This window comes from Peromyscus maniculatus, chromosome 4 (genome assembly GCF_049852395.1).
Source record: "Peromyscus maniculatus bairdii isolate BWxNUB_F1_BW_parent chromosome 4, HU_Pman_BW_mat_3.1, whole genome shotgun sequence".
NCBI lineage: Eukaryota > Metazoa > Chordata > Mammalia > Rodentia > Cricetidae > Peromyscus > Peromyscus maniculatus.
Genome location: NC_134855.1, coordinates 126,193,360 through 126,337,538, shown reverse-complemented (window position 1 = coordinate 126,337,538; position 144,179 = coordinate 126,193,360). Strand labels below are relative to the sequence as shown.

At 44.2% G+C, this 144,179-nt stretch overlaps 2 protein-coding genes across 38 annotated transcripts; both read left to right on the top strand.

Moving 5' to 3' along the window:
* The first annotated feature begins 58,154 nt into the window (after positions 1 to 58,154).
* Foxa2 (forkhead box A2) lies at positions 58,155 to 62,362 on the top strand. Of its 6 annotated transcripts, none has more exons than XM_006984484.4 (3): positions 58,155 to 58,383; positions 59,337 to 59,406; positions 60,422 to 62,362. In XM_006984484.4, the coding sequence occupies exons 2-3, from the start codon at positions 59,338 to 59,340 to the stop codon at positions 61,730 to 61,732; spliced, it is 1,380 nt and encodes a 459-aa protein (XP_006984546.1). In that variant the 5' UTR covers positions 58,155 to 58,383; position 59,337; the 3' UTR covers positions 61,733 to 62,362. The 6 variants fall into 6 exon arrangements, with proteins under 6 accessions (XP_006984546.1, XP_015858478.1, XP_042132354.1 ...); XM_016002992.3 differs by having other exon boundaries at positions 58,168 to 58,244; XM_042276420.2 differs by lacking the exon at positions 58,155 to 58,383 and adding an exon at positions 58,395 to 58,700.
* A 2,735-nt stretch (positions 62,363 to 65,097) lies between these two features.
* Positions 65,098 to 137,730, top strand: LOC143273016 (uncharacterized). 32 transcript variants are annotated; one of them, XR_013050828.1, is made up of 9 exons: positions 65,122 to 65,350; positions 75,780 to 75,849; positions 99,432 to 99,619; positions 101,210 to 101,314; positions 115,187 to 115,288; positions 116,607 to 116,810; positions 118,767 to 122,544; positions 123,037 to 123,115; positions 130,605 to 137,730. XR_013050828.1 is itself a non-coding variant. In XM_076570802.1 (5 exons), the coding sequence occupies exons 1-4, from the start codon at positions 65,271 to 65,273 to the stop codon at positions 100,196 to 100,198; spliced, it is 309 nt and encodes a 102-aa protein (XP_076426917.1). In that variant the 5' UTR covers positions 65,120 to 65,270; the 3' UTR covers position 100,199; positions 101,210 to 104,177. The 32 variants fall into 32 exon arrangements, 16 of the variants coding, with proteins under 16 accessions (XP_076426920.1, XP_076426905.1, XP_076426922.1 ...); XR_013050829.1 differs by lacking the exon at positions 130,605 to 137,730 and adding an exon at positions 123,807 to 125,836; XR_013050824.1 differs by having other exon boundaries at positions 118,767 to 123,115.
* The last annotated feature ends 6,449 nt before the right edge of the window (positions 137,731 to 144,179 follow it).

Sequence of the window (144,179 nt, the reverse complement as noted above, 5' to 3'; positions counted from 1 at the left end):
ACACCGAAAGCCCAATAAGCACAGGCCAAATAGAGGAATTAATGTTCCCCTTTTACTGAGAGCTGAATTTCAGTTTCCGCACTCATAGGACAAAGTAGAATCCCAACACATTTTGAGTACCCTGTCACTGACCTTATGCGTACAGCTGTTCCTGAAGGGACAGTTAGGTTCATCCCCCAATTCTAGCTTGCTGGAGCTCTTTCTGGTGGTGCTTAGACATACCAAATTGTTTGCCTCTGGTTCCCAGAAGAAGTGTCAGGGCCAGCCGTCTCAACCCACTCATGCTGTAGTCAGACCAGACACTGGACAGACGGCAGTCCATTGGGCGTAGCATGTATCATTCTGTTAGTGTCCTGGCACTACCACGCCTGGCAGAGGCTATTCCGGGTATTAGTGATGGACAGTCTTTAGAGTGCTGTCAGTGCTGGGATCATGGCTTTGATGGACTTGATACCCAGCCAAAGAATCCCAGGGCATGGTTCTGTCTAGCTCCAATGATATTTTGTGCTTGGCAATTTCAACTCTAGAAGATCATAAATGATTCTGCCAGCTGTTTTTTCTATCAAGTTTTGTTTTAATCATTTTTCTAGCAATTTTGGAAAACTCTGGCAATAGTGGGTATCAAGAAGCACCTACATTTTGGTTATTCTGAGGTATTGGCATGGATGAACAAACAGGTGTCTATTGAGGGCACTGAGGCATCTAAAGGAGCTAACCGTAAATGCCAACGGTAAAAGCTGAAAAGAAGGGCCGAGTAGGGATCAGTAACCCGCCCCCCCAGTTTCCACAGCCCCTCACAAATGAAGTCCTGGATCTGTCCAAACACATTTAATTAATGTGAGTGGAAAGTGGGGACTAGCAGCCTTCTGGCCAGGCACCTTCCTTTCCGTCATGGAGGGATGAATTTGGCAGCGGACGGTTGAGATACACCTCTGAGCTCTCAGGCCCCATGTTGGGAGTCAGAAAGATCCTCTCAAGACCCAGATTCTGTTGCCTTTCAGGGTCACAGTCATGGAAGAAGGCAGAGGAAGTGTTCCAAAAGAGAGGGGTTTGTATGGCTATACCTTAAGTGCAAAGAGAAATTTGGAAGATGAGGCATATTTATCTTCAGCATCACTAAGACAGCCACGCTGAGAGTTCTATAGAGTCCCAGCACAGTTCTGGATGCTAATGTTTTCAAATGTTCATGCGCCTCACATCTACTGTGAGTTTCGAGACTTCGTTGTTTATTGGATATTTCAGTCTTTGAGATTCAGTCATCCAGATCACAAATGATAAGGAATAAATACAAACATGGCCATTAATCATTGCTGATGGCTTTCCGGGGCCACCATGTAATTCTGAAGACTCCTGGAGGCTCCCTTCTGCACCGTCTTTGCAAATATCTGCCCTTTGTCAATCACCTCCATTCACAGGAACAGTTGCTAAAATCCATTAAATGGGTCCCTAGCCAGACTTTAGAGATTAAAATGTGATAATGGGTGTGAGAACATTCTCTGAAGAAACAGGATGGAGCAACATGCTTAAGGAATGGCTCTGACACCTGGCAACAGGTCACATGGTCTTTGTTCCCACACATGTTTCTCAGTGCTCTATTGCACACCAACTTTTCTTTCTTTCTTTTTCTTTTTTGAAAAGTCATTCATTTCAAAGAATAATAAGATTAGCACTAGCCTGGCCACACTTCCTAATAGAGCCAATCACTTGTTGATTGTCTGTAATTAGCAGCTGCTCCAGGATGCCCTGGGGGGCTGCTTTGCCCCCCTGAAAGGCAAAGGGCTTCACAGGAAGCAGACAGCAGGGAAACCTACACTAAGAGTTTCAAAGTGATTGACGAGAAAGCCTCTTCAGGACAGAACGCTTGGGATTTGACATTTTTAGCAGCCATTACATAAAGGGAAAATGGCATGAATTCTGCAACATTTTGAAATACACTCAGATTTTGCAAGACTGGTTTGCCAAGATGCATTCACTTGAAACGTAAAGAACAGATTTTATCCGTTCGAAGACCTGCCTGTTTGTTTTTGTAAATTTATATTTTGTTTATTACTATTGGAGGTGTGCATGCTGCATGTATGTAACATGTACATACACATGTGCTATATCATGCCTGTGGAGGTCAGAGGATAACTTCTGCAGCTCTTCTGTCTTTTTACCCTCTGTTGGTTCAAACTCAGGTTGTTAGGCTTATGTAGCAAGTGCTTTTGCCCAGTGAGCTATTTTCCAGTCAATCCCTGCTTGTTTTATACTCATGATATTGATGTCCTGTTGGAAACTGAAGGCCCCTTAGCCATTGTATGGACAATTTCATGTCAATATTTGCTTCTAAAAGTACCTAAACAATGCTGGTACCCTAAATTTGGTGAGATATCTCCCATATGGGGCAGAGGCATCCTCATTCTTTGGTTATATTGGATTTGATTTTGAGGGTCTTGGGCATTATTTTACTTCTCTCCAGGGGTCCTATAACTACAAATTGGAAAATCACTGCCCTGATGCACAGTCCTTTACCAAGATGCTCTTGAATATAAAATGTTAGCCAAGTCAAGAGGCCTACATCTAGAGATGTATGTGGAAACATGGATTCTAATCTCACTTCATGAAAGCCCATCATGGCTTCTCTGATCCCAGCAGAGCCAAGTTACTGTTTAGATGAAATAATAGTCAGTGTGTGTTCCAGAGCTCACTGGTAGAAAACTGTATTCAGGAACTTAGAATTCATCTAATGCCGACTTGAAGCATCTGGTTGACAGGGAAGAAGGCATTTCACATGGGAAAAGCAGGGATAAAGCCTCAGCATCAACAATGAGTGCCCAGATGGACCAATTTCTACAGCAGTACCTTGAGCAAACGAGTCAGTGTCTCTCATGTGTGAATGAACCAGTTTTCTGATCTATAATATGGAGACTGCACTATTTGCTTTGCTATATTCTTCCAAATAATATATTAAGATGATGAGAATTAAGTAAAGTACTGGGTGATGGGTATTTGTCACCAGAACATGATCATGTTCTGTCATTACTATACATGGTCAGTCCTTCTGTAACTTTCTAGAACGGCCGGCTGGAAAGCTCGAGAAGATACAGCCTAAATCACTCTACCCAAAATACCTTCTAGCCCTTGCTTCCATTCCCAGACATTGTTCTAAGGCAATAAAAACTAGGAATAGTCTAGCCCAAATAGCTCTGAGCATCCCTCAGCCCTCTCCTAGGTGGCTTCTTACTGCCAAGGTCCAAGTCTGAGACGGGACACACTGTTTTGTAGTTGGAGCTCCTGGTCCTCATACTCTATGATGTACATTCAGCATTGACCCCAGCCAGGCCTGCCTATAGCAGGGACTGAAAGAGTTGCATCAATCAGGAGGAGCAGAGTGAGTTGGACCTGACAAGGTGTGAACCACTGGGTTCAAATCTAACCTCTCACTCTCCTAAGATCAGATGCCCCTGTGAATGCTTTAATTAAGGCTGTAGCACATTGAGGTAAGGAGGTAATGGGCTCCTCTGGGAGTTAGATGATGCATTCCTGCTAGGTAGTAGTTTCATGATCTGTTATGCATCTCTCTTAGAAAACAGAAGAAGACGTTAAGATCACGTGTTGGCCCCCAGCCTAGAGTTTCAGGTCTGAAAGGAGTTGCTTTGATGTCTTTCAATGTTGTTGTCCCAATTCCACTGTGAGCTTCTGAATATGGCAAGGTGGCAAATGCTGGCCCCCATAAGAAGTCTGAAAAGCCTACCTCACCTGCCAAGTGGACCTCAGTGCTGAGAGAGGAGAGCATGTGTATGTTCATATAAGGGCATTCATGTGTGAGGAGCTCAGAGGACAATCCTGAGGGTCACTTTTCACACTCAACCTTGTTTGAGCTTCAGTTTTGCAGTGCAGAAAGTTCTAGAGTTAATCACGATGCTAGGTGCCCAGCAGTGTGAATGTAACTAACGCCGCTGACTGTGCACTCCAAAATAGTCATCAATAATCCTCACACTCTGCATTGGCCCCCTATGCAGCTTGTGCAGCGCAGACAGCATCGGCCTTCAGAGAGGGGCCTGCTAAGCTGGGAAGATTGTGGTTAGTACTAGGCAGTACAAAGAATTTCAGTGTGGATCATTGAAAGACTTGACAGCCTCGGTATTTGGAACTAAGAAGATCTGAAAGGTACTATGAGAACATCAAAAGCAGTGGACTGGGCTGTGGAGATGGATCCATGGAGAAAGTTTGTCATGCAAGCACCAGGAACTGAATTTGGCTCCCCATTATCCACATAAAGGTAGATGTGGTAGCTTTAATACATAATTCCAGTAAGATGGGAAGCAGAGAAGGGAGAAATTTGTGACTCAGCTATTTTAGCATATTCAGTGGTCAACAAGAGAGCCCATCTCAAAACAAGATGGTAGGTTGGAGGACCAACACTCAAGTTTGTCCTCTGGCCTCCATATGCACACACACACACACACACACACACACACAGAGAGAGAGAGAGAGAGAGAGAGAGAGAGAGAGAGAGAGAGAGAGAGAGACAGAGACAGAGAGAGAGACAGAGAGAGAGACAGAGAGAGAGACAAACAGACAGAGAGACAGAGACAGAGAGGGCTTTTTAGAAGTTTGATTGATTGGAAAAGAAGTATTATTCCTTTTAATTCTAGTAAAAATATTTCATCTTAAATGGTTGAGCAACTAAAATGTCAAAAAAAATCATGATTTCCTCAGTTAATGCAGAAAAAAAAATCCTAAGTCATGATCTATATCCAAAGCAACATTAAAACACAGGTGGGCTGTGTTTACTTTTAATCCCAGCAAACGGGAGGCAGAGGCAGGTGAATCTCTGTGAGTTGGAGATCTGCTTCGTTTACATAGTAAGTTCCAGGACAGGCAGGGGTGTACAGAGAGACCCTGTTTCTAAGAAAGACCTCAGGCGGGCCACAGCTAGCTCAAATCACACTGGTGCCATAGGCACGACTTTTCAAGACAGCTGAGGCTGGAGGAGAGCACATGACTGGCTCAGTACATCATTTTCCCCAGTCCTGCATCCTAGAAAGACACCTGGGAAGGTGGGGCAGACAGAAAAAGCCACTTTGCATTAGATGAAGTGCAGAGGACAAACACAGGTAATCAAACAGGAAGAGGCAAATGGCACGGTCTCCTCTGAGAATCCACAAACTTGTCCGTGAAGAGTCAACGGACCATGGAGAACCTACCCACGGCCCCCACATTAGTCTCAGCACCACCCGGAAGCCTGGTCCCCATACTGAGGGCATGGGTGGGGACAGGGCAAGCATCTCTTCACCCAGACTCTTTAATGTCAGCATCAGCAGGCACAGGGAGGTGGGATCCCTGGGGGAAGTTGTCCTCACAACTAGAGGGGACAATAACTCTACCCCTCTTACCAATGTTTCAAAGAACCAGAGATACCACTTTCCGATGTTAGTACCAGTGACTATGTGTGTGAATGGGTGAGCTGGAGTGTGTTGGGTGACATGTATGGGAGAGAGAGGAAGAATGTGTGCAGGAACTTTCCCTTGAGTATGTTGGAGCTCCTGGTCCTCATACCCTATGATGTACATTCAGCATTGACCCCAGCCAGGCCTGCCTATAGCAGGGACTGAAAGAATTGCATCAATCAGGAGGAGCAGAGTGAGTTAATGTAAGAGTTTCTCTAAGTCTGTGAGGCAAAGTGTGTGTGACAGTGCTGTTAAGTATGCCGTGTATATGTGGATGCAAGAGTGGAAATATTTACACTTAGTGCATATCTGTATATATGAGCATGTGTTTATATTTGTCTATTCTTTAGACTTTTGTATAATATATAAGGGCATGCATATGTGTGTGTGCTTGTGTATGGTTGTGCATACTGTATTTGAATGCGTGCATGTGTTTGTGTGAATACGTGTGGTTACATAGAGTTGTACTGTGGATGCATGTGAATACATGAAATATGTTTGTGTTTATGAAATTTTGCATGCGTATGTAGATATGTGAATCTGTGTGTCTCTGTGTGAGCATGTATGGATGTGTGTATCACATCATATCTGTGTGCCTGTGAGTCTGTGTACATGTATGTAGGTGTGTCTGTGTGAGAATGCACATGAAGTATGATTTTATATTATCTCTGTGTAAATCTCTGTGTGTGCACTTGCACATCTGTGTCCACTGTGTGTGCACTTGCACATCTGTGTCCACACCAAGCCACCCTCCCTGACCGCAACAAAAGCATGCAGGCTGTTGCCTCAGGAACTGTGTGCTCAGTTCATCACAGGCCATGTGAGATGCTTTTGTCCCCTTTTTTTCCATCAGAAAGAGACCCCTGGAGTGTAGCTGCATCTGTTTGGAGAAGGTCCCACTCCTTAGGTGAACCCTGTTTGTCCGTGTGACCTATGGGCCACGGACAAGATGTCTAGCCCTAGGGCTTAAAATAGCTGGGTGCTTTTTCTCTGCCCACAAGACAATTCTAGCCCTGTGGCCTGTCACATTCATCCTCAGGTAAACATGCTGTGACAGGCCTCTGTGGGAGACCAACCCGAGTGGTCACAGCTGTGCCACATCTCGGCGCACCCCGACACCAGGCAGAACAGGAATGTTTGCTGTCCCCTCAGGCTGTGGGCAGCAAATACCTTCCAGCTTCACCAAGGAGCAATGCCGTGCAGAGGGTCCCGGCCACGCTTGCCTGCTGTAGCCACCTTGTTCCAGGGTTTATGAGCCACATGTGCTGAGTCTCTTGGAACATTAAATTGGATTCTGAATACTGGATCTTTCCAACTCTGAAACCACAAATTCTTCATTGTGCATAAAACTTCAGTCCTTAAAATAAAAACGTACCAACTCATTGGAGGACAAGCTGAGACCTTCATGTTGGCAATATGAGGGGCACACATATACAACTCGCTTGTGACAGTTATGACCACACAGTAAAGTCGTGGCCACGTCTAAGGACCCCTGCAGCAAAGTCCTGGCAGCCAAGCTGCATCACAAGGTGTTGGAGATATTGAGGATGAGGCTGCCTTGGGAGGTCAGACCCAGGGGTTGTGTAAAGCATTCCTCTTTTCGTGTGAGTTCAGGGAGGAACTTGCCAGAAAACCTTAGTGAAATAAAATCCACTCTCTAACTTCCGCTTGCTGAGAATGTGAAATCAGGGCCTCTCCTGGGCCTTGACACAAGGATAATAAGCCATGCTAGGCCCCAGACCCACTGCCCGGTGCAGAGGAGAGTAGCTTGGCTCCAGAAGAACGGATTTGCAGTTTGAGCAAACACATTAAAATGAAGCAAGTTCCCCAACGTTAACTTGTGGGACTCCCCAATGTGAGGCATGTGGAGAAAGGAAAAGAGATGACTTTTCTGGACAGCAGGCTCAAGCTTTCCTCAAGTTCTGTGCCATTCACGGGAAGAGATCAGAAATGGGAACTTGAGATCCAGTTCCATGAGGCTCTACCTCTCCCCAAAGAAGTTAGGACTGCAATGAGCGCCACTTCCTGGGAAGTGTGGGGAGCACACTGTCCGAGGATTACTGAATTCTCTGCCCTGTTGTCGTAGGTGCTGTTCTTCCGATGTGTGGCTGACCCTTCTCCATGACAGGTGGGGTCTCTGTGTCCTCCCTTTGCCCCTGTGCATGCCTGTGTAATGATCTCAATGGGTTGTATGGGTCAGAGGTGATGATGCTTGTCTGATCTCCGAGGTTCAGTCCTGAGGGAATGCCCTGTTTGTATCTGGCTCAGTCTCTTAAGATACAGACCTGAGGAGTCTGTAAGCCCCAGATAGGAATCCTACCTACTCCAAACCACCCTGGTGGAGTGACCATGTGGAGACAGACCTGCAGAGTCTGTTGTTCCAGCTTCTAGGTGTGCAAAGGTCCTAGTCAAGGCACGAGACATGCATGTGAGGTGCCTCCAGACTACTCCAGCCTTTCCTCCAAGACCTAAGCCCACAGAGCAGAACCACCTCCACTGTGCTGTCTGACAAGACCAAGGAGCTCTGGGACTTTAAAACGTGTCACTGTTTTAAGTCTGAGCTTGAGCATGGTTTTCCATTCAACCATGGTAACTAGAGCATACTGGCATCTGATAGACTCCAAGGTACGCATTTCTACCTGCTGTCTGTGACTGCGTTTAGAGGTTTATGTCTTTGAATTAGACATTCTTTCATAGAAACATATTGTATCAAGTCCTCATTGCTGGTTATGTGTAGATATGGGGTAGTGAAATAGCTTAGGACCGTAAATGTCTCCTGAAGAGTACATGTGGGGGCTAGAGAGATAGCTCAGTAGTTATGAGTGTTTACTGCTCTACCAGAAGACCTGAGTTCAGATCTCAGCACCCACATTAGATGGCTCACAAATGTATCTATAACACCAAAGACTCATACAATCCCCCTCTGGCCTCTGAGGGCACACACACGCACACACACACACACACACACACACACACACACACACACACACACAAAAGGCTTGATCTTCAGTACAGTACTTTTCAGAAGTGGGAAGTGACTGGATCACAAGGACTTTCACCTCATGAGTGGATCAAGCCATCTGTGGATTTATAGCTAAGTAGACCATGGAGAGATAGCTGGAATAAGTAGGTTACTGGGTATGACCTTAAAGGGTGTATTTTGTTCTTCATGTTTTCTCTTACTCCTCAGCTACCATGAGGTCAGCAGCTTGGCTTTACCACACACTCCCCACCATGGTGTGCTGACTCACTAGAGACCCAAAGTGTCCAAAGCAATGGGGTCCAGTGACCATGGTCTGAAGCCTCAGAAACCATGAACCAAAAGAGACCTTGCTTCCTTGAGGTTCTCAGGTATTTTGGTCACAGAAATGGAAAGCTGACTAATACTACCATTGTAACCTTAAACTACAGCTTAGGTCCCAAGTGCATGCCACCAAACAGTGTTTGAGCAGAGTATTAGAAGCTTTGATGAAAAGACCCAAATCCACAAGGAAGAGGGGAAAAAAGAAGAATCATTCAGTCAAGCACAAAAGGCCTTGAGGGTGGCTGAGTTGACAGTGCCTTCTTACATCCCAAAGCACCTGGTTGTTCTGCTGAGCTCCATGCTGGTCCCTGAACATGAAACAGATGCTTATCCGAGGATCTTTGCATATTCTCTTCCCCCTATATAGACTGCATCCTGCCCAGATGTTCACTCCATCTGGTCCCTGTTTATATGTCACCAACTCAGAGACATCTTTATCTAAAGCTGCTCTCCTTCCTTTATTTCTCTCCATCCCTTTAGCTGGCTTAATTCTTTGTCCTAGATGCCAACAAGACCACACATTTACTGGGCTCCTTCTTCTAGTGGCTTTGCTGATCAGGACTTCCCTTCTCCTAAGAGTTCCCCCAATAAGTCTCAAGTGTCTGAAGCTCTGTCTTTGCCTTAGCCACTGCCTCTGGGAACTAGCTTTACACTGAAGGAGAGGGATGTACATCTGTGCATGTAGACTCACCTGTCCAGAGCAAATCTTTGTAAAACAGCCAACAAAACTATTAAGAAACAATTGAGTAAACATTTAAAAATGATCAGAGCTTAGAATGTTCACTTTAATTACATGATCTTTGTTTTTTAATGCCAAATGTCTTGTTCCGGAGATGTGCTCAGGCGTCCTAGAATCATGTTTACTTAACTAAATTTGGGAGGCAGTGGTATGGAGCCCAAGGAGATCACGTGAGCTACAGCAAACAGTCAACAGATGCATGCTATTTATTTTGTTTTTTAGTCTTTTCATATGTTTTCATAAGCCACACAGTCATTTTGTTACCCCAAAAGCAGGCTTCACAGAGGTTTGACTCCTATGTTAATGACAGTGTTGTTTGCAAGGCATGCTTTTGAGGCAAGCATCTACACCATGAGGGCCTCCAACAAGAAGGTACAGTATGGCCACTGCCTCTACCTTCTGTATCTCACAGCATCTTCACAGCCAAAACGTGATCAACAAGCTTTACAATCTCTTTAGAGATGTACCTGTTCCTTTAAAAGTCACACATAGCCAATCTGGTAACAAATGCCTGTAATCCCAACATCAGAGAGTCCAAAGCAGGAGGACAGTAGTTCAAGACCAGCCTGAGCTACATAACAAGACTTTGTCTCAAATAAATAAATAGATAGACAAAGATAGATAGAAAGACAGACAGACAGATAAGCAAGCAAAAGGCTCACATATAGCTGTGTTTAAAACAGCCTCATCCATGAAGAGAGAAGACCCAGTGGTTAAGAGTGCTTGGTGCTCTTCAAAGGATCTAAGTCCCAGGTTCTCTACACCCAGGTTAGGTGGCTCACAGCCATGTGAACCCCAACACTGGGAATCTGATGCCCCCTTCTGGACTCCAAGGGCACCCACCAACATATGTGCACATATACACAGAAAGAGGGAAATACACATATTAAAAATAAAATAAAGTTACCTCTGTGTTCTTTTTTCTGTGTTCAGTCTAAACATATCTGAAAAAAAAATCAGCACATTCAAAGATTCAGACTTTGAGAGAAGTGCCTTAATGCAAATATGCAGAGGGAATCTTCGTTGCTGAAAGAGTTGATTTTCAATGTAGCATTTTTCTTCACTCAGAATTTCAAATGCAGATTATCAGGCAAGAATCCAACATTTGAAACTCTACAGTCTGGCCCACTGAAAAGGTTCTGAACACAACTCAGACCCTATAGACCTAAGGCAACTGCTATATCATGCCAATCTTTCCAGGGAAACTCAGCTCTAAATACAGCAATGGTCATGGCAAATTAAAAATGTGAAAGAATAAAAGCAATACAGAAATTCTGTTTGTGGCGATAGTTTTGCATTGTGGATGTGAAATACATGCAAATATCTTTTCCTGGAAGCATGTTTTCTTAAATGTGAGCCCTCACAACCATCACCACCACCCCTGCCTTCCGAGGGTGAGGTGGGATCTTCAGGCACAGGTGTTTGGAGAATTCTGTGCCCATGAGCCCCTTCAAGTACATTAGCTCAATTCTACCTCAGGGCAGGAACAACATCAGGTTCCCCAAAATTCCTCCATAAGTGTTGGAGGTGTAAGTACATGGCTGGAACCCAGGGCCTCTCATATGCTAGGCAAATGTCCTATCAAGCTGCAACCCTTGGCCTATGGACTCCTTCTGGAAGTAACAGGCATTTAATTTCTCTGGAACATGAGTTCTGAAGTACGTGTTGTAACTCATGATCACAGTGTTTTAGGATGATCATGGTGTTTTAAGGATTCCCTGTCAGTAACAGTGAACAGATGTTAGACATGATGCTCTCCATCAGTGAGCATGTGCTGCTGTTTCTCTTTCTAGGGCAGGGTACTTTTCTACTTTCTAGGAGTAAATAATAATGTTACCTTATTAATGGATACTTACAAATAATAAGTTGACCCAACTGATAATTTTGAAACAAAATCCTAATGCTTCTATCAAAGCAGGAAGGAGCTAATGTGCTTGCAAGCAGGTGGTTCTGATTTTTCATTTGAATTCAGCTCTGGTGACACAGACCTATAATCCCAGTACTGGGGGGTGGAGGCAGAGGCAGGAGGATGGTCTCAAGTTTGGAGCCAACTTGAGCTATATAGCAAGCCACAACACTATATACAAGAACTTATTTTAAAAACATAAAATAGAAATAAAAGCAAATAAAGCATTCATCATTTGACTTTACCACAAATGAGACTTTTAGGAAGAGGAAAGCATTTTTCCAGAATTGCCATGGGATTAGACAATAAATAAGTAAATAAATAAATAAATTTATAAAATGTTCAATTTAGGTGTCAAGAATATTTTTTCCTCTGCCTAATGTTTCTCTAAACCTACTGAGCCAGGCAAGGTGCATGTTGAATCAGTTATTCTATTACCCAGCAAGCAGAGGCAGTTGAGGCTCCATAGTGAGATCCTGTCATGAAAGAGACAGACAGGCAAACAGATAAAAACAGAAAAAAGCATACCAACACTACATTGATTAAAATACATTTTAAAAAATTGCCCATGGTACATTGTAGATAGATCTCAAGAACAGGTATTTATGGACCTGCCTTAGCCAAATGAAAGATGTGCCGGTGGGATCATGAGCCTCCCAAATGGTCCCTACGCCCTGGCTGCAGCTCCCTGTGGCTGCCTTGAGTTATGAAGTAGGCTGTGAATTGCATCAAGTGAGCCTCCCTGCATCAGTATCAGAGCCTCATTTCCCTGCTTTTGGTTTGAATCCCCTCTAACAGGGCTCCTCTGAGACAGAGGAAAGGCAATGAAGAGTAACAGTATGAGTGAAAAGGAAGCAAGTTTTACCAAAAAGGGCAATATTAAGGAGTCACACTCTCAATTCTCTCCTTTTCTCTTGCTAATCCGGTTAGTGGCTGTTCTACCCTATTTGGCGAAGCCTTCCACCAGACTGTTGTTGAATGCTTTATAGTAAGATGGAACATGCAGAGACTGGAGAGATGGCTCAGCTTTTAAGAGCACTGGCTGCTCTTCTGCTCACAGGACCCAAGTTAAATTCCTGACACCCACACATGGCAGCTCACAACTGTCTGTAACTCCAGTCCTACTGAGATCTGATTTCTTCTGTTGGCCTCCAGGGGCACCAGTCCCATAAGTGGTACATAGACATACATGCAAGCAAAACACCTATATACATTTAATTAATTAATAATTTTAAAAACCTCATCCATAAAAATCACAGTGTTTATAATAGACTGAGAAACAGATGTTCAAGAAAAGGGAAACAGCCAAAAGAAATCCAAGTGGAATAATTCACCAGGTGAGTTGCCAGGTCCCTCAAGAGGTCAAAGTGCTTCACCAAGCCTGCATTTTTTTCTCCAACAACATCCAGATACTCATCAAAGTTGGGGGGTGGCCCAAGCAAACAATACCACAGGAGTGGCAGGTGGCAGAGCCCAGCTGTCCTTTCTGCAGCATGTGTACCCACACCCCAGCCCCTGCCAAATGCATCCACACTGTGTTTGATCATGGCATGCCAACATCGATTCCAGCATGCAGAGTTGCAGGACAACAAATAATTATGATGAGGGATTGTGGAGAAAAATAGCCAAGTCGTGACACCGACTTTTCCAAGCATGTCATCCTAAAAAGATAACCTGGAATCGCATGTGAAGCCCAACTCTAAACATAGACACCAGTTCATTTTTCCTTAATATGTTTGCACACACACACACACACACACACACACACACACACACACACACACACACACGGGAGCATTCATGCACAACATAAGCAAGAAAGTTCCAGAACAGACTGCCTTGCAGCGTCTGTCAGCATCTTAATGACAACCTGGGTGGAAGCTGCTGATGAGATCATCAAATGGTGCTGCGTACATTTTTGTTTTTGTTTTTTGTTTTCTCTCTGACAAGTGGCTGTCTTGTTATGTAAGCCAGTTAGATGGTGAATTTCATTGTAAAGTTTAGTCAAGTTGACTCTGAAATCACTGTCTGTTGGCTAACAGGTCATCAGCCCTAGAACTCAAAAGCTATGTGTTGCACATGCATGATAAACATAACTCTGCATGGGTATTTACCTTGGGAGGAACACTCCAAATCACCTGTGAAGACAAAGGAAATGTTTCCAACCTGGCGCCATTAACAACTACATTAGCATAGAAATGTCTTGAGTGACACATTTTATAAATGCTAAGAGGTGGGAGACTAGTGGTGTTGAGGGGGTCAAGAGAGAGCAAAATCTGTCCTTCCTGGCAGGAAATCAATGATGAGCATGAGCCTTACCTGACCCATGGAATGATGCAATCTAGAACGGCAGGGAGAACAGTGTGCAGCCTCACCACCTCCTCCAGGCCACACCACAGGGCTTCTAGGATACACAGGCCCTTCCTAAGGGCCTCTAGACAGATGGAGAGCGAGCCTGCGTCTCTCTAGCAATGATCATGGTTCTGTTATTTAGCCATCCCACAGTCCCATCTCCAAATGAATGCAGCCTTATCCTTGGAATTCTATAGATCTGATGAATGGCCAGGTCTCAGGTTTGTCTCTGGTGAGATCCAAACAGAAAATGTCTCCTCTGTGACAATAAACTTGTAATTGTGTGCAGCCCTGCACTGTTCTTAGTGCCTCCATGGCACTGAGATCTACCTACTGACGGACAGCAAAGCTGTCATCAAAGGCATTGATATCTATGGGGAAATAGAGATGTTTGCCCTCATCAGATGTCCTGGATTCCTTTTAGATCTTTCTAGGAACACAGACATATAGTTTCCCAACAAGGCACTGTTGGAGAAACCCGCCTTAATGAAACCAAGCAATTAGATTGAAAAATGCATCTTTTCTCTGATTTCTCTCCCCCTCTCAGCCCTCTCAAATCTAAGCAGAGGCTATTTACAAATAATACCATAAAACTATAAGTTAATCCAAAACTTTGGCTTTGTATTTCAAAATAGTTTTATCAAAAGCATCTCCAGTTAGGCAGAAATACGGCCTTGAGGGAATGGTCCAAGTTTTGGAAGTCCACAGGAAGTTGGGGTGATAAAAACTTCTAGGTTATCCTCCATCTTTTGAGCAACTGTTTAAATATGTGAATGACTCCAGCTACCTCAGCTTGATCCTGATCATTAACTCCTCTGAAAATGTTCACAATGAATTAAGAGTACTCGCTGGGTAGTGAATCTAATTAGCAAAGATTCAGCAATGAAGATCCTCAAATAGCTGAACAAATATTATCTTGTGCAATTGTCACAATTCACTCTTATGTCTTATACCTTATACTTTGTTAGAGCCCTAGAACTAACTTTCATAAGCCAGAGAAAATTCTACCAAAAATGAGACACCATTTCTTTAAATATCACTTCCTGGTGCTAGACCATAAGGAGGGATGAATACATCTCCCATCATGAATCTCCACGTAGCTGCTCACTTCAGGTATGCATATTCTGTCCATATCTAAGGTTCTCCTAAATCACTTTAGTGTGTGTGTGTGAAAGGGATATTGAAAGCAGAGCCCAGGACCTCCTGCATGCTAGGCAAATACTCTACCACAACCTCAGGCTTTCAAACATTTTTACATTATTAAGGATTGAACCCAGGGCCTTATGAGTACTAGGTAAGGGCTCTACAACTGAGCTGTACCCTCTATATTTATTTGCAAGTTTGTCTCCCTCCAACAAGGCAGTGACGGCACACATCTTTAATCTCTGCCTATCTGGGAGGTAGAGGCAGGTGGATCTCTGACTTTGATGGATCTACAGAGTGAGTTCCAGGACAGCCAGGGGTACACAGAGAAACCCTGTCTTGAAGAAACCAAAAAAGAAGTAAGGAAAGAAGGAAGGAAGAGAGGGAGGGAGGGAGGGAGGGAGGGAGGGAGGGAGGGAGGGAGAGAGAGAGAGAGAGAATTCATCTCCTTCTAAAAGTGAGTTAATACCCTTCATCAATTGCTTTCCTAGCTCTTTTATCCAAACCATTGAGAAGATGCTCAGTAACTAAGTTCACTTCTCCAGATGAAAAAAGGAAACATTTGAAAACCCCTTTGGTGCTGGCCTTTAATCCTAGCACTTGGGAGGCAGAGGCAGGTGGATCTCTGTGAGTCCCAGGCCAGCCTGGATATATAGCGACATGTTGTCTCAAAATAAAATGAACAGAATAGAAAGCCTGTTCCTACCTTTTATATTTTCAGTGGGATTTGAAACAAGTCCAGATTTTTTGGAATTTAAAATTCATTGAAATTTTAGAGTTCTTTCAGCTTTCCTGACACAAGTGACCTAACACTTCCCAGGAGTGCTGGGGAAGTGGGACAAGAAGCATCAGAACAGACTGTCTGACTCTGGCTAGCGCCTTCGCGCCCCCCCTCCCCCCTCACGCCCCCTGTGCCTGCTCTTTTTCTTGTTTGGCGAGGAAACAATGAACCAGCTGCGCCCTGAACCACTGTGCCTCAGCCCCTGTGGTCTTTTTGGACACAGAGCTGGGAGGGAAACCCCACTCTTTGACACTTCTGTCTGCAGAGCCACCATCCTCCAAGGTCATCCCTACTGTCCTCACATCCTCACTGCAGTATTTTCCTCTCCATAAGGCAAAGCCATGTGGCTGCAACCGTGCTTCAGCATTTACATGGAGGATCAAGGAGACACAATTATCTAAGAATCTTCTGGAAAGGAGCAGTCTGGAGGCTAGGGGCTTTGCTTTACAGCTAAGGAGGCTTATTATATATACAAGGTCATTAAAAATCCTAGCATTGTCAAAGGTACCAGAACCAGGAGCTAGCCTATACAAAGACAAGAGTAGGCAGGTGTTCAGCCCAAGGAGATGCAGTGAGTTCATCTGATCTGCGTTGCCTTTTCATTCTCTTCAGGCTCTTGGCAGACCGAGTGATCTTGACTCGGGCAATCTCTCCTAGAAACACCCTCAAAGACATACACAGGGAGAAGGTTTACAGCTCTTCTCATCCCTTAGCCCTGTTAAATGGACGCATGATGTTAGCCATAACACCGCAGGAATAGACAAACAGACCTCACAGAGCCTAGATGTAGATCCACGCCTGTGTGAGAGGATGACATGTGAGCAGTAATGGGATAGATGGCGCTCTAGAGCAGTAGCAAACAGTCTAGACTTCTGTGCTTCCCACTCAGCAAGACAAGTCTTCACATAGAGCCCATGAGCTGTTAGGAAGGAGACCTTTAAGAAACTCCCCCTGGGTCCCTGCAGTCTCCTCCTGGGGTTGACATCCTTGCTGGAGTCCCCACACCTTAAATGGGGGCTGCACATAGCAAGAGAAGTGGATCTCAGTATGGAAATCAGTACGAAAATTCCTCAAAAATCTAAAAGTAAAACTATCGTGTGGTCCAGCTGCATCACCCCAGGGCCTATACCCAAGGGAATTTAAGTTATATCCATGTTTACTACTGGCCTTTCTGCTATAACCTAGAATGGAGAAATCCAGCTTTCCATCAATGGAGGAATGAATAAAGAAAATGAGGCATTCTGGGCAGTGGTAGCACACACCTTTAATCCGAGCACTTGGGAGGCAGAGGCAGGAGGATCTCTGGGAGTTCAAGGCTGGCCTAGGCTACAGAGAGAGTTCCAGAACAGTCAGAGTGACACATAGAAACTTTGTTTTGAAGAAAAAAGTCATAATGAAGTTCATTGTTTTGTATACTAAGTAAAGATAATAGTAACAAAACAAAGATTTCGTTCCAACTTAGAAAAGATATTCACAGGTTATTTAACTGATAAAAAGAGAGTATCGTTAAAATATTAATAAGACAAGGAACAATTTTATGGAAAAGGGTCAAAGATATAATGCGACTGCCTGCCCCCAAAGAAAAAGGTAACATTCATGTTAAGGAAAATAAGCCTGAAGTAAGTAACAATAAGAAAGATATCATTAAAATCATATTCAAGACTTAAACCAACAGACTGGGAAACTTGTAAAGGCCTGAGACTTCTTAGGGAGAAGCAGGCATAGCTCCCAGACTCAGGAGATAGAGGCAGTCATAGGATTTGATAGACCACTCTGGATGTTGGCTTTATTAGTTTTTTTTTTTTTTTGGTTTTTCAAGACAGGGTTTCTCTGTGTAGCTTTGCGCCTTTCCTGGAACTCGCTTTGGAGACCAGGCTGGCCTCGAACTCACAGAGATCCGCCTGCCTCTGCCTCCCGAGTGCTGGGATTAAAGGCGTTCGCCGCCGCCACCACCGCCCGGCGGCTTTATTAGTTTTTAAACTTTCCATTGCAGCAAATCCTCTCCTAGTTAAAGATCATGGAAAAACTCATGATAATATTTGCTGTAGCAGTCATTATGACAAAAACATATGGAGTCCAAATGTCCATGGAATAAAGAAATGGACAAAAAAAGGTAAATTCATGCGATCTAAAGTTGGACAACTGTGAAAATAACACACAGACACATTAACTTAGGTGAAATTGAGAACCATTTGGGTTAAAAGAGTTACTTAAAAGAATATATATGGGGGCTAGAGAGATGGCTCAGAGGTTATAAGCACTGCTTGTTCTTCCAAAGGTCCTGAGTTCAATTCCCAGCAACCACATGGTGGCTCACAACCATCTGTAATGAGATCTGGTGCCCTCTTCTGGCTTGCAGGGATATGTGCAAACAGAACACTGTATACATAATAAATAAATAAATCTTAAAAAAAAAAAGAATATATATGGCATGAATCCATTTAGATAAAGTAAAAAAGTGCTACAAAATTAACTGATATGTGAATGGCATTTTCCTTAGTACTATGCTTACAATAGACAGCAAAGAGAGCTTGATCTCTACATATGATAATCTGCCCCTAATCTAACCTAGGTGGTGAATGGGTAGAGTGTGTGCATGCGTGCGTGCGTGCGTGCGTGCGTGCGTGCGTGCGTGCGTGCGTGCGTGCGTTTGTATGAGTGCCATAGCCTGTGTATGGAATTCAGAGGACGACTCTGAGGAGTCAGTTCTGGCCTTGCCCCTTACTGAGTCAGGATCTCTTGTGTGGCTTCTGCAGCTGTGGTGTCTGTACCATACCAGCTGACCTGTGAGCTCCCATGACTCTCCCACTGGGATTACAGACGACCCTACCGGCACCTCACTTTTTATGTGGGTTCTGGGAGTGAAACAGCGTCAGGCCTCCATGCCTCGTGCTTTCATCTGTCTTGACCACCTCCCTGGCCCTTCCAGGAACTCCTTCCTTTATCTTTCCCTAACGTGGGGGTGGGGTGGGGTGGAGTCGTAGGTGCTCACATTCTCCAACAGGTGCTGGAAATCCCCCGACTGTAGCTGCCTGCTCTCTTTCTATCTGCAAAGCCTCAAGAGCCTCCCTCTCCTGTGAACTCGGAGCTTAAACACCACCATCGTTATCATTGTGTGGGAGAGAACAGGAAAACAACGGCAAGTTAGCTGAAATTAAATCTCAGAAATGTCTGTGGATTTCTGTCAAGAAGGAGTTGTACGTCAGACTTTCTGACAAGAACCAATGCGAAGATACATTCTAAAGTAAGGCTCTGACTCCATTCTGGGGGCACCTTAAGGAGCAGAGGCTGTAGGTTGTCTTGCTAAAATATTTTTCTTACTGAATACTGCTAGAAACTTTCCCAGTAAACACAAGGATCTGGGTTTGCTCCTGAGAACTGAGAGAGAATGTGTGTGTGAGAGAGAGAGAGAGAGAGAGACAAGGAAAGGGGGAGAGAGAGAGAGAGAGAGAGAGAGAGAGAGAGAGAGAGAGAGAGAGAGAGAGAGAGAGAGAGAGAGACCACATATTTATAGTCCTAGGTGAAACAGGAGGACTAGAAGAGCAAGATCTATGTAGCCAGAGCCTGTGCCTGCCCATCCCCCTCCAGAATTAATCTATTTTCTAGACTTCTTACTGACGGAACTCAATAGTAGGGGACTCTGTGCATGCTGTCACTGAATTAAATGCTAAATGACAGTACAGTGACTGTGTGACTCAGTCTACAATAAACAAGTAAGAAAATGCAGTGAATGTGCCCTGCACCCCTCTTCTTGTTTCCTAGAACCCAGACTAGCCACTTAAGGATAATCAAGGAAAGAACTGGAAAAGAACCTGCCTCCCATAGTGGCCTTGGCCTATTTTTTTTTTAAAAAATATGAAAAACTGAAAATATTGGTAGTTAGGCCACATTTTTTGTTTCTGTTACAGTTTGTAGCAATTATTAATCTGCATACCTCAGAACACAAAACTACAAAATTATCTATGTAGAAAATTGATAGAAGTATACTTTTTAAATTAACACAAGAATCCATGTTTTCTTTCTCTCTTTTTTTAATGAGAACAATTCACATTTTAGCATCATGTAGTTTGTTGTGATATTGGATTCCTCACTTTTCCACTGCATCCACCCCACCCCACCCAGGGGTGCTAAGCAGGTACTACCATTAGGTCATAGCCCTGGCTGCTGATTTTTTTTTAACTAGGTGCTTGACTAGTACCCAAGGAACATGGGTGCTGCTGGGACAGTACTATCAGAAACCAAATAGTAGAAACCTCTGACACATGACAGTCCACTTTGTGTTATGACATTGGATGGAAAGCCATCCTGTTTTGAACAATACTGTGTCAGTTACACAAGAATCACACACTCAGAGGAGACCTGGTGTAGATGAAGGCTGTATACAAGGAAGAGGGATGTCATCTCCAGAAGTGCATGGGAAAAGTAATGTTTAAATATTTCCTTCTGTCTTGTTTTCTTTTCTAATTTTTGGACAACTGCCTTATGTTTCCTGCTCCATTCCGAAATTTCACACCTTGGAGATTCCTTTCCCATTATTGTATGTGAACTAAGGGTGTGCTTTGGCCAAAGTCCAAGGGACTTTCCCACCAGGGAGGGCAGTCGGTTCAGGTAAGCACCTCAGCCACTAGCTCTCAGGAAGCCAACTCTTCCTTTCTTGAGAGGAAAAAAAAAGTTAAGTTCCTTCAGTCCAAGACAAGTTGGTCCTTCCTTCTTTTTACTACATGGGCAGCTTTGCCACTGAATCCTGGACAGGACACTTGTGGCTTGTCAGAAGAGACAGAATCTGCAGGGAACAAGTCTGCCAGAGTGTGTATGACATCAGGTCTGCTGAAACCCAAATCAATATAGGTAAAGAGAAGCTGCTGGCTGGGAATCAGACAGGTGGGTGCAGTACCCAAGGGGTGTGCCCTGGGGCTCCCAACAGTGACCACAGTGGTGTGTGGGGAGGACTGGCTGGTGGGGCTGACAGTGATTTAATACACATCTCTACACACTAAAAGACCTCAATAAATGTTGTTGACTGACTGCCCAACTGGCTTTGACCTCCCCTGAAAAGAGGGTAGGAGGCACTAAATAAACTTAAGGTATTATCATAATAATACCTGTTAGCTAAGAATGTCCTCAAGATGAATGACTGCCTTTTAAAGGGCAAAATGGGTTTCTCTGCAGAATGACACTAGGTGAATACTAACTTCAACATCATCTGAATGGGACCTTATATTGCTTCAACTCTGCCCTTTGCTGTATGGCTACCAGCCTCCTGGAAAGGCAAACACTCTCCTCAGACAGCTGAGCCAAAAGCTGACCTATCTTGACATTCAGGATTTGCTCTGCCATGATTGACTTGGAGCCCTAGAATGGAATGATCCTAAACACTTTGTCATCCACCCAAGGATAAGACTGCCCTGAGAGCATCTAGAGGTGGGTCCTCACTTCTTCTCTATCCCCTTCCCCCAAGACAGCCCCAGGAGGAGAAATTCTCTACAGTCCCCCATCACTCCCAGGAAACCATGCCAATCAGACTCCTTTGTGCTTGACCCTAGTCCTCCAAGAAATAATTACTCAATTTCTTATTGTTTAATCTGAGAGAATGAAAACCAATACTCCAGTACTCCATGCTAGTATTGAAATTCAGACACAACACGTTAATTTTCCAACTTGGGGCTTTATAACTTGATTGTTGTAATGAATTCCAGATAAACTCTAGTTTTTCATAAATATTTATCTTTTTCTAATCTCTTTTTTTGCTCCTTCTACCTTCAGCCTATTTTCAATTCAAACCACAAATTCACAGTTATTGAGGAGAAGAAAAAAAGAGAAAGAAAGACATGTAAAAAAATACATAGCATGCCTAAATAATGGCTTTAACCCAGCACTGGGGTTTCCCTTTTCCTCTTTTTGTAGGGAGGTGGGGTGTACCTGTCAAGACTGAAGACCCGAAAGGGCAGTCAATAATTCTCTCCCACATGCCTAATGATTAATAATACCAAGTCTTGATGTTACTTTTAGTGAGAAGCCTCTAACTTTGTGGCTTTCTACCAAGTCCTGGGAACCAATTGAAAACAAATTTGTTAGGCATTAATTATATTACTGAGGAACTCAGTGTTTTTCACTGGATAAACATTTGCTTTGTTTAGATCATTTAAAGAGATGTGGGCAATACTGACTTTACTGCCTTCATTTTTTAATTTTGTAGTATCTTTTTTGGGGGGTGGTATCTTCCAGAAGGAGCTTGAAATATTTGAGCATGGTCACTTGATCAGAACCAGCTAAATTTTTTTTGGTATGGTGAATGAATATACCTTGCATGATATCTAAGAAAAAGCAGCTTTCCTCACTCAAAGATTTGTAACTCCCAATGCTGGTGTGTAGGGTGATGGACACTGAGGCTCTCTTCTACTCCCAGCTCAATCTGCCAAGAGCAAGAGTTCCCCAGGAGGTTTTAATGACTAGGGCACATGAGTAAAAGCAGAAGCAGGAACAGCTCATGGCTTCCCTCACTTGCAAGAGACTTGCACAGTCAAAGGGGTCATTCATGTGCAGTTTTGCTAAGCTGCTCCACTAAGCCTTTCTGGAACTTTTCTATTAGTATCTCCCACTTTCTCTGCTTTTAATAGACTTCAGAGGAAAGACCAGAAAGTGTCTTCTGTGGCTCCCGAAGCAGTCTGGCTTAGAGACTCAGGCTCCTTCTTGGCATGTATCTTCTCAAACACACCAGCTTTGGGGGCCAGCTTTTTTATTCAAATGTTTCTTCTGCTGTTTTATGTGATCTGAGAGAGCTGCCAATCTCAGTTCCTATAGCAGTTCCATGGAGACCAGGAATTCAGGTCATTTGTGTTCCTCTCAAATACACTCTGAACTAAGGAAGAGATGGGGGGAAGAAAAAGGAGAAATAAAAACTTCACAGGCCACAATGAAAATGTGAGTTATTTCCATGGAGCCATAAAGTATAGATGTTTGAGAGACAGTGTAGTGATGCCTGACCTAGACTTCAGGCTCTGAGAACAGGCTGCCTGGATTCAAAGCCTCTATAGCTAGCCAAATATTGTGTAGTATGAGCGAGTCCTCTACCTTCCTGGCCTGTATTTGTCAGTTGAATGTAATAGCAGAAGAAAGGACAAAGAGTTTAGGAGTGCAAAGCCCACAGAACAGTGCCTGAGGCAAAGAGTGAGCAGAGAGTTGGGTGAATGTAAGCTTGAAGGATAACAGTGACTTGGGGCACAATCCACTAGTCTAGCACTTAACTTAGGGAGGTCCAGGTAAAGCCTCAGCCCTAGAGAAATAAAGAAAGCTGGGAAGTATACAATCACAGTGTTGGTCTTGCATCTGTAGAACCCTGGATTCAATCCCCAGCATCACCACAAAAACAAATGCAAAGATGTACCCCTGAGGACAAAGGTTCCTCCATGGCAGAGTGGCAGGGTGCTCTCCTAGAATGCAAAACTCTTAGTTCAAAGAAAAACAAAAGATAAAACCTGGTAACAATGACCCAAAATTTACCATCTCCACATACTAGCAACTGCACACATTTCCTAGATTAGTCCATCCTAGGACTATAAACTGCTCATCTAAAATAGGTTCTGAACAATTGCTGTGGTTATTTATATATATCACGTATAATCCCATAGTATCAGGCGTGTGTGTGTGTGTGTGTGTGTGTGTGTGTGTGTGTGTGTGTGTGTTTCAAATTAGCACATTTCACTGCCTATCCTTTAGTAAACATTTGATTTACATGCAAATTATACAACCAGCCAATTATACAGTTGGCTCAAGACATAACAGACAGTACTCATTTCTATAGTGATGTTGCTGAAGTTCCAGATATTTCTGCTTGCCTTGGATCCACTCGAGTCCCCAACCCTTGTATAGAAACAGTTACATAGAGAATTGGAGATACAGCTCATTGGTAGAGCACTTGTCCAGCACACACATGGCTTTGGTTTTTCTATCTTGAGCACAGTGCATAGGGAAGCACACAAATAACTATGGGCAAGGAGCAGAGGAACGTCAGCACACTACCTGCAAAGATGAAAGAGCTGAACTTGAACTGTCACTGTAGAAAACTCATTCTCCAAATTACATATCCCTCACCTTTCTATTTTTCAAGTAAACCCACAATAATGAAATATAGAAATATTAACCCATTTGGTGTTTCCTTTTGGCATCCCCATGATTATTATTTGATGATGGGATTATATCAACACATATAAAGCATAATAAAAAGGGTTCCACATCTGTGTTTTATCTCATGTACTTCATTGAACAATCATTGTATTGTACAGCAGGTCGCTAACAAGCAGCCCACTACTGGTTTCCAGTCAGTCAGCTTTTCCACTTCCTGGAACCAAGTAAGCACCCAGCCAATGCTAGCTAAAATTTAACTTTTCTAGAGCTTCATGTAAATCTATTTTTGATGCTTATCTCTCTCCCTTCCTTTTCATCTTCCATAAAGTGAATACGACCCATAAGATAGTTGATAGGATTAGGCATCACAGATATTCAAAAGACAGAGAAAGGTCCTTGTATAAATCAAGCCTTCAGGTCTTCCAAGAGAAGCAAAGCAGAGAATAGAGTGATACAAGGTGAAATCAGAAGCAATAAAAGGGATTCCAGGCAGGAAGATGTAAAAACAAGCACTACACTGAATTCTTGTGTTTTGATTCATGTTGAAACATGCAATACACAACAGTGTCATATATCACCCTTCAAATCTGTACACTACTTTGGCTTTTGAAACATTTGTTCCTTTAATTTAAAAGAAATTATAAATTACTGGATTTTAAATTTCACAGCAACCTAAAGAAAGTAAGAGAGGATCTGGAGAGATGGCTCAGCAGTTGCAAGCATGTATTGTTCTTCCAGAGGACCCAAGTGCAATTCCCAGCACCCATGTCAGGTAGCTCACTACCTCCTGTAACTCTCGTTCCACGGATCTCTCCGACCTCTGAGGCACCACACGTACCTACGTATACACAAGAACCCTCCAAGATTCTATAAGCCACAACAGCCCGTGTTAGATGCTGGAAAACATCAAACAGAACCTCCATTTCTGTGTCTACACAGAAAGGCAAATTAATAGGCAGTGAGACAGCCAGAGAAAGCAAACCAGAGGACCTCAGAAAAGTCCCATCACATTGTTCACGCCCTTTTCTTTGGATTTATTCAAGTATTTTTATCTTAAGCAGATAAAATGACCAGGGGCCAGATTTCTGGAATTACCGGAATTCAGATATTCTCCCACTGTAGAAAGGGAATAAAAGCCCTCCAGGTGATTACAACAGTCATTTCTATAACCACATTTCAGCTACGGACAATATCTACTGCTGGCTATGACAGATGAGAAAATTAGCAGAGAATAGTTTTAAATAAAAGGTTTTGGGTTCCTCAAGTTACCTGTCTGTGGCTATGTGTGTTCATTTCAATCTGTATCATTTCATGACTTTCACCCTGTTCATTGAATCCTTGCTCATTCTTATTATAAGAACAACTCATCTATGGGATTAGTTTATCCATTTTTAGGTTGTTAGCTTTTTTTAAAATATCACTTTATTTCACAATTTCACAGTATTCTTTTCACTTTCTTAGTTTTGAGGAATTTTTATTTTTTTTAATTTTTCTTTGCACATAACTTCAGATTTACTGGATAATTGCTGAAGTAGCACAAAGCACTTTGATATACTCTATGCTCAGCTTCCTCAACTGGTAAACCCTGCTTACAAAGCCACCAACAATTATCAAAGTCCAGAACCTAATGATTTCTTTCTTTTCCTTTTGAGAAAGTTTTTTTTTTAATTAATGTTAAAGAAACACTGTTCCATCTCACCAATTTTCCCTCAAAATATCTATAATCCAGGGACCACTCTAGGATCACATATTGTGTGAAGTTATTGAACGATTCTTTAATTTTTTTTAATTCATGCTCTCAGTATGTATGAGGGTTTCAGTTACCAGAATTTTCTTCTGATCTTTGGTTTGTTATCTTTTCTAATTTGACTTCTCCCATTTTTACATGCTCAATTTTAAAAGCAGGTGGCTTCACATGTGTTTTGGCAAAAACCTTTTTTCTTGCTTCTGTAACCTCCACCTCATTCAGGAATTCCTTTTCCTGGTGCTGGGGAAAGAACTGAGGGCCATGTGTGTGCTGGGCAAGCACACCCCTACCCTCACTCTGGCATCTGCTCTTTAATGGAGCTATTTGGTACCCTGTAAGATGTACAGGTCAATGAGCTGAAATGGTTTTCTGACACAACCCTACCAAAAATACTTTCATTCTGAACCGGGATGGAAATAACCTGGGAAGGGATGATTCTGCAGCATGAAGGCTGAGGGGAAGAGAACAGCCTTCTGTTGTCTGTGAACCCCTGCCACTGACTGTGAGAACATGGTGTACTGGGATCTTGGTCGTCAGTAAAAGCCCAAGACAACCGTCAGTGGGCCTAAACCGAGGCAAGTAACTAGCTCCCTCTAGTCTCCCTAAATGAGGAAGGGGAAACCCCTTTGTGGAAGATACTAGCCAGATGCTCTGATGGTCTCAGCTGGATACATCCTGACGGATAGGGCTGGCCACATCTGTTTGTTTTCCTTTTTTGCTCCAGTCTATTTGCATAGTTGCTTTGCTACTTTTCATCTTCCTAATGCGTGAGTGGTTCTGTCCAGACTGCTACTTCCTCTACTGACCTAATGGGATTAAATTGTCCTTGACGACTTTCCCACTTTTATTTGAATCTGGTGTGTCCTTGTCTTTTGAGGTTAACACGTGAGGACTGAAACTGCCCTCCAATTCCATTCTGCAGAGATTTCAGTTCTAAGGATGGAAACAATATGAACAAGCTCACATTTTTAAAGGATTCTCCTGTTTGCTCCTGTTTGGGGGACAAGCACTGAAAGACTGGGTCCATTTCATAATGACTGAGATAGCCCTGAGAACCAAAAGACCATGAGGGCCCCAGAGGAGCTGATGGCAGGTGTCCGGGTGCAGGGTCAACTGGTTTTACTTGTGAGTAGTACAGAGCATAGAGAAAAGTAAAGAAGGTTTGGTGAGTCTTGGTTCAAGGAAAGGTAGATTGACATGAGTGGGTACACCTTTTTATCAGCATGAACACTGGGAAAGAAGGAAGGTAGGACATAGAGCACATGCAACAAGAAAGCAGAAGTTCCTCCAGAGCATAAATAAAAAAGAAGCATGGTGCAGAGACTTATCGCAGGCAATTTTCTTTTGTTTCTTGCTTAGGCACTTTCAGCTCTGGGTTCTTCATCTCTTTTGTGTCTGTATATCACAACAGATACACTGAGCTGTGTATATACTGGGAAATTTCTCCCACTCTTCTTTCTTGCTAACAGATTCCCACCTTTGTTCAAACCTATAGGAAGAGAGACCAGTCCACCTTAGAAATGATAGGAAGTGACCGGAAAGAGGGCTCATCAGATAAAGGGACCTGCTGCCGAATCTGATGACCCAGGTTCAGTCCCAGGGTCCCATGTGGTAGAAGGAGAGAACTGACTGCTGATAGTTGTCTTCTGGCCTCTACATACATGCCATGGCACATGTACACATGTACACATGTACACACACATAAAATACACTATTAAAAAAATTTAAGTATCTGAGGGTGAGACATAATAAAGCATTACTGCCAATCCAGTTTGTGCTAAAGCATGTGTTACTTACGAGTTTGCTCATTAGATAGGCAATCTCTGGAGACTTTGTGAGGTTTCCACTCAACTCAAGTTATATACAAGTAAATTGAAGATCAAAGATGAAAATCCCAGTGTCACAACAGCCTAAAAAGAGACAATCCCATCTCATACTCAGACTCCTTGTGATACTCACTTTCCAAGACCATGCCATGCTCATGGAAAAGCTTCATTTCCCCAAGTAAAGGCCTAATTACCCCCTTCACAAAACTGTCTGGGACATCTCAGGCCAGCAGCAAAAATATGCCTAGTGTGGACTTCTTGTTCCTCTCCCCCAGAACTCAGTGACAAGGCTAAGTACACATACTGTAGGGCAGGGACGTCCTTCCCTTCATCAGAAGCATTACTAGTGAACTGCCATCATATCACTCCTCCCTCAGGCCCTATCCACAGATGTCAAGAAAAGACAGCAGAGATACACATATTGAAAAAGAATGGCTTTTATTTATAACTACAGAGAAGAGCCCAGTGAACAGATGTAACTTTTTAAGGACTTAAAAATCTAATGTAAGGCATCAATTCTCACCAGTGTGAGAGAGGACACCACCTGAGAACTAACCACTACTGACCAGCTCAAAGGAGGTCTGCAAGGAAAAGGCTTTTAGAATGTCCTCAGCTCTGGAAAGTGCCTTTGCTTGAACATGTCTTCGTGTTATAGTAATGAGAATGGTATTGCCTTAATGACTCATACAATGCAAATCTTAGTGGTAAAATTAAATTTTGAATAAACAATACGAAAAATCAAATATTAGAAAACCATTCCTCAAAAGCCTACAGCAGTGACTTGTCAAAAGTGCCGGGTAAGCTTAAGGAAGATCATTTCCGATTGTGTATATATACAGTGCTGAAGTAGTTCTGTGTAATTTCCCTAAAACTGTATTTTCATTAAAGCTCCTCCCTAAGGTAAGAATGCATTATAATAATGTTCACTGACATTCTTTGAATAAGCTGGCTTTGAAGCTGCAATGACACTTGCCCAGGTAGTTGTTTTTAGATGTATGGTATCTCTGTGGGAATAGACTGCCCCGCCCATGGACAATGGGATGCTGAGCAGATTAAAAGAAGCATTATTAAGGGAAAGCAAGTAGCTAATACCTTACACCCAGCAGACACTTTGAAACACCACTGTACTATCACCGCTATTAACAAACTCTATCTTTAACTGAGCCACCTGTGACAGCAAATACAGGTGTAAGCAGAAGCAACTGTCTCCAATCTGTAGCCATCTCTGCAAACTCATTTGTGAGCTTTTGACAACGTAGAGATGGAACACAGGAGCTCCTTGCTAGTGGCTAACCCTTACAGATTAGTGAAGAAGAGGAGGGCCGCTAGTAGAACCAAGGCAAAGGTCTGTTTGGCTAGGCTAACAAGGCTGAATGCACTGCTGTGCAGCACCCAAGAACTGGTGTGTGAGGTGATGATGATTAGGACCTGAGCCACGAAGTGCTTCCTCTGCCGCACATTGATTACCCACTGGCTAATCCAATATTTATCTCACAAGTGCTTATAATGCATTTAGCATGCGTTTGGTAGCATTGCAGGTCCTGGAGATGCTGCCGTGAATGGGGATCAATAGATCTCACATCTCTGCATTTTACCCTCAGCAGAGAAGCAGGATGACAAACAAGAACACAAATAAGCAAAGGAGGGAGTTTCAAAGGGTGACTGCTAATGTGAGGAAAACAGGAACGACTGGACAGATAGTGAAGGAGGGTGCAGAGGACCAGCTGAACACAGTGGGAGGAAGGTGGCACTTGAGCTGGGGAGGAACCGACACACTCATGAATTGCTATAGAAGCTCAAGCTCTTTGCTCCAAGATAACTTTGTTCTATCCTTAATTAGACTAGATGTGGGCAACTAACACAAGAAAGAATGGAATTACTAATTTTTCAGTACAGGTTGGCTTCATCAGATGAAAGTGAGGCACAGAGACAAACCCGGGAATGGATGAACAGTGATCAGGAAAGGCCCAGGGAAGATGTATGTACATTAGGAGAGAGAAGCAGGAGGGGGGACCATGAAAAATCATGTATGATTATTAAATTTGCTCCATGGAGTTCAATCAGGCCACCCAAATGTCAATCATGCAAACTCAAAACTGGTAAGGTCTCTGATGACATCTAATTATTCCTACTACTAAAAGTTCAAAAATCCCTACTGCTTGAGTATAAGACTTGCGACTTGCTTCTAACCAGTGGACAGTAATGAGCTGTCACTACCATAGTTACACTGTGTTGCTCATGAGCTTATACCCTCTTGCTGGCTGTTGGGAAGGCCCATATAAGTAGGAACCAAAATGGCCTCCAGCCAAGAGTCAGTTAGAAACTGAAACTCTCATACAGGAAAAGAGAAACCAAATTTGGTCAACAACCCCAGGAGGCTGGATAAAGATCCCTCTGAAATCTGTCCCAGGTACCTTGAATTCATCCTATGACAGAGTTTGTAGTTGGGCACCAGAGAAGTCATCCTCAGCTAGACATCAGAAGTGTGAGGTAACAAATGCATATCACATACCACTAAGTATGTCATGACCTGTTACGAACAAAATGAAATAAAAATAATAGCATCGGTGAAGGTTGATGAAGGACTCAAGAATATAGGTAAAGAACCAGGTCAATTTTCCCTAGGAGTGAAGATGTTATGGTGGGAAAATTAATACAAAGAAATATGTTTAACTACCTGTGGGCTTCTAAGGAAACCATATAACTTATGACCTTAATGTGAATTTTTACATAAAGATTTTAATTTGTTTTTGAAAAATATGCAACTTGTGGTTGTGAGTTAATCTTTTCTTGCATAAAAATCTTTGTATAAGGATGGTATAAAAGAGATAAGAGAAAAAAAGAGGTATAGGAAAAGGAAAGATGTAGAAGAAAAAAGATCAGGGGAGAAATAGAAGGGAAACATTCGGGAAGTAGAAGGAGAGCTGGAAAGAAAATATTTAAAAAAAAATACAACAGAGGCCGGGCGGTGGTGGCGCAAGCATTTAATCCCAGCACTCGGGAGGCAGAGCCAGGCGGATCTCTGTGAGTTCAAGGCCAGCCTGGGCTACCAAGTGAGTCCCAGAAAAGGCACAAAGCTATACAGAGAAACCCTGTCTCGAAAAACCAAAAAAAGAAAAAAAATACAACAGGGTAAAGGAACAGAAGAGAAAAAGAACAGAGTAGGAAGAACAACCAGCAGAGAGAAAAATAAAATAAAGAATTAAGCTTTGACCCTCAAGGGGCTGGAGAGATGGCTCAGAGGTTAAGAGCACTGACTGCTCTTCCAGAGGTCCTGAGTTCAATTCCCAGCAACCACATGGTGGCTCACAACCATCTGTAACGAGATCTGGTGCCCTTTTCTGGCCTGCAGTCATACATGCTGTATACATAATAAATAAATAAATCTTAAAAAAAAAAAAAAAAAAGCTTTGACCATCAAAAAAAAATCCCCCAGGAATGGCCAAAAAGTGGAGTACACAGTGAAGGATTTGCACAGTGTTATTTTACACCTTCCCCGTGGTGGGAAGACCTGATGAGGAAGCTGATGGTTAAGACTTGCTCCATGCTCAAGAGAAACCGAGATGAGAACAGGAACGACAGTCGACCAAAAATTTGGATTAATTTGAGAAATTCACAGCCATGGTCCCAGATATAGAGTTTTAATCATTAAAAAAGGGGGGGCATGGGGGCTGGAGAGATGGCTCAGTGGTTAAGAGCACTGGATGCTCTTCCAGAGGACCAGGGGTTCAAGTCCCAGCATCCACATGGCAGCTCACAACTGTCTGTGACCCCAAGATCTGACACCCTCACACAGACATACATGCAGGCAAAACACACACCAATGCACATAAAATAAAAAGTAAATGAAATTTTAAAAGGCATGACAATAATAAAATAATGCATAAATATGATATATTTTTAAAACCCAAAGTGACAAAAGTGTATAAAACAGTAAGTTAATTTCCCCTCACCTCCCTTCAGACCCTCAGTTCCACTGCTGAAAGATTATAGGTCATGGGCCTACAAGATGACTCAATGGGTAAAAGGTGCTTGTCACCAAGCCCGACAGCTTGAATTCAATCCCCAGGACCCATATAGTGGAAAGAGTGAACAGACCCCCACAAGTTGTTCTCTGACCTCCACATTCACAATGTAACATACACAAGCACACACACACACACACACACACACACACACACACACACACAAATAAATAAATGTAATAAAATTTTAATGTATTTTTCAGAAATTTTCTACTCATGCACATATGTGCTTTAATACATGTTAGCTTAGCTTAAAACTAGAGTTATCTGGTGCTGGTTTTCTAAGCACCAAGATTTGGAGATCCCGCCCAAACCTAACACTCCAGTCAGCCCATCCTTGCAGACCCCTGCACTCCATTCTACTGTATGACACACCCAGTGACATCAGTCCCCTAGGGGTTAGCACAGACCACATGCTGTTTCAATGTTTTCACACTGACAGTAAGTGCAATAGGTGACTCTGCTCACCTCTCTAGAGGAAGGATTTCCGAAACTCCAGCTACAACTGTGGGATCACCACACACCTCTGGACACATTTTATCCCATGCACAGCCTACAAGGTAACAATTTTAGCCTCTCTTTGGCCAGCATCACTCACTAACAAATTTTTAATCTGTAACTATTTAACAATAAAAACAATAGCTAGTCTTGGTTTTGTATTCACCAGAATTTATCCAACCTTCAAGGATCTGGGAGTCAAGGTAGCATGTAATAGAATGAACACCAGTAAGTGAGAGAAGGAGGCAGGAGGATCAGGAATTTAAAGTCATTTTCATCTATATATGGAGACTGAGACCAGCCGGAGCTACTAAGGCCTGGCTGCCATCGTGGCAGCCATCTTAACAATGTTTAAAAACTTCCTTTTACTCTAAAAAGCCTCTTATTGACTGGAATAAGATTAGGATTTGTAAGAACAGAAACATGCATCGGGTGCAATGGAAGCATATCCCAGTGTGTGATTGGTATCAGAAAGCCTTTTATTGATGTCCACAGAAAGACCTTGTACTTCTCGGGCAACTGTCATCGGAGAGTGCTCATTCCTGAAGTCTGAAAAGAATAGCCCTTTCCAGATGGGGGAGTTGTCCCCATTACTCATCTGTCGTGTGACAGCATGGTGGTGGGGGACAGAGATTCCCATCCCATCCCCCCACTCCCCACCCCCTACTCACCCACTCCCGTCTCAGGTGGTAGAGCTGGAGAGCTGTCTCTGCCCTTCATCAGCTGCAGCACTTGAGAATGTGGCCCCTACACCTCACTTGAACAACACAGTTGAGCTGACTCTGAAGGTGTAGGTGTGGGAGAACGGACTCTGAGGATGTGAAAGCAGAAGAACTGACCCTACCCCTTGCTCATCACTGCAAGGAGTGAACTAACCAGGGCAATGCAGGAAAGCTCACCCTGGTGGTGAAGACAGCAGAGAGCTGCCAGGCTGAACAACCCTACAACTACGCAAGCCCAGAACCAGGGTTAAGTGTTGGCCCACCCCAATACCCACCCCATCTGTGGTCTGCTAGAGCACTGGTGGGTGATGGGGTTGGTCCTGCAGACCCAGGGCTACAGGATCTCCATGACGCAGAGCAGCAACAGGACATGCAGGAACAGTCCCAGGGAGGGCCCGGTGTTGATAGTGCAGCAGACACCAGGGACCTCGAACCGAACCAATGATTCTTTGCGATGAATGTTTGCATGTAAAGATATACGAATAAAGGGGTTTACTGCGTGACTCACTGTGTCACACTGCAGCTTCCAAAATGAGATTTTCTCTTTCTTCCTTTTTCTTTCCTTTTGCCACCCCCCCTTTTTATCTTAAATTTTATTTTGTTTTATTCTGGGAGGAGGTTGCAGGGGACAGGGTGGATTCTAGGAGTCGGGAGATGGGTGGGAATCATGATGCATGATGTGAAAGACACGAAGAATAAATTTTAAAAAAGAAGGTTGTTTTAAAAAGTAGAGACAAATTAAAAAAAAAAAAAAAAGAATAGCCCTTTCCTTCCGCTTTCTAGTAGAGGCTCCACTCTGTAAGAACAACTCAACAAGTTCCTCTCATATAAACCAATAGATTAAAGAATTAAAGAGAACAAATGAACAAACTCACAGATTTATAGAAGGGGGAGGAAATGTTTAATTAACATGTATTAATTTTCTGTCCCGACCGTGTGCAGTAGCTTTGAGGTAGACTGTGAACTCGAAAAACTGTTGACTCACGGTAAGAAAAACATACAGGGACAGCAAAGGAGCTACTCAGGTCTCTCCCGCTGGGGCAAGGCTTTGCCAAAGGCTGGATTATTTTTTAAATCTATTTTTGCAGTGAAAGGCAGCCACAGGCATCTGAGTCCTGGCTTCCCAGCCCAACACCTCATTTCTGCCAGAGCATGGAGAGCACCTTCTGAAAGGCTCTTCTGGACTGTCGGTGGGTGTGAAGCAAGATGGGAGTGTTTGGGTGGCTTTTGTTTTTGTTTCCTGGCTCCCATCTTCCGGGTATTTCTCTTCTCCAAAGGACACTCTGTCCCCACCACAGCTACTCCTGATCATCCCCAAACACAAATCCAGATTCATTTTGTAAAGATTCATGAGTGAAGGCTTGTCCTGTATTTTTGTTTTCCCCAGCTATAGTTTTCTCATGCCAACAAAAATGAGTGGATTCGTGTTTTATTTTTAAAAAAACCTTTTTACAAATCTTCAGTGGCTCTTTGAGTATAAAATATTCATACCTTGACTGCAAATTATGGTTGGGAACATAACCACTCAACGAGTACTTTTAGTTCAGATTCATTTCGAATTCATACAAGCAGGGGAGGAAATCTTTGGAAACACAAAGTGTCCTTTAAAGGTGAGAAAACCTGAATGAAGAAATGGGAGGAGGGGTGGGCATTCCCAACCTGATTGAAAGCCTTTGCCACAGAGTCATTTAGGGTGGTGGAACAGACTTTGGCAACCAGCAATAGAGGCAACAGTACTCGACACCCGAACTGAGGAACTTCTCCAGCCATGAGCCCTTGTGGAGAATCAAGGTAAGCCAGTTCATCCTCACTGTCTCTGTTCCATCTTGTCCCTTTCAGTGCTTGCAGAGACTCTTCTGAGCATCTACTGCAGACAGCTAGAAAGCTGATTTCACTACAGATTTGGATGATGGGAGAAGATGATCCAGATAGTCAAAACCCACTTCTTAGTTTCCGTGAAATGATACCTGTCAGGTCTGGTTGCAAATCATTTTGCAAATGCAAATGCAATCCCCCAAAGCTTTAGGACCTTTCCTTCCCTGGCATCTTCTTAACTGCTGCCAGATATTTTTAAAAGGAAAATGTTACTTTGGTCTAAGCCTTGAGCCTTTTAGAATGGAGGTGATTTTCAAACGGGAAGTTTTATTAGATAACAATTGGAGGGAAATGCACTACCATTTCTGAAGCCTGCTGGACTGGGAGGTCTTTGAGAGGCACAGATGTTGTGAAAGGCACTCCTCTGGGCCTTGAGGTTACACTTGCTAACATTTTAGCTTACCTGACTCAGCCTCTCTTGGAAAGGTCACACTTGACTGAGCTTCAGACGGGAGCCTTTGAACAGGTTTGAGCTAGAGGTGTCAAAGTGTTGGTCCTGTTTCACCCATCTTCATGCTGTGCAGTTGGCCTCATTCAAGGTGGCAAATGGCTACTATTACTGTTTTCTCCCATCACCTTCTGGAAGGGAGAATAGAGACAATTTGTAGAAGAGTGCAGCCACATTCTGCCAGGTAGGTACCTGCAGCTCTCCTTGAGGGAAAAGCTTGTTTCTGAACTCTCACTGTGGTCAGAGGTTGAGGTCGCACTTAGGAGCTCAAGCCTGAGACCCAAGATACCTGTCAGAGCTAGAAGCCCTGGGCAAAGCCTTCTTCCAAATGGACACCAAGGACAGGGACGTGCTAGCTAAGACACTTACTCCTGGAGAAAGTAAACTCTGACAGGGATTAAGAAATAAGTAAGGATTGTCCTTGCTGACATTGGGTTTTTCTCACAGTGCTTCCTCGATGCCCATCATGTCTCAATATGCAATTTGGACTTAAGCCCTAACCTCCAATGTGACTGTGTTTGGATAGAAGACTTGTAAGAGGTAAACAAGGCCAAATGAGGCCCTAAAGGTATGATCCTCATCTGACAGGCCTAGAAGCCTGATATGAAGAGAAAGAGAGGGAATATATTTGCCCAAGTATATACTCCAAAGAACGGTCTTGTGAGAACAGCAAGGAAGGGCGCCCCCCCCCATCAAGCCCAGAGACAGCTCCTGCAAGAGCCACACCATGCTGCACCCTGATTTCAGAATGTTAATTTGCAGCCCCAGGATCTATGAGAAGACACACATTTTGCTGTGTGTGCATGTGTGCACGTATGTGTGTTTGGCACTGCTAGTGATCATATGCATGCTAGGCATGCACGCAGGATCTTAAGCATGCTAGGCAGCACTCTACTACTAAGTTACATCCCCAGGCTTGGTTTTTTGGAACTGAGTCTTGCTATGAAGCTCAAACTAGCCTTGAACTTGAACTTGAAAACTAACCTGCTACTTAGCCCAGACTGGTCCCAAATCCTTCTTTCTTCTCCCAAGCTCCAGATTACAGGTGTCTTCCAGCATATTCATTCATTTCTATTTTTTTAAGTGTAAGGGAAAAGGGGAAGGAGGAGTAGAGAGAAGGAGGGAAAGAAGAAAGGAGGGAGGAAAAGGGAAAGGCAGGAAGGTGGAAAGGCAGGAAGGAATTGGTAAAAACAGAAAGCTCATGACAGCTGAAGCAAAATGCTTGCAGACATGTACAAATGGGCCAGTTAAGGCTAAGATGGGTCTATCTTGGGGATTAGAATGCAGCAGACACCTTATCAAAGGCCCTGCCCCAATAAGCCCAAGATAATTTAGCTCTTGTTCCTCATCAAGGATATTCAGCATTCATGAGCCTTAAGACCTGATGCTCAATCTCTACACCCCAGAACTTCAACCAGTGAGAAGATAAAATATTTTCCTACCAATTCAGTTAGCCCACCACTGCATCCCGCTGTGCCAATGCTGATAATAGCCAATAGGTCCATTGTCACTCATTATTTTGTCTCTTCCATTGGGCCTGCTCATTTCCTACACTTGATAGCACTTTTTGTCTTGATTCTAAGTGTTGCTGATGGTTCCCATTCAGGCAGCCTTAGTGAAACCAAAGACCTTCAGCTTTTCACTCTTCCCAACTCTCTATGCTGAGAAGCCCAAGGGTTAGTGCCAGACAACAGGGAGATAGCTGCTTCCTATTTCTACAGATAGGAAGGAAGAAAGAGAAATGGAAGTTCTGGATTCCAAGCCCCTTCTCAGGCCCCTGGATCCCTTCCCCTGATCTTGCTGCCTCGAACCTGGACTGTCCCAAGGCTCTCCTTTCTCCTTATTTCCTATACACTCTTGCTTGGTATAGTCTAAATGTTTCTACTATCACGTGGTTTCTCAGCTTAATTAAAACTAAAAAGTAAAAAAAACTTAAATTTCTTATCCTTTCGTCATTGAATATTTAGGCCAGCACCTCCGGATGGGCACGGTGGCACTAAGACCTGCCACTTCTCTGCATTCCACCTGTGTTAAAGCCCTCCCAATCACTGCTTCCAGATCATAGCAGGCCTCCTGCTCCGCCTGTGTAGTACATGGTGATTATCGTTTCTCCCATCAAAATCTAGCCTTAATACCACTTCTCTAAACCTCTCAGATCCAGTCTACCAACTTAAAATTTTTCTGTTGTTATTTTTGAGACAGGGTTTCATTCACCCCAGGCTGAGCCCCAACTCTGTATGTTGCAGCATCTGTCCTTGAACTCCTGGGCCTCTTGCTTCTGCCCTAAAGTATTGGAGTTACAGGTGTGCACTGCCATACTCAGATCCAGTCTAGCACTGTTGCAGTTTCTGACCTGGCAACCCTAACTGCCATGTACCGGGTGAATTAATATGTGTTCATGGCCATTAAGGGCCAGATCATATTCCATGTTTCCAAAGAGCTTTCTTACATAGAGGATACTCAATAAATATTTGTCAAATGGATAAGCAAGCAGTTAAATTTTAAGTTATTTATTAGACTATACCCTGTGCCCTTGGTCATTTTAACTCTCAACTTGACATAGTGTAGAATCATCTGAGAGATAGTGCTATATTGACAATTGCCTAAGTTAGATTAGCCTCAGGGCATGTCTCTGGGGGACTGTCTTGATTATTAATTGATGTAGGAAGGCTCTGCCTACTCTGGACAGCACAATCCCCTACCTCTGGGGCTGTCTAAAAAAAAAAAAAAAAGCTTCAGCCTAGGTAGAAGGGACCCATGGAGCCTGCCTCCAGGTTCCTGTTTTGAGTTCCTCGCTCCACTTTCCTTAATGTTGAATTGTGACTGGCAAGTGAAGGCCAAGTAAACCATTTCAACTACCTTTTTAGTTATCACAGCAACAGAACAAAAGAAGGACAGCTTGAATCTGTCAGTTGCTATTAAAAGAACAGCTACATGCACACACACACACACACACACACACACACACACACACACACACACACACACACGATTCTCTAAAATAGTGTACTGGGTCACTGTAAGTACCACATACTTGGTAGCTTAAATAATAGAAATTTCTTTTCTTTTCCATTTTTTCCATGGTTCTGAGGTTGAACCCAGACCCTCACACATGTCAAGCATGTATTCTACCACTGAACTAAAGCTCCATTCCAGAAATTTATTTTCTTACCATCCCTGAGACTACAAGTCTGAGATCAATGCATTGGCAGAGATAGTTTCTTTTGAGGTTTCTCTTGGTCTTGTAGATTACTAGCTTCTGTCTGTGTGGTCACATAGTCCTCCCTGTGTGTATATCTGTAATCTTCCCCTCTCTAATGAGGACACCAATCACACACATTAGGACCTATCCTAATGACCTTGTGCAACTTAATTATCTCTTCAAAGGTCTTACCTCCAAGTTCTCTCTCTCTCTCTCTCTCTCTCTCTCTCTCTCTCTCTCTCTCTCTCTCTCTCTCTCTCTCTCTCTCTCTCTCTGATATGGGTCAGGATTCCAGTACACAGTACACTAGTTTTGAAGGCACACAACTCAACTGATAACTATGTACGTGATTATCACTCTAGAGACTCACATATATCCACATATTTTATACATACAAAATATATATACATGCACAAATATCTGCCACCTTTCATAACAAGTAGTAACAAGGTTATAAAATGAAAGTAAGAATTCAGAAGTCTAGAAAAATGTGTAGCTATGTATACTACAATGTTAGCCTTTAAAAGACAATGTGTGGTTTGCTGTTATTGTCTGAGGCACAACGTGTAGTATAAAGTATATGAACTAATGCTGTTATGCTGGAACAGTGAGGCCTAGTTTTATTTAACTTAATTGATGTTATGCACTACTGTTTCTATATGCCAAGAAACAAGGTGATGTTGTCATTCTCTATAACTCAGCTTTGAGGCCCCTTCTCCTTCTGGCCCTGCTCATGGCTGGGATGGAGAGACTACACACACTACTGAGAGAAAAGCCATGCCCACTATGGCTGGATGCGCAGTGTCTGCCATCCTGTTACCCTGTCTCCTATCCAGGATGTCTACCCTCTCATTCTGCCTCTTCAGGGGGCTTTCAGCCTTAAGAAAGTGGTAACTGAAGAGGCCTTGTCCACTTGCAAGTACTCCTGAGATCCTGCTAACTCCAGGTAAGGAGCTCTTTCTCTCAGTGTGTACAGACACCATCATCCAGTGCCACTCTTGAACGCTGGCCTTTCCAGGCTCTTGGGACCACTGTGTGTCCCCTTCCTAAGCACCTATAGACCATCCACCTGGATCATGACTCGGGATGTCCACACACCTGGACTTGTCCTTTCACCATCAGGCTCAGCCACATTCACCTTGGGTCTCTAACATGAGGTTATCACCGAATAGCCCTTTGCCCCACAGATCCCTTCACCCCTGATCTTGGAAACCCACACAAGCCAGAGGTAGAAGGAAAGGGAGAAAATAGAAAACAAAACAATGGTCAAGACCCTATAAAAAACCAATTTTATGCTTGGTTTTGTGGCACATTAGACTATCTCCCCTCACTTAGGAGGTTGAGGCAGGAAGATCAAAAAGTCAAAGCCAGAGTGAACTACACAAGCAAGACTTTGCTTCAAACGGCCTAAATTCAAAAAACAAATGAATAGATGAAAACCAATTCTTCCCTCACTGTTTGTAGATGCCAGGCTTTGTTGGGTATTTGGGGAAAGCAAGGAGTTTGCACCCAGGTGTCTTCTGACTCTAAGAAAACATCTGAATGGTTCCATACACCCCAAGAGGGATTTTTGTTCTATGGGAGAAAAGCCAAGGCCTCACCTGTCACTTTCCTCTTCTCTTTCTCTCTCTCCTGTCAAGAATCAACAAACCTGCCAGGCAGTGGCAGCACACTTTAATCCCAGCACTGAGGGGCAAAGGCAGGTGGAGTTTCTGAGTTTGAGGCCAGCCTGGACTATAGATCTAGTTCTAGGACAGCCAGAGCTACACAGAATGAAAAGGAAAAAAAGAATCGGGGAACCTTCCCCACCTACTCCTTGCTTGATGGGCAGTGATTTTAGGCCATGTCCTGTGACATTTTTGCTATAGTTTATGGTAGATCTTTGAGGTCTGAGTCTGTCAGTCCTTATTTTTGGCATGTAAAGTTTCTGTTTCTCTTTCTCCAAAACCTGGCTTTCTAAATAATTTTCTTACCCTGAACTCAATAAAGAAAATTTTAAAGGGCTGGAGATGTAGCTCAGTGGCACAATGCTTAGCTCTCAGGCACCAGGTCTTGAGTTTGATTCCCAGCACCACCTAAAAGCAAGAGTGATGGTATACAACTGTGCTCCCAACCTCTGGAGGTGGAAGCAGGACGATTAGAGGTTCAGGGTCATCCTTCACTTCATAGCAGGTTTAAGTTTAGCCTGGGACACACAGACCCTGTCTAAAGAAAAAAAAAAGATAGATTTAACTCTTTTTAAAAAGTCAGTGTCTATTTTGTTCTTTTTTGTTGCTCAAAGGGTGACCCCTTGACTAACAGACTGGCATCTCTGAGAAGCTGATCATACATATCTACTGTCACCATTCTGAGGTATAATACTAAATAATGATCCGGGGCAACTCTATTCTTTCCCTCAGGGTTCATGTTTATAGTGCAAAAGAATATAATTTATGTAATTTATGTAGGTCAAAAAAGGCACTGGTCTGACATATTCAACAATAAACATTTGTTCCTGGTTAAGGCGCCTTTCTAAACACTAAACCCCAGAGCAGAGCCAAGCCCTCTCTATGCCTTGAAATGGGTTTACTGGTTTGTGGGATACGTTTCCTCGGCTTTGGGCTTATACCTCCCTATGGCCATGAGCACCAGCTTGTTGGCAGCCACAGTTGGGCAAAACTTATACCCTCCCATCACCTCATCACCTTGGGGCTCTCATCAGGTGATTGTCTTGTTTTAAAGGTAGTTTCACAAGGCTCAGAGGAGTCAACAAGCTGGCACAGGGTTGCCCAACCTCCAAGATGCAGAATTGGAACAAACCTGGATTATTCAAAACTGTTTTCAAGCTCTTGGGCACAGTGGCTATACAAAGCTATTTTTTTTCTTTCTTTCTTTTCTTTTCTTTTCTTTTTTTTTGAATTTTAACATAGTTTCTTTATTGATTCTTTCTGGATTTTATATCATGCACCCTAATTCTGCTCACCTCCCAGTCCCTGCCCTGTATCCTCCCCTCACCCCTGCAGAGCCCCCCGGCAGAAATTTTTTGAAAAAGCAAACCAAAGCAAAACAAGAAAACAAACAGATGAATAAAAATAAAACAAAACAAAACAAAAAACCCTCTTAGCTCCTCCATCTTTCTACCTCTCCAACACCTCTGCATTAATTCTGGTGTCATTGGGAGCCACAGTGTGTCACACAATATACCCTTTTGTCTAATCATCTTTATTTGCAAATGTTCATGGCAATGAGTCATTGGTCTGGTTCAAGGCCTCTGGTTTGTGGTACACCATCAATGGACCCTCACCGGAACTCCTCTGGGGTATCCCATGGCCTCCCCAAGTCATGGAGATCCTGCAGGTATCATTACACAGGACCAGTCCCTTCATAAGCTCCAACAAGCCCTAGATGGGGTAGATGTTAGGGCAGGCCAACTCAAGGCCCAGCTGTGGAGCTGGGTTGTAGCTGAGCTGGTCAATCAGAAATGAATGCCTTGAGTTAGACAACTGTTCTTTTGTGTAACATGAACACCTCACTCACTGTGGAAGAACATGATTGTTCTCCAAGACATTAACTGGAAACATTAGAGGTTCCCCAAGTGATGGTACTGATGCTAATAATTACATAGGAAGTAGTCAGTGGCTGGGGAGATGGCTCAGTTGGTAAGCCATCACAAGCTTTCCTTGTGAGCACAAGGCCCTGACTTTAATCTCCAAAACCCACACAATAAAAAGCTAGGCATGATGGCACATGACTGTAATACCAGTGCCGGGGAAGTGGAGACAAGCAGCTCCCTTGGGCCAGACAACCTGACCTGCTTGGTGAGTTCCAGGCCAGTGAGAGAGTCTGTCTCAAAAAGAAAAGTGGATGGGGATGGCACCTGATGAGTGACATCTGAGGTTGTCCTCTAGCCTCTACACACATGTGCATCCACACACATACAAATACATATTTTACAAACACACTCACAATTAAAAATAAAAACAAAAATAAACAAGTAATTTGGGCATCTAGTTTCCCTGAATGATGTATTAATTATCCTCAACATAAATCTATCCCTGGATGCTTTTCTCTTTCTAGAGGATGCAAGGTCTATAGCCTCCCTGGATGGCATCTTCTCTTAACTCCTCCCCAAGAGAGCTTATTGAGCATCACATAGCCTGTGGTATAAATCAGAATTCTTCTAAGTCCTGTGAAGGAACATTCAGGATGGCTCATCAGGTAAAGCATTTGTCACACAAACCAGATGACCTGAGTTAATCTCCGAACCTACAAAAAGATAAAAGGAGACAGTTGACTTCACCTAGTTGTCATCTGACCTTCACACATGGGCTGTGGCATGCACACACACACACACACACACACACACACACACACACACCATATAGGCATACAAAAACAATACAAACTTTAAAATAAATAAATTGTGCAAAAACCCATCCAGCTTTTTCTACACCACGTCATAGCCAACACAAGGAGATACATTTCATAGGTAGTGATTACTACTGTTGCTTATCCACTGTGAGTCCTCAACACAAGCGTCGCAGGGATGATCTATCTCCCTGCTGCTTAGGGGAAGAAAATCCCATTCTATTCATTGAGAAATAAAGAAACTAAGATGTAGAGAGGCTAGGAATCTGCCCGGTATTACTGAGTTCAGAGTCTTAAAGTTACAGCCTCAGAGACTAGCAAGATCTTAACTCTAAAGCTCATGTGCTTTACTACAGTGATTCATCAATTTTAAAAGTATTACATTTTCTTTATTCTTGAGAATTTCGTACATTTACAATAGAATATGATCACACCCATACCCACTCTTGTTTCTTTCCTACAATTCCCAAATATCTCCCAATGTGACCTCCCAACTTCACGTCCTTTAAAAAAAATGGTGTGTGTGTGTGTGTGTGTGTGTGTGTGTGTGTGTGTGTGTGTGTGTGTTGTATGTATATCTATGCACCACATGTATGCCTGGTGCTTAAGGAGGCAAGAAGGGAATGTTGGATTCCCTTGGAACTAAGTTTATAGACTGTTGTTAGCCACCATGTGGGTGCTAAGAACTGAACCTGGGACCCCTGGAAGAGCAACCAGTGCTCTTAACCATTGAACCATCTCTCCAGCTCACAACTCCTGCCCCCCAACTCTTCTTAAATAACTCCAACTAGTGCTGCATATATATATATATATATATATATATATATATATATATATATATGGCTATCCACTGGATCATGGGTAATCAATTAATGTCTACATATCCAAAAAAAGAAAAAAAAAAGGAAGAGGCAGGGTGTAGTAGCATACCCCTTTAGTCCTTTAATCCTAGCACTTGTGAGGCAGAAGTATGTGGATCTCTATATTTTCAAGGCCAGCCTGATCTACATAGTGAGTTCTAGAACAGCCAAAACTACACAGTGAGACCTTGTCTCTAAGAAAAACAAAACAAACAACAAAGAATGATTCTCCTCCCCACCTCCAGTAGCTAGTAATTGCCAATAGCTCCCCAGTAACAGATGGGGCCTGGAGGGGATCTCCCCCATCTATGTGGCTGGATTATCATGTGCAGACCAGCAGTGGATACCTGTGCAAGAGCTGTATGTAATCAATCATTTATTAATTGTTATCTTCAACAGTGAGCACCTTTAGTTTAGACCACCTGTTAGGCTATATGATAAGCCTCAGGGAGGGGCACTTACTGACAGAGCCCTAAAAGAAGGAATGTCTGACAAGGGGCTGATGAAGGACCCTTGGGGACAGAGAGGCAAAGCTCTCCAGACATCAAAGGTATTTCCTAGCAGAGAGGGTCCAGCCCACTCTATTGACACAGTTGCAGGGGAGGTGGTGCAGATGAGCAAGACTAAGATAAAGAAAAGCCGAATTCCCCCAGCCAAGTTCTGCTCACAGAACCACTTGACAAACAGTGATTTCAACATTAAGTACTACCGTGCCTTCACCTTTTCTTATAAAATTTTAAATAAACTGAACTACAGCTCTCCCAGGTACAAGCAAGGATGTACTGGAAGCAAGAGGTTCCAGTCCCAGTCGGTTTTCCAGCACAATTTTCTCATGGGAACTAACATGCAATCAACCTGTGCAATCAACAGTCTGCATAAGATTGGAAGATCTTTTTTTTCACCCTTAGAAATAAAGGCAACTCCCGACCAACTGTTTAAAGAGAAGACACCAACCTCATCATCTATCTGTCAACATCTGCACACATCCACATGGCCACCTGTTAGTATAATCTTCAAGCACTCCACTCATCCATGTCTCCCATCTCAAGTCCAGCCAAGATGGAAGCCTCGCTCTAACGCCTTTTGATTGGCTATTGGTGAAAGTTGCTGTCCAATCAGTGCTCCTGGAGAACGCAGCCTCTGTGCAGACCTCAGTCATCAGGAAAAGTATGAAATTTTCTGTATAGGACCCGGGAGAATTCATTATGTGGGCTGTTCTGAACTTGGCTTTAAACACGCAAATCCCTTCAGTGCTGCTGTACTTGGAATGGAATAGACTAGGAATCAAAGGCTCAGTCCTGTCTTTTCGTGCTATACTCATAAAGTCTAAAACATTGTGCATGTGTGCATGCACGAGTGTGTATGTGTGTGTTTCAACTAAAAGACCAAGTTAAGACTCTATTTACCTAACACCGTCCTTAATGAACTTAAAGAAGCAGCCTTTCTGATGTCACTGAGTTTTTAAAAGTTAAAGTGATTCATGTCTAAGACATAAAAGTCACTTATTGGAAAGGCTGATGGAAGAGGAAAGGGGTGGCATGCTAAAAGGTCTTCTGACTGTCTTAAGGTCTCGTTAGCCTCATGGGGATCTAATCAAAGGCTTAGGGTAAAAAGCAAATCTGTTCCTGGGAAGTGAGAGTTTTTGCAAGGAAGGGAGAAATTCCATCAGAGCTTTGTGGAAGAGGCACTGGAAAAGGGGTGTCCCTTCTCACACGTGCTGAGCGCTGGGAGTCCTGCCTGGTATTTTGCACAAAAGTGCATAGGGCAGAATTGGGACTGCTTTCTCTGTGGTCTGTTTCTCTCTGTGCCCTCAGGCCTTTCTGACCTTCAGTGTTTGAGGAGCAGATCCAGGATTTCTATGGGGATTTTCTTTATTTCTCATTCACATCAGATCAATCACCTCACCAGAAAATCAGCGGCAAGGCAAAATGGCTTACCTCCTTGGTAGGAGCAAAGTTCATCTTGGCTCAGTCCTCCAGCCTTTTCTCTCATTACTGAACAATGGAAGTACATAAAATTTTTAAAGGGTTAGGGCTAGGGTGGGCTTTTCTGCTTTCAATCAGTGAAGGAATTTAGTTCTCAGAAGCACCTCTGTGAGGACAAATAGGGCTCTCCATTCTGTTTCCTGCTACTGACATTCCAGGTGGCATTGGCCTCAACATCCACACTGCTGACATTTGAGGAAGATTATTTCCGGTTACAAAGCTTTCTGGGAAGCTTGCTTAATACACCTAGAGGCAGTTGGTGGAATAAAACTTTTGGTATCTGCAGGTGATTCATAATCCATCAATTTAAAGCTTGCAGTGTGGAAGGTTGGTTCCATCTAGAAGGAGTTGGAGGGGATTGATGGTATCCACATACTAAAAGAAAACAATTCGGAGACCCAGTGCCCATGATGATATTAATATTACTGTATGCCTCCTTGTCTCTCTCCAGCACACTAGCCATGCTTGAAGGTATTATTCAAGAATCACAGCAAAGCCACATTTAAACTTTACAAAAACTCAAAAACATCTACATTATCCTTGTCTTGTGATTAAGGAACCCAGGCTTAGAAGCAGGCTTTTCTAAGTCCTTGTCATCAGGAAATGGAGACTATGACCTTACCCTACTCAGACACACTGAAAAAGGACCTTACCCTACTCAGACACACTGAAAAGATCTAGAAAACTAAAACCCTCAGCAGTAGCTGTCAATAACCACAGGAGCCTGTTTATCCTTACTCATGCTCCTTTTTCTTTAGTAGGAACAACTCAGGACCCTACTGTCTTCTGGCCCTAAGAGGCCCTAGCATGATTTAGCCTCAGGTGGCCACAATGATCTCTTGCTTGGTGCTGAACCCTCTCATCAATGCCCACCCTTCTTACCTCATCCTTTAGTTCCCTTCTAGACTTTTCTGGGCCAAATACCCTGCGTCTTAGTTAGGGTTTTTACTGCTGTGAAAAGACAACATGACCATGGCAACTCATAAAGAAAACATTTAATTGGGATGCATTGCTTACAGTTTCAGAGGTTCAGTCTACTGTCACCATGACGAGAAGCATGGTGGCATGCAAGCAGATGGGCTGGGGCTGAGAGTGCTACATCTTGCAGGCAACAGGAAGTCGACTGTGACCCTGGGTAGTATTCTGAACATAGGAAATCTCAAAGCCCACCCCCACAGTGACACACTTCCTCCAACAAAGCCACACCTCCTAATAGTGTCACTCCCTTAGAGCCTATCGGGGTCCAAATGCCTTCATACTATCACATCCACCTTACATTTTTATTTCACTTCATGTTTTCCTGGTTTGGAATTTTCTGGAGAGACAGTTGGAGGCCTAACCTACCACAGAGGTCAACTTCATCTAGAACCAGACTGTCTCCATTTGTGCCTAGTGGAAGCCCAAGAGAGTGTTCCATCCAGAAACTCACCCTCTCTTCCTGAATTAGTGTTGTCCTGCATGGTGACCTCTAAATTAGGTGAAGTGTATTTTTGTACTTGTCTGAGCTGGGCTGAGGTGGTCCAGCCTCTGTATAAGCTCGCATTCAGAATTAGATATGGGTCACCCAAGATGAGGCAGGACCTCACATCTGAAGCTGAGATGATCCCTGAGAGGCTGATAGCTGAGGGTAGCTTGTGGCCTGCACTCATAGTGGGGCAGCTGGTACAGTAGTTTGTTTGTGTCCACCCAGGCAGAGACTCACCTTCTGTCTAACCCTGGGTCCAACTTCCTTTCCCACCACCCTGCTAAGGAAGAGCCTTTCCAAATCTGTCCTGACTTATTTCCCAGGCTGGTAATTTCAGCACTCAAAAAGGGGAACCAAAGTCTCTAGCCTCCGACTCCTCTGGTGGCCCTGTAGCCTCCCAGCATCTGGCCAGCTTTTGAGGAAGCTCTTTCCCCAGCACCTGAAGCTGAATTGCCTACATGCCTGTGTACAGGCATTCTCCTCCACAAGATGGGCCCTTAGTCCTCCCCTTCCAGTCCTTTCAGTCTGGAAAACACTTCCCCTTCCTTCAGAGACTTGATTTTTTTATCAGCCTACATGCAGGAGATACCTAACCTTCTCAACCCAGGACCAGTAATAATTGCTGCTACCTGAGTGACACATGGCCTTGCTGACATGATCTGGCATTATGTGGTGGTTATTTTTCTTTCTGGTCCAGCTCAGTGACCTCCTTGAATACATTCATGGCACCCATGAATCTTGACTCCATTAGGAAGATAGATATTTCAGAAGTGATGGATGTGGCCTGAGTCATTATAGGAACATGGACAGATATGCCTTCAAATGAGGGCCAAGGTTACAGTGATAATTTGGTCTGTTGTTGAAAGGGATAAGAACCATTCAGTGTAGACCTTTTGTGTGGTTTAGGGCAAAAGTTTGCTATGATTCTTCATCAGAGATTGCTCTTATTATATTCACCTAGGCAGTTACAAGTATCTGGAATGGGTAAGGCCTTTGGCCCCACAAGGGCCTTCAACCAATCATGAGTAAAGTCCCTTTGGGATCAGTCAGAGCTTTTCTATATGAGACTTTACTCGTTAAATTTTCACCAGCACCAATGACTTCTGCCATTACCTGTCTTATAAATGAGAAACCTGAAGTTTCTTTGCAAGAACTAATGTACTCTCACCTCTTAGTGTATGGAATTTCTTAGGCTTTAGACATCATACCCACAGTAGGGCAATGGATTTCAAATCCTAATGCAGACATACATTTATAACAGACACAAATTTTTCAAGACTATACATCTTTGCTGTGCAAGACGAATGGGGAACATTTATTCCATTCTTCTTTCCTTTATGTTTATTAAGTGTAGTGAAGCAATTTGCTATCACAACACAAGAATGGGGCATCAGTAGAAGTTTGATCAATAGAAGTTTGAAAAGCACAGGCCTAAAATTTGTGATAAGCTGGTTCTATCCAACCCAAACTAGTGCACACAAGTAAAGTATATGTGTAGCATGAATCTTCAAAGTTCTTTTTAATAAAGTCAAACCTAAGGCCAGTTATTGGGGTGAATGCTGGAAGTTCAGAAAAGCAGAACAAGCCACAGCTACCTCACCTTGCCAATTACTCAGCTGGTCCTGTTTCCTCAGACTGGAAGCCTCCGAGTCCTCATCCAGAATGAATCTCAGCTGAACTGCTGCTAAAAGCCTGAAAGCTTAACTAGCCAAATGCTTCTAGTTTCTGGTCCTCACACCTTATATATTTTTCTGCTTTCTGCCTTCACTCCCTGGGATTAAAGGCTCACATTCTGGGATTAAAGGTGTGAGTCACCATGCTTGGCTGTATCCTTGAACACATGGATTTCTGCCTCTGGAATGCTAGGATTAAAGGTGTTTGCTACCACTGCCTATCCTCTATGTTTAATATTGTGGCTGTTCTCTTCTCTGACCCCAGATAAGTTTATTAGCATGCACAATATTTTGGGGAACACAATACCACCACATATGTGGTTGTATATCATAGTTATATGCATCTGTCCTACATTCCACCCATCATTTACTAGCACAGAGAACCAACTTTATACCTGCATTTCTCATTTTGAGAAGGCATATTATCTCACCAATGCACTGTTCCAAAGAATCAGTATATACAGATGCCTGTTCTAGAAACACTCAACAAAGCCATACAGATGTCTCCAAAGCTAATAGTATGGGCATTCCCTTGTTCTTTGTCTCTCTTCTGCTTGGGGGCAGGGTAGTGAAAGAATAAAAACTTTCCTTCAGACATTCAATTACAAAAACAAAATTATACACACACACACACACACACACACACACACACACAATCAGTGAGTCACTGTCAAATTCAAGTTCTTATTTCTGGAGGGCTTACCCAGCATACATACAACATGAGAAGGGAAGATGAAGAGGCCCAAATCCCACACTCCTTGTTTCTGGACCTGTTGTGAGCACTGCTGTGCATGACCACAGACTGTTTAAAATTACACTGTTTGCCATATTTAATTTTCTTCTGTGGTCATAAATATTAATTAAGTGAAACCACACAGAGCCTACATTTCAATATTTTCCCTTCCTGAGGACCATAAACAATTAGAGCCAAGGCAAAGGAAGATTTGCTGGTTCTTTAAGCTGTCTCGACATTCACTTTTCCTTAATTGGGTCAGATTTATTAAGTCCTGTTCATGTTTTTCCTTCCTGACCTCTCCCAGCCTATGTTTTCCTGATCTGATTTCTTTTCCAAAAAATAGAAACTGTTTCTCCAGAGAAAAGCTTGCTCATTTTCTCTGAAGCAGGACACTTCAGGGTAGGTTTTGATTAATGAAGGCTAGAAATACATGTGTGCAACGTAGTAGCTCTCCAGAGACAGAGGTCACATTTCTCTGATTTTGTTTACAAAAACAGAAGATACAAGTAGAAAAAAATGTGCAGACATAAAATAATTGTCTCTCCCATTCTTCTCAAGTCAGCTTCAGGGTTGACAGTTTGGCATTCAAACTTCAGGGGTTTCCTGTGTAGTGACAAGTTTGTTATTCTTAAAATCAAATTAATCATCTTCTATGACTATTTAACACTTCATCGTATGTAGAAGTTTTTCTCCTGCTTGCCTGTTTCCAAATACCCAGCAGCCACTTCCCAAATAATTGACTCAGAAGCTTAATATTAATTACAAACTGTTTGGCCTATGGCTCAGGCTTATTACTAACTAACTCTTACACTTAAATTAACCCATAATTCTTATCTATGTTTAGCCACATGGCTTGGTACCTTTTCTCAGTGTGACATTCTCATCTTGCTTCATCTGCATCTGACTGGCCACTCTTGACTCCACCCTTCCTCTTCCCGGAATTCTAGTCTGGTCACCCCACCTTTACTTCCTACCTGGCTACTGGCCGACCAACGTTTTATTAAACCAATTAGAATGACAAATCTTTACAGTGTACAAGAGCATTAACCCACAGCACTTCATTATAAAATGGTTATGAAGGCAGAGCTCAGCAGCACAACACTTGTGTGGTATGCATAAGCCTAGCGGTTCCATTCACAGAATCAAATATGAAATAAATAATAATAAGTAAATAGTATAATAGATTATATATTACAATGTTATTGTATATTATAATTTTGTATTTTATAATAAATAATATACTTATATTATTGTACAATATAATTATATTTTTGTAATCATGTTATAATATTATGAAATGTTATATATAATATTGCATATGTGCATATTATATAGTATTTAATACTATATATAATATAATTACAAATAAATGATATAAAATAAAATAGTGATCTATGATTTTATAGACATTTATATCATTTTTTAGAACAGTACATGAAGACAACTCCTTCTAGGAAGAGCCCCAGCATTTGGGAAGAGGAATACAGGAATGAAAATGATAAAAAGAATGTTATGTTTCCAAATTTTACATGCCAAAGGGGAGGAAAGAATGAAAGAAGACAGAGAAGTACCTAAAGTCATGTTGGTCTGACTATGAGACCTGGGGAATCCGGTTGTCCAGGCCAGTCGGGCGTCCTCCACAATGAGCAGCTACTTAGCACCTTATTTGGAGATTTGGAAGGATGAATGCATGTTTTCCACTTAAAAGGTGTAGCCAAATCCTGGAGATTTTGGCAGTATAGACCTATTCATAGAACCTTCTCTGATGAATATGAACCTGCACTTACATCACCTTCCATCTAGCACCTGTGATCAGTCAGCTCTCTCAGACCAAAAGAAGTGCCCTGTTGGGTGATTTAATAATTGGACATGAAAAAGACAGCTAATAAATAAGTTTGCATTTCCTGTCCATTTCTGCCTACATATCTGAAAAGTACATTAATACAATGACTTTCCAGGCTTTATTAACCCCCAGTCCCCTGACACAGATGAAGCTATTGGTCTAAACTCCTCAGTGACTTGCTTTAGTTCTCCTTGTGCATATAAAAGCATTGTATAAATAAGAACTCGCCCACAGAAGAGGTGTCTTGCTTTCCTTACAGAGGTTCTGACATGAAAGGAAGGAGCTCTTCCCAGAAAGAATGCTTCATTCAAATTCTCACAATGGAAAGATGGTCCTCCCACTAATAGGGAAAGCACATTGCAGCTGGAATAAGAGTCAGTAGCAGCCTGAGGCCTTCCATTTTTCTCACCTCTGAGACTTCAGTTCCAGTTCCTAAACTTTTTTTGCTATGTGTGTTAAAAAATATTTGGATGGCATGCCAAGGTTAATGGAGGAATTCACTGTGATGTCTAAGAATTCAGTTGAACTGACTCTTAGACAGTTTTATCTTAGACCCTTTTATCATACAATGACAGGTAGTTTGGGTTCAATATTGTGTCACATTTTAGGGACAAGATTCTTAGTCCCAGTAGCCTTCAAAAAAGGCCTGGGATTCTTCCAGGGTGAAGAGGCAAGCTTCATTGGAAACCCAATAAACAGGCTTGTTCTTGTCACTTTCTCATCCTTTTGATCCTTGCATTTTGTTTCTTAAATGTATATTAGGATGAGGATGAGGGCCCTCGACCTGTGCTCAGGGTTGGACCACCACCCAGCCCTCGCCTGGATCCCCTGGGCATCTTCCTTATAAAACAGTGGTAAAGGAGTCTCTTTCTCTGTAATCCTAGGCTGATGTGGTAGCAGCGGAGGCTTTGGTTCCACTGTTTCTCCATACTTGGAAAATATCTATCAGTCTTTCGAACTGATAATTGCCATAGATCCTCTGTCCTCTCCAGTCAACCAGGGAGGTCCCTGTCTCCGGAAAACATGCCCAGGTGGTAGGGGGATGTGGGCGAGCTAACAATGCACCATGGGGGAGCTCTGCTTGGAACACTTGCTGCAGGGGCCCAGCTGCCTAGGGGCTGTTTCCACAGTTTTTGCACAAGTGATGCCCTGCAGAACAACCAGTGAAGGGAGGCTCATAGGAAGGCAGGTACTAGAAACTGAAGAGGGGCCTCCAGTTCTCATTTTATCACGTGACATCTCACCACCTGCTCAGTACTGACTGCAGGAACTGTGAGAAAAACGGTCCCATGGGGCTGAGACCACCTGTGGTCAGTGAACCAGCAGTTCTTCCCACATGGAAGGAATGCTAAACCTACCTGCTGAAGCAGAATCTGCATTTTAACGAGATCCTTGGCGGGGGTGGGGTGGGGTGGGTGAGTTCCTACGCACATAAAAGGTTAAGGGGTAAGAGTGTCCCCAGCCTGGTTAATTATCCCAGTGTCAGTGGGGCCCTGTAGCTGTAATTTAGTAGCACCCCTTAGAAGCTGAAAGGGGAAGGCTAGTCCACAACCCTTTAGTTGGGATTACTTTGACAAGTCCAACTGAAACTGCTAACACAGACACATGTATTACAAACTCTTCGGACCAGCATTTGTCAGACTTGACAAGTTTCTTTAGTACCACCCCCAGAGCAGCAGCACATCCTTCCTAAAGCCAGAATTGAAGGCTTCGTATACTCAGTGGTAGAGTACTTGTTCAGCGTGGCTCTGAGTACAATCCACAGCATCATCACCTAGGCCTCATAACCAACCAACTAAACAATGACAACAAAACCCTCAAAAGAAAAAACAAAACCCAGCACCCGAATAAACACCAGTAGACAGCAGTAGGCAGCAATATAGCATCCATTATGTGGGAAACCAATGCCATGTATAATAAGGGGACAGGGTCGGAGATAACAATGCTCTTTGCGTCAGACCTGATCTGCTATTATGTTCTCTGAGTCCTTGGTTTTCCTGCTAGCTGGTCCTGCTGATTTTGTTCGAAGCAGACAGAACCCATCATCTTGGAATTTAGTCTGTTTGTTGTCAACTGAAAGACTAGTTTTGAATAAGAGCATGTAGATTTTCCCACTTGAAAGTTCCTGGATCACTGTTGGAAAGAATCCTGAAAATAGTGAGAGGTTGAAACTTTTTTTTCCAAGACAGGGTTTCTCTGAGTAGCCCTCGCTGTCCTAGAACTAGCTCTGTAGACAAGACTGGTCTCAAATTCAGAGGTCCACCTGTCTCTGTCTCCCAAGTACTAGGATGAAAGATGTGCACCACCAACCACCCAGCTAAGGTTGGAACTTCTGACAGAAGAGAAAAGGGAAGAAAATAAGGAGGGAATCAGGACTGGTCTCTATAAACAGGTGGCGTTCCCTGTGTGTGCACCATTTAAGAGCTCATTAAATATTTGCCAAATGGATAAGAATATATAATTTCCCTCTCCGTTGTCACTGTTAATATTGAAATAAGTTGTGTGCAGTTACTCTGTGTTTATGCCATGCCCCTGGGCGACTTTGAAATGGAAACAAAGATGCCAAGAGTACTTTCCAAGTCTCACACTTGAACTCCAGGCCTTGCTGCCCTGTGTCAGGTCTCCACACTGCTGGGTGCCTCACTGCTTCTTACTTACAGGGAGGACATTTGCTTATCCAATAAGTCATCAGTGGTTCCATAGATCTAATGGAATCTCTTCCAAATAAGCCAAGCAACACAGAGAAAAGAAATGTCTGGAGTCTGTGAGTGACTTCCCAGGACTGCTGTCCTTCATAAAGTTTACTGTTTACCTTGTTGGCAGGAATATCTGATATTTCTCCCAAAACCAGCTTGCAAATGAATGAAAAGCTCCCAGGGCCACAGATGTAGGTGTGTTTGACTTTAAGGATACCTCAGCAGAGATCTTTTTCTCACGTTGCTCTGTTATTGCTACCAAAAGCTGTCGTCTTTTATTTTTATCTTTTTCAATTATTTCAATTACCTGCTATAAAAAGCCTCACATACCAGAAGCATGCTAAAGGTGGGTGGGTCAGATGTCAAGTGTATCTCAGAAATACTCCTAAATTCTTGCCCTGAATGGATAGAACACTGGCTTTCAGTACTGAGCAAAACAGATGTGAGTCCAGTCTGTAACTGCTCTACTCAAGCGCCAAGACAGCCTATAAATGACAAACATTCATAACTAAAGCCCAGCCTCCAGTTTAAGCTCTACGTGCATTAAACTGGGGTGGGGGGAGGTCTGTGTGTCTAATGAATTCAGCTGAACCTTAACCCAGATCACACATAGTCTAGTGTCCCCTGCTCTGCCGTGGGATCATGCTGGGAATGCCCCCTGTGGTTGACATCAATAGCTCTTCATTTCCTCTCTCTGAAGGGGCAGACTCCATCTGCTGATACCAGTAAGGTGGTTAAAAAAAATCAGCAAAATCAGAATCAGTTAGAAAGGTGGCTTTTTCTCATTGTTCCAGGATGAGAAATTAGTGATTAACCACACAATTATTTTTCCAAGCCTTCCTTAACATGAGAATTAATAACCTTATTGTGCACTTCACCATAACATAATAAAAGAGGATACAACAGTAAAACAATACATAAAATAGTATCACTGCTCTGCAAAAAAAAAAAAAAATGTACATTGAAGACAGTTCTATCACTCAAATCCAATCCCATTTTGGTTTTAATTTTATCTATTTTTATTTTATGTACACTGGTGTTTTGCCATGGGTTTCCAGTCCCCTGGAACTGGAATTACAGACAGTTGTGAACTGCCATGTGGGTGTTGAGAACGGAACCTGGGTCCTCTGGAAGAGCAGTCAGTGCTCTAACCACTGAGCCACCCCTCCAGCCCCTTGTTTTGTTTTGTTTTTGATGTTAGAGAATGAACACAGGGTCACAATCACACAAAGCACAGTCTTCCGTCGAGTTGCATCACCAATCCCATCAGGGGTACTAATTTATCTAATTACTTTAGTATTTATCGTATTTATCTAATTACTTTAGTCCTGTTCTTTCTTTCCCATAGATCCTGCCACAAGAGACAACACAGCTTATTAAACTCAAAACCTTACTTTTGTCCCCACTTCACTCTTGTAGACACCTTTTTTTCCTGTGTTTTTACAGAAGAGTTCAACCTATTAACTCTTTTCTTCATTTGCACATGTAAATATCCTTTGGTGATGTGCTCATGGCTAACTGACTTTTAGTACTCCCCATAAACAAGTGTTTCGACTCAAAAAAAAAAAACTATGAAAATCACAGGAGAGGATTTGACAGCGTTCACAAGTTCTACACAGACAAACTCTGGGGTTCTGATTTTTAAAAATAAACTTCAGAAACAACAACATACCCACAAAAAGTGAAATGTTACCTATAACCTTTGATGTATACTATATAGATTTTCTGCATTGAGATTTGGAGTTCACCCAGAGAATCCCACCGTGTTTCGTAGGGGGAGTTGCGTTCTGTTTAATGATGTCCTAGCTAGTTTCATTGACAGAAAACTTTGGGGAGCAGTTTTTACTAAGAGACACTGGATCTCAGTGTCTCCCCAGCGACAGCAGAGATAGCCAAGATTTGAGGCCAAATCAAGGGGCCCCCTTGCCGCTGGCGCGACGTCCAGAATAAAAACAAACCCAGGAGCAGTGGCCGTTTGTAAGGAAGCTTTACCCGCCACTGTGCAGGACCGAAGAAAGGGAGAAAGGGGAGGGCGCAGGCAAAGGAACTCTTTGTGTAGCTCGGCCCCAGGTGAGGTTTAGACTGTCGGGGATCAGAGCAGACATCTGTGTATAGCCGGAGCTCCGGAGAACTTTTTCCTGGAGAGAGGCACCTGGGGCAGTTTACAGCATTCCAGCCTGGAACTCTGGTGCCAAGGCTCTGAATAAACCTTTAGAAATCGCAGCCGCTCCGGGGAGGACCAGCGTATGTGCCACCAAGAGCAAGCGCCGGCAAAGCTGGAGGCGCGGGGAGAAAGAGCAAGCTGACAGAACGTTTCCCCTGGTTCCGCAGCTCAGGGGCGCCGGGCACCCTGACTGCTGACCCTAAGCCAGGGGCCGGAGGTGCTTGGAGGGTCGCAAATCAGCTACTCAAATGTTTCAGGTGGCGTCATACGCAGACCGACCCTTTCTCGGAGATAGGAGACAAGAAGCGGGATTGGCTTTGCGCATTTCAGGGACCTCCAGGAGGTGCTTTCGGTGGAGATGGGGTGTCTGGCCAGAAGAAAGTGAGATCAGGAGTTACGTGATTAGGAGCCCAGGGCTAACTCAGGCCCGGGCTTAACCCCGGAAACTTCGCGGCCAACAGGGGGCGCCCTGCCACTGTGAAAGTTGGAGCTTAGCACTCCCGGATATCCCGAGAAATCTGAGCACGCAGGACGCTTCAGGTGAGGGTGGGAACTTGCAGGTCAGTGTACAGAGGGAAGCGTACTTTGCTCCACGGACCCAGTCTCCCAGCGCTTGGTAGCTAATTTTACACGTGGAATAATTTCTAGGACTAAATTTCAACTAGGAGCATAGAGAGTAATGCAGCCCACAGGCTTACAAACACCCTGACATTCAACAGAGAGGGATGGGAGAGACAGTGTAGGGGGTGGGGGAAAGAAGAGACAGAGACAGAGACAGAGAGACAGACAGACAGACAGACAGACAGACAGACAGACAGATAGAAAGACAGACAGACATAGACACAGACACAGACAGACACAGAGAATGTAAACCAGAATATTAGTATCGCTGCACTGGGGAGGCAGAGGCAGGAGAATCTCCGTGAATAAGGGCGTTCCAGGACAGTCATGGCTGTTATACAGAGAAACCCTGTCTCCAAATATCAAAAAGAAAAAAAGAAGGAGGAGGAGAAGGAAATAAAAAGATTGGTATCTATCCTTGTGTGGAGGGAGATCCTGTGCTTCAACATTTAAGATCTCTGTGGACAGAACAGAGCTGAATGTATTTAAGGCTCTCTTGCTCGCGCTCGCTCTCTCTCTCTCTCTCTCTCTCTCTCTCTCTCTCTCTCTCTCTCTCTCTCTGTGTGTGTGTGTGTGTGTGTGTGTGTGTGTGTGTGTGTGTGTGCAGGCATATGCCTGCATTTTTTGCTTTAATTTTGAAAAACAGCTCCTTTTATAAACAACAGGTGTACCCCTCTTTTCCTGTGGACAGCCCACTATCCTTGTGGGCCCTGGGGGTGATGCTGGGGATCTGATATCTTTGGGTTCCCTGTGTTCACTGGGTGAGCATGTCAGATTCACCACCAAAGGCAGGTCTTGCCTTCGGGGAATCTTGCCCTGTACTCCTTCAGAGGATTTTCTTGTGCAAACTTCCAAAATATGCATTTCAGTAGCAAAAGGAACTGTTCAGTACGAACAGATGCTGACCCAAGAGACCTCTTCCCCTCCATTCCCTTGGTTCACCCTCCAGTCTGAGCCTCATTCAGGTTTCCATGTTCAAAGCTCACCCCAGTGCCTGCACCTCTACCTATCCTCTGCTACCACCTCTTCCAACTCGGGACATCTGGATTTGAGCCAGGGGCCAAAATTCCCTATTTTCTCCGTTTCTGAGGCAGAAGAGTTCAGGACTGTATCCCTGCATTTCAGTCACATTTTCAGAACCAAAGAAAACGTCCACATATAACCGTTTGCCTGCAAGACCCTCTACTCCAAAATCTTGGCTTATCATAGTCTTGGTAGCAAACAATACAAATGGCATGTTCTATTGTTTTGGGTTTGGTTTTGTTCTTCGAGACAGGGTTTCTCTGTGCAGCCTTGGCTGTCCTGGAACTCGTTTTGTATGTAGACTAGGCCAGTTTCCACGTCAGAGATCAGCCTGCCTCTGCCTCCCGAGTGCTGGGATCAAAGGCATGGGCCACCACACTCACATGACATTTTTTTAAACACCCAGAAGCTGAAGAAAAAAAGAAACTGATCATTTCAAATTTTATAAAACGATCCCTGCCTCGGCAGGCGGAGAGAACACGGATCCTCCTGAAGTCATCCCATAAGGCCTGTTATTGATTCCTTTTTCTCTCTCCCCTCCTGCCCTACCCCCACCGCTGCCCTGTTTGTTTTAGTTACGAAATGCTGTGGGCACCTTGGATGTAACTGAAGAGTAACCTTGAAACACCGAGGTCCGCATGTCAGAGACAAATCGCAGCCTACCAGGCACTGGCTGCTACTAAGAGGTGCTCTCCGGGACGCCTGGGGTAGGTAGCCAGAAAAAGGTCCGAGGTAGCTGACAACCAAGGCGGCCCGACCATGCGTATCCTGCCCGCCTCCCGAGGCCGCCTCGGGACTTAACTGTAACAGGGAGGGGCCTCCGGAGCAGCGGCCAGCGAGTTAAAGGTGTGTACACAGTTTTTCTAAATAGGACAGCGCTTAGCAAATTGGCTGTCACCTGCTTGTTGTTTTGACAGGGAATGTGCGCGGAGAGGATAGAAAGCTGGCATAAATAAATCTGGCTAGCCTCGGCTCTGCGGGGCACCGAGGCCGTACGCGCCCTCGGATTGATGAGCCCGGTGCTCAGGGAGAAGAGGAGGGGTGGGACAGGAGTCCAGAGCTTCTCCAGGGGTGGCCTGATCCCAGGTGTCTGGGTCCACGGAAGACTCCCCGTGGACGCAAAGAAAGGGACTCCACCAGGGCGCCCCCGCGCCTGCTCGCAGGTTCGGGTCTTGGGAGTGCGGGGGACAGCAGGAGCTGGGCTGGCTCCCGGCTCAGCGGCAGGTGCGGAGAGCGGGCCCCGGCTTCCTCTCACCTAAGTGTGAGATGATTATTCAAATGGGCTGCCCGGGGTCTGGGGATTGGAGGCCTGCGCCAGCGCGCCGCGCTATATCACCAGCCGCCCACGTCACTGCGGCACTTGTCCGCTGCGCGGTCCACACCTCCTCCTCCCCCTCCTTTAGCTCTCCCCCCCGCCCTCCCCCGCGCCGCTAGCTTCCCGCCGCCTCCCGGCAGCTCGACACTGCCAGCCTCAGCCTGAACCGGCAGCCCCAGGAGCGCGGCGACGGAGGGCACGCCCGACGGCACGGCTCGGGTTCCGGCCTCCTAGGTTCTTTGACCCCCTCCTTCGCCAGCTACCTTCCCGCCCACTCCCAGCTACCTCCCGCGGCAGGCCGCGGGAGAGAGAGGAAGTGGAGCCGAGAGAGAGAGAGAGAGAGAGAGAGGGAGCGCGAGAGAGGGAGGGAGGGAGGGGACAGTGCCTTAGCTGACTTTTTTTTTAAGAGGGTGGGGGTGGGGGCTGATTGCTGGTCGTTTGTTGTGGCTGTTAAATTTTAAACCGCCATGCACTCGGCTTCCAGTATGCTGGGAGCCGTGAAGATGGAAGGGCACGAGCCATCCGACTGGAGCAGCTACTACGCGGAGCCGGAGGTAAGCGCTGGCCTTCGCCAGGGGAAAGTGGGGTGGTAGCTATCTCCGCGTCCCCAGCCTCCGCACGCTCCCTTCACGGGCACCCGCCCCCCCACCCCTAGCCTTCCTGGACAGCCGCCTTTTCCGCCCTCCTTCGACTCAAATGGGTCTCTTTTTTATACGACACACTGTTAGCCTTGAGATAATATTAACTTTGTGATCAAATATTGACTTGCGGCGCCTCCAAATCCTCTTCGTGGCCGAGCCACGCACTATCCTAACAGAGTTATGTTTGGCAGCGCGCGGCTGGGGAGGGGTGGGAGGTCGGCTGGCGAGGGGGTGGGGAGCTGCAGAAGAGAAGGTGGGTAGGAGTTGGGGACAGAGGTGCAGGCAAAGAGTCAAAGACTAGTGGACAAAGAGAAAGAAAGTTTGTGGCGATGAAGCCAGGACGCTTCACAGTTCCTAGCCGAGTTGGCGGTCCCTTCCCTATTCCTCCACGCAATGCCTCCAACCGCCCGCGGACTCTGCGCAGGCACTGCACTTCATTCCCCTGTGACTAAGGAGTGGGATCCCGGTACGAAGGCCCAGAATAGGGGACACGGAGACTATTTCCACTTGAGACTGCCCCAGTGACGTTCCAAAGGTGGCTTTTGGCGACCAGGGATAGCAAAGGAGATTGCTTGGTGCTGACTCAGTATACCAGCCAGAGGGTTTGGGGAGCCCCCGAAGAGAGTAAAATACATTTGGGACGCCTGACTTGGTGGTGGTCTAGGGCACCGATGTTCTAGAATCTGGGCGAGGAGTCCCAAGCCTTGAACTGCAGCTCTCTGGCCACCTCTCCTAGAGCGATCACCCGCCCTGCTCGCTTTGAGGCACAGAGGAATTGGTGTTGGTGGACTGGGACCCAGGGAAAAAAAGAGATTCCCCCCCCCCAGGCCTCCACAAAGGCGGAACACTGGGTCCTACCGATGAGTTGGGGGGTCTGGCACTTTCAGCCTAGGTGCTAACCTGTCTTCTCCCCGGGCTCTGTCTGCAGGGCTACTCTTCCGTGAGCAACATGAACGCCGGCCTGGGAATGAACGGGATGAACACTTACATGAGCATGTCCGCGGCCGCTATGGGCAGCGGTTCCGGCAACATGAGCGCGGGCTCCATGAACATGTCATCGTATGTGGGCGCTGGAATGAGCCCGTCGCTAGCTGGCATGTCCCCGGGCGCGGGCGCCATGGCGGGCATGAGCGGCTCAGCTGGGGCGGCCGGTGTGGCGGGCATGGGACCTCATCTGAGTCCGAGCCTGAGCCCCCTCGGGGGACAGGCGGCTGGGGCCATGGGTGGCCTTGCTCCCTATGCCAATATGAACTCGATGAGCCCCATGTACGGGCAGGCGGGCCTGAGTCGTGCGCGGGACCCCAAGACCTATCGACGCAGCTATACACACGCCAAGCCTCCTTACTCGTACATCTCGCTCATCACCATGGCCATCCAGCAGAGCCCCAACAAGATGCTGACACTGAGCGAGATATACCAGTGGATCATGGACCTCTTCCCTTTCTACCGACAGAACCAGCAGCGCTGGCAGAACTCCATCCGTCACTCGCTCTCCTTCAACGACTGCTTTCTCAAGGTGCCCCGCTCGCCGGACAAGCCTGGCAAGGGCTCCTTCTGGACCCTGCACCCTGACTCTGGCAACATGTTCGAGAACGGTTGCTACTTGCGCCGCCAGAAGCGCTTCAAATGTGAGAAGCAGCTGGCACTGAAGGAAGCCGCGGGAGCAGGCGGCGGCGGAGGCAAGAAGACAGCTGCTGGGACCCAGGCCTCGCAGGCTCAACTCGGGGAGGCTGCGGGCTCAGCCTCTGAGACTCCGGCGGGCACCGAGTCCCCCCATTCGAGCTCTTCCCCGTGTCAGGAACACAAGCGAGGCGGCCTGGGCGAGCTGAAGGGAACACCTGCCTCCGCGCTGAGTCCCCCGGAGCCGGCGCCCTCGCCTGGGCAGCAGCAGCAGGCTGCAGCCCACCTGCTGGGTCCACCTCATCACCCAGGCCTACCACCGGAGGCCCACCTGAAGCCGGAGCACCATTACGCCTTCAACCATCCCTTCTCTATCAACAACCTTATGTCCTCCGAGCAACAACACCACCACAGCCACCACCACCATCAGCCCCACAAAATGGACCTCAAGGCCTATGAACAAGTCATGCACTACCCTGGGGGCTATGGTTCCCCCATGCCAGGCAGCTTGGCCATGGGCCCAGTCACGAACAAAGCGGGCCTGGATGCCTCGCCCCTGGCTGCAGACACCTCCTACTACCAGGGAGTGTACTCCAGGCCTATTATGAACTCCTCCTAAGAAGATGGTTTTCAGGCCCTGCTAGCTCTGGCCACTGGGAGAAGGGCCAGAGAGAAGAGAGGCTGTCTAGAGACTCTGGGAGAGCTTTGAGGAAAAAATAGCCACCACACTTCAGGCCCCAAGAGAGCAGTCTCACCTAACTGTCTGTGCCCCTAAATAGATGGGCCGCAGTGATCTGTCATTCTAAATAGGGAAGAGAATGGAAATATATATATATAAACAATTTTATAGGAGCCTGTGGTAGACCCTATAGACTCCTCCTTCTCAAGGCACCTGCAGATTCTGATTTTTGTTGTTGTTCATTATTGTTGATGTTGCAGGGAAGTCTGACTTTAAAAACAAACAAAAACTTTGTGAGTGACTTGGTATAAAACCATGTAGTTTTAACAGAGAACCAGAGGGTTGTACTGATGTTTAAAAAGAGAAAAACAATAATGTAAGAGTCTGGTGTAAATGACCAGGAGAAAGAAAAAAAAAAATGCATCCCATTCTGGACATGGTGAAATCCAGGTCTCGGGTCTGATTTAATTTATGGTTTCTGCGTGCTTTATTTATGGCTTATAAATGTGTCTTCTGGCTAGAATGGCCAGAGTTTCACAAATCTATATTAAAGTGTTATTGCCAATTTTACCCCTTGGGTTCTTTTTCTTTTCTTCTGCTCTCTCTCTCTCTCTCTCTCTCTCTCTCTCTCTCTCTCTCTCTCTCTCTCCCCTTAAAAATTGAACAGATATAAAATTACTGCAAGGGAATGGGAAGGAGGTGGGAGTTTGTTGCAGGGTTTTCATGGGAGGCTGGGGGTCAGTGTTGCTGTTTACCCAACATTTTATTTAAATATCAAGGTTGAATGAATTTTCCTGTAAGCACCACTTCTGAATCCTAGGAACATCTCCCGCTCCCCAGGCTTGTCCACCTAGCCATACCCCCATCTTGCCTCCCTAAATGCATTTTCAGAGTGAATGGGAGACAATCCCTGAATAGTACAGCAACTATATCCGTAAACAAATTAAAATTGTTCATCGTCACTTTTTAAATTTTGAAGTTAATATTACTAAACATTACCGAACACATAAGTCTCTGATGGACCATCCCAGCGTCTTTATTCATGTCGATATTTTTATTAAGATACAGAAATTGGAGCCGGGCGGTGGTGGCGCACGCCTTTAATCCCAGCACTCGGGAGGCAGAGCCAGGCGGATCTTTGTGAGTTCAAGGCCAGCCTGGGCTACCAAGTGAGTTCCAGGAAAGGCGCAAAGCTACACAGAGAAACCCTGTCTCGGGAAAAAAAAAAAAAAAAAAAAAAAAAAAGATACAGAAATTGGAGACAAAGTCTCCTAAGCAGCCCTGACTGGCCTGGAACTCACTAGGAAGACCGGGTTTTGGCCATCCTCCTGCCTCTGCCTCCCCAGTGCTAGGATTACAGACCGGTGCCACTGAGCCCACCCAGCTAAAGTCCAGTAGTGTTATTCGTGAAGCCAGAAGCAAAAGCACTCTTGAGTGCCACCTATCTTAATTTTGCACCTGAGTTACTGGAAGATGTGGTGTTGCAAAGGGCCCTTGGGCAGAAGTTTACACGTCTTAGCTGTATTTTTTATATATATATATATATATCTTAGACCTCTTTGCTAGTCAGTGTGCCTAGACTGGGTTTACAAATTCTTGGTGTAGCCTTTTGGCTCTTCACAGCCATTTCTACCATACAGCCCCTTTTACCTCCCTGTGGAATTGAGATCACCGGCTCCAGTCTGTGATCACACACACACACACACACACACACACACACACACACACACACTGGCTCCTCTTACCCTCTCCTCTCATAGGTGTTATCCTGGTGCTGGGAAATCATGCTAGCCTAGAGATGATGAGCCACCTAATGGGGGGGGGGGGACATTTTGAATATTCTTCTGGAATTGGTTTTAGTTGCATAGCTTAGGGTAACCTCCAAATCTCCTTTTATAAAGCTATATTGGGGGATGAGGAGGCAGTGAAGGGTGCCCTGAGCAGCTTACCAAATGACTCCAAAAGTAGTGAGAACCCAGTGTCTCAAGATTGATGTCCCCCTTCTACCAGCTAACCCTTGTGGCCCTGACAAAGCTCTTTTAGCTCAGATAGACCAGCCAGGAAGGACTGTGGCCCAAGAGCTGAACTGGTGTTTTTCGAGCTTCTGGGGAAATACAAAGACCACCAAATAAAATCTTACCAGTTCCTCCACCTCTCGCCAGATGCTCCAAATTGACAGTTAACTAACTCTATAGAATTGAGCTTTGCAACGGGACCCTCCTCACACGGGCTTGTATCTCCTGCCCTGCAAGCTGCCTGGGCTAGGGTAGGAAACAGCATTTTCCCCCTCCAGTCTGACTTTGGGGGCATTCCCACGGGAAGAAAAAAAAGTTTTCTCTGCTTAAAAACCTAAGCAGGCATCAGAGGTGTTTCTAATCTCAGCGTGCTGCTTAGAGCTGACATCTTGCTATTCCTATCTATTCCAACCTGGACTGTCTGTCTGACCCACAAAAACCCGACCCAAGAGTCCTCCTCTCTTCTAACACCTGGCTCATCCCTTTCCCTCCTCCCCGGGCCTGGCTTCCCTTGCGCTTGTGTGTGTGTGTGTGTGTGTGTGTGTGTGTGTGTGTGTGTGTGTGTGTGTTTCTACACACCACCCCCCCCCCGCTCCCCCAAAAATCCCCTTTTAACAAGCCACATTGTTCGGAAGAACACAAGGAAGAGAAATTGAAGGAGGGGGGACCCGCAGGCCGAGGCCAGCAATCAGGCCTTCTCTTTGCCTGGCTAGGACACACACGTCGTCGCGAGCCGGGACTGAAATGTGTTTCATTATCACATAAAAGGCTCCCGTGGCGAAGGAGCGGAGAGGCAGGGCCGGGGGCTGAGTGGGGGACAATGGAGGCTGAAAGCGCTGCCCTAACCTGCTATGTTTCTTATCGCACGCCCATTGTTCGAGGGTCGTTTTAAACTACTTAGCGCGCCCCCCTCCACTGATCCCTGCCGATAAGATATAGTTCTGTGCGAATACATAAAAAGGATGTCGGGGAGCTGCGCCCTCCGAGGCTTTTCTGCCCTTCTGGTGTCTTCCCCCCACCCCACATCAGTTCCCTCCCTTAGTTTAGAAGCTCAGGGATCCCCCCCCCCAACTCGACGCATTGCAGGGTGCAGTGGCTCCCCCCACACACGCACACTTTTTCTTCCTGTTGCCCGTCGCCTTCCTTGCGCGGGGTTTAAGCAACCGTGATCTGTGAATAAACAAAGTCAGTAAACAACCGAAAAAAACATTCTAGATCCGAATTCCAGGAGGGTAAACTTTCCATGCCACGTCACACTTCAGCAAATTTGCACAGATATTATATTGCCTCCCCCCTCCTTTATTATTCTTTTTTTTTCCAGGATCCCATTGTACTTAACTGAATTTTATAACGCTGATCGATATCTTGGTAAAATATTCATTTTTAAACTAGCGGGCAGTGAAATCTTTGCTTTGTGTGCTAAAGTCAACAGTCGCTCGGTTTGAGCTCAAATAAATGCTGGGATGCCTCGGCTGGGAGCAGTCCGCCGCCTCCCTCCGAGCGCAGGACGCTCCGACGCCCGCCTGCCCGCAGGCCACCGCAGGTAGGGAGCGCTCCCACTCGGGGGCCACGCCCGGGCTCCCCGCACAGAGTCCGCCCCCCACTCGGGTCCACACGCCTCCCCTCCCCCAGTCAGTCGAGAGCTTGTGTGCCTCTAAGGGGACTGGGAGGTGCACCCAGTGGATGGAAACCCAGAGGGTTGGGAAGTAGTGTTTTGGCGAGGTAGTGGGAGACTCGAGACTGCACTGCGGCTTAGAACGAGAAGTTTAAAACTCCCAACAATTTCGTAGTCTGGGTGGGTTCCCGAGGCTTGCAAAACAGGGACTGGTCCTTGCAGCCATTCTGGCTAGGGAGTGGAACAGAGAGCGTCTAGTTTCCTAAGAGCTGTGGTGGGGAGGCATGAGCGCGCCCTTGGTCTCAGAATCCGAGGTGGAGTACCACCGGTGTGTGCGCGAAGCTGGGGGATCCTGAGAGGTGGAGGCCACAGCGTGCGGGGCACGTTCGTCTCTGAGTTCTGTTCTCGGCTGCTTCTCGGATCCGGGCAGAACAGGGCAACTCCAAACTGGTGCAGGGAGGGGGGCAGCGCCTTTCTTGGAAAGGAGTCACTTTAGGTCTAGTCTGCAAGAAGAGGCGCTGGCCTTTACGCTGCGGAGAGCCATCTGGGTCACAAGCAGAGCCCAGCAAAGAAAGTCAAAGCTTGTCTATCACCCCAGCCCCACTACAACCCAGTCGCTCTGCCCTGAGGCAGGAGTGTGCTCCAGGGTGTTGCACTTGAGCATGTAGGGGTGGAAGAACAGGACTTTGGAAGATAAACTAGACTCCCGCGCTTCTTTCGGTTGCCTGCAGGAAGGTGCCTGACTTCGCCTAACTAGCTTCCACTGTAGCCTGTTGAAAATATAGTATGCTAGACTTTTGAGGGCAGGGTCCAGAAAAGAGCTCTTTTGGGCCAGGGGTGTGGCTCAGAGATAGACGATTGTCTAGAATGCAAAGCTCGGCGTTCTAAGCCCATCAGCGGGAGGTGGGGGGTGGGAGAAGAAAAAGAAAAACATCTTTTCGGTGGTCTACCAGTCCTTCTATTCTTTCTTAAAGCGTCGTTCTCCCGGTGCCTTTGCCTTAAACGCCTGGATGCCTGACTTTGGAAGAAACCCACTTCCAGTTGGGATTTTTCTGGGACTTTCGACAAAGGGTGAGACGCGCTGGATGAACAGCGCAAGGACGTTACCTGCCACCCTAACCGGAAATCTATTCCAGGCTGCACTGCCATCTGCGGATAGTGAACTCAGTGGGCAGAAACAGTCCAACGGACCCTCTGGGTCCATGCTATGAGGGCACCTTCGAAAGGGCAGGACATAGGCACACCCTCTGGTCCTGCCCTTGCATCTCAGGCTGTGGGCCCACGTTACAGACACTGGAGGCCAACTGGGACGCCCTCGCAGCGCTCCAAACTGGGGCTCGCCTGGTGTGGCTGGTTGTCTTCCCGGAAAGAGATGGAAAGCCTGCAGGACACTCGGCGAGGCTAATCGTTTTTAAATAATTAATGCCTCCCCATTCCGCTGGTAATGCAGGGCTTCGAATCCGTCAATTACTTGTCATTAGACGAGTGTCGCCCTACGGCCTTCCCTCGAGCCTTTGATGGCGCCGGGTCACCTAGCCCAGCCCACTCCACGGCGGAATTAAAAGGTGCCCGGCCTTTGAGAACCGGTGCGGAGTAGCCACGGCCCTCAATTCAGTGAGAGTTTAGAAAGAAAGACCCTCGGTGAAGAGATGTAATCTTTCAAATGGCCAATTTAAACGCCTGATCTTTATCGCCCTCCTCCTCCCGGTTTATACAGAGAAGGCAGTCCGTAGTGCTTTGGGGGCTTTTAATGTGGAAGTGGGACAGGGTGGAGCGAGATAAAGCTTAATAGGGCCTAGGGGAAGGCGTTCACCAGAGGACGTACCTTGAAGCCACTGTCGGTTTGTTGTTGTTGTTGTTGTTTTCCCGTCCCCCCCCCCCCAGCGTGGGAGCTAGGGGTGCTCCCTCTCCGGAGGAGCCAAGGCCCCTATAGCAAGCCTTCCCTATGGTGCAAAGCGGGGACCCCGACTGATTCTGCTCTCCATAGGCAAGACACCTAGGTAACAAAGAGAACGCTAAGGACAGCCCCCCATTCTTCCAGCTATTGTGGACCTAGAGGTGCCCTGCAGCGGGGTTGACGAAGATTCACACGGGGACCTCCAGTCCTGCCTCACAGGAGAGACACCCCACTCAAAACAAAAAAAATAGAAAACAAAAAACAAAAACAAAACCCCACCTAGCAGCCTCAATCCCAGTCGGGATTCTCTGAGGTGGCAAGAGAAGAAGAGTTCAGACTTGAGGTGTCTCTGCTGGGTCAAGACAGTGATGGTATGGCCGTTGCTGCAACACCTTAGCAACCAAGCCCAGCCAGGAGTGCTCAAGTGAAATGAAAAAATTAAAAACCGAAACAAGGGGAAGAAAGGCCACCAAAAGTTTGCAACTCGATTTAATTACTCTTCTGGCCAGTCCCTTCCTGGGTCTAGTAGGTTTTGTTGTTGTTGTTGTTGTTGTTTTGTTTTTGACAGTAAGTACAGATGGCAAAACTTTGAGCTGTGTCTCTACCCTTCCTGGACTAAAAAGGCATCTATCTCCACAGTAGGCTTAGACTGGACTCGAGATAATGTATTTTTTTAAACACCCTCTCACCCCAGGAGAGGTTTTCCTTTGGCAGGCAGGGAATGGGAGATGGAGGAAAAGATCAGCCGTGAATGGAGAAAGGTGGAGAGTCCTTTGTATCTGGCCCACCCGTGAGCTTCTGCTTGCTTCTTAGAACTTCATCTCCGCTTGCCATGCCTTTCCAAGCAGAAATACTAGATTAGAATTAAAACAAAAATAAGTCAAATTAAGGAAAAATGCTAGATATGGATAGGCACTCCCATATCAGAGCAAAGAAAAAATGCTAAGGAACTGATGTGTCCCCTAAGGAGCTCAGTAGGGCTCCAGCGCCTAGTGGGCCTGATCTCTTTCAGACAAAACTCCCATACTCTGTCACTCCAGGGGTTGCCTCGGAAGCCTAAATCCTGGGGCATCTTCCCCATTCTGCTCACAGCCTTCCTGCCCACTCTCTTATCCCTTTTCTTTTCTTCTTTAAAACAATAATGTGTGTCTCCCTGACTCCCTCCTCCCATTGTATTTGTTGATGACCTAACACGCTCACACCAAAAGCCACACACAGAAAACCAACAACGTGGGATGGGAGGAAAGACCAATTATGACTGAGGCTAACAAGCAGGGAACACCCAAGTAGAAGCTGGCTGTCTCCTGGGAGACTGATGGAGGCTTATTTTACAAGCTGTAATTCCGTCCTGGTCCCTATCTCCAGACTGGAAGTGATGCCTCCTCGCCCCTCCCCCTCAAGTCCCGTGCTCTTGGAACCCATTCCCGAGCTTCTGCAAATTCTTGGGGAGAATCTCTCTGGACAGGTGAAAAGAGCAGAGGTGTTTTCCAAGCTTGTCTTTAGCGTGTCATGCTTAATTTGAAGTCAGTGTCAGTCACTCTCAACACTGAGACATCATTGTGACAATCCACATGAACACCACCTGGATTCACATTAAACCCCCCTGCCGCCGCCCCGTGTGTGTGTGTGTGTGTGTGTGTGTGTGTGTGTGTGTGTGTGTGTATTTCATTTCACTGTTATATGACACATCAGATAGCCAGGAGTGCTAAAAGAAACAACACAAATTAAGTTACATTTATGCCTGGATTTAACTCCGTTTTGCTTACTAGCAAATACCCCAGCAATGTTAGGTGAGGCTATCAGCAACACTCTATTCTTGACTTAAACGTGTTTAGCCTAGGCTGGAAATGTCAGCATCACAACTGTGTAAAAGAGAAGTCCAGGTGTACTTCATGCACCTTTAGCCTAGAGGAGAAATGTCAGCATCACAAACCTGTAAAGAAGTCCAGGCTTACTTCATGTACCGGGGCTTTACTGCCTACATTGGAAGTTTAGAATGAGCCCTGCACGTATTGCTTTTTTGTTCAGTTTGCTTTTGTGATTCTGCTCCCATGTGCTTAAATGGTTCAGAACCAAATTATTTCCTTCACATACAAATTAGTTTTCCCTTTGGTTTCATTTATTTGAAAATGATAAGAAAGCTTCAAGAATACACAGAGATATTATTTAGGGGTCGTGTTAGATCATAAGCTATATAGACCAAAATAGAATTACCTGTCTGTCTGTGAACTTGCTAGTTTCTCAGAAATTTGATCTATACATACAAAGCGGACATAACTGTATAATGAGTTCTCTTGGTGGTTGCTTAGTTGTTTGTTTAAAACAAAGCAGCAAATTCTTAATTTGAAACCATTGATGCTAAATGTGCAATCCTTAAAATGTAAAATGTAATCTTGGGATGTTTGGAGGGTAAGGCTTGGAAGGAGCAAATGCATGAGAGGGGTGGGTGGAGAATTGGAGAGAACAGAGGAATGGGTGGCATTTTCTGTGAAGGAATGGGGGTGAAGTGTCAGGCAGGGCAAGACCTGAGCCACAGAGAGCTCTGCATGGAGGTCAGAAGCATCTTTAACAAAGAAATCAAGATGTCAGGATTGGTTTGGTGGTATAGCCGAGTGATGAGTATGTGCCTAGTATGAGGATCTGGGTTCCACCTCCAGCATGTGGGGAAGAAATGTTATATAGTGTTTCGTCTTACATAAAATATACAGTTCTGCTCAAGCCATTTACCTTACCTTTTAAAGCTCTTTCTAAAGTAAGACTGACTTCACCAAGTGCTCCCTGTTTCTCCTGCAGTTCTGATCTACTAAAAGAAGTTGTAGTTTCTACTCTATGTCTTGCTGGCTGGGAAATTTTGCCTTCTTCCCAGAGTAGGGAGCCCCTTTCTTGGCAGGAATCTGCCCCTTTTGTCCCGTCATAGGCTCCTGCCCCTATCTTGCTTCTTTATCACAACTCTATTCAGTCCCACCCCTATTGAACAGACCTTTCCATTTGCCTCACGCCCTGTGATGTGTTCTCATCCCCCTGATGGAAGTCAGAATTTATGCGTAATGCTCCTGGGGCTTAGAGTTTCAAAACTTCCTCAGCACTGGCCTCTCAGCTCTCCATCTGGGGCAGGTGATTTATATTTCACCTCAGTAATCTTTCAACTTCCCAAAGGTTCAGATTCTCATTACACTTGGACACCCCCATCTCCAAAACAGTAGGAAGCCTGTCTCCCCAGAATACCAGAATCTCCGAGGAGAAGAGGTTGTCTGAAGTATTACCAGAAGGTTGGAAGGAACAAGGGAGAATAAACAAATCTTGGGGACCATGTGGCAAGACAGCAAAGATGCCACCCCTTATCCTTGTAGAGAATAGAGTGGGAGTGTCCCAGATTAAGCTGGTTTGTATTTTTAAAATACAATTGTCATGGGATTGTGGTCCTTCAAAGCCAACCAGATCTGGGCTACATTTTCCTTACACCTAACTCTGGGACAGCAGGGTAAGGCCGGAAGAGAGGTGACAGCAAGAGAATCAGCAGCTAGATAGATGGTTCTTGAATTGTGATTAGAAAGGCAAAATGCCAGAGAAAAGGAAAATGTCAGGGGCAGAGACCACCGGCAGACGTGAGGGCTTAGAACAGTGCACACTGGCAAATTATTTCAGAACTGCAGCATCTCAGCCAGCCTGTTCCTTGCCAGGAGATCCTGACAGCAGGGTCCAGGGATGTTCAAAGCCACTCTGACCTCCTCCTGATCTGCACCTGGGGTCATGATGACACAGGTGACAGCAGAGGCATATTGCATGCAGGCACTGCCCACACTGTGTCTCCAGCATGCTCCTGCCCAGTGGACAGAGAAGCAAGGCCCAGCTCAGGCCCCGGCACGGTGAGATGCTGGCTTGGCACCGTGGCCTACCTTGCTTGTGGGCAAGGAACCAGCAGGTGTCTTGCCTGCCCTCGGGATGCATGTGGGTGTGCCTCCTAGTGAGGGTTTAGAACTTGCTTGCACAGGCCCTGGGGACACAGGGTGGAACTGAGAAGAAATGTTCAGCTTTAGCACTGAGGTCTCCTTATTTTTAGGTCCAGGTTGCTGGCCATGTCTGGGATTTTCTGCAGTCTTCATCTTTTCCACTGTGGCATTTCAGGAGACTCTTAGATGACTCTGTTCCAAAGCCGACTCCATGAACAGTGATGGTCAGCTTTTGGGGATGAACAGAGTTTTAGAATCAACTATACTTCTCACTCTAAATGGGCTAGCTGAGGTCTTAGATTAGGATGGGGACATGAGATCTATGTACATGGAACTTTCTGAAGACAGTGGAAACAGAGAAGATGCCATTTGGGAACTGATCATGGGATGGACAAGTGGGGAAGGGTACCCAATCTGTACTTCGTCCTCTGTCCTCTTAGGTTTTAATTAACACCCCTCTCTCACCAGCAGACTTTGCCAATTAAAGGCCAATCTCTCTTGATTCCTCGCTTTAAAAGGACATTTTGGATTCACCCAGGCAGGCAATTAAATCCCCCTCAAGCCTCTCCCTTCCCAAAGCTCTGAACAAGCTGAGTCCTGACTTCTCCTAGCATCCAGCATAGATTCCAGGCTGGGAATTGAACTCGGGTACTCACCTGCAGTTATCAGAATGCCAGGCTCATCATCTAGGGAGATCAACCCTGGACCCAAAGCCAATCAATTCAGTGATAGTGGGAAACACTGTTCAGATCTTGTCTTTGCTGGATATACAACTAACAGTAACTTCAGGGTTTCTCCTGGAGGACGCTGTTTCTCAGTACCTCCCCAACTCCCAATCTCCAGCCCCCAGTCTCTTTCCCTTCCATATTTTTCCTTCCTTCTATTCTCCCTCCCTCCTTCCCCCATCCTCCGGTCTCTCTCCCTTCCCTTCTTTCTTCTCCTTTCTCACACCTCTTGAAGGGGCAACTAGATTACATTCTCTTTACTTTATACCATTTTTAATTAACTCTTTCCTTCCAGAAGCCTGTTATCTGAGGGGCACCAGGCCTTCATCTTAAGACCTACACCACTCCTAAAGGGCAAACCACCATCCCAAGCCTCTCAGTCTGTAAGGAAGGTGCCCCTTTGAACCTTTTGTTCCTCAACCTCTACAGTTCCTTACCTGGCGGCTAAAGTACTCCCAGGGACTTTCTGTGTGACTGGGCCCATCCCCCCACCCCAATCCCTTTCCCCATCTAGGCTCAGCAGAGTTCAGGGTTAGTCTTTGATAACCTTGTTGCAGAACAAAGTTGGGTGTATGTGGCATATCCACAGTCCCCACTGTACCCCTACAAGGCAACCTTGGGACCTCTAGTCAGGTATTTGGGGAGTGGGGAAGGTGAAATGAAATGGCAAAGCCACTCTCTGAGCATTGCATTTTAATGACCTTCACAAGATCCCCATTTTACTCCTCAGTTAGAATGGAGAAGGGAGAGTTTGATACTCATTGTAGCCAGCCACCAGCAGTCTCTGAATAGACACTTTGTTATCCTGTGGCCCTTTCCTTCCTGCTCTACCTTACTTAGGCTTGCCAGAAGGGATTGTGCTGGTAAGGCGTACACATTGCCATCTGTTTGTGTAAAACAGATGTAATTGCCAGCCAGCCAAAGCCATATAAAAATTTAGGACATACCCTAAAGGATTATAACTTAAAATTCAATAATTATGCTTCGGAAAGCTAAATGAATGAGCTTTCCTCACCTTTGCACGGTTAACCTGGAGTGACTGGTGTTTTGTTTTAATGTTTGTTTTTGTTAAATTCAGAAGCTTTCTTTTTCAAGGCTGGTATAATAAAATGGAGTTCTTGTCATATTTATCTAGCCTCCTTCCACCGGATAAAAGATATTTCTCAAATTGGATCACCTCAGCTTTATTCATGAATTACTATTATCAGCTAACCACAAGCAAAAGTGCCTTCAAATTTCATCAGTTTTAAATCAGTTCTTCCCAGGATGCTAAATCTTTAATCTAAAACACCACTGATCTTGCCTATGAAATAACTTCTTAAAAATAAAAACAAAACAAAATGTTTTAACTTATAGATTTTTAAAATTTAAACTAGAAGTAGTTTAACAGTATGGTGTGTTCCACAGCAATGGGCAGCAAACAGGTAAATATATTTTGTAATGAATGATGAAGCTTGAGGTGTAGTTCAGTTGGGAGAGGGCTTGCTAGCACAGGCAAGGCCTTGAGTTCAATCCCCAGGGCTGGAATAAAATAAAAGCAATTTTATTGTGTTTAAAAAAAAATAGAGGACTAGCTCCTAATATTAGATACTAATTTTTAATATAAAGTAGCCCTGGAGAAACCAAAACACCGAATTTCCTTGCTCTTTTCATTTTAAAGTATGGTTTTCAAAGAGGTTACAAAGAATGCACTTGGGATTTTAACATTTTGTGCCTCTCTATCCGCCTGTTAGATGGTTCTCAACTGTTTCTTTCCATGGTGTCTAGCGCTCCTCACATCCCGAGGAATACGGAGAAGAAAGGCTTGGATGCCTTCACACTGGTGTTTGGTGTCACTGTTCACAGCCGGCTGACACAGTCTGTTCTCTTTGTCATTGGCAGCCCTATGTGCACTTTTGATATGAATAAAACTAATTACCTACTTTGACTTTATAAATCTTTCTCTTAATTGTATGTTTGACGAAGAAGGTCAATGATACTAACTAAACCGTTCTGGCAAAGATTTTTAGAGATATTTCTTAATACTTTTCTTTCTAAAGCTAAAAACAAAAAACAAAAACAAAAACCCACTACATTAAGACAGTGCTGGAGGAAGCACATTTATTTGTTATTTTAGATTGTTTAGAAAAGATCGGTACAACATTGAAAACATTAAACATTTCTGGACAAAACCACAAATGTTATCTGTGGGAGGGGGATTCGTTTACTTTTCCGCCTTCACACTGTGGGTGCGAGGCGTCTTTCCGGAACTTTTCCTGTACTGGTGCGCAGGACCTACGTTAACCTGCCGGCCACCTCCTAAGCCCAGGCAAGGCCACGCTAAGCTCTAAAAAATAATTCAGGGGAAGCTTGCTGATATTTTTAGGGCCCACACAATAAACTCCCACGACACTGAGACAGACATTCTGTTTGGTGCAAGCGGCAAAAAACACAACCTATCAGTGTTTACATGTGTATTCAGCCGTGAAATTGAATATTATCAGAGTTGAAAATGCAAATTAAATTAAAAGCAGAGAAAATTGCCTTTGGAATTATAGTACCCAGGAGCTCCAGAGTATTTGCTTAAATGGAAACATTTTTTTTTTAAACTAACGGAGAATATCTAAATTGCCCTCTCACCGCTGTCTCCCACTTCCCATGGACTCATTCCTTAATTTTACCAGAAAATAACGTCTATGCTGAGGTACAAACCATCCATCCACCCACTATAACAAATCACACTTCGTTTTTCCAGAACATCACTTTTCTTAAATAACAAATTGCCCCTGTAAAGTCAGGCCTGTTTCAGCAACCCCGATTCACATTGGGAGCTGAGCAGCGGCTGCTGTCCCCCATTGGCGCGCTCGGGGTGCATGGCGAGTGCAGGAGGAGCGGGCCCTAGAAGCCGCGCAACTTGCGAGCTGTCCAGGACACGGAATCTGTGGATTGGCGAGAGGAGCCGCCGGTACGGCCCTGGTTGTTTCCACGTCGCCACCGACCACTGGCTGCAGAGATAATGCCAAACCCCTGAAAGCCAACGGGTCCAGGTAGAAGGCTTCTCCTCTCGGCTTTCACAGCCCACTGGGATGCCGCGGGGCCAAAAGAAAGGGGAAATGCCTGCCCAGTAGGAGAAGCGGTAAATAAAAGAGCTAGAGAAGTAGGATCGCAGCAGGTGAGAGGGGCAACCTTTGGCCCTGTGATCCAAGTTCTAGAATGTGAGGAACCCACCCTTGTTCGCCCTGATAGCCAGCCGGGCAAGACTGGACCTACTCCGCTGGCCCCACAGTGAGCACCACATTTTACTTCTCTTCCACCCCTCCCCCACGTCCTCCGGATCCCTGGGAAAACCAAACGTGGGTCTCTGATTCAGGTGCCAAGGTCAGCAGCTTTCCGAGACAGCCTTGGGCCAAGGGTCAGCCAGACTAAGGCAGCCATGTCCACCTGGGCCCTAAGTGAGGAGTGCTGGGGACCCCTGCAGTGTCCAGGCTGTGCTAACACGGGGTAGGAAAAACTTTCATGTTATTTGGTGACCTCTGAGTATTTTCGTTTCCCCCTTCCGACACTTGTCCACCCCCTCAGGGCCCAAGCAGCCTTGGCTCTAGTCCACGGTCGCAAAGGGCAATCCTTTTTCTTCTCTGGGGAGGAAGACAGTGGTGGCCTGTGCGTCCTTCTTCCTCCCTCCTGCCTATCCCAGACCTGGTGGTCGGAGGGGCAGCCCCAGTTACAGAACGATAACTCCTGTCCAGCCGTGGGCAGTAGTGGAAGCCGGTTTTTACTTGAAACCTGCCGGTCTATTTCTTTTTCAGGAACCCCACCGGTGCAGAACAGTGCCCCTGCGCCGCCGAGAAGACAGCCCGAGTCTCCTGGGCAGATCCCGTAAGTTCCAGTTGGGGAGATTCCGGAACCCTTTTCCAAAGAGAGTTGCGCTGATCGCGTGTGTGTTGTTTTCAAAGCCAATCAAAGGGCACAGCAGCCAATTAAAATGAAATATTTTCAGTTCCCTCCTATGTTGTCAGTGATTTGCCCCCGGGGATCCACAATTTTCCCAAGCCTGTTAACGGGTGACAATGAATGAGTGCCTCCTGTAATTTAATTTTCCTGTCACACTAAATAGAGCTACATTGTAAACCTTAGATCTACTCTTACTGATAGCATCGCCTTGTTTTGTCATTTGCACCATAAAGACCCCCAAAAGGGACACTGTATTGTGACCGCCACTCTTGAATTATTCAAGAACTTAATGACATTTTCCATTTTAAAAAGGGAACTAATTGCCATTGATGAGAAGCATGTGACCTTCTCGGGGTGCCCAGTATGAGAATGTTACCATCTGTACACCCACACGGAGCCACAGAACAGCAAAACTCGGGGGGAAATGTAAACAAGATGAACTCAAAATGGACACCGAAATCATCCATATTATTTAATCCCACACAAGCTCAGACATATAGTTCCAAAACTCTCTTCACCTGAGCTAAAATCTATGTCAAATGTGTCGTCAATCAGGTCCACTTTGGGAGACTTGAAGTGACTTTTCAATTAGGATAGACGCAGTTGCTGTTCTGAAATTAACTATCCCTTCTTAAATGTGAAATTATTTTGTGTGGTGTCAAACATAATATTGAGTGGTCTGCCCTCACTCTTTGCTGGCTTTTCTTCATTTAATTACTTACTTATTGGAAAGAAAAATGAACTCAAATTATAAAGACGGTTGGCCTCAGTATTTGCTGTGTGAATCTATCTTGAGTCCTCTGAAAAGCCAGGGTTGCCATTTTTTGTTTATATGGCTTTCTTCTTAAATTATTGAAATGGGTGTGTATCTTTTTTCTGAGTAGAGAAGACAGCTAGTGTGTTTCCCAGAGTGTTTTTGCCTTTTCTCTAGTTCCCAGGAAAGCAGAGGGCATAAAGGGGCTTCTTCCATCAGCATCCTGTGACTTCAGAAATACACATACCATCTACAGAGGTCCTTGCGTTCCCGAGCTGATCTACAGCCACTAAGGACCATTTGAAAGATGTGAAGGGGTGTTAATAAGTTCAGACGTAAAACACTTCCCTGTACTGGGCACTAGATAATTCTTTGAATTTTTAAGTGATGATTGAGATTAGGCATGGAGATTTCTGCAGAGAACCAGGGTTCCATTCAAACCGACGCCCTCAGACACACCCATTTTTAGCAGAACTAAATATCTTGTTTGGGGCTTTGAATCCCCACCTCCACCCTCCCTTTCTCTTGCAGAATTTCTGGAAAGAGTGAGATAATTGTGAACATATAAGTAGCTTTTTCACGAGTATCAGTGAAGCCACGTGTCTGACCCAACTACTGCTGGGGCAGCATGGAGTCAGCTGTGAAACCACTGGCTTGTTGGCTGGGGAAGTAGATTAAATGCTTTTAAAAAGAGGACTGCTGTAAAACTGCCATGACCTGAGCTATATAATGGAGCAACTGTTTTCATTTTTTTTCCTTAAAAGAAACATGTTCTCTCTTTGGCGATATGTGCTCCTGTGTTCAGTAATATGTCAGAAGAAATGCATTAAGGATATGTGGGTTCTAGATTATTTGCTTATTTGCTTTGAAGTACTGAGACTGGAAACCAGGCCTCGTATATCTAAGCACGTGCTCTACTACCCAGCCACACTCCCAGCCCAGAATCCATAGTTGTTACTTATTAAATAATAAAGACATTTTAAGAATGTAATATAATGTGATGAATGCAACCCCTTATGGATCACATGTTAAAATCATTTTAGAGATTTTTCTCACATATTTCTATGCTTTTTTTCTCTTGAACAGTTTGTAGACTGTAAGACTAGAATAAATTATCAAGCATCTCCTTTGTAAGCTCTATTATATTCTATGGTGATATTACCCAGGAATTTGGTATGCTATCAAAATAAAAATTCATTTACCTTACAATTCTTTGGATGCAGGGCCACTTGAAAGGCATTTAAGTACTGTGGAAAGTTCTAAGCATCTTCTGGACACAGGGTTTCTCTCTTACGGCTCCATTTCTAGAACTCACCCTGTCCTGAATGAGTATTAGTGTTGGCATTTCCAAGAACCAGGTGCAGGGATTTCATTCTTATTTAGTGGATGGTTCTAGAAGGGTGTGAAGAACTTCTGCTAAAGGACCATGCTTAACTCAGTTGCATCTAATTTCCAATTGCCTTCCAATAAAAACAGTCTTTGGAAAGCATTCCCACTTGAATTTTATGAAAGAGCAAACTTGATATTTCTGCCACAGGACAGGAAGAAGCATCCAGTTCTGCATCTGTGAAATGGACCTCTTATTTCTCCACCCAGCTCATTGTGGAGGGATTCCTCTGAGGCTTTGTTGTTGAGGGAGCCACATTTCATCACTCTCATTTGTGTTTGGAATTGCTGGAAAGTTGAGTGAGCATGTTCTGTATTTTGGATCTTCTTTTTTTGTTTTAATGCTATGCACACATGAGAAAGGATAAATAAAGCCATTATTTTAGAAAAAAAAATTCACTTAAACCTAGAAAGACACATCATCGGACCATTTCCCAGCTTCTAAAAGTGGTCCCAGAATCATACCATGCAAACAACTGGCTGTCTTGTCTCTATCCTTTATTTAAATTCCAGCGAAGAGTTGTGTGCATGGTTTCAGCCTGGCTACTTAGGTTCTACCTTCTGTACTTAGTCCTTTAAGGATCAGAACTACTAATACACGGTTTTTACAATCCTAGAGCTAGCAAAGCCAACAGCAACTTTCTGCCCTGTCATATTTAATTGAATGTTTGCATTTAGACATATTTACTGGAATTCTGAGTGCCTATGTTTCCTCCTCTGGGAAATAACATCAAGATAGCTTAGCTGTGACTTGGTTACCAACAATACCTTTAAAGGAAGCACAGTTCTTCCTGTTTTGTAAATACTTGTTTCATAAGCATGAATTGTGTTGCAACTCTGGGTCAGGACTCTGATTAGACATAGAGCATCGTTTCAGCAAAAGAGAGTTATTGTATTACTTAGCAGTGACAGCATCCAGCTTGAGCAAATTACACTGTGGAAATGGAAATACCCTGTCCATTTTTTTTCCTCATGGAAATCAGGGGGATATGAAACCCTGACATGATTTTCTATATACTTGCTGAAGCTCATATTTGTTTTTTGCTTGTTCTCTTTGGTGACATTTTAAGTCGCTAATTAAAGCATTGATAAAAATCCATCTGAATGCATTAGAATAGGAGGGATCATTTCTGTAGTGAGAATATAGGGAAGCTCACATGTGCCATCAGGAGGAATCTTTCCTTTTTTCCTATTTCATACTATTCTAACAGGAACAGGATCATTGTTCTTTTTTCTTTTCTCTCTTTTTCTTTTGGGGGGTGTTTGTTTGGGATTTGTTGTTGTTGTTGTTTTGTTTCTGTAGACAGAGCTTCTCTGTGTAGCCCTGGCTGCCCTGGAACTCACTCCGTAGATGGTAGCTGAGGCTAGCCTTGAACTCAGAGGTCCACCTGCCTCTGCCTCTTGAGTGCTGGGATCAAAAGACACATTTCTTAGTCTTTTTTAGGGGGAAGGTGAGGATCTCATTTTGTAGCCTGGGCTAGCCTCAAATTTGTGATCCTCCCTCCTCAGCTTCTGGAGTGTTGGAATTACAGCTGTATGCTATCACACCCGGCCCTTCTTAGCTGCATTCTTGTTTTCTCTAGATTTGCTTATTCACAGCTACTGGAACAAAAAGATGAGCCAGAGGAAAGGCATTGGCAGATTTGTTTACCTAAGAGCATCATGTGACTTAGGAAACACAGAAGCTTCTCCCCACACTGAACTTTGACCCTCACAAGAATGTCCCCAAAAGGCCATCATGATACTACAATCAGATAACCCTGCATAGTCTCCTGGGTGTTTACTGCATTTAAATGGAGGAATGAGACAAAACAAGGCTGGCTTATAGCAAAGTGGTGGTGGTCCTGCCCCAGGTGGGTGCTGTGCTGTAGACAAATATAGACAACTGGAGGGTTAGACACAATGGAGCATCAGCCATGAGAATTGTCAATGGAAAGATCTTAATAAAGTGTTGATTTGACCTCCCTGCAGAACTGAAGTTATCGAAGTTATTTAATCTCCCCCAGAGTTACCAAATCTTATGAGGAATAAACAATGAGGTGTGTGTGTGTGTGTGTGTGTGTGTGTGTGTGTGTGCACACGCATGCGCATGCGACTCATTGTTAGAAATCTTTATCATAAGACCCAAGTTCTGACCTAATATAGGAGTCCTCTTCAATGACCAGGAAGTATCCACTAACACAAGAGCAATTCTGTTGTGAAAGGTAGCTGTTACCCAGGCCTTGGGGGAATTTCTGTGTTGGTCTGGACAATCCATACTTCTCAAGAAGGTAAATAGGGACAAGAATAGGAAAAGCTCACGGAGGACTATCTTGGGAGGTGCAGGGCAGGCTGACCAAAAAGCTCCTGAACCCAGCAGGATTTACCAAAAACCAGGCCACACTCAACATCTGTTGACCAGTCAGGGAACAAGGATGCCACACCTGTGGTGATGCTTTTCTACATTGCAAATGTGGAGAGACTTTTACTGTTCCTTATTCCCAGGTGAAGAAGGACGTACAAGAATAAAGCCCAACCTGCTTAAAGTAAATTACATCAAGCCCAGCATGCAACCTGCCACCTTCCCTCCCCTTAGGAAGGCCTTTCCAAGCTGTGGCACTTACTGAGTGGGGATTTATATGTGTGAATTTTCAGGGTGCTTTGTTTCCGTGGAGAGGATTTCAGAGGCCCTTGAAGTCCTCAGCCTTAAATCCACATTAATAGGAGAAGCCTTCTCCCCCCACCTGCCTTGGGGAGGTTTGGTTGGAAGAAAACTGACCCTGAGCACACTCCCGGCAAACTAGGGCAAAAGACCTGATATGGTCTGCAGGGTACTTATTAACCACTGTTCATTTGCAGGATCAATACTTCTGGCAAAGGAGTCAACACTGAAGATATACCACGTTGTCTGGCTCTTTCCTTGACACAACAATTTATTTAATAAATGCATCTCCTGCAGAAAAAGGCACCAGGCACTGTGTCTTTTATCTGCAGGATATGCAAAGCGCATTTATTCAGCTTTTATCTCTGGAATTGTATGCTGATCCCATACATATAGATTGATTTTGTTCAGGTAGATAATGAAAAGTCAAGTGGAAAATTACACAATGGCACTCACGATCCTGGTCTTATATCGGTATATAAATTGGTTTATTATTTCATTCTATTAAAGGGGCTCCCCCCCCCCTCAGGAAAACTTGAAAACTCACTGTATTGTCTGCCTGTCTGGTTTTTCTTGGGAGAAGGAGGTTAGGTTGAAAGGGGAGGGAGGGTAAGATGATTTCCATTTTTTCCATTCTTTTGGTTAATTGTACCCGATATGTAAGCAGCACCCAAGGGTGTTCTGGGGACTGTCTGCTTCCTACAGCCCACTTCAGAGTCAAGCCTGGGGCTTCTGTGATTTAGACCATTACGAATGAAAATAAATCTGCCCCTCACAAGCATCCTGTTACAGAGGTGTATATTTTTACCAAAGACAATTTATAATTTTGTCCTGGTGACTGAAAGTGGCAACTCCCTCTGGAGTGTGGGGAGGCCAGGGGTGAGAGGGTGGCGATAGGGAGAAGCCACCACCCAGGGACGGCTCTGAGCTGGAATCCTGGAGGAAACGTTATTAATAAACATCTTCTGGACATTTGGCAGCCCGTGGAGCTTGCTCCAGCTTAAAGCAATTAATTCAGGACACCGACATCAACTCTCCAGGTCTTTGACAGCTTGGAGCCGAAATAAAAATGCTAGTTCTCCGGGGAAGAGGGGAGGAGGGCCCGCTCTTTGCTGGACTGTTTGCTTATGGGCCCAGCGAGCAACCTTCCCTGCAGAATGAAATGCAAGGTCGCACACAACGAACCGGCAGAGAATAGAAGATGGGAACGAACAGTTTGAACTATTTGCTCAGCAGAAGGGCACCACAATGCTGGGGTAGTGGCTTTCCCATGCATCCACTGTCCCTTCTTTGGGATCTTTTGTTGTCCCTGTCTCCTTTGGCCAGATAAGAACACAGCTGCAGCCTTGCAGCTAAGTAAGGCTTCGCTTATCCCCTTAAATCTCGGGGTGTCTTTACTGTACCAGGCATAGATCAGCTCTTTCTTTTTTTGACCAGGGAACTGGGAGGGAGGGAATGAAGAATTGAGGGGGAGGGGACAGAGAGAGGACTCTCACATTGCTGATGTCTGGTTCATGCCTTTCTTTCTCTCCTTTTTAAATCCAAGCTGGGATAAGATGTGATCTTTGTGGGCCAGTTTTATTGAAGGGTCAGTGTTTTGTGCCCAAATGCTGCCTTCTTGGGGAGAGTTGTTTGTGTATGCTGTGTAGGGAAGACAAGTTTTGAACCTGTTTTAAACCATTTTCAGATGCCGTCAGCAGCTACAAAGAGGGTAGAATTTGGAGGAATCGATTTTAAAAATTGTTCAGTTACAATTCACAGTTTCTGAAAATCATTTTGGGCTCTTCTTCTTCTTGCTGTTCATTTATTCCAAATTGTATAATGATAGCTGTATCATATTAAGAAGAGGATGACCTGGAGATGGCACATAGATGTGCTTTTGTATTTGCTATAAATTGCACATATAACCAGAGTAAATTCTACCTGAAGCATGAATACCGTGTTCTCCCACATTCATCCTTAAAAAAAAAAAAATCAGAGCTCTTGGAGCTAGAGAGATGTCTCAGTGGTTAAGAGCACTGGCTGCTTTTCCAGAGGACCTGGATTCAATTCCCAGCACCCACATGGCAGCTCACAACTGTCTGTAACTCCAGTTCCAGGGGATTTGATGCCCTCATACAGACAGACATGGAAACAAAACACCAGTGCACATAAAATAAGAATAAATAAATCATTAAAAACAATTAAAAGAATCAGAGCTCCTTTTAACTACCTACCACAAAAGAAAATGGACTCGAGCCTAAGCTTTAGTTAATATCCAAATTGATTTTTTTGAAAGTAATTCAAAGTCAAAATCTGAGTTTTTGCACTGCTGCATGGTATGGTCTGACTCAAGGGGTTTTGCCACTAGTTGGCTTTGGAAAGGAGGCTCCTCTGATGCTTATTTCTATTATAATAAGGTTGATTTAGCATGAATAGTTTTTATAAGGTAAAAAGGCAAATAATTTTAACACCGAAGAAAATGGTTTACTGTGACTTCATTAAACATTCACCACTAAGCCCACCTGAAGCAAGTGTTGAGGCTTTGAAGGCATGAATGTCTGTGGCTGTTTTTCCCACTGTTGAAGCTGGTGGGGAAAAACCTCTTCCATATATTTTTCCTGCTGGGTGGTCAGAGGGAAAGGCCAGGAAGCCAAAGGCCTCCCATTGAGACACTGCTCTGCAAGAGGCGACCTCACATGGTGCTTCTGGGGCACCTGTTCATCTCTCCTCACTGTGGGTGTGAGTGGTGAGCAGGCAGCCAGAGGACACGTGTCAACTCCCTTTCCTGCTGGAGTGCTCTCCTGCAGGGAAGCTGCCACCTACAATATGTACACCTCACAGGGCCTCTAAAATGTTCACAGGCTGTTGTTATTCAGCATAGCTGGGAAGTGACTTTTTGCCAGTGAGTATTATAGTTGTGTGTGTGTGTGTGTATGTGTGTGTGTGTGTGTGTGTGTGTGTGTGTGTGTGTGTGTGTGTGTGTGTTTCAGGGAGAAAGGGATGCCTAGACATTTGCAAATGTTTGATGACACCATGAAAAGACCAAAATAATGGATCCTGTCAAATATGTCATCTTTTGCTATGGTTTTTCTATACATACGAATGGATAACCTTAAAAAAAATGACTGACACATTTAAGTCTTTTTCCAGTTTTTCTGTTTTTCTTTTGTAAGCAGACATTTAAAATCTTTGTATTCAGTGCCCACCTCCATTATATACCATAATAAAGGTACATGTTTTTGTTTTTTTCCCAATTATATGCTTAGGTTACATGTGTTCTCTCTCTCCACAAACTGAGGCTGTAGCTTCGAATATTACCAGTTCAGATATGTATTAATTTTTCTTTCTCTAATTCTGGCCCAGAGATTTTTTTCTCAGTGTGACATCTTAAGATATATCTAAAAATCATGTTGAATCATAGTGGATAATTTGAAAAAAAAAAAAAAAGGTAGGGATCCTCTTCATATAAAAATAATTTCTTTCTCCTGACGCATGGCTTTCCACACAGGGGATACTGGGTTTTTATTTCTAATTTCTGGGTGGGTACAAAGCTGCACGTGTGAAGAGGCCCCTGAGGGAGGAGCATATCGCCAAGGGCGAGGGCAAACTCACAAATAATGAATCGAGTTTAAAGACTGTGGTCAAAAGCAAGGAACAAGTGATACTGATCGTATATGTAAGGAGCCTGGACATCACACCAGCTGCCATGGGGTTTGATTAATGAGGCATTAAGGAGATCGAGTGACACTTACAGCTAGTTACTTATGGTGCTAATTTCAAAACACTTCGTGATAGACAAAGAGACTCTGCTCATAATGCAAAGTAATTTGTGGTGTGTTCCTGGCGAATGCATTTAGTGAAGCAAATATAGTTATGCAGAATTTAAATTAAGGTTGACACTAATGTAAACAGAGCCCAAGAACCACTGTCCAATAATTTGATGAGGACACAGGTTTTAATCAAGCCTCTTCCACTAAAATAGCAATTTAAATCCCCATCGTTTAAACTGGATAAAACGCTTAAGCTGGGAAAGCTGGGGACCGGGGTGGGGAGGGCAATAAAATTTACTGGGGAAAAATTTTTAAACAGAAACACAATATCTCTTGGGGAAAGTGTGACTCTGCACTGACCCAGCAGAAGGAGATGCACGTCATTTTAACTTGCAGGTTGATTTCAAGGCCAGAATCTGTGTGTTTGATCACATTTTAACTCGGAGTGTTTCCTCTGTGGTGAAGTTAGGATTTGATTATATTCTAGTAGACTTGACTTCTGAATAAAAATGCTTCTGAAATCAAGAAGAGAAAGTTGAGACTCCGAGGTTCCAAAGTATTTGCTTATTTATTAGGAGGAGAACGTATCTCCCCACCCCATTCTTATTTGAACTGAAAAATTCGCTGTTGACTGGGAGAGTGGGGGAGGGGCAGGCTTACCCAGCCCAGGCAGCCTTCCTGAGAGGTTGGCTTTTCCGGGGTACCCTCACTCACACATGGCTTTGTCTGGAGTTGCCAATTTATCTTGGAGTCACTGGGGGAGGGTGGGGGTCAGCCGACATTAACATTAATTAAAATGCCAGTAGCCTGGGGTCGGGGCTCCTGGAGGTTTTGTATATGGGAAACAAAACCAAACAAAATAACAATTTATTCTGTCACTGCTCTTGCAAGGAAAAACAAGGAACAGTTTGGCAACATTTCCTAAGGCCTCTGGACTTGACTGCAGGCTGAAAAAGTCGGAGGTGGGGGTCCTCAATTCTCCAAATCACATTCATAATGCATCTTCCTGGGAAAAGAATTTCTACATTGAAGTGTGTTTCTGTGCTTGGAAGAAAGGTCCAAGAATTATTTTGGAGGGGACAAGTGCTTCTAACATTCCAGTTCATGGCCACCCACCTCCAAGTCAGGAGGGGACACAATGGGGCACTGAGTATTTAGGTGAGCCGGGCAGAATAGATCCCAGGAAGATGCAGTCACACTTATGGGGTCATATAGCTAGGAGTGGCAGGGCCATGTGACTCTAAATTCCCAGACTGTGTCCTCTATTTATTTATTTACTTTTATTTTTTGTGCATTGATATTTTTCCTGTAGGTAAGTCTGTGTGAGAGTATCTGATCTTAGAGTTGCTGTGTGGGTTTTGGATTTGAACCTGGGTCCTCTGGAAGAGCAGTTGGTACCCTTAACCTCTGAGCCATCGCTGAAGCCCATGGGCTGTGTCCTCTTTAATTTAACCTCACAGAGGGTGCCAAAATGTGATCCCTTGGAGTCAGGGACTGTGGTGGGCCATCCCAAACTTTATCCCTGTGAACATGTAAAAGAAGAAAAGAGTTCTTTGGTGATGTCTCTATGACATTAGAGAAAATGTGCTGAACTCCACCTGTGTTCATTACAGCCTTGTGGAGAACAGTTCTGAGTAGGGTGGATCTGCACAGTGCTCTGGTGCTGGAAAACTCTTTGATGTTGGGATACTGGGCCTTAGAGTCAGATGGAAGATGGGATCACAAATTTGGGGATCTATCTAGAGGTGTCTAGGAAGACAGAACTCTGAAAGCTGGTAACCTTTAACTCTGGTCTATGCCAGAACCATAGGGGTAGGTAAGCCACATTAGGTTACATTTGGGATGCTAGGGTATCTTCCAGAAGGATGGATACAGAAATCTGTGAGGGAACGATTCTGGGGCCTCTTATGTAGAAACTTGCATACCCCCTCCTACAGGAGGTTGAGAACAGCCTCACCTCACCCTCTCACTGTGAGAATAGTCTCCTTGGGTGAAGAGCACTTGGCATTGACAAACAATGTTGATTCCTGCCCTGGGGAGGGGCTGCCTACATGTCCTGTGATCTGGAGTGCAGTGAAGTCACTGCTCACAGCAGGTCCCAGCCCTAAGGAATAGATCCACCCTTTACCCAGGCTCACCCACTTAGCCCAACTGGAGGTCCTGGTAGACTAGAGACCTGCTGATGCCAAGCCAGTAATAGTTCCTGATTCACCTTTGCCTCTTCCCCTGCCTTATCCTCCCCAGAGTCCACACATACCTTCTGTTTCCAGCTGGGAGGGCTGTCTTCATGGATCTCCGAAAAGTCACAGCACTGGCAACTCCAGCCATATTGTGGGAGCTGCAGAGCAGAGCCATTAAGTTGTTCCCTTGTGATGGTGTAAGCCATGGTTCTGGAGATAAGTCCTGAGATGCTTACTATCCACTCTGGAAAGCATCTCTTGTTCTTGTGCTGATGCACAGACACCAAACTGACTTGAACCTATAAGCTTGTCATTCTTCCTGCTCCTAATGTCCCCAAGAAACTTGGAAGTTTCAACTCCTCTCCTTGGGCTGTCTTTCCCCCTGTCCCCTCACGGATAAAGCAAAGCAATTCCTCAGACTATTAAGGAACCTAGCATGCTTCCCAATGTGTTCTTGAAATGATTGATGCTGGCAGTTCAGGCTCACTTCTTGTTAAAGAAACCAAGGTGGACCTTTAGAGCTTGTTTGGAGGTCCCTTCTGGGTAGCACAACTACTCATATGCCCTTGACTGGAAGACCTGTCCTTCTTTATTTGGGGTAGGAGGATCTCTATGACACAGGGCAACAATAGGATATCCAAAAGGAGTTCAAATGAGGATCCAGTATTGATAATGTAGCAGAAGCCAGAGGCCTCGAACAAAAACAATGATTCTTTGCAATAAACATTTGCAAGTAAAGACATATGGACTAAAGGGTATACTGTGCAACTCACCGTGACACACTACAGCTTCCATGACAAGACTTTTCACTGTTTTTGTCTTTTTTTGTTTTATTTTTATTTGGGGGGGGGGATTTGCAATGGCGGAGGGAGGTAATGAAGGGTCAGGGTAAAGAGTGGGATTGGGGTGCATGATGTGAAATCCACAAAGAATCAATGAAAAATTAAACAGAAAGAAAAGAAAAAAGGAAAAGAAAGAAAGAAGAAAAGGAAGAAGGAAGAAAGAAAGAGAAAGGAAGGAAAGGAAGAAGGAAGGAAGGGAGGGAGAAAAAAGAAAGAAAGAAAGAAAGAAAGAAAGAAAGAAAGAAAGAAAGAAAGAAAGAAAGAAAGAAAGAAAGAAAGGAAAAGAAAAGAAGAACTTAGGTAGAACATGATGCAAGCAGCCAGTACATGGAGTCAACAGAACAACTTGGGCTCTTTTGATAGCCAAATGAGAAAAACACAGAGTTGTTTCTCCTCTCCTACCTCTGGATTCAGAATCTCAGTAAAAATACTGACATCAACCAAGTTGCCATGGGAGTTTATGGTTATCTGAAGAATTTGTCTCAAGTGGGGTTCAAGGGCCATCAGGAGCAGGTGTGGGACCCCATTCTGCACACCTGCTGCTCTCAGGTCAGGGTGCCTCACCCTCTTCTCTCCTTTCTGGACTCTGCATTGAAAATGCAGTCACAAAGCTGATTTTCTTACTAAGTTCCAGGGTCTTTGGGGCCTGTAGCTCTAGACCTATGGACCTCCACAGAGATTCCCTTAAACAGGGCACAGAGAACTAAATTCTTCACGTCAGCTTTAAAGTAGTCTCTGTTCGTAGCATATACTTAGCCTTCTCATGCTGGACCATAAGACCCTCCTAGTCAGTGCCCTCAGTCTCTAGAGAGTAAATGATTAGATAGGGCCTGGTGTTGTCTGAGAGCCCCTTGATGGGGGTCAACTTCCTGCCCATTCATTCCAGTTGAGCCTGAGCACTGTGTGCTCCAGTAGGCTGGACCTTGTCAGATGCCAGCACTGAAGTTTGGGAATCAGGAGTAGTATAGGGAGGCTGGAAATGGTGAGATGCTAGTCTCTTGGGTATTGGTGGAAAGAGCGCAGAGATTCAGGAATAGCTATTGATAAATAGGTTCAGTGGGTGTGGGTAGGGGTGGGGATTCTCTTGGAATCTTGAACAGAATTTTTGAGGCTTAGACCTTTTTCTTTTGTTCTTCTGGTTAGCATTTTGGGTGCTAGCTGTTCATTTCCTGCAGTATTTCTGGGTTTAACCATCTCTTTGTTTCTTGCCCTCTTCCTCTTTCCAGGGCCCAATTGGGGGATCTGGGAGAGTTACCAGCCCACTACATTGCAGTTTGCTGGATCACTATCTACTTCACTGCATAGAATTCTCTGTCTATGTGGCACATTGGACACATCCTTGCTCCCAGGGTATTGATAGAACAATTCATTTTGCAGAGACGGGTGCATATGGTCACAATTCTGAAGAATAAGATACTAGCCTGTCTTTCACAAAGTGGTTGACTCTTCTCTGCTCTTTAGGGCTTCTCCAGGTCATGGGTGGTTATAAATGGGTGGGTATTTATAACACATGCCTCAAGAAGGGCGTAAAGGTGAAGGTACAAATTATGATGGCTCATAGACATTTCTGTAGGTTTCTGGTCACACTGAACATGTATAAAGTCAATATAACTCCAGGTGGCTATCCACTGGCCTAAGTCAAAAAGACATGGCTTGTGACCCACCACAAGGAACCTCCAGTTCACACTTTCAGGTTACATTAAAGTCCGTGGGTCAGCCGGACAGTGGTGGCGCACACCTTTAATCCCAGCACTCAGGAGGCAGAGCCAGGTGGATCTCTGTGAGTTCGAGGCCAGCCTGGTTTACAGAGTGAGTTCCAGGAAAGGCACAAAGCTACACAGAGAAACCTTGTCTCGAAAAACCAAAAAAATAAAAAAATAAAAATAAAAAATGTCCGTGGGTCAATCGATGTGTTGGTTATATCTCAGTTCTGCCTTTTTCTTTCTTTCTTTCTTTCTTTCTTTCTTTCTTTCTTTCTTTCTTTCTTTCTTTCTTTCTTTCTTTCTTTCTTTCTTTCTTTCTTTTTTTTTTTTTGGTTTTTCGAGACAGGGTTTCTCTGTGTAGCTTTGCGCCTTTCCTGGAACTCACTTGGTAGCCCAGGCTGGCCTCGAACTCACAGAGATCCGCCTGGCTCTGCCTCCCGAGTGCTGGGATTAAAGGCATGTGCCACCACTGCCCGGCAGCCTTTTTCTTAATTATTCACCAAGTGCTTTTAATTTTTCTGTGGTAACATCATGTTTATTGCCACGTTCCCGTTCTGTCTGCCACCAGCACTCCAGTGCAGAGTCTTTATAAGGAGGAAATGACCCCAGGCACCATCAGGAGCTTCCAGCATCACCTCCTGACACCACCTGCACTGCTCACAGACTCCTGTCACTGTCCCCGGGGAGGAGGGGCTTCTAAAGTTGTTTTCCCTTTCAGTTATCATTTAATACTTATTTTTTAAAAATATACAGCATCCCATATCTATCATTTCAATTTCATTGATAGAATATATTGTGGACTTTGTTTGCATTTCATAAAAATCAATTTTTATGTTTGTCATGGAAACAACCACAGAATTTTTATATTAAAGAAATATTGGTGGGGCTGGAGAGATGGGTAGGTCATTCCTTCTCTTGCAGAGGACCTGGGTTTGAGTCTCAGAACCCACATCAGGCAGCTCAAAACTGCCTGTCGCTTCTGCTTTAGGGTATTCAATTCCCTCTGTCCTCCCCAGGCACCTGCATATATGTGGTACACATAAACTAATACATACACACACACACATACACACACACAAACATATAAATAAAAACAATAAATAAATCCTAAAAGAAATATTTGAGTTTACTATGTTTTAATCTACTGTATCTTGAATCTCACTTTTTTTTTTTTTTTAATTTCATGTACATTGGTATTTTGCCATGGGTGTTGGGTCTCAGGAACTGGAGTTACAGACAGTTGTAAGCTGCCATGTGGGTGCTGGGAATTGAACCAGGGTCCTCTGGAAGAGGGGTCAGTTCTCTTAACCACTAAGCCATCTCTCCAGCCCCTGAATCTCACATTTTCTATTGATAAAAATAGATTTTTTTTTTTTTTTTTTTTTTTTTAAGAAATGCGGTTAAGTTGGTAGAGTGTTTGCCTAATAAGCCTGAAGCCTTGGGTTTGATTCCTAGTACCACATAGACAAGGTCATGTGAAAAATGCTTGTAATCCTAGCACTCAGAAGGTAGAATCTGGAAGGTCAGAAATTCAAGGAAATCTTCAGGTACATAGTGAGTTTAAAGCCAGTCAAATCTACTTGAGACTCTGTCTAAAAAAACAAAAACAAAAAACAAAAAAAAACAAAAACAAACAACAACAACAGCAAAAAACAAATAAAACCACAAACAACAGCTTGCATTTTCTGGCCAGCACTATTACAGATATTGGGAATTTGAAATGGGCAAGTTAGGTAGATGACCATAATCATGTATCAGTTTGAACATTAGGAAAAGAGATGCATAATTAATGTTATGTATTCAGAAATGGAATGTTTTTCGACAAGAAATCAAGTGAGAATTGTAGCAGCCTTAGGGTCTAACTCTCAGATGACTGAAAATTCAGAGGACAGAGGGATATATTAACTGATACTATACAGATTCCACCAACAAAATCCGGGTCATGGGAATTTTAGAGCACATAGATTCTTCAGCAAATCACAGAAAAAAAAAGGCAGAGAATGTACACATAGAAAAAGACTGTCTTATACATGGGGCATTGTTCAGGTCTTTTCCAGTCTTTTCTGTTTTATTATCCTTTGTTTTCTTTGTGTTTTTCTGATTTTTGAGACAGTGTCTGATTATGTAGTTCAGGCTGGACTAGAACTTGAGACCCTTCTGTCTCCTTGAACAACTATTCTGTATTGGTTCTACTTCTGTCCTGTCCCACACTATTCTTCTGACTTGCTCTTGTTTTTGTGTGCTCTGTGACATAGGCATCTGTGGACACCATCAGACTTTCCTTCTTGAAGCTTGCTCTTCAAGCTCGTTAAGCCCCTGTAAGAAGGTAACTCCCAATTTTCTTCTGATCTTGGATCACATCTTAACCAGCTGCTCAACCTACTTCTATCCATCTTGAAGCCTCCCCATGGGTCCAGATCTAGCTCTGCCCTATCTTGACTATTCTGTCTGAGGGGCTTTCTCACCACTCTGTCCTTAACAGTGTTCCTGCTTCCCTCCCTCTTAGCTTTTAGTTTCTCTTCTTCAGCTTCCTGCCAGACTCTCTGAGTTGGAAGTTCTACCATTACCTCAAGTCTGGTGTGTCTAACATATGAATTCCTCCCTTTACTCCTTCTCCTACATTTCTTGAGAAGTCAAAATGACTGCAGCTTTTCATGATGTTGTACTCTCACATCAGTCTCTTTTACCATACTGACCACCAGCATTTCTGCTCAAGCCCTGGTTCACCATTGGTGACTTTCTCACTATCAACTGGTCATGGAGTATATTTCAGAACTTCTCTATGTTTCTGTTCTCAGTCTTGTGACGATTTAGAATTTCTGCTTCTTCAGACATGAGCTTGTAGTCCAATTCTTTACTCTAAGAGAAGCTATGTTTAGATACTTAAACCACTCATAAGGGGTTGTGGTGTGGATCAATGGTAGAGTGCTTGTCTAGCATTTGGGAGGGGGCCTTGGGTTCTATGCTCAACACTGCAAACAAAATAAAACACAACAGAATTAAGACATATAAATTGTTTTAAATTAATTTATTATAATTAATTATTTAAAAATTAATTTTCAGAACAGGTTTGAAATGTGCTAAGGAAGTGGGAGGGAGGCTTAGAAAGACTTCATTTTGGTTGTTCTCTGTAATGAGGCCACCAACTTCCAACTTAAAACTGATTTCAGGAGCTGGAGAGATGGCTCAGTGGTTAAGAGCACTGGCTGCTCTTCTAGAGGTCCTGAGTTCAATTCCCAGCAACCACATGGTGGCTCACAATCATCTATAACAGGATCTAATGCCCTTTTCTGGCATACAGAGCACTCATACATAAAATATAAATAAATTAAAGAACTGATTTCAGCCTTAACTTCTCACCACCTAAACTCTGCCAACCTGCCTCATAAACAGCACCTTTCCCAAGGTTTATGACCTTCTCACTCTCCATCAGTGACAACAGAATTCTTCTAAGATTTAAAGGGCTAATCATCAGATGTTATAGATCAGGCTCCAGTGGAGAGATGACTCAGCTAGTCATTTAAGGCAGGTGGCTTGAAACCAACCTTCAGTTTTGTTGTCCATTTTAAAATGGAAGTAAAACCAAACTAGATGCCCATACTTGTGAATAAAGCCAGGCTTTATGTCTGTGTTGTTAGATCCTACAATGACAGACTTGTTTTCATCTCTAAGTCTATTTCCTTGGAGAATACAAACATTTCAGAGTAGAGACTTCCTCAAAGACCCTATAGCTCTCAGGTCTTGGTGCAGTGTGATGTAACGTGTTCAGTAGATATTGCTCAGAGTTATGATTGCAAATGAAGTGTCTCCCAAGAAGGTTTGTAGATGGATGGATTAGTCCCCAGCTGGTGGCCCTATTTTGCTAGGTTATGGAGACATTGGGAGGTGGGGCCTAGATGAAGGAATTAGGTCACTGGGGTCTCTTCGAGGGTTATGTCTTATCTTGGTTTGTTCTCTCCTGCTCTCCTTTTTCTGGTTTGTGGCCACCACACCAAGTCGAACTCTCTGCTCTGCGTGCTCTCTTCACCACCATGGACTAAAATCTCTAGACCTGTGAGGTCAAATAGATTCTTTCTTTACTTCTCATGCTGGCTCTCAGATATCAGGCAAACAGGAGTATAAAACTGACATGGTGAACAAGTACATCTTCTGTCATCTTCTTCCCTGTATGGAGCTGAAAGCCACCACTTTCCTCCTGGTCACAGTCATGGAGGCACATGCATGCACCATAACTTTCTTGGGACATGTTTACCTTGAAATGCTCTGCATCTTCCTGCAGTAAGGGCACTGAGTAGATGGTATACTTACATTTCCTGATGCAAAATTGTTCCTGGCTATGGGCCTGTTTCCATTTGCCTTGGTTAGAACTTTTCTGCATGGACTCCTTCATTGGTGTAGGTAAACAGGGAGAGTGTGGGAGCCCACAGAGAGGGCCAAGTGGTAAGTGCTAGCTATGTGACACATCACAGAAAACTACTCCACTCTGAACCCCTCCATGACTCCCCGCATCCACAGCATATTTCAAATCTGCTACAAAATTTAATTCTCAAACTTACTTTTTACATGTTTTATACAGGAAAATTAAAAGAAAAAAATTGGACTAAACCAACATTTTTTGTTTGTTTGTTTGTTTGTTTGTTTGTTTTTGGAGACAGGGTTTATCTGTTTATTCCTGGCTGTCCTTGAACTCACTCTGTAGACTGGGCTGGCTTTGAACTCACAGATATTTACTTGCCTCTGCCTCGCAAGTGCTAGGATTAAAAGCATGTGCCACCACTGCCCTACACCACCATTTTTTTAAATTTATCAAACATATTTGACATTTTCCATGTGTCAGCATCTATGACATAAACTGAGTTGGGTTGCAAGGCTGAAATAAGATTCCCTTGCTGTGGAATAATGCTTCTGTACACTGTAAAGATTTGTCACTCGAATTGGTTTAGTAAAACACTGATAAGCAGGCAGTATAGGCAGGGTGACCAGACTAGGAGAATTCTGGGAAGAGGAAAGGCAGAGTCAAGAGTCTCTAGCCAGATGCAGAGGAAGCAAGATGAGAATGTCACACTGAGAAAAGGTACCAAGCCATGTGGTTAAACATAGATAAGAATTATGGGTTAATTTAAGTGTAAGAGCTAGTTAGGAATAAGCCTGAGCTACCAGCTGAACATTTATAAATAATATTAAGCATCTGAGTCAATTATTTGGGAAGTGGCTGGGCTGCTGAGTATTTGGGAACAGGCAGGCAGGAGAGAAATGTTTTGTCTACATTCCCCCTCCCTCCAAGTTTCTCGATTCAGTGGAGTGACAGGCAAAGCCCAGAAAGAGAATTCACAGTGTGATATACCATCAGTAGATAAGAACAGCACCTTTGGGAACAAATTCTGTTGGCTTTTTTTTTTTGGATGTTGTATTAAAAAATATTTGCCTTGAAATAATAGAAGGCTTCTCTTTCAACTCCTGGTGGTCTATTGCTTATCTTTGACTTGTAGACACATCACTTCAGTCCATCACTTCCTGTGAGTTTGCCTTGTATCTCTTCAATACATATTCATTCCATACATGTCTTTCCAAACTTCCCTTTTTCATAAGGGCCCAAACCATACTGGATTACAGCCTGCCCTTTAAGATTCATTATGACTTAGTTATATTAATAGAGACAATACTTTCAAATGATGGCACATTCTAAGGTATCGACACTTAGGATTTTGAAATTTTGAGGGGACACAATTCAACTCATAACCCAAAAGAAAGAAGAAAACAAGAACTAATTTTGAACACTATAGCATGTCACATGATATCCAGAATTCTCTTAACTTCCATGGACCTACAGCATAAGCCATAAAATCAGAACTGAAACATCTCTTTTATGAAGGTTGTTATGATGATTGACTGAATTAAAAAGATATCCTTAATGTCTGTCCTGGCACACAGTAGGTATTCAATATTAACTACTATTGTTATAAAAGCTATATGCTATGTTTACATATATGTGCATATATGTTAGCTCAATGCTCTGTTTACACTTAATTTTATTTTTATTAGCATGCTATGCTGAGGAAAATGTGGGCAAAACAAGATGGAAATGTATATATTTTATTTGTTCTATATGTATATTTGTGTGTAGATATATAAAAAACATATATTAATATGCATTATAAGGCATAAGAGAGCACAAACAGGGAATGGGTTGGAAACTTCACTATTCTCTCCTCCCAACATGTGCAAATATGTGTCCCACTTTTCCCTCTCCCTCTCCATTACTTAGACCAACTCAGTGTGCTCTGCAATGATAATGATATATATGATATCAAGACGAGTGAGAGCCATCTCCTCTCCTGGTGTTGCCTTCTGTATAGAGGAGAACCTCAAGTAAACAAACATATAATCTCTATTGTCACATGCAATGTAGTGAAATACAAGGGTGAACAGGCACCTGAGCAAAGCAAAGGGAGGCCTTATACCAAAGCAGAAGCTTGTTTTTGAGTTGTGAAGATGAAGATCCAGCCAGCTGGAAAGACGGGTGATGGTGTGCGAGACAGATACATGAGCAGCACCATCAAGGCAGTCCAGAGCACTGGCTGAAAAATTCAGGCACTAAGTGGAATTTGCATTTACACCTCACAGACAACTCCAAAGAACAATTTCCATCTTGTGGAAGAAGCAGCCACGGTGTAGACGTCTGTGAGGCTGCTTCAGGTGATGTGTCAGAGCCAGATGCCTCGCATAGTCTGTCGGGCTTGAGGGAAGACCTAGAGAGATACACTGGAGCTGCTCGTGGTTTGGATATCAGAGTGGGTGAGGGGTTAAGGTGGATTGGCATGAAGTGAGCTTCAAATGTTTTTCGAATGTTTTTGATGGAGCATGAATGAAGGAGCCAGCTTGGAGCAGGGGGATCCTGCAGGAGCCTTATCCAGTTGGCTTCTCAGTGCTTCTCACTTCTGGGTGCTTTCTCAGAGAGGGTCTGCAGGAAGATGTCAGGGATGTCTTTGTTGACTAACAGGATCAAGAATTGTAGACTCAGTGCAACAGAACACCGTTCCTCTAGCTGAGCCATGGATTCTCTTTCTTCCTCCTTTACCTCATCCAGAACATTCTGTCTCCTGTCATCTCCTCTTAGAAGCACATGATGGAGTCCTCTGCTCTTGCCTGAGGTGTCTGCCTACAAGGTTTCTTTAGGGATCACCTTGTCTGAGGATCAATACCGCCAAGACTGAGGCATAGCTATTCCCTCGGCACCCAAGTAGACTAGCAAGCATAGCTGACTCCTTGTCAATGCTTTTGCTTTGTGTAGCTACTGTTGTTTCCAGTCCACTCTGGGCTGACCCCACGCAGGAGAAAGTTTAAAGTGAAGTGATCAATAGGTCAATGAAAACTTATTACAGCACGTTGTAGTTGTCCTCCTTCATTTTGTTGTTGCCCACTTATGACACTTGCCTCACAAATTCAGCTTTATCACAGTGAGGTGTGTATTAGAGAAGACACAACACAGAGAGAGGGCACAAGGATCTGAGGTCTCAGGCATCCACCAGAAGTCTTGGAATGTGTCCTGGGGGGAAGGAGGGCCACTGTATCTCATCGCTGGTCCTGAGTTCCTCCTCATTCAGGACTAAGCGTTTCTTATGGAGATTTCCCCTTATAAAGCCACAGTGAAGGAGCTACTTGTGATGTTTAACCACAGATTCCCAAGGTCAGCCCAAAGTTTATGGAGAAGCAAGAGGGACATCTGGGGCCTTTGCAAAGGTGACCTTCATGAGAATGTCCTTCAGGTACAGGAGTGTCATGTACGTGGCCTGAAGGCTGCATGCATTCCAAGATAGCTATAAACATGGCCCATTGCAAAACTATGAACTTGAGACATTGTGTGGTTCTCGAGTGTGAACTTTATTTTTGTACAGATCTTGTGCAGGGGAGCCACAGCTGATGTGTGTTCTTGATTGCAACAGGCATGTCATGTCCAAAAGTTGGCATCTTGCAATAGTCCTTTCTATCCTGTGACTCTCGTAATCTTTCTGTTTCCTGTTTTGTGATTTTCCCTCAGCCGTGAAGGTGGTGGGATAGATGTCCTGCATAGGGCTGAGCACTCAACTGTCACTTGCTCCCAGCACTTCGACTGGCTGTGAATCTCTATGTTTACTGTTGCCTGCCACAAAAAAGAACCTTCTCTGACAAGGACGAGAATAGCGTTGGTCTATGGATGTGAACACATAACTACATGTCCATTTGCATTTCCTGCATGCCCATTTCCTGCCTAGGATCTTTGACCTTATCCAGACCCCTCCCCCGAGTCACAGGCTTTTGACTATGTGTACAGTACCAGGCATATATTCCCTCCTGTGGAAAAGACTTCAAATCCAAGGTTTTGGTTTTGGTTTTTGGATTTTTTTTTGAGACAAGGTTTCTCTGTGTAGCTTTTGGAGCCTGTCCTGGAACTCAATCTAGAACTCACTCTGTAGACCAGGCTGGCCTCAAACTCACAGAGATCCAACTGCCCCTGCTTCCTGAGTGCTGGGATTAAAGGTGTGCAATACCACCTCCCAGCCAAATCCAAGTTTTAAAAAGTGGCTCTTGCTAGATGGTAGTGGTGGCGCATGCCTTTAATCCCAGCACTGGGGAGGCAGAGGCAGGCAGATCTCTGAGTCTGAGGCCAGCCTGGTCTACCGAGTGAGTTCCAGGACAGCTAGGACTATACAGAGAGCCTTTGTCTTGAAAACTAAAAAGCAAACAAACAGGTGGTACATTACCCTCTCTCCAGGATGTGCGCTCAGCAGTGGGGTCCTACCACTTAGTTCCAGCGGGCAACCGGGGCAGCCCTTTGATTCCGTCTTCTGCCCCCTTTCCAGTGCTTTCGGTACTCTTGCCAAGTTTATTTGAACCCCCCCCCCAAAACATGCTGGCAACCAAATACCCACCTAGGGGTTTTCTATTGCTGCACCACACCACCCTCCCGGGCAGCCATGGCTGTGCCTTCTGAACAGGTAAGAAATGGAGGGCCTTGTGGGGCTTTGAAAGCCTCAGTTCCAACTTAAGTCAGTCTGATCCTAAAGGCCATGCTGACCTTTCAGTCTCTGCACCCCCACATCTGCTGCCTTAGTCCAGTGAGTGAGGACTAAGAACAAAGACATAGGTTGCCCAGAGAGCCTAGGTATCTACTGAATAGCATGCCCCTCCTCTGGAGTTCATTAGGGTGAAGATGAGGAGGGAGGCTGTGGAGGGTCCTCAGTTTAGCAAACTGTCATGGTGAATAATGAGCTTTAACAAAGATAAGCTGCTTCATTTTATTCATTTTTAACTTAACTAGTATAAGTTCTTACCCTCTTGAAATTCCAGGTGTTTTAGAGGAAGGGCCAGAAGAACCAGTACCTGGTATTTGCATTGCTGGGGAGTCAACTATGATTTGGAAGCATGAGTAAGCGTTTTCTAGATAAAGGGGATTCTAGATAGAGGAAGGACATTCCAGCAAGGAAAACAGTGTGTCAGCTCCTAGTCCTGAATCCGTGCTCCTGGCACTCCCTTCTCCTCTGACTTTATCTGTCATGCTTCCTGACCTAGCCAGATAGTGAAAAGCACTGTGTTGTACCCAGAACTCACTGCATGAATACCTGGGATTGCTGAGCAGTGTGCAAACACTATGGCTGGCTGTGGGAAGAGCCACATGTCACTGTCTTGGGTTTCAAACTGTCAACCTGTTACCACACCACTCCCGCACCTCCCCCACCCCAGATTCTTATTACTGAAAATAATGTCCCCACTTGGTGTCTCTGATTACCCCATATAGCCTACCCAATGTTGTCACCTTGACACTCCTGAAGAGCAGGTAGAATGTTTCCTTCTTTTTTTTTTCAGAGCTGAGGACTGAACCCAGGGCTTTGCGCTTGCTAGGCAAGCGCTCTACCACTGAGTTAAATCCCCAACCCTGAATGTTTCCTTTTTATACTCAAGAAGCATCAGTGACTTCCTTGTACTTCTTTTTTTTTTGTTTTTGTTTTTTTTTCAAGGCAGGGTTTCTCTGTGTAACATCTCTGGCTGTCCAGGAACTTGCTTGTAGACCAGGCTGGCCTTGAACTCACAGAGAACTCACAGAGAACTCACAGAGATCTGTTTGTTTCTGCCTTCTGAGTAGTGAGATTAAAGCCGTGCACCACCAATGCCTGGCTCAAATGCCTCCTCCCAACTTTTAAGACTTATCTCAAGGTGAGCACTCAATTTCTTCAGCTTCATGACTCATTTCTTATCCCTCTACATTCTACAGGCCAGTACAACCAAAACACCTCCTGCCCTCAGGACATATTGTTTCACTTCAAATCTTCATGTGGTTTCCTCATTATGGAAGTGGTATGTCTCCCAAATGTATCTCCTGGGATGTTCCCTCACCCAAGGCCAATGCTAGCACCACAACTTTAAGTAGTCATCTCTGCCCTTACCCAAGGGCAACCCAAGGTACTATAGCCTCCAAAAGTCTTCTCTGATCAGGCCTGCCTGACATTTTGTGTCTTGCTTATGGTACTTGATCAAGTCATCTTCCGATTTGATTCTCTATACTCATGCTCTAGAGTGTAGCCTTGAGTAGAATAGGTATTGTAAGACATTTGTAAAGTTCCAAGGGCTAGTTATGTGCCAAGATCTTGGTTAGATGTAGGAGATACTGCAAAAGAGAATTTTGAAGATGGTATAATAGAAATATGAAGGATTTTTTTTTGTAATTTCAAAGGAGCATGGACGTTGGGGTTAATATAAAATTATTATGCTGCTGATGGTAACTGATGATGATGACCATTGTGATAATGGTAATGATGATGATGGTAATGATGATGGTAATGATGATGATGATGTTAAAAGGTGATGATGATAACGAAAATGATGATAGTGATGAATGTGTAAGGTGTTTATATTTCTATTTCTGAGTCTCCTTTCCTCCTTTATCATCTTGTTCTGTCTCCTAGGATGTTGATCCTAATGGCTTCATTAGCCAAGCTCCCCCACCTTTTCTCCTGTTGGATTAAGCCAACAAGAATATGAGGTGGGAAAGAGCGTTTTGGTATTGTTATAATTTGGATATGAAATATATGCAGAAGACTCATTTGTTGAAGTCTTAGCTCCCAGCTGATAGTTCAAGTGAGAATTGATAATATCATAAGGCTTCTAATTTCATGAATGAATTACTTCCTTGATGAGTTCATAGCTGAATGGGCTATTAAGGGCTGAGACCTGGTTAAATTATGTAGATCATTGGAGATGCGTCCTCAAAGGTGGTTTTGTTAATTTGTTTGTTTGTTTTTTGCCTCTAGCCCCTTGCTGTCTCCTCCCGTCCCTCATCACATGTTCCTGCCATGATGTTCCTCCTTAGCATGTATGCATCCACAGTCAGCAGAGCCAAGGGACCATGAAAAGAGGCCTCAAAGACCATGAACCCAAATAAAACTTTCTTTCCTTGAGCTGTTTATTTTAGTTGTCTTGTCTCAGCAATGAATGCCAAGCTGACATAGACATGCATTTTCCCAACTTCTGTTTGCTCTTGGAAGGTCTTTCAGACACACCCCGCCAATAATTGGAGATCCTGTCAAATATAGTAATGCTTTCCTACCTTGCCCATCTGGCTTAAGACGGCAGTACCTCCCTGTTGTTGCCAGTCTTGGGGTATGTCATTAAGAAATTACCTGAAGTTTTGTTTTGGCCACACACAAAAATAAACCAAAACCAAAACCAAAACCAAAACCAAAACCAAAACCAAAACCAAAACAAACAAACAAAAAAAACAAACCACTACACAATTTCTCCTTATCAGAATATCAGTGGTGTTTCTGGATCAGACCTTGACAGATGCAATGACTGTTGGCAGTGAAGGTAGTGATGGTGGTAAGGTCTCATCAGCTGGGAGTCTGAGAATTCCACTAAGCAACTCACAGAGAAAGGCTACCAGATCACAACCGACACTGGCAAGCAGTATAATGTATCATCTAGCTTTTTGTGTGTGACAAATGATCCCAAATTCTATGGCTTAAAACAGTTCTTATTTCTTCCCTTTTGCAGGTTAGGAATTACACAGCAAGATGGCTCTCCCTATGCATCATGGCTAGGGCTTCCTCTGCAAGGGTTGAAGCCCAGTTGATCATGGCTGTTGGCTACATTCCAAGGGTGAGCACTGAGAGACACAGAGAACGAGCCAGCCTGAAGTCATACTATAGCTCAGCCTTCAAAGTCATGTGCCCCCCCAACCCCCCACCCCCACCACATTGCTGATCCTCTTGTTTCAGGAGGAGAGGATGTAGGCCCTACCTTTTCTTCATGTGGTGCTGGGGTTGGAACACAAAGCTCCGACTTCATATGTAACACACACTTTACCACTGAACTATGTCCCCATGGCTTTTAATGTTGGGCTGTTAGTGTCTCATTGTGTGATGTGGACTTAGGCCACTGTGGGATCTATGCATGCATCTTCATGTATCGCCTTTTCCTTCCTACCCAGCAGTGTTCACTAGGTAAAGCACACAATGAAAATGACAATGATCCAAACACCAAGGGACCCGAGTCTCCGAGTCACCACTCGGAGGAACCCACCCAATCTTTACTGACCTCCATGATGTGCTAATTAAAGGTTTACTGTGTTGGTCTTTATTATTTTTGGTGACTGCTGTGGCAACTTACTTGAAGCTTCAAACCTTAAGCCACTAGATCCTTCTTCTTGTTTTAATAGCACATCTAAAATGATGGCCAACAGTTTGGGTTAATTTTTTTTCTTCCTTAAAATCTATGCAGTGGCCTCAAACATTAATGTGCCGTGAGATGAGTGTGAGAAAGAGAAGGAAATCAGGGATCCATCAGGGTCACCAACTGATAGGATCCTGATGGTGTACACAAAGGATTTGTCCAGCCCAACCATGGCAAAGTGTTTGCTAATGTGAAGGTAGGCCATCAATGTTTAGTTCTGGTGTGGAGAGTCTCAGGGAGGTGGCGATTGCTATGTTGGAAATGACTGGCAGGTTTGTGTCTTCTGGGGCCTTACTCCACCATGAAGGAAGCTGTCTGAAAGGGAAGTTGGTTCCGTGTCTGTCCCAATACAAAGCCTGGGAAAAACATCTGTCAAGTGGTATTTATAACTGACATTTTCATAAGGATCCAGTCTATAGAGATTTTTTCACAGGGCTTGGAAAACTGCATTTTTCTTTTATTTTCTTCTGCACATTCTGCAATTAAACACTGTTTTTAGTGTTAAAGGGTTGAACTATAGCTTGCTTACAAGATTCACTGCATTGAAAAAGGATTTTGTTTGGAATCATCTCAATACAATCACAATTTCCATAGCAATAGTTTCATCAAATTGTTTTGATAAATAACATTTCTTCCTGGAGGCAGTTGAGTATAAGCTGTATACATCTGGCTCCAAAAATACTTCAGTGTTTTGTTTTGTTTTGTTTTTTCAATGGAGTAATTTCCACCTATGACATTGCTGTCAATTGTAATCAATTCACTTCTGACAAGATGCTGTTCTAATCTGACATAAGCATTCTCACTATAACACCAGTTTGACTCTGGTGGACTGCCGACCTGCCTCTGTGGCCTCCTTTAATCTGGAACCATTGCACTCCACATATTCATTTGTATCCCATGACAGAGAGTTTTGAAAAGTAGAATCATTTATTTTTTAATTTTTCAAATTGTTTTGTTTGTTTCTGGAGATCAAACCAAGCCCAGAATGCTAGACAAGTACACTGCCACTGTCCTCAATACAAGAGAATCAGGTTAAACATAGTATGTTTGTTATGTGCAGACCTGTTATTATTTTAGTAATGCCATAAAAATAAATCTCTATAAAAGGGGCTGAACAGATAGCTCAGTCATTAAGAGCACTTGCTGTTCTTGTAGAGGACCTGGATTCAATTCCCAGTACCCACATGGCTCACAAGTGTCTGTAATTCCATTCTAAGGGGTCCAGCACCTTCTTATGGCCTTTGATAGCACTACACACACACACACACACACACACACACACACACACACACACACACACACACACATACACACACACACACAAACCGTAACATGCAAGCAAAACACTGATACACATAAAATGAAAGTAAACAAATCTTAAAATATTCTAAAAGTCTTTATAGAGAGCAGCTATCTAGCTGATTGGAAGAAGAGTTGTAGCTTGCTATTCATCACTTGGTCTCCTTGTTTTGTTTCTCCTTGTTGTTGGTGGCACCATACACTAATCCACTCTTCACTGATGTCTACATCTGCTGAAGTCTGTCCTTTTTCTCCAACAGTTTCATGACCCTAGCAATGCATACATCATCCAACCAGCACTACAATGGAGGCTCAGAAGCCTTTGACCCCTAAGAAAATGCCTTGTTCCCTTTTGGTAGGCAAATGCCTCCCCACCTCAAGTGTCTGGCTGTCACCGGGTTATTTTTTATTGTTACAGTCTTGCCTTTTCTAAAATATCATGTAAATGGAATCATACTAAAATACTCGATGTGCCTGGCCCTTTAACTTAGCGAATACATTTGAAGGTACTTTTTAACAGTCAGTTCCTTTATATTGCTGTGTAGTATTCCAGTGTGGGAATGTACCATGGCCTGTCCATGCACTTATCACTTCAAGGACATTTGTATTGCATTCATGTTTGGGTCTCATGAATACTGTCATCACAGACACACAGGTTCATGTTTTTGTGAAAGTCAATGTTTTTATTTTCCCTGAGCAAGTAGGACTGAGATCTCATGTCTGTGTTTAACCTTAGCAGTGTAGGAGACTGCTAAACTGTTTCAGAAGTTACTCTACTCTCCCCAGCAAAGAATGCTTCTAAATTCCAGGTCTTGGTAATTTTTTTTTATTTTTATTTTAGCATTCAGGCATCATTTAATTGTTCTAATATGACCATGTTAGTTTCTCTTGGTTGTTTTGTATTTCTGTAGTGACAAATGGTGTTGAACATCTTTGCTCTGTGTATGTGTGCCGATATATTTTGTAAGTAAAGTATCTTTTCAGACCCTTATTGAGTTGTTTTCTTATTATTGAATTTATGCTTATTTTTGACACTGTCTGCTTATGTAAGCTAGGCTGGCCTTGAACTCATAACCCTGATACGTTGCCCTTCAAGGGCCAGGATTACAAGTATGCATCACCACAGTAAGGGAGAATTTAATATTTTTATTTTTTAACACAGTCTGGGTAAATTCTCTGTCAGATATATCTTACAAATGTTTCTTACCCCTATCAATGGCATATCTTTGCATTGTCTTAAGAGAGTCTTCCTAAAACAAAAGTGTTTGATTTTAAATCCAACTTTTCAATGTTTACTTTTATGTGCTGTGTTTTTTTTTTTTTTTTTTTTTTTTTAATGCCCTGTTAAAGAATATATGGCCTGTGAGTATGGCAGCATGTACCTAGAATCCCCAGGAGGCAAAGGCAGGAATATGATAACCCTCATCCTTAGCCTGGGCAACACCAAGACTCTGTCTCAGACGTGAACAATGATGTTAGCAGGTTGGGAGCTATTTTTCTAAGGAGGTCATAAAGTTTTCTCCTATGTTTTCTTCTAGAGGTTTCTTTTGTTAGTTTTTTTCCCCTTATTTTATTTGTCTGCTCATATAGACTTCAAGTTTATTTTTATCCATGGTATGAAGTAAAGACTTAGTTTATATGCATTTATACATGTTGGCTTTCCAGGATATATATTACCATAATTTATAGTATAATTTTACAAATGAGTCTTTGAAAAAAAGCACAAGAAATAGAAGACTGGTAAGTTCTCCTTCATGTTTTGTTTTGGTTTTGCAAGCTAGAGTAGCCCAGGGCTTGACACATGCTATGCAAATGTGTACCACTGAGCCAGGCTCCCAGCCTTTGACTCAGTTGTTTTGTTCATTTGTGTTTGTTTTTTATTTTGTTTGTTTAAATGCAAGGTCCCACTATGTAGTTCAGGCTGGCCAGGAGCTTATTCTGTAGCCCAGACTACTCAGTTTGGAATTGCAGGTGTGAACTAATACTCCCGAGCCTGACTCAGGTGTTATTAAAATGGCATAAAAGTTAAGGTGGATTTCATGGTCACTCAGAGCTAACAATTGCGTCTAAGCTGTTAAATGGGTCTGAACTGTGGAATTCAGACCAGAGGAGGCACTGACCCTACAGCTTGCTGTACTCTTAAGGCCATGGTTGAATTACCATGAAGTTTTCATGTGGTGTTTTAAAAGATGCTACTAATGGGTGAAACGTAGAACTAGAACCATCTTGCTGAGTTGGGCCTGGTTGTGCAAGGTAAGGAGGCAAAGAGGCAAAGACTTGACTAGAACTTCTTAGTTTTTTGCTTGTTTGTTCTTTGTTTTGTTGTTTTGTTTGTTTGTTTGTGAGAGAGGAGGCTGTGTCACCCAAGCTGACTTTGAACTCACAACAATCCTTCTTCTTCAGCTTTCTTAGTGCTGGGGTGCACTTCCACACCTGGCTACTCTCACTTCTGAAGAGTAATAAAGAAGCAGCATATTGGAATAACAGCCTCAGACTGAAAACTCCAGTTCTTACGTTGGCTTGCTAGTTTAAATTTCCAATCCTGAGCCACTCTAGCATGGGATGAATGAATTGTTTGAACTCTGATTTTTCTTTATCATCTTTAGAAGGTAGATAAGGGGCTGGAGAGCTGCTCAGTGATTGGGAGCACTGACTGCTCTTCCAGAGGACCCAGGTTCAATTGCCAGCATCCACATGATGGCTCATAACTGTCTGTAACTCCAGTTCCAGGGAATCCCACACCCTCACACAGACAAATGTGCACATAAAATTAAAAAAGAAAGAAGGGGGGGGGTAGATAAGAAAACTCCCTATCTCCTAAGGCTGCGTTGTGAAGGACTGAAAAAGACAATTCAGGTTGTATTAGTGGTTCACATCTATAGGCAGAGTTTCTCTTTGGGAAGGGGCTCTGCCTGAGGATGCCAGTGGGACGTATGTCAGCAGGTTGGGAGGAAGAAGTTTCATTGGAACGGACAAAGCAGCGGGGGTGATAGACCTTCTCCAAGTGACTGACCTCACATACCCAGGCTGATCGTTTGAACTCAGGAGTGAAGACCAGCCAGAAAACCCCAATTCCCTCTCAAACAAAGACAGAAGCACCAAAAGATCAATGCCATGTGCCTAGCTGAAGCTGGTGTTTTGTGGGCACTTCCAAATTGCTTGCTATCTTTCCTGTGGCCTATCATCACCCACTCAAATTTTATTCACCTTCTGCTATGTATCAGTCAGTGGAAGCATCAGAGTGGTAGAACAATCCCCCAAAAGGCTTCCTCTAATGAAGCAGGAGCTTAGATCAATTTAGGCAGGTGAATGCAGACTGAACACAGGGCTTAGTTGTTTGCATAGGAGTTTTCTTATTCATGTATGCATATGGTACATTTATGATGGTGGGCTTTTTATTTTCTGGTAAAGAAAATATTAAGTCCATATGCATCATTGCCAGGCATAGTGGCTCATGCTTGTAATCTCAGCACTTAGAGGCTGAAGCAGGAGGATTGCTATAAGTTCAAGGCCAGACTGGGATACAGAGAAATTTTCATGCTAGCCTGGACTATAGTATGAGACCCTGTCTTAAAAAACTAAAACCAAAAAATTAAATGAAAGTAAAACAAGAATGATATACTCTATAAGTAATGGTCCTTTTAGCTGAAATAATAATAATAATAATAATAATAATAATAATAATAATAGGCCACGATCAGGATGAGAGGTCAAGTACATACAGCTTTCTAGAGGGCTGTTCCTTGAACAAAAACCTGAAGGAATGTGCCATTTCTCTAGATCACAGTAACAAAGAGTCGAGGTTGTATAGCCAACAGGCTGCTTTGAACCTGGCCTTTATGCCCAGTGAACCCCCACTGCCTGCCTGTGACCTTTACTGATTTCTGGGTCCCAGGCAGCTGTAACGATGAAGAGACAGTAGCATAGCACCAAGGAGTACAAGGCCGGTGGCTTTTCAGTTATGCAAAGAACTCAGGCAACCCAGTGAGTCTGGATCAGAGGGTAAAACGGAGGTGGCCTGTGAGACTTCAGAGGGACCCATGACAAACAGGCTGGGATTAGACCAAAGGAATGTGAGGTTATCTCCAAGGTAACGATTAACCAACAAGGGTCTTCAGCAAGGAGCTTGGGGCTTGAGAAGCAGCACCTGGGCACAAGGCAGGCCAATAAATTGCAGGAAGTCTAACCGGAGGCAGGCAGAGAGCAGTTACGAAATGTGCAAGAATCAGGCAAGAAATAAAGCCGGGGGGTGGGGGAGGGAGACAAAGACAATGGGAGGCGTGAGGAGAAGGGGGCGGAAGCCAGGGACCTTCAAACGGAATCAGAATTCAGTTAGCTATGAGAGGCTGCTTGGGTGGAGGGGGAGATCCAGGTGTCAGAATTGGTTAAGAAAGGGAAGCCAGGGTGGTAGGGGTTTCCAGGGAAAGGGAGGAGAGTGCGCATGCGCTCTTCTGGAGAGAGCCGGTAGGTCTTCCAAGTTAGGAGGCCCCAAAACTGTGAACAGCTGAGGATGGAGCCCAGAGAAAGGGGTTCAGCCTCAGAATGTGGATGTCAACAGGTTGGGAGGCAGAAGTTTCAGTGGAATGGAGGTCACCCGGAGACAATAGTGACAGAGTAGCTGGGTGTATGTCCTCCTCTAATAGATTAACTTGGGGTGACACACACACACACACACACACACACACACACACACACACACACACTCACACTCACATGCACGCACACACATACACTCACACACACACTCAGATACACATACACACGCTCTCGTACATAGGCAGCGTGCCTGACATAATGAGACTCAACAGCCTTTACCATCACCATTTTTATCAGAACAAGAGCAAGGAGCTGACGGAGGGGCTCAGAAGTAAACACAGGTGGCAGAGGATGGATAAAGAACCAGCCATGATGAATACGAAGAGTCTTCCAGAAAGTGGGGAAGACAATGTCGAGAACAGAGTGTAGGAATCAAGAGAAAAGACCCTTTGAGGAAAGTGGAGTTGCTAATGGTGATATGGATTCACAACACACCCCTACGGCTGGGCATGGTTTCGCATGCCTGGCGGGACCTAGTCACTTCCGCCTAGTCATTTCCAGGTCGAAACATCTCATGTGACCAGGACCCTGTGACTTTGCATGGTTGTGTAAAGCGGAAAGCACATCCATGTGATCTACGAGCATGCGTGGAATAGCCACATGGGCCTGTGTGCGCAGGCGCAGCCCAGCCTTTATAAGCTGGCACCATGATTCCTGGCCCAGCCTTTATAAGCCGGCGCCACTCCACTCACGTGTCTTTCCACAGGCCAGTGCACATCTGTCCCTCTCCTTTATCTTAATAAAACCTGTTAGTGGGTTCTGTTGTGTTTCGTGACGTTTCCTTACAGGGTAAAAGCGCTGCAAAAAACCAACAAATGGTTCAGAATATCAAACAAACAAACAAACAAAAAAATTAGCAAAGCCACTAAGTGGACCTGACAATGCATGGGCCCCTGGTGTCTCTGCTGTAGGCAGGAGGCTAGTGGCAGAGGCTGGGACAAGAGGGTTTGAAAGTTGATGAAACAAGGCTGGGCGGCGGTGGCACACGCCTTTAATCCCAGCACTTGGGAGGCAGAGGCAGGCGGATCTCTGTGAGTTCGAGGACAGCCTAGTCTCCAAAGCGAGTTCCAGGAAAGGCGCAAAGCTACACAGAGAAACCCCGTCTCGAAAAACCAGAAAAAAGAAAGAAAGAAAGTTGATGAAACAGTCAAGGACATGCTTAACTTAGAAAAGAAACAAGAAAAATACCTGATTGGAGAAATAAAAGTTCCTGTGTAGAGGAAAATATCTTCTTATCAGAGATGGCACCTAATGTTACTGCAGAGAAGATCTAGGCCCAGGGAGGTTGAAGGATATGAAGAATGCTTCATATCCTGCAGCAGAGAAGAATGCATGCTGATATTGGATTGACTTTGGCTTGAACTCTAAATCCAACAGGAAGAAGGAAGTAGACACAGAAGTAGACATGGCTTTAAAACGAGGAAGACCAATTTAGCAATTACAGGTCACTAGTAGTGGACTGGGCCACAACCTTGCAAGGAGCTTCCTCTCCTGGGAGTAGTGGAGTGTATGTAACCTTGATGAAGCCTCCGAGAGGCTCCATCACTGTGTTGAGCAGATGTCTGTGTGTAGCTGTGTTTACACCATCAATAGAGCAGGACTTTCTTAACTCTTCACTCATTTTTTTAATCCTTTGGTTTCAAGTCATGTCTAGAACATTGTGGGTGTGCTGGCCTTAAAGGGTAGGGATTCTTCTACCGAGAGAGATCAGCCAGCTGTTGCTCTACTACTCATAGCTATCTAAGTCTCTAGGAATCTGAATTTGCAATAGTAGCTATAAACCTTCTAATGGGAATCAGCTCTGAGTCCTGGAAGCTGTAGAGTGGAACTAGGCAGACAACAGCCAGACATAGACTGCATGGAGGAAACAGGACTTTGGAGGCAAGGCCAGGCGTCCAGTTCAGGAGTGAGGGAACCAGAGATTGGACCCAGTACACAAAGGGTCTACAAGAAGCTTCTACATTTCAAACCAAGTCCCTGTATAGAACAGAGCCACAGTGCAGCAGGGCTGACACTGAGTCAATGGTGGTGGAGAGGGGAGTGTTGCTCTGTGGATGAAGCTGGCCAATAGCCCGAACTTTCAGAAGCCAGGCCATGTTAGCAATTACCCCCAATGATCTCAAATGAGCCCAAGTGTTGGTAGCCTTGGGAAACTGGAAAATAAGTGAAAAGGGGAGATTTGAGAAGCCTGAATCCTTATTTAAGGACTGGATGAGGCAAGACTAGAGTGCCTTTAAGAATTCTGGCAGAAATGCTTTGGAAAATAGTCATGAACAAAGCACAGGATGTGCTTTCTGTAACTGTGTCCCGAACCATCAACTGGTATTATGATGCTGACTTTGCACAGAATGGAAGAGGAGTGTGGAGGAAGTGACCATCTAGCCTAGGGCCACACGGCTGGGAAATGGGATTCTGGAATTCTGCTTTGACTTCCCAGAAATTTCAGAGATGACACAGCTTCTTCAAATGGTCCTCAGATCACTGGAGAGGGCAACAGGAGGGCTAGGGAAACCAGGGGGAGAAACAAGAAATTGAGTGTGAGATGGTGCCTTTTGATTGGAGATACAAACCAGGTAACCCTGTGGTTCCCCTGGGTATGACCAGGATCACTCCACTAGTCACAGGAAGGCTTGGAGAGTGTGTGCCATTGATGAGGGGAGGACTCCTGTCTCAACATGGTGTGGGAATCTGGAGCACCTGAAACTATGTATGGTGGCTGTGGTATTCTTTGCAAGAAGCACCATGGAGAACTACTGGGGCAGTTGTGGGAAACACTGAGGCAGGCTCTTTATCGGGAGAGGATTCCAAGTCCTCAGATGGCAGGCACCCCTGCTTGGATTTTTGAGTTCAGAGGGAACTTGAGTGAATCACCTCTGTTTACAGTGCTTTCTACCACCCCCCACGTCCACCTTTGTTCCCATGGAGCTAATTAGGCTCAGTGGTTAATTAGTAAGAACCAAGGTTCAGGAGAACAATGGCTGAGGCTTCCTCTTCCCAGCTCCTCCCCTTCCAGGGCTCAAACAACCAGGTAAGGGGTTTCTGTATTCCTAGGCTTTCTTTTTATCTCTTCCTGCATATCAGGCAGGATTCTGTCTCCTGAACTAAACTGTCCTGCTGTCTGAGGCTAACATCTTATTTCCAGAATTGGACCTGACAGCACTATGACATCCTTAGCAAGTCCATAGGTCATCCCTGCAACCCTCCATTTGTAAGAAAGCTTGGACTGGTTTGTTTCTGGATAACAGTTGTGTGTAAGGAAATAGAGTTGTCCAGAGGGCCTGCCTGTGTCCTGTCTTGTGGCAGTGTCTCATAAGCTTGCAGGCTGGAGCCCAGCATGCCCGTGCGTGCACACACACACACACACACACACACACACACACACACACACACACGGGGGTGGTGGTGGTGGTGGAGGGAGGGAGGGAGAGAAGGAGGGAGGAAGGGAGGGAAAGAGGGAAGGGAGAGAGAGAGAGAGAGAGAGAGAGAGAGAGAGAGAGAGAGAGAGAGAGAGAGAGAGAGAGAGAACAGGTCCAGTCTCTGGGCTTTGCACTGAACTAAAAATGTAAAAAGGCCCATTGTGATCTCTGCAGGTGGACACAGACTTCAGCCTAGCCTCAGATAGTCACCTGATGAATTTACTGATGGAATCTTGATCACCTTAGAGCTTTTGTAATTTATGCAATTCTTTTTTTCACTATCATCATCACATTATTTGCTTTGAGGTGCAGAGGGACCAAGACATTTATGGGTGCTCCAGGGGACAATTGGGACTTCCTTTTCTAGAATTTTGAGTAGAAGCCCAACTCACCCTCAGCCAAATCACAGCTACAGACATACAGGATGGTTGCAAGGTCCTCTAGGCAACCCCCCCCCCCGCACCCCCAGATACTTCTTACTCTCCACCACACTGCATCCCATCCTTCCATCCCCATGTCTCCCTGCCCTCCTGTGTTCCCCAGTCTGGTGCTCATTTGGGGTGTCTTCCTTACTTCACATGGAGTGGTCAGTCATAATCCATTTTCAGCTTCAGAGAGGGATGGATCCACGACATCACACTCACTGCCTACAGGACACATAATGGTTTTGTGCTTCAGTTTCCCCATCTGCAAGCAGGGACAGTAGCAACCCCACACTACGAATCCTGGGTTCAGTCCTCTCCTTCCTGTCCCCTTGGCTCTCTCCTTTAGAGCACCGTCAGCCCAGCTCACTTAGCTTGCAGGAGCTCTGCCTACTCACACTTAGCCACCTAGCCCATCCACCCACCCTTCCCACCCCTGAAGATCTGACCCTGTTGGCTCTGTTGATTCCCTAGAGAAGGCTCCTATGATGTCCAGAGTCAAGATCATGTTCTTCAACCCTGAATGAGAGCAAGTCCTTTTCTGGCCTCATCTTCATTTCTTCAAAGTTTGCTTTCCAGACCATCATTCCTCCTCTCAGGAGTTCCATGAACTTGACACTCTGGTTAAAATCTCGCTTCCCTCACCTGTGTGCATAGACAGAGATGCATGTGTATACAGACACATATATAATACCATATAATATAAATTTATTACATCGCACAGTCTAGGCAAACTCTATCACTAAGCTATAATCCCAGCCCTTACTTACATTCTAATTTACCTGTATATTTATTTAATTTCTCCAAGTTCTGTTTGACACAATATCAATGGTAATAAAGTCTCCAGCTTTAAGGTGATCAAGATTCCACCAATGAGTACAATTTTGGAGAAACTTTGCATTATATGACAAAAAGTATTTTAAACTCTCCTATCTTTTTGTTGTGCCTATAAATCTACCTCTGAGACTTCGGATCCATGAAATAATCAAGTAGCTGAAACCCATTTTTAAGTCAGTTGTCTACCAAATCACAGCGATGGCTATAAAACTGATGAAGAAACTTCGTATTTGCTGGAAGTCTAGGCAATATAACGCAAGAGAAGCAAATTATTGTGTTTTATTTATTCTTGCTAAATGTATGTCCAAAAGAAGATAAACAAAGCATCAGCATCTTTGCTTTGGGCCGTTGAAGATGGATTGTTAAGTGAGATGGCCAGATGTCTCAGTGGATAAAGGTGCTTGCTGCTAAGCCTGACCACCTGAGTTCCATCCCCAGGAGACAACCAGCTCCCACAAGTTGTCCTCTGACCCCCACATGTGTGCTGTGGCATCTGCAAGTGTCCTTTGATAAATAAATAAATGAACTAACACATATTTATTAAGCTAGACCTGATGTCACATACTTGTAATGCTAGCACTTGCGAGTCCAAGTCAAGAGAATGGAGGATTTGAGGCCAGCCTAGGCTACACAGAGAGACCTTGTCTAAATAACAAAACAGAACAAAGCAAAACAAAACAAGCAAGCAAACAAAAATAAACTTCATATAGTTTTCTTTAGTTATATTGATACTGAAAAAGTATTTTTTTTTTTTTTTGGTTTTTCGAGACAGGGTTTCTCTGCGTAGCTTTGCGCCTTTCCTGGAACTCACTTGGTAGCCCAGGCTGGCCTCGAACTCACAGAGATCCGCCTGCCTCTGCCTCCCGAGTGCTGGGATTAAAGGCGTGTGCCACCACCGCCCGGCGATACTGAAAAAGTATTTAATGTCACTGTAAGTTTTGAAGAAAGTAAGTGAAGACTTTTATTCCCTGAATCTTTAATCTGGCAGTATTGAAAAGTCTGTGCCAGAGTGTCAGGCTCTCCCATGGGCTTGCAGAATGTCTTTCACTTGCTGTTTCTCCTAGGTCTCTTGGAAGCACATGGAGGGGGCCTGTGGCCAGGGATGGGTAAGATCCTGGGGCAGGCGGCGTAGCTAGGTGGTTCTGTTCTTTCCAGGGCCCAAATTCCCTTATAGCATGTATGTGATAAACTTGCCTGGGATGCCCAGGGCCTTGGGTTCTAACCTTGGTATTGAAACAAGGAGGGCAGGGAGAGGGAGAAGGATAGGGATGGTGGAAAAACATCTATTTCTCTCTCTCTCTCTCTCTCTCTCTCTCTCTATCTATCTATCTCTCTCTCTATCTATCTATCTATCTATCTATAGATAGATAGGTAGATATGATTAAATGATGTAACTCAGGAAAGCACGTGGTGAGTGCCTAGCATTATTGACTGTTATTGTTGTATATGCACATGGTTTGTACCACTGTGAACTCCTGGAGAAGCACAAGTTTTCTTATCATGTTTACACACCAACTCTGTAACACACACAAAAACTTAAAAAAAGGTATTATTGCTGAACCTTCTTTGGAAAGACTCTGAGGTTTTCCAAAATTCAAAGACAAGCCTAGGACTTCTCCTCCAATGAGTGCTAAGCCAGGAACAGGTAGGGGATGAATCTCTGCTCTACAGCCTGGGCAGCTCAGAGCACAACAGTCTGCTGCTGTTCTGTTGGGAATCCAAAGTTGAAACCAGGCTCTGCTGGGACAAGAGGAACTTTAGCTGTGGTCACCTGAGAGGTGACCCTGACTCTCCCTACCCTGAGAACAAAGGGCAGTAATAGCTCTTTTGTAAAAACTAAAGTGGAAGGGAAGGGCTGGTTCATCAAAGGCTGGGGAACTTCTCCTTGGCTCAGTTTCCACCCTAGACACCATGCCTGTGCTCAGTTTTCTTGCCTGTAACACGATAGCCTTTAGCTCGTGGTCTCTAGTTCTTCCCGATGTATTTCTGGCAGATCATTTTGATTCAGATAATTTTTTGGGCCATTTCATCCCTTCAACCTGCATCCATATTCTCCAGCCTAGACTTCACGCTCCGTGACCCCAACTTCAAAGCTAGGTGATGTTAGCTCCTTGCAGAAGTGCCAGAGGCCAACAATGAGGTTGGGGCCGGGGCTGTGTGTGGGCTGCCTAGCTGGCGCTCCTTAACCTGCTAACTATTGTGTTCAAAGCCACTGCCACAAACAATGGGTTTGGCAGTTCTTGCCAGCAGACCCTGGGCATACAAGCCTCTAAGAACACTTGAAAAAAAACATAAAAATCTAAAAATCTTTTTTTCTCACTTTAAAATGAAGAAATAAATGTGTTCAACCACATGAAAAGAAAGACTTACACCAAAGAAAGTAGAGCTCCTGCTGTAACCCCTTCCCCCCAGACCAGACAATTAGTTCTCTGGGTGTTCAAGGTCTTACCTTCCTGCGTTCCTTTGTCCAACAGAGCCAAGCCTGTGCCTGTTGTTTGCTTTGCTTAGCACAGTGGGCTCTGGCATCTTCTGTCCCGTGTCTTAATGAGTGACAAGTGTCTCTGCAATGTCAGGTGCCATAAAGAATCAGAATGGTATGTTGTTAAAAAACGAAACGAAACAAAACAAAACAAACAACAACAAAACCACCAGAATGAATATCCTTGGGGGGAAACCAGTTTTACTGCATCAGAATTTTTGACTTTTTTTTCTTCTACCTTTTGATATAGGGTCTCATCTACATCAGGTTGGCTTCAGACTCATTATATAGCTGAGGTGGCTCTTGAATTTCTGATCCTCCAGCTTCCACCTTTCAGGTGTTGAGATAACAGGTATGAGCCAATATGCCTGGCTTATGTGGTACTCGGCATCCAATCCAGAGCTTCATGCATGCTAAATAAACTTCTATCAACTGAGCCACATCCCCAGTCCTTGATTTGTTTTTTGTTTTGCATTTTGATAATTATTTACTTTCCCAAATAAAGACTCTAAATTCTTTGTTTCTAGATAATGGTGAGATTGAAGGGTTCACTTAGAATAATATTTTTCCCTACAATATCCTATTACAAAGATCTCCCGAATGTAAAGCACAGTTGGAAAGCGTATGTAATGCACACCCATGTTTGCATGTAAGGTGACATCGGTGCATTAGCTCATGTCTCTGAAATGCTGGTAGAAATTAATTCATGAAGAAATATTTGTCAGATTTCAACTGGTCCTCCAGGGGCATAATCACCATGGTAGTCCATGTTGTATAATAATAATGATTATATTTTGTAAAATTTAGTATTTAAAAAAATGTCTTGAGGTCTGTTTTCTTGCTCAGTTATCATCATCCTCAAGATATAGGCAACTCAGATATTACTTGTGTACTTGTAGATGATTAAACCAACACATGATGTTGGGGGCCTGGGGGGCCACACAGAAAGGAGGGAGTTGGCAGTAACGTGCTGGCTCTCAGCTGAATCATGCTCTTGCAAGAACGGTTCCCTGTGGAGGTAGAAAGATGGCTCAGAGGTTAAGAGCACTGGCTGCTCTTCCAGAGGTCCTGAGTTCAATTCCCAGCAACCACATGGTGGCTCACAACCATCTGTAATAAGATCTAGTGCCCTCTTCTGGCAAGCAGGCATATATGTAGACAGAACACTATACACAATAAAAAAAAAAAAAGGTCCCCCTTCCCTTTCCGTGGAACAAGCTCCACTAACCTATGAGACAGCCTGACTCCACATCCCCAATAGTCCTCTTCACTACAGTCTTTTATGGCCCTTCCAGCTCCTGATTGTATCTATGATCCTGCACTTTTTCAGACTGTGAGAGCAGGAGTATGTGTCAGGGTAACTGGGAAACCATGCCAGCTGATGGAGGACCTGGAACCTGCTGCAGGCCCGGGGGCAGCTCTTTGGTACAATACATGCTCAGCATGTGTAAGGCCCAGCATTTGATCTCTAGTGTGCGTATACACACACACACACACACACACACACACACACACACACACACACACACACAGAGAGAGAGAGAGAGAGAGAGAGAGAGAGAGAGAGAGAGAGAGAGAGAGAGAGAGAGAGAACCTGATTGATACACATACAAGGCAAGCTACAAAAGGGAGCTTAAAAGTTTTGACTAATTCCAAACATCTTTCTAAAGGTGCAAACCATCTGAGTCTGAGAAATGGGACAAAGCTGAGCCATGACTGGACGTCCAAATGTTAGTACATGCTCTGTGATTTCCTGATGAGAAGAAAGCAAGGCAAATCTGAAGGTTCTGGAAGGCTGGTTCTCACCCTGGAAAGGATTTCCAACACAACTGATGATGGACACTAAATGTCTCCCAAAGACTTACATTTCAAAGGTTTGGTCCCAGACTTTATTGGGAGGTGATGAAGCCTTAAGAAGTGGGAGCTAGTGAAAAGAAGTCAGGTTCACCAGGTTACACTCATGAAGGGATATATATCCTAAAAACTGACAAGACCCTGTCTCAAAAACAGCTCCTCCCCACCCAAAAAAAAAAAATCCCAAAATACATACAATGACTGGGGAACTGATCTCAGGAGCTCCAGAGAGATCATCTATGCAGGAACTGGTCTTCTCTCTCTCTCTCTCTCTCTCTCTCTCTCTCTCTCTCCCTACCTATCTATCTATCTACCTACCTACTTACCTATCTATCTATCTATCTATCTATCTATCTATCTATCTATCTATCTATCTATCTATCTATCTATCTATCTATGCAAGTTTTTACTATGTAGCCCAGGCTGGCTCTGAACTCACAATGTGGTTCAAACTAACTGTGAACTCTTGAACTATCCATCTTCCTGCTCCTTCCTTCCAAATGCTGTGATAGTGAGTTTCTGCCATACATAATTCTTGGCTAGATAACTGTTGTCCTTGACAATGAGCCCTTTTTCCTGGCGACTCCTGCCCATGATTCCCACTGTGCACATACAAGGAAAGATTCTCCTTACACCGTTTGCCATCCTCCAGCCTGATTTTGCTTTATTCTCTGATTTGCATTTTGACCAGGTAGAAATGTCTTGGTTGCAGAAATCCCACAGATACCAAGTCCTCAGGCTCATAGTCTGGAAGGACTATGCATGAAGACCAAGCATGGGGACTCACAGCTGAGCTCAAGGGCATAAGCCTTCAGAGATAGTATTTGTAGCTACACAGCTTTTCTTTCCGAAAATCACTTCTGTTTCCTCCGCATCTATAGGAGCCAACCTTAGTGTGCTTTGTCTCTGTCTGTCTGTCTGTCTCTTTCTCTGCCTCTGTTTCTCTTTCTTTCCTGTCTCCAAAAGAGCAGCTGTTGGATGTGTAGCATAAAGAGTGAGAGCTGGAAAGCCATCCGAGGCTTTTTGAACAGGGCCATCTGCTTGTACTTGCCCTTTGGAAAAATCAATGAATTGGATTTTTGGACAGTCGGTTTCTTAAGCTCAAAAATATTCATTGGAACACCACAGGCTAGTGATGTCCACCTTTCCCACTCTCTCTGATTTCTCTGAAGCTGGCTATATGGGGGTTAATTTCCCACAGCAGGCCTGAGGGAGTTTCTGAGTAAAAAGAGCACTGTGAGCTTGTGTGAGCTGGGTGTCCGTGGCTGGAGAAGGACAGGGGCTTCAAACAGGGTCTCTTTATTATTCTTGTTCTTTGGTGCTGGGGATGGAACCTAAGGCCTGACACAACCTAAACACATGCTCTACCACAGAGCTACCTACATCTCTGTCTTTAAAGATGTGTTTCTAAAATCAAAATCCTCCCATAAGCACCACCAGGCTAGTGGAAATGAAGACACACTCAGGATTTGCAACCTTGTACTTAACATGTTTTCCCAAGAGAAGTGATAGAAAGTTCCATTTTTTTTGGATTGCTTATAAAATACCTGGCTAGGTTGACTTCCTTCTCTGGCTGGGAGGCTGTAGTTCTCTTGTGGATTCCACGTGAGAATGAACCTGGCAGGATGGAGACTCAGGAAGAATTTGACAGAAGCACATTTGTCAGGCCTAGAAAAGTCTAGCACCTGCCCAGAGAGTTGGGTGTGACTGTAGTCTCTTCTTTCCCTTCATCCCTTCCTTCCTTCCTTCCTTTTCTTCTTCTTCTTCTTCTTCTTCTTCTTCTTCTTCTTCTTCTTCTTCTTCTTCTTCTTCTTCTTCTTCTTCTTCTTCTTCTCCTCCTCCTCCTCCTCCTCCTCCTCCTCCTCCTCCTCCTCCTCCTCCTCCTCCTCCTCCTCCTTCTCCTCCTCCCCCTTCTTGGTTCAAAGTCTTTATGCTCACCTATTTTAACCTTGATTTCTTGTGCTCTTATGTTTTAGCCTCCAGAGTGCTGGAATTAGAGGTGCTCGCTATCCACCTTATTCCAAATTCAGCCTTTCACAGAGAACTGGTGGGTACCTCCAAGAGTTTATCTAGCTCCTTTTCTGTAGTCACTGGCTAAGGCTCTTCCTATAGTGGTGAGACTGGGGCCTAATCTTCACCACACCATTATTCTTGTGGCTCAGACATGGGTCTGGTGCCAACAGAGCCATCACTCAGAATCTGGCTATGAAGCTCAGGCTGGTTTTGAACTCACAATCCTGTAATCCTTCTGTCATAATCTCCTGAGTGCTGGGATTACAGACAAGTCACATTTAAAATCATCTTGCTAAGAACTTTACTTGGTCATAGAGGATTCTAGCTAATTACACACCAAATCTCCTTTCTGCAAGGAATCTCCAGCCAAGGAGCATCAAATCATGTACCCGAGCAAGGTGGGAGGGGACTCACTTTTATTGCCTCTCCAACCCCATCCAGGTGCTTTGTATAGATTTTCTCAAACAGTTAATCCTAGGCAACAACACTGTGAGTATTGCCAGTTAGCAGACAAAGACAGGAAGATGAAAGAGAGGTTGAAAAATAGTTACTGGACACCCAAAGAGCAGAGCCACGAAGCAGGCTGATGAGGACCAAAGGTGAGTCTTTGAACTTAGGAAGCACTGCTGTAAAGGGCAGAACTCCAATAACCCAGACTGATGGTGGCCTGCAGATGCCCAGGAAAACATACAGCTGGAGAGAGTTAATACCTGGGGTGGGGGTGGGTCCATAAGCTTTGTATGGGAAGTTTCTAGAACTCAACTGTAACCTCAGAACTCAGAAACTGCCACTGAGAATTGCAATACTGCCTTACTCTCATCGGTAGTACAAGGGTAGCTTGCCTTGACCCAGGGCTGCAGAGTGAAGTACCTACCTCCATGGTGGCTAAGAGCCCTGCCTACCTATTAAGGTACAGAGGGTGACTTTTCACCTATACCCTGCATTGGGGAATAGCCAGATGGCATCTGGGCTGATGCTGTGCCTCAGGCTGACTAATCTCTCCAGGTACAAGAGCAAACACACAGTCCGGGACACCATATGTCCCTGACTCACAGCCACCACCTCTCACTGCCACGACCATTTCATCTGACATATGCTCTCCTGGGGCAAGGATGGAGGCAGGCCAATGGAATGGAGGAAATGACTTAAAATTGAAGACAGAGTGACTGAAAACACAAAAAGGAAGTGTGTATCCAAGTAGTTAGCTTCTGAATGACATTTATTTAAACACTTTTATTTCGTTCATCACACTAGGCATTGGACCCAGGGCACGTTAAACAAGTGTTATACTGCTGAGGTAATGACTTCATTTTTTATTGTGTTGTTATTATTATAACTTTATATTTCTGGTTTGGTTTCACGGATACAGGGTCTCCTCTGTAGCCAGCTGATTAGAACTCACTGTGTGCCTTAGGTTTATCTCAAATGTGTTATCTTTCTGCTTCTACTTTCCTAGTCCTGGGATTGTAGGAGTGGACCACTATGCCTAAGTAATGACATTGATTTTTAAAACACATCATGTTTTACTGCAGACAGTGATCAACTTCTTCAGTCCTCCAAGTGTTCAGCCCCAGAGCGGCCATTGCAGGCCACAGGTAGGGAGTTAGGAGGAATGCTGTGCTCCTCCACTCCCTTTGTTTGATGGCTTGGAATTTCACCCTAAGTTGAAAGTTAAACAGCTCCTCAGTTAGTGTAAAGGACCTCTTGTTGAAATTAGGAAGTGACATCCCAACAGGGTGCCCATTTCTCTTCTTCTCTCCAGGGACACCAGCAGAAGAACCTAAAGGTGTCATCAGTAAGGTAGATTAGGTCCTCAGGGGCTGAGGACACTGGAGTACTTCTGAGTGGATGGTTGGTACCACTAGGAAAATAATGGCTCTCGAAGCTTGCAGCACCTTTATTCTGTAGTCAACCAAAGTGGCGGGAGTGACATTTAGCCAGTTTAAGTGCAGGATCATAGATGCTCTGAGCTGCAGGGGTCAACCAATGAGTCCTTCCTTTCCCAGATGCAGTGACTAAGGCCCAGAGGTAAAGCCACTCACCATGGTGCATTGGGAAGAGGGCCAAATAGGACTAGGACTCAGAGCCTTGAAAGTCTAGGGCTTTTCCAGGAACACAGAATACAGTGGGGCTTCTAGAATTTCTGAGTCACTGTGAACCACATAATGTGGGAACTGAGAGGGGAATGTCTTCTTCCATACTGCAAATCATCTAGACTTTGCAGTCAGTGCTGTGAGGAAGTTAGAAAAGTTCTTAAGTTCTGATAAGAGCAAAAGGCATTCTAGAGGAATCTCCACAGGTCAAGAGCTTCTGAATGTTTGTGGTGGTTTCCTGTTCCCCAGTCCCACTACCTTTACGATTGGTGAGGTGGATCTTATCACCTGAACTGATAAAGAAGTTGAGAGCTTCAGAGGCCAAAGGACTCGTACAAGGATACACCACTAATGCACAAGATGGGATTTGAACCTAGGCCACAGTGCAAGATGTTTTCAAGACTCTACTCAGAGGTTTGGAAAGACAGCACTTAGCCCTGTCTGAGATATCAGAGGACTAATATAATGTGTTTGCTGAAAGTATTTTGAAAGCTTCCTGTTCTAGGTCAGCAGCTGACAGGTGAGGTTGGACAGAAGTGGCCCAAAGCAAAGGGCAGGAGTGTTTACCTCTCCTTAACACCGCATTTCAGAACTCTCTTTCCTAATGAGTCCTGCTATAAAAGACAGGGTTTTCTGTATTTTTCTCTATAAGGTTTTGTCTAAATGAAAAGCCAGCTCAGTCTCAAGAACACCCAGAACAGGGACACAAGACAGTGCTGTTTCCCCTGCACAAAACTGAACTTAATTATGGAGCCTCACTGTGTTATAAAACAGGATGCTTTAAAGACATAAAGTTTTAGTCCAGCAGTGGTGGTGCACACACATCCCAGCACTTGGGAGGCAGAGGCAGGTGGATATTTGTGAGTTTGAGACCAGCCTGGTCTACAAAATGAGTTCCAGGACAGCCAGGACTGTTATACAGACAAACCCTGTCTTGATAGGGATAAAATTTCCATTCATTCATTAATTTATTCTTATTCTTATTATTACTATTATTATTTTAGACAGGGTATCATAATGTAGCCCTAGCTAGTCAGAAATTTCATGTGTAGAAGGGGATGGCCTCAAACTCGGAGATCTGAGTGCTGGGATTGAGGGCATGTGGCACCAAGGCTAGCCTTCTGGGGGTAGGGGTTTTGTATATCAGAACAGAATTTTATTGGGGAGGAACAGTTGACTCACAAGCTCAATCCAGTTTCATCCAGATGCTTCTTCCAGGGAGAGGCAGATCCACGCACTAGTTCCTATTACACCTGGAGGTGTAATAGTGTCATTCCTGTTCAGGATATTTGAAAAAACACCATCTTGAAAAGGTTCTAGCAAAGTGAGCCAAAATGTTACTGCCCTAGAGACTTCTCACTACCTTTCAAGTAATGCATCTTCACAAGCTGATCTAGGTGGTCCCTTAGGAGACCTTACACATTTCCACTGAGAACTGCCTTTCTATTCAAGGGCACACTCCGCCAGCTTTCTCCTGGCAGCCTTTCCAGTCTTCTGCATCAAAAAACACCAGATATGAACGCCTCCTTGGGGCTCAGCAGGACTAAAGCCCAGAAAGCATAGCAACAATTTCTGTGCATAACAGAACATTTGCCTTCCCTCCTCCATCCTGCTTCCCTTCACCTTGGTTCATGGTGTACCCTTCCAGGTAAGTTGTTCACATGTGAGCTCTCTGTTCTGTGCTGCTGTAACAGAACACCTGAAGCTGGGGAATTAAAAATGAACATTCACTTCTTGCACTTCCGGAGACTGAGAGGTGTAAGATCAAGGTGCTGGCATCTGGTGATGACCTTCTTGCTGTGTCCTCACACAATGGAAGGGCAAACAGTGAGAGAGAGAGTCAAATTCATTCTTCTTTTGGAAACCACACCTACTGTACTGAGCTCACTCCTGCAAAAATGGCATTAAAATTCTTAACTCAGCCTTCCAAATGCTGAGACTGCAGATGTGGGCCACCACACTTGGCTTGTCATGGATCTTTGAACTTAAAAAAAAAGAAAAACAGCATTTTTAAATATAGATGATTGTGGACTAGAGTCATCCTACAGTGTCACTGAACATAGAAAGAATCCTCCCTGTCCAACTGTGTTGTGATGTCCTTGACCCAAGTTCGCTCTATTATATTTACACCTCTTCTTAGACTCTAAGAAACAACAATGAATCACGAGGAACACAGCTGGGCTCTTCTATGAGGATGATAGCTTTGCTTTTACCAATGAGTAAGTATATTTGATAAGGCAAGTGATTTACATCTCTAGCCTCTAAGAATATAGTTAAAATGACATTGATTGAAGTAGTTCACTTTCCTAGTCTTTCCAAACTTGTATCAATATGTAATCAATGTAAAAATATTCAAGAGCTGTTTTGCATTCTGCTTTTATATTAGGTCTTTAAAACATAATGTGTATTTCTTACTTAGGTACATCTCAGAATGGATATGGGATAGTGAAGGTTAAGAGACAATTCCTAGATTAGGGAAAGTCCTTGTTTCGTAAAAATTGAAAAAAAATATATTTATTTATTTATATTTGTATGGGTATTTTGTCTGCATGTGTGTCTGTGCACCATGTGTCTTCAATGGCCAGAAGAGGGCATAGGATACCCTGGGACTGGAGTTACAGACAGTTGTGAGCTGCCATGTGGGTGCTGGAACTCAAACCTGGGTCCAGTACTCTTAACCTCTGAGCTATCTATCTCCAAACTCCCCTTTTTCTCTTTTTCTTTTCATTTTTTAAAAACAATAAATAAATTTCTGGAGCTATAGCCTGAGTTCTAGTACTTTAAGTGAGTTACTTTTAAGACCAGCAATAGAAATCCTACTAATGACTCATGAAACTGTTAACTCTCAGTCATGTGTAACCAGGACTTTAAGACTGCCTACTAAGTAAATTCCCATTGTCCCATCTGTAGTAGGTCTGAGTTCTGGAAGACAGGCTCCTTATTCTGTTTGCATGAGAGACCATCCATCTGGGTGAGCTGCCCTGCTGCTCTGGTACCACAATGCAAAGTTGAGAGGAAGCAGCATGAGGACTTTCCTGTTCTCCAACTCCCCTAAGGTCTGTAGGTATGCATAGCTGCTGGTTGGCTTGTTCTGTTTCTCTTATTTTTCAGCTTTCACCCCAATATCTGGCTCCAGGTTGTTTTTATTAATAAGACCATTTAGCAATTCATGGTACAGGTTATGGTGCAGCACCCCTGTAGATCAAGCACTTGGGAAATGGAGGTAAGGATGATCACAAGTTTGAGGTCATCCTGGGCTACATAACATAAGACCCCTTCTCAATAAACCAAAGCTAGGTTGTAGCTCTATGATAAAGGGTTTATCTAGCTTGTGTGAGGTTCTGTGCTTATCCTGAGAGTTGCAAACAAACATACAAAAGTATCTCCTAGGAACTTGGAGAGAATAGCCTGGCTGCCTTAAGTTAAGCAATTATCCCCCTTTTTATACTCAATTGTGAGCAACATGACTGAGTGTCTGTGCCCCGTTTTAAATGAAGCTTTGTATGTGCTTCATTTTATAGATTCTTCCCAACCTTAGAGGATGAGGTACCTTGAGTTTTCTTCATTTCACTGAATATGTTTGGGAAAATTGAAATATTTAATAAGATCTCTTTGATTCTTGCTTAATTGCTAGAACTCATTGAATATCACTATCAAACCAAATAACACAAAATGATATTACTATAGATATTTTGGACTTTTGACCATTTTTTTATATAGTAAAAATTAAAAGCCTTTAATTTTAAGGGTCAATTCTCTATGTCCCTTAGCCTGGTCTCATATTCTTGAGCTGAAGTCATCCTTCTGCCTCAGTTTTCCTGGTATATTAAAAAAAACCATACCAGGCTCAAAAGCAAAAGTTTCAAGTAAAATTAATTTTTTTTGCTATAATCCAAAATGAGTTAGGAGAAGAATAGAATTAGAATTGCTTCCAAAGACATCTTCCTTAATAAATATGTGGAGGCGAAAAAATGACTGAGGACACTACTTGCTTTCATTTTCTAGATAAAAATGCATTTAAAGCTAATATTGCTGGAATCAAACATGCACTGATGAAGGGCAGTGGCTTTCTTTTCCATGGATATTATTTTGGATAAACTGGAGAGTTGAAGAACCAGAAATTGCTAGCATATTTTAGCCTAAGTATCTTAGAGTTTAGTATAGAGATCCCAAAGGGAGTTAGTTCTGTTCAAATACTGAGTTTTCTGTTGTTTTGATTTTTAGTGGATCAATTGTATATCTGAAAATAGATATTTTCAAATTTCACAGAACAATTGTGTAACACTAGGTATATATGGCCAATACCTAAATGTACTTTTAAACAACATCCCCCGCCCCAAAATGAGCTTTTCCTGGCAAGATGAAGAAAGAAGAAAATGGAGACAGTAGGTCATCTCTAAAACTGCAATGTGTAAGCTGCACGTAGAAAGTGATAGTTGATTGACTCTCAAAAATGAATACAGGAAAGATAGTTGAGAAAAAGGAAATCCAGGCAGCACAGGGGTTGGCTGGTGTTAGCAGCCCTGTGCCTCTTTCCTTCTTCCTCATCGAGGTTGAGTGCTTTCCTGACATCTCGGCAGAAACCAGGCTCCTAAGTCTGCAGATCATGTGCTCCCAAGCCCTTGAAACACAGCTAACACAAGTGAGTGAAACATTTTTACTTGAATTTAAATTAAATTAATTAAATTTAAATTAAAAATGAACACTTGGAGCTAGAAAGATGGCTCAGCATTTAGGAGCACTGGCTGCTCTTCCAGAGGACTCAGGTTGAGTTCCCAGCACTAATGTGGTGGCTCACAACTATATGTAACTCCATTTTGGGGTGATCAGACAGGCTCTTCTGGACTTTGTGGGCACCAGCTCAGAAGTGGAACACCTACATGCATGCAGACAAAATACACACACACACACACACACACACACACACACACACACACACACACACACACACACTAATCAACAGAGTAGCACCTCATTTAGGTATTGGAAAACTTAAGTTGAAATCTACTGACAGGCCCAATGTACTTGACACACCTTATATTCACAATGAGACATACTCTGAGAATATTCCTGATACTTAAGAAAAGAGTGTAATGAGTGAGCTTTTTGGAGCCCACTACCTATAATGGGACACCTCGTGTAGCCTTGAGGCAGGGGGAAGGGCTTGAACTTGCCTTTATTGGATGTGCCTCCCCATGGGAGGCCTTGCCTTGCAGTGGGGAGTGGAAGATGGGTTGGGAGGGGGAGGCTGGAGGGGCGGGAGGAGGGAAGAGGGGGATCTTTGATTGGTGTGTAAAATGAATGAAAAAAAAATTCTTAATTAAAAAAAGAGAAAAGAATATAAAATGTCCATTGATTTCCTTGAGACAGGGTCTCACTGTGTAGCTCTGGCTTGCCAGGAACTCTCTATGTAGAACAGGTTGTCTCTGCCTCCTGAGTGCTGGGATTAAAGGTGTGCACCACCATGTCTTAGTTTACTGATATTTTCACATTGAGTAATAGGATTATGCTGCTTTGGACATATTGTGTGAAATTAAATCTATTACTAAAATTAATTTATTTCATCTGTATCTTCATATTTTTTAATGTTAGCACTAGAAATAAGAAACTGAATATGAGCCAGCCGGTGGTAGTGCACGCCTTTAATCCCAGCACTTGGGAGGCAGAGCCAGGTGGATCTCTGTGAGTTCAAGGCCAGCCTGATCTACAGAGCTAGTCCAGGACAGGCTCCAAAGCTACAGAGAAACCCTGTCTCGAAAAACAAAACAAAACAAGACAAAACAAACAAACAAACAAACAAAAAAAGAACTGAATATGTTGCTAGTAACATGCTTGTTCGGTTGGCACTGATCTAACAGACCAACCCAGGGCTTGTGTCCATTTACAAGTTTTTCTTTTTAAATTCCTACAGAACAAAGAACTTTGAAAAGTGTCAAGGGATCAATATACATAAATACACTTAATAAAACAAAATAGAAAATCAATACAATAAAAAGATAGACAGTGCCTGGGGAAGACACTTGAGATTATCTTCTGGCCTACACACACACACACACACACACACACACACACACACACACACACACACACACACACACAAGAAATCAGTATGATGATGAAACAAAGCTATCTCTTGGACCCAAAGTTACCATGTATACTATATAATCATTGGAACAAGAAGGAACATTTAATAGTATTGCAAAAGACTTAGAACTGAACAAGACAGGAACTGTGAGCTATTGAATGTCTTGATCTGTTGCCAAAGCAGCCCTTAAAGTTTTAAATAATTTTGAATAAATTAATGGTGGCTAAGATACAATAAGAAGCAAATTACTCTGGGCGGTGGTGGCTCATGCCTTTAATCCCAGCACTCAGGAGACAGAGGCAGGTGGATCTCTGTGAGTTCGAGGCCAACCTGGGCTACAGAGTGAGTTCCAGGAGAGGCACAAAGCTACACAGAGAAACCCTGTCTCAAAAAGCCCCCCCTCCAAAAAAAAAAAAGAAGCAAATTACTAAAGGTTTACTAAACACATTAGGGAAAAAGAAAAAAAGAAAAAAAAAAAGTGAGGCCAGGCATAGGAGACACACCCTTAATTCCAGCACTTGGAAAGCAAAAGCAGGTGGGTCTCTGTGACTTCAAGGCCAGTCTGGTCTACACAGCAAGTTTCAGTACAGTCAGAGATACATAGTGAGAACCTGTCTCAAAAATTAAATAAATATAAATTAAAAAAGAAAAGAGACAAAGGCGAGATTAAATCCCATATATCAATACATTTTTTAAAATCAATTCTGCAGATCAAACTCAGGACCCCGGGCACGGTTTCCAAGCCATCTTCCATCAGGGTGCATCCTTAGGCCTTGGTCTTTCAGATTATCATGCAATATAGCTCAAGCTGTTTTAACTGGTGATTTTCTCTCCTTGGTCTTCTGAGGCTCTGTTGACAGATGTGTGCTACTGCACTGGCTATATCAATACATTTAAAAATAAGTGGTGTGAACACTGACACAATTTAGACCAAAATGGGTGGAGGAAGCCAAAGAAAAGAAGTTGACTATGCTGGCTGGGCGGTGGTGGCGCATGCCTTTAATCCCAGCACTAGGGAGGCAAAGGCAGGTGGATCTCTGTGAGTTCAAGGACAGCCTGGTCTACAAAGGAAGTTCCAGGACAGCTAGGGCTGTTACACAGAGAAACCCTGTCTCAAAAAAAAAAAAAAAAAAAAAAAAGAAACAAAGAAAGAAAAAGAGAGAGGAAGGGAGGGAGGGAGGGAGGGAGGGAGGGAGGGAGGGAGATAGAGAGAGAGATGGAGAGAGAGGGGGGAAGGAAGGAAGGAAGGAAGGAAGGAAGGAAGGAAGGAAGGAAGGAAGGAAGAAAAGAAGCTGACAGAAAATACAGGAATCCTTCTACCCCAGCAAGACATCAAAAGATCCATCTCAAATCCAACCTAAGTAGAAAGCGCATTTGCATCCAGGAACTTTGTGTTTTCCTTTGGGAGTCAGCACACCCAGAGAGTTAAGAGGAAAGTAATAAAATCAGAGCATGGAGCGTGTGGTAGTTTCCTTGAAATGGTGTAGAAAATGTTGGGTATATTTCTCATTCTCTGCTTTTCTCCTTTATCTATTCCAGAGTTCAGTGTCTCACCCACTTCTGGTTTCTTCTGTTTGTCAACTCAACAAAAGGGTCTTTAGAAAAGAAAAGGCCTTGAGTTTCTGGGGAAACATGCTCAGAGCTTAGCTGCCCAGGAAGGACTACTGAGTGAACTCTATGAGACAAACACCCAATGCCACACAGAGATGAGTAGAGTGAGGCTGGGTCCAGCAGGATGAATCATTTTCTTAGTTCTAAAGGTGTGTGTGTGTGTGTGTGTGTGTGTGTGTGTGTGTGTGTGTGTGTGTGTGTGGTGTATGCATATGTGTAAATGGTCTTGTTAAGACAGAGGAGGATGTCTAAGGTAAATACAGTAAGATGGGTTGCTAGCTGGGCATCACCTATAAAAGTTGACACAAACACCTGCCCTGTCCAAATTGTCTATACTGCCTAAGTCATCCCTGTTCTTTTCTAACACACCCAGACCACGGCTGTACCTCCCAGTTTGCTTTGGGTTTGCAGTCACAACTCAGTAGACACTGCATTCCCTACCTATCTCCCTTGTCTGCAAACACCAGGGAGGAGCAGGCTGGAGCCCTAGGTGGCAGGGACTGGGCCTCAGCAGCTGACTGACCAGGTAAGTTCCATTGGCTGTGGGGCGGCTGAGATCTATTTTCTTCTGTACATAAAGATAAGAGGCTGAGGGCCCCTTCCGAAAGCAAACACCCTTAATTTGAGCCACTGCCTCCCCATGATTCACCGGATGGAATTTACGATGGGGCTTTACCCTTTCCTGCAAGAGCAGCAAATGAATCAATCCTAATAGGAAATATCAATCCATGCCATATGCGATTTGAAGACCACAGGGCAAGGTTCCCAAAGAAGGCCACTGCCCTTTAATAGTGCTTTGCCTGCGTGAGTGAATGAAGACCAGTTCTGATGGGTTGAAAAGTCTCTTCAGCTGGGAGCAAAACAAGTCTGTGTGTGTGTGTCAATGTCGACACTGCCCCTCTCAGCATCACGAATCCAGACAAGACTTCACGAATGCTTTCCTGGGCAGCTGGGGTGCATTCAAAGCTGAGAAACTACCCTAATCTTTGCAAAACCAACAAAGATAAGCGACAGCTTTAGCCGGCTGAACTGAGCTGACGCTCTGCTGCACAATGCCCTTGTGACCATTATCCCAGCTCCGACCGCCGCATGGCACTGCTCGAGCATGCTGGCAATATTTAACAAGCCATCTGTCTTGTACCTGTTCCCACTGCAGAAGAGCCTTTGTGCGAACACTGTCCCCTTCCAGCATGCCTGCTATCCACTCAACAGCAAGTGAAACCCTGGGCCCATTGTATCAGATTCATAACTGCCCTGAGTGTGGGGTGTCCTGTGGTGTAGCTTCCGTCATAGGATATCTTTGAAAGGGGGACCACCGGGACTGATATCTACCAGTCTGTCCTTACTGTTACCACATGTCAAAGCCAAGGTCTTGCTCACCTTCTTTGGGAGGAATTTTGTTCAAACCTTGTAACTGTTCTTTCTTGGTTAGCTAATTTTAAATTGGATTGTGCTCTGTCTTTTTTCAGATGTGTAAAACATTTCTTGCCAAAATCCCTAATTCACGTGTTGTCAGGAGTTTGTAGATTAGGTTAGCTAAGTATTTGGCTGAACCTTGAACGTAATGTTTCTATAAATCTAAGACAATTGAATACCGGCATTTCCATGCTTCCACATATATGAACTCATGAAATTGTCCACTGTTAGAGTTTTGAAAAGATCACTAACAGTTAAAAATTTGTTTAAAAGTGTCTTGTTAAGAAATTGGGTCTGGAGAGATGGCTCAGTGGTCAACAACCTTTACTTCTTTTACAAAGGACTCAGATACTATCATCAGTTACCAGTACTGGTGGCTCACAATCCCCTGTAACTACAGCTCCAAGCATCCAACTCCTTCTGGCCTCGATAGGCACCTGTGCTTACCTGCCCACACTCACACACAGAAACACACACTTACACATAATCACAGAAAATTAATCTTCAAAACAATAAAACAACATTCTCATAAATCTATTTCTCTTTTTATTCTGTCCTGTCTGCTCTGCTTTGATGATGGCCCTTGCATACCCCAGCTTCCATTTTGAGATGGGGTGAGACTGTGGCTTCGCAATGTTATCTGCAGGCATCAACTCGACCATCAGAGCCATCCTTGAAGTGGACCTTCAATCCCTGACCTCAGATACCAGACGAGGACTAACAACACAGTTGCTGCCTGCTGTGGCCTCCCAGGGACTGACTCCTAGGACAAGACTTTCTTATCTATCAAGGAAACTAGGTTTGACCATAGGCAAACATCAAGTAGACTCAATGACGTGGGAGTAGTTGAAAACATTTCAGCTCAGTGCTTGCAGGTCATTCCCAAAGATGTATCTACTGCCATTCCTCCAGCCAGTAGCCTAGCATGATGGCCTGTCTTCACTTGACCTACCCCATGGTCACGTTCTAAACACAGTTCTGCTTAAGAGCAGACAGAATGAATGGAAAGCATGCATTAATAGATACCCAGGTGTCTTTCTAGTGATTTGGAAAATAATCACCTTTTAGAGAAGAGCAGCCTGACAAGCTTAACTCAAATTGTGTATGAAGGAAAGAATTTAAACAAAGCAAGAGATGGGGAAACCTCTTCAGATTCCCCAATTCAGAGTCTCCAGGCAAAAGGAAGTTGTTACTATGGAAATATACTAGCAGACTGAGGGTAACTATCAGGAATGCCAGGGAAGTGAAAATCCTCCATGTTTCCTACTATTTTTTTCTTTTTTCTTTTTTCTTTTTTAAAATTTTTTGAGACAGGGTTTCTCTGTGTAACAATTCTGGCTGTCCTGGAACTTGCTTTGTAGACCAGGCTGGCCTCGAACTCATAGAGATTCACCTGCCTCTGCCTCCAAAATTCTGGGATTAAAGGCATAGGCCACCACTGCCCGGCTTTTCCTACCATTCCTTAATGCTAATTTTAGTATGAAGTATATGTTTTTTAAGGCAATGGAATGTTACATGCATATTGTGTCTATTCATTGTGTGTGTGTGTGTGTGTGTGTGTGTGTGTGTGTGTGTGTGTTTGTCTGTCTGTTTGTGCTTTTCATGATTACATCCATCTATTGGTGATTGGATTGTTTCCACCATTCGGCTACAGTGGGCAGTGCCCAGCAGTAGACTTGCAGTGACAATGGCAATCCTTTGTTAGACGCTTTGAAGAATTGTCCAACAGCTCTCTCCATAGCCATGGTACCATTTGCTTTCTGTCTAGCAGGGTCCATGCATTCTAATTTTTCTACATTCTCGCTAACACTTACTTTCAAAACCACTCCAGGCTACTGTAGAGGAAGTGAAGTGGTACCATGTTGTGGTTTTGATTTGAGTCATCATCGTCTGCACAAAGCCTTTGCAAGGAACTTTAAACCCAGGACACGTTGTGGCCTCTGGCATTGTCAGGGATGACCTGATAGCTCTTGGGCAGGCCCTCATGGTATCTCTTAAAAACCTCCATACGGCCGAGAGTGCTGGTGCCCAAGAGGGCCATTGCTGCTACCACTGTCCCTTCCCCTCCTCTTCTTCCTTTTTATCTTCTTTTCTTTTTCTTCCATTTTCTTCTCTTTTTCCTCTTCCTCCTCCCATTTCTGCCCACCCTCTTCTTTTTGAGACAGAGTATCATCATAGGCAGCCTGGACTGGCCTCAAGCTTACCACCCTCCTCCTGACTCAGCCTCTCAAATGTTAGGATTACAGGCCTGTGCCACTACACCTGATTTCATAATAATTTAGATAGGGTTATAAATTCTAACACAGCCTTCAAAATTAACACCAAAATCATTTATTGTCTATGAGAAAATGAAAATTCTCACATGACATAGAGAAAACAGTGCAGCCAATAGCACAGACTTTAAAATAATAGAGTACCACCAGGCCTGGCCTGGATTTATTTCTAAGGACCTTACTGCCATTGGTGAGGACAGGCTAGGGTGACTGATGAGCACCCTACATAGAAGGGAACAGATGGAAGGATCTCCAGGCAGCGACTCAGGAACTGGATCCCTGACAACAGGAATAGTTGGGCTATCCCTATAGTCACAAGGAAGATGACACTTCAGGGCAGAAGACTTCCATGGTGGGCTGCAGTCTTGAAGCCTAAACCAGACTAGAGTGCTGTGGATACCACTCTATATAAATAAAACACTGATGGCCAGTGACCAGACAGGAAGTATAGGCGGGACAAGGAGAGAGGAGAATTGGGGAAACAGGAAGAAGGGGGGAGAGACACTGCAGCCACTGCCAAGACAAGCAGCATGTGAAGACGCCGGTAAGCCACCAGCCACGTGGCAAGGTATAGATTTATAGAAATGGGTTAATTTAAGATAAAAGAACAGTTAGCAAGAAGCCTGCCACGGCCGTACAGTTTATAAGTAATATAAGCGTCTGAGTGATTATTTTATACGTGGATTGTGGGATTGCGGGGCTTGTTGGAACCTGGAGAGAAGCCCTCCAGCAACACTAGAGCATTGAAGTATCTTCTAAAAACACCAGCAAAGGATGCATCTGAGGTCCAGAGCTAGCAGGAAGGTGTGCTCTTGAATGCGATGCAGGATGTAGATGGGAAATGGGTCAGACAGGGAGCTACAGACAAGCCCACCCCCCACCCCCTCACCCCCATGAAACAGACCTGAGAATCATCCCTGCTTCTGAGCACAGAGCCCTTTGTCCTGTGTTGGGTTTCTCTATGGGTTCTAGTTAGAGCCACCTGGAGTAATCTCAGTTTCCAGGAGCCCCTGTGTGTGTTACCCAAGCATTATCAGTATCTAGACATTGCCTAGATAATTCAAATGGTTTGCTGAATGATGGGGAAAGAAGAATCTGAGGTTGAAAATAATAGGTTTATGAAGAAGAATGTACTAGATCATTGCTTAAAAGAGAAACCTAGATGTACACGGAAATTTGGAGGAATTGAAGGTAGTGATGGGAGAAGATACCACTTGTTGCCTTATGGCCTTCTGGCAGCTACAGATGCGGCAGCCTGTGCTTTCTGTGGGGATCTATTGCCTAGGAAGGATGACGGCTGACAGCCAGGCTGGGTCATACTGCCAAGGACAGGGAGGTGATATGTCTTGTGTCCTCTGCATTGTGGCAGACCCAGCAAAGGCTGCACTCAATAAATGTTTGTAGGGCGAGTGAATGGAAGCAGGAAGGCATGAATTCATGAAAAGCAGCCCACGACACGGTCCCTGCCCTCTAGGAACGTACAAAGGGGCAGCTGAATAGACATTACAATGACAATAATCGGATGGCAGTAATAGTTCCCGCATGGGTGGGTCTGTGTGTCTATGCACGCAGCCCTGCAGCCCGGGAAACCAAGGAAGGGCTTTTGAAAACTCTGTTTGGTAGCTATGGCCTCTCTTATCTTTATTAATGTCCTGCAAAGCACTGTCACCCTGGCCCCTTCTTGACAGAGCAGGTAAACAGGAACATTGCAAAAGCTTCCAGTTGCCAGAGATACCCAAGTTCACCTGGCAGTCACTGAAAGGTGAGCAGAGCTGAGGACCTGGCCTTTTGGATGGGGAATCAGTCTGTTGACTTTGCTTGGTTGACAAAGTTCCCCAAGATCTCTTGCCTCCAGATAGATGAAGTTGATCAAGTCAGAGCTCATTGTCAATCAACGCTTACTGTTCATAAAAGTTTAAGAGGGGACAGAACACCCACAGGCCATAGGGGAACTGGGGATTCCCTCTTTGGTCTTCAATCATCTATCCAGCCTGACCTTCAGTAACCCATGCAACTTTGCTGGATTGCAAAAGCAAGCAGCAGGCCGTCTTCTGTTTCTGTAACCTAATAGTTATCTGTATTCAGCAAAAATGCATGACTTCAAAAACATCCAGGCTGAGGGACACTTGTCTGTGATGGCTGGTTCTCAAAGATTATGGGAGAGCTGGGAAATTCACATTTCCAGTGAGTCATCTTGTGGATGTGGCCCAACATCTAAAGGTGAACTCTCCCATGCCTTACATGCTGCACTCAGTATACAGGTAACTTCACACATTTTTGTCACAACTGCAGTTTGAGATTTGAGACTTGTTACACGAGATCAGGTGTACAGCTTCCTGGTTGGGACATTGGGATAACATTGTAAAAACTCAGATTTTTGGAACATTGAAGGTGAAGAATGTTCTGTCCATGCTTTTAAATCTGTAAGTGTTTCTGGTATTTTAATTGCTTTGTTACACTACAGGTCCCTCAAGCATAGTCTAGCCCAAAGGCTAGGGAACACCCGCCCCCCCCCACCCCCGTGCCCCGTTTCCCCCCCCCACCTGCCCGCCCCCAGCACACACAGAGTTTCAATCATTCTGACACTGTATAAATTCATCTTATCACCTGGTCACTCTCAGACACCCTTTTCCTTTCCTTTTCCCTCATGGCCCATAACTATTGTATAGATTAAAATGTTTGGGGATGACCTTAGATCACTGGTAGGTGGATGATGAAACAGTGGTACACATATTGACCCCTGACTCCCAGTCAGCACTGATGGCTCTGAGCCCAAGGGGCAGTTGCGACCTGGTGGTGGAGCCCAGCCTCAGCCAGCCTGGTCTCAGTTAGCCTGGCTCCAGACAGACCAGCCCCAGCCAGCAAGTCTTAAGGCCTGGCCAAGAGCTCGTGTCTCATTTGACCTTTACAGTGCTCGGAATGTACAGTAGGCTGTATGTCCTTATACTGGAGAAGCGAAAGGCCACAGGAAGAGATTCACTCATTTTACACTGAGATTTTCCCTCCTGTGGCCTTCCACAGTTTTTTGTTTGTTTGTTTTTGTTCTCTTTTCTAGATGGCTCTGTTTTTAAATGAATTATTATGCACAGACAGCTATATTTAAACCCAAGGAGATATTTGATAAGCTTAGTGACTAGCTAGCATCCATCTCTTAGCCTAAAGTTATAACTCGACTTATCATAAAGTCAAAGAAAACAAAACATGATTTTCAGGTTCACATCTGAGTGCAGCTCATAAAAGAAGCATACTTGGGGGTGTTTATGTTATGAAAAATCTTGTTACATCAACTTCAGCACACAGTTCAAAAGAATCTACAGGCTGCACAATCTGGGTAAAATTTTGATTCATTTGAGGGCTGGAGAGATGGCTCAGCAATTAAGAGTGCACAATATTTCCAGAGGAGGTGAGTTCGATTCCCAGAACTGAAATTAAGGGACTCACAACTACTTGTAACTCCAGTTCGAGAGGGTCTAATGCCTCAAGCCACTAAGGGCATGCACTCACATGGCATACACTCACATAGACACATACACATGATTAAAAACAAATCTTAAAGACCAGTCATAGAAGTGAACATCTGTGAAGAACACTGGGTTCAGAAATTCTGCCTGCAATCTTGATGTTCTTCACGGAGTCCAGAAAAGGGCAGTGAAGCTGTGTTCTGAGCTTGGCATCTGAATGTTAACCTGGTGGAGTTCTCTGAGTATCTCAATGTAATAGGCTATGTAGTTTATAATTACAGTCTCAAAATCATTCCAGAATAAATAAAATTATTTATTTAGCTCTCTCCTGTAAAACACAAAGGGCTATAGCCCATTGTATACCATAATGGTAGGACACTTGCTTAATATATATGATATCCTAGTTTTTATCTTTGGCACCCCCTAAAACTAAGCAAATGCCTTATATTCCTTAAAATGCTCTGGCAATGAAAAATCATCTGAAAGCCATTACACCCTTGAGCTGTCTTAGATAGCAAGTATTAGGATGAAATAGAAAACTATTTTATTTGAAAAGGATCGTCTATCTTCACATTAAATTTAAAGTGTGAAGAAGACAATGCTGCCTTTTTAATTTTAACTTGTAACATTAACCAAAATTATGAGTTTATGTGAGGCAGAGTGTGGATTTCTGTACACGAGAGCAGTGATCACGGAGGCCAGAAAAGGGCACTGGATCCATTTCAGCTGATCCATTAAAGGCACTTGTGAGTCACCCCATGAGCGTGCTGGGAATCAAACTCAGGTCTGCTGGAAGTACATGCTCTTGACCTTTAAAATTTCTTTCTTCAGGATCACATAATACTGTGTATCTGGGTGAGCTATTTCTGATGAGATCCCCTAGACTATCAAGTTGGGGCGGAACCAACTCCATCACCCACCTTTTGCTCAGCACTCTGGCTTCTTTGGAGTTATCACACACACACACACAAAAGGAGGTTTCCTTCCTTTTTTCTTTCTTATTTTTCTATTAAATGAAAAAATCATTTCCTTTAGGAACCATATCTGAGAACATTATAAGAAAAGAACTCTAAATTACACCCTCTCTCTTGTGCATAATCCACACAAACAACTGAAAATGAAGATATATTTTATGAGATTTTTCTTTTATTGTTTTCATACAATATATTTTGGTTATAATTCCCCCTCCCCCTACTCCTCCAAGTTCCTCCCTACTTCCTCTCCCATCTGGATCTACAGCCTTTTAAAAATTGTATTTCATTATTCCTTAGTTGCAGGTTCTTTTTCTAGTGAAAGACAGAGAGGAAACTTCCAGTCACTTAAGGATGCCCCAGCAGGATGCCTAGTCCTAGGGCAACATTGCAGCACTTTATTTCAGTTCTTTTTGACGAAGCACTCCTGTGAGTGGAATGGAGAGAGGGATAGCTAGAGATATGCTGGAGCTAGAAAGACTGATCCTGGCCTCCATTTGGGCTGACTGGGCCCTGTGTGCTGAGGGCAGAGACCACGCGTGAGCTCTGCTGCTGGTGTGACTCCAGTCTCCATCTGTTCCGCTGAGCCTTGCAACTCAAGGATGGGTGGGAGCCAGTGATACCTGAAGCTCCAGCCATTGTCTCCGCACTGGAGGTGAAATGGGAGAACTCTGGATTCCCAAGCTATGACACAGGCACAGTGTCACCACTTGGGGGGGGGGGTTGTTTTCAGGCTCTTTCTTTAACCATGGTTACTGTAGCATTTACAAATGGTAGCTCTACTGGAAATAGAAAGATAATTCCTGGAGACGCCCCAGGAAAAAAATCACAAGTATACCCCACATCAAGTGTCACCTCAGCAGATGGACTGAGTTCCCTCATGAGTGGAGGACAGAAAGTTTCTCGAATAGGAAAGAGGAGTCTCACTTGCCCCTCCCCCACCCCATAGCAAAGGAAAAGAATGATTTCTTTGTTCTGGGGCAAACTTAAAAAAAAAAAAACAAAAAAAAAAAACAACACCTTGCTGGGCCTGCCCCCTATAAAAAACCTTATCTTCACTGATGGTAGGAGACATTTTATTTCCTTCCTGTTTGCTGATCCTTGCTCCTCAAGGCCCCTCAGTCAAGGCCCTTCCCAGTGTACCAGGTAACATCACCATCATCAGGAGCGTTGGAGCCCATCTGTCACTGACACACTGTCTTTATAGCCACAACAGGTTGTCATGCTGGCTACCAGACTGGGCATGGCTTCTAGAAAGTAGACAGACCCACCTCTTGTCACATCAGCCTGCTTCCTCACATCCCAGGAGTGTGGACGACTCGGTTTTGTGGCCTCTATGTCTTCCTTTTTCTTGACCCTTCTGAGGCCCAGAACATTTCAGGTAGACTTATGGTTACTATTGATGGCGACATCTCTGGACACTTGTGGGTACCTCAGCGGATGTCAGAATTTGTTACTTCAGCCATGAGCTCTGCTTTATCATAGTTCCTGAAACTTTAAAAACAGTGCACTATCTCTGCTGGCCTCGTGAAAGGAATTTTGCGCTAAAATAATAAGAACAATAACAACAACAAAAAACTTTGATGACAACTCAGAGTGTATCTTCTTTTATGCGAATACACAGCGGAATAAAATCTTCCTTTGTGCCATAGTCTCCCTGACGACTTTTACTTCTTCCCCATTTCAGGTCCTGGGAAGCCTGAGGTTGACTTTAGGCTGTCACCCTGCAGGCCTGGCTGTGGTGAGTGGGACAGAGTGGACCTATTACTCTGGCCAGAGAGCTAGGAAGTGAAGGTGGGAGGGAAGGGGACAATCTGAGAAGTATTACTGGCTGGTCAAAGAAGAAATACAACATTCTAGAGAAGAAGGGCTGTGGTGGAGGTGCTTGGAGAAAGATTTACAGGAAGCTACTACCATTTGGTCTCCAGAGCCACACGTCTGGTTTCTGGAGAAACCCTAGAGTGAACTGGTCACAGAGCAGAGATACCTGAGGACAAGTGGAGCCCCACCAGGCACTTCTGCACCTGTCCCTCCTTGTGGCCACCCAACAGCATTCAGAGATCAATGATCACCACTTTGCTACTGTAGTCCAAACTCCTCCCAGCTCCCCTTCTGGCCAGCTGGAACCCAGAGTCACCCAGGGAACAGGATTTGGAATCATTTCCTTTCAGGCACACCATGATGACAAGGTACAGACCAACATAGATGTGTTCTATTTCTGAGTGTGAGGGACAGAGATGGAGACAGGCCAGAAGGACTGCCAGAAGGGTGTGGGGAAGCACACACACAGAACTTGTGATCCCTGTAGGCATGGCACCTGTAAACAAGACCAGACCAGGCATGCCACACATGACCCTGTAGTATTTTGGCCCACATCTTCAATGAAGGAAGGGCACCTGCTCTAAGTAGAAGGGGAGGTGCACCTCAGACAACCCAAAGACAGCTATGCCCCAAGGATGGCAGTTCAGGGATGGAGAAAAAGGCTTTGTGGTGCAGAGGGGAATCAGTGGCTCAGTTGTCCAGTATGTGGTTTCTCACCAGCATCTGTGAACCTGATGGCCTCCTGAGTTCCTCCTTCTGGAACATTCCCTGACTGGGTGCCATGTGCCCTGTGACTCTCCTGACCCATTTGTTCCCAAAGCAAATACTTTCAAACTAAGCCTTTGAGCTCCTGTGGATAGTAAAGAGCTGAGAGAGCTAAGGCAAAGATATTAAATGTACATCACCTAGGCCAGAGGGGATGGCTCACATGTCTAAGAACTTCTCTTTCTCTTTTGGTGTGAGCAAGACCTCTCCGGTGCCAGAATTTCTGTTTGGAGGGAAAATAAAAAAAACAACAGAGGCTCCCTTTGAAGGTTTGCCAGAGCTTTCTGGGTTATTGTGGTATCAAGAAGGTACCTTCAAACCTACTTCTGGGGTACCATCCTGAGGGAGGAGCTGGGGCCAGAAAAATAGAGTGGGGCATCACGTTTGAGGTCAGTTGCAGATGCAAGCTGGTACTGAAGGGGAAGTGTGTTTCTTGGAAGCCTGGCTTACAGCTGTTTGGCATCCTTAAAGGACATATTAGAAAAGGCGTGGAGCGGGGGCAGGCTTTATCTACAAAAATAGCACTGCAGAACATCTGCTGGGTACCCAGAGGACTCCTCGTCCCTGGCAGAGGAGATGTGTAAACAAGACTGAAGCAGGTGTGGCCGAGTGGCCACTGCTGAGTGAGCCTGGTCCCTACTCACACTACCCCATCATGAAAGAGGACAAAGAAGCCATATGGGTAGGACAGCTTCTGCCACCAAGTCAGTGAGGTGCCTCTCTGATCACCCAGGCATAGAACAGTGCCTTCTCTCTAGAGAGGAACAGGGTTCTGGATGCATTTGGAACTTGCTGCAGCTGAAGGAACAGGGTGGCAAGGAACGCAGCTGGGGATGGGGTGGGGCTCTGCTGGCAGGCAGGTGTCTCTTGCACATCCACTTAGCAATTCATTACCAAGCTCCATCTGCTTGGACAACCATTATTCACGCCAGTGAGTCCGAGGCTGTAGTGCCACTCTATCTGGGGAACTCTCTCTTGTGAGAGGCACTTCCTCTGGGCCCTGCCCGGGACACTGTCACCTGGGGAAAGGATGTTCTCTCTTCTGTAGAGCACAGAACAACCGCAGCACAGGCTTTCATGTCCAGATCATGGTCTTCTTGGTGTCTTCATTTCCCTGAATCATCACAGCACCCCTACCCACAGTCAGTACCACGTTGGCTGACACTCAAAGGAGCATGGGCTGCTAGTGTGAGAAGGAGTGGGGAGTGCTCATCTGAGTTGTTAGACTGCCACACAATTTGTGTGGTGGCAGGTATCATCCACGAGTCTCAGTTTTCTTGGGTGGTGACCAAGTTTTTGAGCATTAAGAATTGAATGGGAGCTGGGCAGCTGGCTCAGTTGGTAAAATGCTTGCTGTGAAAGGGTGAGAATCTGAGATTGATTCCTCAGAACCCACATCAAAAAAAAAAAAAAAAAAAAAGCAGTGGTGTGCAATTGTAATGCCAGTGCTAGAGAGGCAGAAACAGGCAAATCTCTACGCTCACTGCTCAGCCTAGGGACCTGGTGTAATCAGTAAGTTATAGGTTCAATGGGAGACCCTGTCCCCAAAAGCAAGATAGAATGTGATTGAGGAACACAGCTGACACTGACTTTTGGCTTCCTTAGCACAGACACATACATGCACACCAGCGTATGCAATGTGAACACACACACACACACACACACACACACACACACACACACACACTTGAATGCATGGAGCTCTGTTGATAGTATGCTTGCCTAGCATCTATCTAGGAGTCCTTGGCTTCCAACCCCAGCACCACATAAAACAAGCATGTGGCTCGCACCTGTCATCCTAAGCAGTGAGGAGATGGAGGCAGGAGGATCTGGAGCTCTAAGTCATCTTCAGCTACAAAGTGGGTTTGAGACCAGTGCAGGCCACATGAGAAAACAAATTAAATGCAGTTTCTAAAGTTATACCTGGCACCAATAAGGTAGTCTTCCCTATTGAGCCTTCCAAGGACATTGAGGGCATCATCTACCTTCCTGGACCTCTCTCCTCATGTACACCCAAGTTTAATGATCTTACTCTTCACTCACTGCAATGGGCCAGCACCATCAGAAGTCTCTTGCAGTATCTCTGGCAAACCATCTGCCTGAACCACTTCCGTGAGGCAGCATGACACATTCCTCTGCCCCCTCACATCACTCTGCTTTCACATTAAGACCATTTAAAGAGGTCAGTACTCAGAAGGAGCTGGTTTATTTGTTGTTCATTTGGAACAATGAAGCTATTCTACTGCTTGTCTTAAAACATGGTGTGTGCCCTTGCTTCATGAAGACTTCCTATTCATTAGAGGAGAGAGAAGAGGGCTGTGCATGTGCTGAGGCTATGGAAAACCTCTTGGTTCTTGTGAACTCTAATATGAACAAAGGGCATGGAACAACTTACCCCACCTGAAACAGGCACTCAGCTTGCCTCTGGTACAAACCAAACAATGCCATTTTGTGAAATTCCCTGGGTGTTCTCTACTTGCAGACTTGAAAGTCTCAAAATACCCAGTTCAGCAGAGAAGTACTCACTCAGACCAGGCAACTCAGGACTGTGAGCTTCAAGGGGGAGGGCTGTTTGCATCAGAAGGTGGGTAATTTTTTTTTTCAAGACAGGGTTTCTCTGTGTAGCTTTGCGCCTTTCCTGGAGCTCACTTGGTAGCCCAGGCTGGCCTCGAACTCACAGAGATCCGCCTGCCTCTGCCTCCCGAGTGCTGGGATTAAAGGCGTGCACCACCACTGCCCGGCTGGTAAAGCTCCCTCCTAGCTTTATATTATGAAAAACTTTGAACACTAAGGAAAGTTGGATAAAGGGCTGGAAAGATGGCTCAGTGGTTAAGAGCACTTGCTGTTCTTACGGAGAGGACCTCGGTTTGATTCCCAGAACCTACTTGGCAGCTCACAATTATCTATAACTTCATTTCCAGGGGGATTTGACATTCTCTTCTGGTCTCTATAGGCACTGAACATCTGTGGTGTGGAATAATGTTTTAAGCTTATCCTAAGGGTCCTAAATGGTTGAAAACATCCCTCAAGAGATGGAAAGATTGTAAGAGCCAGAGGGAATACATGACTTGAAGAAACAGTTCTTCCAGACGCAGCAGGACTGATGCCTATATGAACTCACAGAGACCTGCACAGATTTAAGCCAGATGTGCTACCAACACTGAGATAGGAAGTGGATGCAGGCTCCTACTTTCTACCCTGAAGTTCTCTCCAATTGATGCTCACCTGCAAAGGAAAACTTAGTTTTCTCCAATTGAGTCTCACTGGGTATAGTAACCACACTTCGAGGTAGGCCACATGCCCAGGAGGAATTGGCTAATAAATTCAATGGTATTTATTTTTGTACAGTTTGTGTATTTTATATATTTTGATTTCCATTTTTGTGTTTTTGTGGGGGTTATTTCATGTGTTTCAGTTTTCTTTTTGAGAGAAAGAAAGGGTGTGGAGTTGGGTGGGAAGGATTTTGGAAAGAGCTGGGGGAGGGGAAAATAATGTTCAGAATAATAGTATGAAATTTTTTTTTCAGTTAAAAAAAAAACACCCTTCACATTTATCACGCACAATCCCAATGTGCAATGAGGCTATCCACAATGTGTGTCTTTTACGTGAAACATCACCCAAAGAACTACCAGGAGATGGAATTAATGCCCCACAGAAAGTAGATCACTTTTATGGCATATAATCACCATTACAAAGGCATAAGAGCATATTGCTTTGTGCAGAAACAAAAACAAAACAAACACAACAACAACAACAACAACAAAAAACCAAGAAAAGTGAAATCTTAGTTTTCAGATTTTTTTTCCAGTAAGTATAGAAAATGCAAAGGGTTTTTGATAGTCTGTGCAAAATCATAATTGGAAATCAGAAGCTACAAGGCGTTCTTCTATCTTGGTTTGTGCCAAAGGTGACAGACAAGCAAGTCTATTAGGTTGGACCCAGGGTAGAAGCTCAGCATTTATTCGTCTGCTGAAGAATACTACCTGGCCCAAATCATGTGCCTTTCCAGGCTTGTCTCCAGTACCCGAGTAACACTGAAGAAGGGAAACATGGGAACCTGCCTCGCTCAAGCACTTCCCACTGGGGCAGCTAAGACTCTGGGGGCAGGATGCACTCCATCCTTCCTTCCTAGCATACACCCTGCTGGTTTCCATCATGGTGCCTGCCACATTTCCACTGTCAGCTCTCCCTCTAACAACTCCCTGGGATGGATCACCCCAGAAAGGAGCACTCTGTTTTCCGTCTGTCTTTTAAGCAGTGTTACTTTCCTCTCGGGCTGGATAATTACAGGTCATGGGAATTTAAGAAGCAAGAAGAGCCTCAGGAACACTGTGCAGATGGACAGACACCTTTCTGGTGCCCAGGGGTGGCATGTGTGTGTCTGGAAAAGCCTGAACAGAAGGCAGAAGTCTTATCTTTTCATATAGTGACTTGGGTCTCACTTGGAGGCACAGTGGTCAGTTAGACTCAGAGCTTCCACCTCATTATGCTGTACTTTATACAACTCTGCTGTGGTAGTTTTCTGCTTCACACTTTTAATATAATACTTTTACTAATTATTTGAGAATTTACTACAATGTATTTTGACCATTACTCACCGCCCCCACATCAACTATTTACCTAACTCTTCCCAAGTCCACCCTAAGTCTCTCTGCACCCTCCAAATTTCATGTCTTTTTTTAAATAATCCTTTTGAGTCCAATTTGTGCTATCCATATAGTGATGGGTATGATGAGTATGAACCCATTCATCTGAGTATAGTTGACTTACTAGGTGTGAGATAGGGACTCATGATCAAGCCCAGGCTGACCTTGAACTCATATACTGATCAGGAGAGCCTCAGCTTTGCACCCTTCCTGTCTCAGCCTCTCAAGTACTGT

Excerpts from the sequence above, each read along its gene's own strand:
- Foxa2 (XM_006984483.3), top strand. The coding sequence starts at position 59,320 with ATGCACTCGGCTTCCAGTATGCTGGGAGCCGTGAAGATGGAAGGGCAC. Across the intron at positions 59,407-60,421 it reads GCTACTACGCGGAGCCGGAG|GGCTACTCTTCCGTGAGCAA; the intron begins GTAAGCGCTGGC and ends CTCTGTCTGCAG.
- LOC143273016 (XM_076570790.1), top strand. The coding sequence starts at position 65,271 with ATGCCTCGGCTGGGAGCAGTCCGCCGCCTCCCTCCGAGCGCAGGACGC. Across the intron at positions 65,351-75,779 it reads CTGCCCGCAGGCCACCGCAG|GAACCCCACCGGTGCAGAAC; the intron begins GTAGGGAGCGCT and ends TTTCTTTTTCAG. Across the intron at positions 75,850-101,209 it reads GAGTCTCCTGGGCAGATCCC|GTTAGGAATTACACAGCAAG; the intron begins GTAAGTTCCAGT and ends TCCCTTTTGCAG.